The 114,260-nt window shown below is 42.2% G+C and overlaps 2 protein-coding genes across 3 annotated transcripts; one reads left to right on the forward strand and one right to left on the reverse strand.

The window, feature by feature from the left end:
• Positions 1 to 7,271: 7,271 nt before the first annotated feature.
• Positions 7,272 to 12,891, reverse strand: DBI (diazepam binding inhibitor, acyl-CoA binding protein). Its single transcript, XM_080799762.1, has 4 exons — positions 12,696 to 12,891; positions 11,524 to 11,641; positions 8,986 to 9,048; positions 7,272 to 7,570 (listed from the first exon to the last, which is right to left on the reverse strand). Exons 1-4 carry the CDS (start codon positions 12,702 to 12,704, stop codon positions 7,497 to 7,499), a joined length of 264 nt encoding a protein of 87 aa, XP_080655888.1. The 5' UTR covers positions 12,705 to 12,891; the 3' UTR covers positions 7,272 to 7,496.
• A 23-nt stretch (positions 12,892 to 12,914) lies between these two features.
• LOC308340083 (UPF0538 protein C2orf76 homolog) lies at positions 12,915 to 67,697 on the forward strand. Of its 2 annotated transcripts, XM_080799250.1 has the most exons (6): positions 12,915 to 12,956; positions 36,077 to 36,221; positions 51,252 to 51,302; positions 55,065 to 55,102; positions 59,170 to 59,251; positions 67,523 to 67,697. In XM_080799250.1, exons 2-6 carry the CDS (start codon positions 36,089 to 36,091, stop codon positions 67,597 to 67,599), a joined length of 381 nt encoding a protein of 126 aa, XP_080655376.1. In that variant the 5' UTR covers positions 12,915 to 12,956; positions 36,077 to 36,088; the 3' UTR covers positions 67,600 to 67,697. The 2 variants fall into 2 exon arrangements, with proteins under 2 accessions (XP_080655376.1, XP_080655377.1); XM_080799251.1 differs by lacking the exons at positions 12,915 to 12,956; positions 36,077 to 36,221 and adding an exon at positions 45,844 to 45,969.
• Positions 67,698 to 114,260: the final 46,563 nt, after the last annotated feature.

Below are 114,260 nucleotides of genomic sequence, written 5' to 3' on the forward strand. Positions count from 1 at the left end.
CCTGAGATCATGACCTGAGCTGAAGGCAGATGCTTAACGACTGAGCCACCCAGGTGCCCCAATACATATATATATTTAAGTAGGCTCCACACCCAGTTTGGTGCTTGAGCTCATGACCCTAAGATCAAGAGTTAACGTGCTCTACTGACTGAGCCAGTCAGACGCCCCTATTCTTTTTCCACTCTTGGAACATCAAATTTTTGATACCTCCAGATAAACTATATCAGTTCCTGTTACAAAATCCTGGGTCCCATACACTTGGTTATTACCATACTTACCTTATATGTGACTATTCATAGTACCTGTATCACATAGAAATTGCATTTGGCTGCAAGTAATAGTGCCCTGAAAAAAAGGTGGTTTAAACACACAAGATATTATTCTTTGACAGGAGGAAGTCTTCAGATAAGCAGTCCAAGGATAATCCAGTACTTTTTCAGAGTCATCATAATCAGGATCCTTCTATCTTTCTTAGTGATTATTAAGTTTTCCTCATGGTTCGATATGGCTGCTGAAGTTCCCTCTATCATGTCTCCTTGTGTGTCCTTTTTCTTCCTCATCACTCCATGTCTGTCTTCTCAAATTAGGTACTTGGTGGGAGAGGATGATCTTCATGGATCCAAGAGAATGACCTTTGGTCAAGTACATTAGTAGTGGAATATGTTTGTGAACTAGGACTTCCCAGCTCCTAAACCTATTCTCTTTTCTAGCTTATAGTTCCCAATTTTTCTCTTCCTCCCTATAACAGAATTATTTATCCATGTTCTTTGCTATGAAACTCTGTAATGCCTCCCACTGGAATAAGTAGAGTGAACATCCCTGCCCTGTTGACTTTGGACTTGGCCATGAGACTTGTTTTTTGTTTGTTTGTTTTGATTAATGAAATGTGAGCAGCTGTGACCCAATCGGAGCTTTTGGATGTGCTTCTATAACTTGGTTCAGCCTCTTGAACTTTCTGCAATCTTCCAAGAGAAGAACATTTTCCCAGATACCTTCTAGTTCAAGAATAAGGAGACGAGTGGAACAGACCCAAACCCAAACCTCAACCTGGATTCAGGTTCAGTGATCTCAGGGAAGTCCCTCATGTCATAACTAAAGAGCAAACCCATGAGAGCAAAGTATGTGCTTATTTTTATAAGGCATGATTTTGGGAATTATTTGTTATAGAACATTAGGATGGCAAAAAAAAGAAAAAAAAAAGTTGACTAATACACCCACCAGGCTGGTCAACTCAGGAGAAAGAGTTAAGGATACTATTTTATACTCTTTCTGTTGAAAATGACAAGAAGTCAATTCATGTCAGTAGGAAAAAGGAAGGTATGGCTCACATTTCTGAAAAGCTCAGGGATAGATCTGGTGTCTCGTAAAGCTGAACACAGAACCCAGATGATAGTGCAGGGTTTTACGTTTCTTTCTACCTATCCCTTGCCCTTGCTTCTCTTTGAATATTAACTCCATTCTATGCTATGGTAAACAACTTCTTCCATGCTGCTGGGAAATGTGGCAGCAAGCAGCTCAAGCTTATAATGTCCCCACAACTAGGGAACCCCAAGGATGGGTGAACCTTCCACCGAGGCCTGGCCAATCAAGGTACTCCATACTCCCGGCCACGGGATTGGCTCCATCATGGCCAGGTAGCCCAAACAATCCTTTTTCCCTAGAATTTTCATGCTGGGATCCTAAGGAAAAAGTATCCCTCTGATATTCTAGGGTTCTGATGGGCTAATCCTCAGGAATAGGGGAGCAGAAATACTTCCTTAAAAGAAGGGATGATGGTCCAAGTTCACATGAGCATAAAAGATACACAATTTAAGATTGGAGTAGTGTCTGGGCAACTTCAGCCCGAACCTCTCAAACCTTAAAATCCTAAAAAAGATTAATTCATTTTTTATTTAAACTCTCTATTAATATATGTATTAATTTTTCTTTTGTGTATTAGGCCTTTATTCAATCCTCCCTTATAGAGATTATCCTATTTTATACACACAAAAAAATCTCAGGCTCAGGGAAGATAAGAAACTTGTTCAAGTTCACGAAGAACGAAATCACGGTCATGCCGTGATTCAAATTAAAATCTATCTGCAAAGCCCATGCTCTTTCCACCCCAGTGTATCACCTGATGAACTAACTGGCAGTGTCCCTTAGAGCCACACTTGGGCAAAACTGTGCTAATCGTCTCTCCAAACCCCTCTCCACTCCCTCCCCCCAACTTTGCAATCCCCTTCTCTTCTGGCCCCTCTCCTACTTGATGGTGATGCTCTGGGGTTTCTCAGTGTGGTCACCTTGGTAGCAACCTGAGCTCTAGCTTGTTCACGACCTCCTTCAAAACCTCTAATCCCATGCTTTTATGGCCCCGGTTCTCCAACACAGATGAACCTAATCAAGTTGTCACAGGAGTGTCCTCCAGGTCATGGAATCACATTTGTACTTGACAAGACTTTCAGGGTCTTCTAAAGAAGGGCTGCTGGTGGAAGGGACCAGCCCATGGACAGCCACACAGGAGTCGGCAGTCACGTGAGTTTCCTTGGGTTGCTGCAACAAATCCCATTAACTGGGTAACTTAAAACAATAGATCTTTATTATCCCGGAATTCTGGATGCCAGAAATTCAGGTTTAAGTACTGAAGGTTCAGTACTTCTGGGGATCCTGAAGGAGAATCTGTTCTGTGCCCTTCTCTTAGCTTCTGGTGTTGCTGGCAACCGTTGGCATTCCTTGGCTTATGGCTGCTTCATTCCAATCTCTGCCCTCATGTCCACATGGCCTTTTTCTCTGTGCATCTGTGTGTCTCAAATTTCTCCCTGTTCCCTCTTAAAAGGACACCAGTCATTGGTTTAGGGCCCATCCCACAGCCAGGATGATCTTATCTCGAGATTCTTTTTTTCCCCCCAAGGGCAAGAATGTCTTTATTGAAATAAGATACTAAGAAATGAGAGAGGGAGACTCTCAAAGGCCTAGGACTCTCCCAGTACCTGGCTACTGTGCCACCATAGCTGGCGGGTCCAAGTGGCTGAGATAGCCCAGGGCCAGCAGCCAGTGTCAAGGGCCCGAGAGGTTACCCCTCCCCCCAAGTGCCACGGTCTGTGCTTGGTATCTCACCAATTTCCCTAGAAAGGCTTTATGGGGCTTTATAGCTCCTAAAAAAGGAAAATATTTACAGTCTAGAATTATGTTCATTCATTACTTAGAAAAAATCATAGCACATAAGAAAAAGGTTTTGGTTGACCAATTCCTGGTCTTTCAAGGGTTGAATTGTATCCAAGGCAGGGGGGATTGGTTCTCTGGATGAATACAGACAGGGGATCCCAGGGCACTTCTGTTATCCTGTGGTTTGTGGTCTACATCTTTCAGGGCAAAGATGGTGTCTGAATTATCTTTAAATCCTAGGTTCCTGAAAGAGCTTTGCTTAATTTGTGGTCTGTTCTTAGCTTCTCCATGTTCTTTTGAAAGAGATATCATGTACCATCACACAAATTTAAATAAGAGAGGAAACAGTCTGATACCTTCCTTGGGTGTTCCCTAGAGCAAGAGGCATTTTCTTGCCTTGACCCGGGCCCCTAGGGCACAGCTCCCCTAAAGCCCACCTCTGCTGGTTATTTTTCCTGGCCTGTCCTCAACAACAGACAACTGTAATTTAATTTTAAACACCTTTAATCATCTGGCTACTTTAAACCACCCCCTCACAACTTCCCAGCCTGGCTCCCATCAAGCCAGCCATTTCTGGGTCCTTCAGTTTCCCCTCCTCTGGCTTTCCTTCTTATCTACACTGGTCAATGACCTGCTGCTCAACTCCATTTTACTGATGAAGAAACTGAAGCTTACAGAGGTGACCTAACTTGCCCCATGTCTGTGTAACTTGGGCAGTGGCTGAGCCAAGTCCCCTAGTGGCCCCTGCTTCCCAGGACTTTGGCTCTTGGAATCACTCTTGTGTGGGGAGAACATTCTGGAATGACTCACACTTAATTCATGGTTGACTTCCCACCTAGTGGAGCATGGCCAAAGTAGGGAGCAGCACTTTGCGACTCTGGGCCAGGACCTGTCTGGATGGTGGGGAAGGAAGTCTCGAAGGTGAGGATGCACAGTAGGGAAGGCCCCCAGGCTGCTAGGAAGTTGTGTTTGCCGGGCATTGTGGGAGGCTCTTTATCCATTTTTATCAGCCCATTTTCTAGCTGAAGAAAATATGGCTTCCAAGATTCATGATCTAGCACCCGAAAGACCGCAGTGGGATTCACAGGGAAGTTTGTCACCAAAGGCAGACTGGAGGTAAGAAATACCACAAGGGTGCTGGGGATGCCTCACAGGGGAGAGGGTGAGGTTGGGTGCCCTGCCCTGATCACCCCTGCCGATCTCATTTTTTCCCAAATGACAGCTTGTGAACCGTTCCTGGGCTGTATGTGCATTTCCTAAGGAGCCATTGGAGCGGAATGGCCCCAGAAGCCACTGGTGACATGTTGTCAGAATGCCATGGCTTGTGGGACACCTGGGTGGCTCAATCGGCTTCAGCTTGGGTCATGATCCCAGAGTCCTGGGACTGAGCCCCGTGTCAGGCTCCTTGCTTGGCAGGGAGTCTGCTTCTCCCTCTGCCTGCTGCTCCCCCTGCTTATGCCTTCTCTCTTTGTCAAATAAATAAAATCTTAAAAAGAAAAAAAAAAAAGGCAAGAACAGCTTGTTACTTTTGGAGAAACCGGTACCACTACTTTATAGTACTGGTATAGTAGTTGGGGGGGTGGGCATGCTCCCAAACCTGGCAGAGCCTCAGAATCTCAGAGCTGAGATTCTTAAAAAATTATGGCTAAAGAAAGAAAAGAAAAAGTATGGCTCATTGGGAGCCCCACTCCAGCCTGGGGTATATGATCTGCTTCCCTGAGCTGCTCCTCAGGGAGACTTGCACAGTAGGCGGGGGACTTCACAGCACCTTCTGCCAGCCCAGTGGAGCAAGGGTCACCCCTGTCTTCGGATGGATGGGGGGCACCGCAAAGCTGAGAGGCAGCTGGTGGTCCCGAGAGAGAATGAGACAGAAGGGGATAAGCAGGGCCTTCCTGGATAGAGCCCTGGGTTTGGATCCCTCACCTCACCTGAACCTTAATCCCTTCATCTGAATAATGGGTCCTGTCATTTCCATCACCGAGCACTGAGGTGTAGCCCCCACTTCAAAGCTCTGAGGGGTTAAATCCACCAACCGAAGTGACGAGCCTGTGTGGGAGGCTCGCCCCACAGGTTCTCAGCAAGTGACAGCTGGTAACTGGAGGCCACACCAGCTGTGGGCCAATGGGCCTCTCCGCACCCATGGTGGTTCTCTCCCGTCTCATCCACACCTGCATCTGGGGGAGAACCAAAGAGTAATCCTAACACAGTCCGAGCGCACTTACCCTCGGATGGCCGGGCTGTCCTGTTTTTATCAGGGCTTCTCTGGGCTGAAGCCAGTTCTCCAATCCTGGCCCGCAGCTGGGCAACAACACGGACCCTGAGCACACATCTGCCTGACTCTGGCCTCCTTTCACGGACAGGCTCCAGTACCGGACAGGCTCTTCTGCCCACACCCCCGCTGGTGCGGCCACAGGGAGCAATCATTCACTTCTGGGCTGGGTCCTTGACTTGGACGGCCATTGCAAGGAATGTTGCCAAGGGATGAGGGTTGGTTGAAAATTGGTGGGAGAAAAATTCCTAATGCAGGGTCATGCACCTGGCACCCTCTCTGGAATTTCCCACACCATTTTCTATTTCACACTGACTGCCGCCCTCCAGGTTAAGTGAGCAGAGGCCTGACCCTGGAGCCAGGTCTGTCTGGATGAGAACCATACCCGGGACTTGTGTAAGGTGCTTTCTTCTTTGATTTACCCCTGAAGCAGCCAAGAACTGATCAAAGGAGAGAAGGCAGGTATGGGTAGAGTTGAGTGGCTCTGGCTCCCTAGTGCCTCTCTTCGGGCTCAGAGATGCCTGGAAGTTCCGTGGCCTTGGCAGGCTGGGTACTGTGGAGCTGGGTGTGGGATGGGGGTTGGGCGGAGAGCAGAACAGAGAGAATGGCAGGACTCTTGTCTCGTAGGTCCTCAGTCACCTTAGTGACTGGGGAAGGCTAACTTCCATGTAAATGACATTGTTGCTCAAGAAGTCACTTCACTCAGGTCGCAGGTCTAGGTTTTGAACCTTGGCTCCAGCGGGAACACTCCCCCCGCCCCCCATCTACACCTGAGCTTCTGGGGTTTGTTTTCCATGTGCAGGCTAGGCTGGCACGGGACCATCACCATTCTCATCACCAGAGATGCCGTCAGGCCCACGGTCTGAATGCCTCTGTGTCTACTTCCCAGCAGCCGCCTAGTTCCTTTGTTGACAAATTCTGTACTTTCCAACTTCGTTATCAAGGTTTCTATTGGTGCTACTTCACGCTGGAGGTATGCTGCCGTCCCTGCTGTTCTGGCTTCTCCTGTTCCAGCACAGGGCACACCTTTGAGGCTACCTTGTGTGCAGCCAGCATCTGAGCCAGGGGGATGAATGCGGCTCTTAGGTAATTCACCAGCTGAGTGGCCTTGAGCAAGTCACCACAACTCACACCTCCCTGTTCTGCCGGCTGAACTAGGCCCAAGCCCAAGGCACGGGTTTTGGAGGGAACCGACAGCTGTCTGGCTTTAAGGGGCTTCTCCCTTGACCCCTTTCAGCCTCAGTATCTGGCAAGGAGGGCCTGCCAGCTATCTTTTTTTCTTTCTTACTTTTCAATAACCTACAACCCCCAGGGTCAAGCTCTAGCCTTTCTTCTCTGTAACCTTAACCCCTTGCCTCCTGGGTCCTGATTTCCTGTCTCCCTGCTGAGCACCCACATCCCTACTCGGTTTTACCTGCCCAGCCGCACGTGGGCCTGGGACCCTGCGGATGCCCCGTGGCAGCTGAACATTTCATTCCTGACTGGGGCTTCTCGGCTTGCTCCTTCACTCTGGAACCAGGGACGGGAGGGACTTCAGACAAACCTCACATACCTGTCAACTCCACTTTCCCTGGAGCTTGAGGCCAGCAATATCCCCTGCAGAGGCTTGGCAGTCCCTGTGGCCTGAAATCTCAGCCAGCCCACCCGGTGAGTGGCTGGAAGGGGGAGGAAGGAGGACGTAGGAAAGGCTGTTTCTGTAAACCTTTCCCCGCCACCAGGGGCGTGTTGCCTGCCTCCCACCCCAGCGGAGTAGAGTAGGGTGAGCTCCAAGGCTTCCAAACAAAATCTTTAGAAAAAGGAAGCGAGGAAGAGCACTCTGAACAGAGTAAACTGTTTCAAGAACCCAGATTACCAAAGATTTAAAGTAACAAATGCACTTTTAATAGGTCTATGGATAAAAACTACTCAGCGCAGGTCAGGAACCCAGGGCAGCCCCTACTTCTGTTGGAGCCATGCCCTGCACGGTCTTTGGGTCCGAGGTTAACAGGCTATTTGCATTATTTCATGTGATCCACAGTATTAGAAAAACAAGGCATTAGATCAGTTTTGATGAAATGCACTGCTGGCAGCCGAATCCGGTCCATTATATTCCATATTTTTTCTTTAGTTCTTCTACTTTGTTGATGTAAGCTTTCATGGCGTCTTCCTTGGAAGTCCCTGGAAGCAATCAACAGGATTGTCTGTCAGAGAGGCAGCATGGTAGAAGAGCAGCAGCCTGAAAGCCCTAGACAGCCCCAGTTTCATGCTCAGAGGCTCAGTTTCTCGCCTAGAAAGTAGGGTTTCTCTTACCTGCACCTCACAGGCAGTGGCCAGGATTCACCTTGAAATACTGAACAAGCTCGGCCCATAGTGACTGCTCCCTGAAGCACTGAACCCCTAATGTGTGTGCAGCTGTCCTGAGGCCCGTCATCGGCCTGCTGGCCATGTAGGAAAGGCTGGACACTCCAGACATGTCAGAAAGCCTGTCCATGGGGAGCCACAGTGACTCTCTTGGCCCTGCTTCCTCGGACTCTCATGGTTGGCTCTGCCCTATCAGGTATCTCTCTGCGGGGCTCTGCTCTGGTGGAGCTGCTACGTTGGCAGGGAGAAAGCAAAGCCAGGCACCCTCTTCTCCCCAGAAAGGAGCTGTGGGAAAAGTTTCGAGAACTCTGAGCAAAAGCGGCTGGGCCGTGGAGGGTAACGAGGCAGCTCTGTGCCTTCATGCTGCCAACCAAAGGGCACAGACCATACCCCTCAGAGACAGTGAACCCCGGGTTCCTGGATGCTGCGGTGAGGGAGAGACACTGGGAATCGGGGTGTTTTCTGAAACACTGCAGAGTGCCTGGGCACTGGTATACGAAAGGCCAGTGACAACGGGCAGTCAGCCGGGCATTCCTGCTCCTGTTCCTTGCAAATCCTAGGAGCGTAATTCTTGTATGCTGGCCTTTTCTGAATCCGAGGGTTTTTCACTTGCAGGAAGACAGAGGGCTTATTCAGCAGCTAGCTAGGCGAGAACACAAAAGCTGGCGGGCCCTTCAGTGCCAACTTGTGGGTCTTGCTGCTGCAGGTGGCACGTGATGAAGCCGGAGCTGGGATACTTCCTGCCTGCTGTTGCTTAGCAGAGAAAAGCTCCATTCACAGGGCCTACGATGTGCCAGCAGCTTGCCATGCATTAGCTCATTCCTTTCCTTTATGTGCCTTTCTGGCTGGAAGAGGGCTGCTTGGGCTAGGGGATTTGTTGCCTGCCCTTTCGAGGAAGAGGAGGGTGCAGGCAGGAAACGACTCTTCTTGTGAAGGTGCGGGCCATGAAACCACTCCAGGCCAAATATTCACACACCCTGCCCCTAGTCTGGTCTCCAGCCCCTCCCCTCCAGAAGACACCACTGCTCAGAGACAGTGTTCTTGGAGAAGGCATACACAGTATTAGGAGAGAAAGTAGGTGGCCCAGTTTTTTTCCATTTTGGCCAGGCCAGGCTGGTTTCAAGCATGTGCCTCACCCACTCTGTTTTCTCGCCTCACCCCTTTCACTCCATAATGAACAGTATTTCGTTACTGGGCTTCACAGACTAGGGACACTAATTATGAACAATTACCTTTCAGCTGATTCCAGGCATCCCACTTGGCCTTGCCTTTGAGATCCAACAGCCCAGGCCGTTCTAAAACAGGGGAAGGAAAGACATTAGATCTGCTTCAAGTTCTAATGGAGAACATCATTGACTCTCTTGGCCTGAACTCATCTTTCATTTCCCTGGTTCCTTCCAGGCTCTGCTATGGAGTTAAATGGGTCTAGCATAGTGAGTTCAGTCTTCAGAAACCCAGATGTACAGAAATCCAAACTTTTTAAAAAGATTTTATTTTATTTTTTATTTATTTGACAGAGAGAGGAGGGAGAGGGAAAAGCAGGTTCCCCACTGAGCAGGGAGCCCAATGTGGGGCTCAACCCCAGGACCCTGAGATCATGACCTGAGCCAAAGACAGAAGCTTAACTGGCTGAGCCACCCAGGCACCCCCAGAAATCCAAACTTAAGATCTAGAGAAAACAGGAAGAAAATTGTTCTCATTACAGCGCAGTTGTCTTAAAAGTTAAATAACTCCAAAATTCCTCCTTTTAAAAACCATAGTTAAAGTTTTTTTTTTTTTTTTTTTTTTTTTTTTTTTTTTTTAAACAAGCACTACATCCATTCATATGGCTTAACATTCAAATGCTGTCAAGGAGAATACTATAAGGTTTCCCTCCCACCCCTGGTCTCAGTCACGCAATTTCTCTCCTTCATGTTATTATTGCTATTGGTTTTCTGGGCTCCTCTTTTTGTGACTTGTCTGTTCATATCCTTGCCCCATTTTTCTACCAAGTTGTTGGTCTAATTCTTGTTAATCTGTGGGTGTTTTTTTCCCCAAAGGCAAAGCATTCTTCAAGTCAGGCCATGATTTTGTGCTTCCAGACCTGTCATCAGCTGCACTTGAGAAACACACTGGCTGCTTCCCTGCTGACCTATTTTACTGCTACACTGAGAACAAAGGCAAGAGGAGCAATCCTGGTACCCATGCCCTGGACCACTGTGCCTGAGAAACCTCAAGTCTCCACAGAGGCTTTCAGAACAGCATTCCCGGAAATGCCGGAAAGGGCGCCTGCGGAATCATCAACTAGGAAGAACGAGCACACTCCTGAAGCCCTTTTTGTGATGATGGACATGTACATTTGCACTAACTCAGGGCCACTGGCCACTTCTGGCCCTTGAGATGTGGCTTGTGTGACGGAGGACTGAGCTCTGGATTTTATTTAACTATTTTCAATTTAAAACTCAGTGTGGCTGGCTAATAGTGACGATCTGTGGGACAGTGCAGCCCTAGAATGAAGTGACGCCTCCCTACTCAGGAAGCGACAGATTCCCAAGCCAGTCTACGTACTCATGTAAAAGCAGGGCAGAGACCAGGGTCTGGGAAAATCCTGTTTGGCAGAAAAGCACGTCAGTCCCTCTGGTCACCCCCACTTCCTCTTTCCTTTCCTGCCCTGGGATGATATAAAGTTTATAAATCCAGCGCAGAACTCACCTTTGCCCCAACACTTCTCTCAGCTAAGCCCTTCCTAGTAACTTTGATTTGGCACTGCGCTGGGCACCATTTCCTGCTTCCAGACGGCTGGCAGCCACCTACCTGCTCCACTGCTCACCCCAAGCACAGTGGAATTGGCCATGCTCACCCTCCTGAACAAAGGAGGGGGTGATCTCTTTCTGTGCGGCCGTGGACACTGCTTCTGAGTCCCTGCCTAGATTGCATTATGCTGTTGCCTCAGTACACATCTGAGTTTCAGGGGCAGAATAAAAACTGTCCAAAGCCGGAAAGACTGTATCCAGAATACGGCAGTCTAAACTACTACCTCAAAGCTATACCAAGATTTTTTTCAACAGGGAAGAAACGGTTAGCAGGAACCGTTATCAGCAAAAATGCTTCTGACCGGCCACAGGAAGCTAGCTGCTTCTCTGCTCCTGCTATCAGGCTTGGCCTGGCTGCCAAGGGCTCTGACTTTGATTCTGCTGGTCTGGGGTGGAAGTAGTATGATTCAACAAAGCTACTACTGAGCTGAGAGCTTGGACTAAGTCTCTTCCAGGCTGGGGTCTCTGCTTCCAAAGATGGAAAATGTTAGTGATAACCAGTAAAGTCCTTCCAAAAACTAGGATTTGAACTCTGCTACCCGAGCCACCAAGAACAGTGCAGGGTCTATGAGCCCCATTCAGGGGCATGGTCTTAGCCTGGTGGGGGTGGGACCCCCAGGAGCTATTCCCATGTTCCATCTGAAGAGTAAGGCTTTGGCTGGTTTTGAGTGTGTAGTTCCCATAGATTAAGAGTTCCAGCACCCATCAAGGCTGCTGAGCCTGCCTTGATGAGTAGGGGCCTTCCCAAGCTCATCTTGGCATACCTGTGCTTTTTCTTTTTTTTTTTCCTAAAGATTTAACTTATTTATTTGACAGAGAGATAGAAAGACCCAGAGAACATAAGCGAGGGGAATGTCAGAGGGACAGAGAGAAGCAGCAGGGAGCCTGACATGGGACTTGATCCCAGGACCCTCCTGGGATCATGACCTGAGCTGAAGGCAGATGCTTAATTGACTGAGTGACCCAGGAGCCCCATACCTGTGTTTACGTCACCCACAGTTACTTGTTTGTAGTGGCCATAGATGAACAACATCTCATCATCTGCTGGCTTGGTCTTCAGGTGCTTAACATCCTCCGCAGCTTTGTCAAACTCAGCCTAAACATGAGGGAGACAAGAGCCCTAAATAGAGCTCAGTAATGGGGAGACACAGGTTGGAAAGGCAGCACTCCTGGGATGCCTGGGAGGAAAAGCAGTTTCTTTCTCAGCTCCCCAACAGGGCAGCTAGAAAAATTCAGCAAAACAAGGAGGGGAAGCACAGGTGTTCACTGGTTTGATGGACAGCTACATACTGGACCCGTCACCATACCAGGTACCAGGTGCTGGAAACACAGCGGTGAAGGAGGCATGCTAGAAGTGCCTGCAGTAGGCATACAAGTCACCAAAAAAGCATGGTCAACTGCCTGACCATCCCTGGGTCAGGGCGGCGTCCCAGTAAAGCCCCGACTTGTGCATAGAGCCAGCATGTTTGAAACCGGTGAGGGAGACGGGGTTTGAGCGCGGAGGTGTGGGCAGTGGTGTTTGTTGGACCCTCCACCCCCACCCGCCCTCTGGGACTGGGCATTCAGCACCGACCTCTATTTCAGTGTTCTGATTGGAGAGAGGTGAGAGGAGTTAGAGGTCATCCCACTCAGCTCAGTCTCCGCAAAGCGGCTACATTCGAAGGAGGAAAATGGCCTCTGGGTCACCTCTCCCCAAGCCCTCCTCTTCCTGAACGTTGGACACTCAGCCCCTATGTCCCCTGACCTCTAAGTTATCAGCGACGGCTTCCTCGCTTCCCCATTCTGCCTGGCGTCCCTACTCCTGCCCTGACCTTCCGGATGGGGAGCTCGGTCTCTGCTTCTTCCATCCAGGAAACCCTCTACCTGCCATCTTTTTACCTAGGACCCTAGCCTCTGCCCCCCGTTCCCGCTTCATCGCGAAGTACACCCCACGGGCAACTTTCTAGCAGTTGCGGGTGGGTAGCAGTGTCCAAACCCTGTAAGTTCCGCTCACAAGGCTCTGTGCAAAGAGTCAGAGCTGGGCACGAGTCCAGGAGGCACAGCGGGGTCGGAAAGGGAAAGTCCCTGCGGAGTTCTGGCTGGGGGATATCCCCCTCCCCCAGCCTGCAGCCTCGCCATACCTCTGCAGCCGGGATAGGTACGCTTTATACCTGAGACATGCTGGCGGTGTTTCGAGAAAACCGGCGAGCCCGCGGAGGCGGCGAAGAGTAGGAAACAGTAGCACACGACTCGACCCGCACCGCCTTTAGAGGCGCAGCCGCAGGCGGCTCCAACCCCTGCCAGGCCGGCGACGGGCAGCCAATCAAAAGCCAGCTTTAAGCTGCGGGGCGTGCCGCCGCCAAACCCGCCCGAACCCACGTGGGTTTGCTCGCACACGCGCAGTGAGGGACCGAAGGGGACGCCGGGTACAGGTGGGGCCCGCGGAGGACGGGAGTGCATGTGGGGTTCAGGGCTCGGCCGCTGTGGGGAGTGGACTGTAGGGGTAGGGGGGAGGGGCAGCGGCTAAAGAGTAGAGACTTCTAAATTTGTTTCATTCAGTCTTGTGTCTGGAGTGAGGAACCCGGAAGTTGCGCCTCTGTGCAAGTAACTTCTCTTGCCTGGGGAGGATGAGTGGGCTCCGCCCGTCACGGGGGTCTAGAGGAGACCCTACAGGTCGGGTCGGTGGACAGCCGCGCGGTGGTGGGATGCTGGACTGGTTCCCAGAAAAGCGAAGCCGAGGCCTCTTCTCTGAGCTTTTGGCCCGTTCTGTGACCTAGTAATCTTTTTTTTTTTTTTTTTAATTATTTATTTATTTATTTGTCAGAGAGAGTGAGCGCAGGTAGACAGAGAGGCAGGCAGAGGCAGAGGGAGAAGCAGGCTCCCTGCTGAGTAAGGAGCCCGATGCGGGACTCGATCCCAGGACGCTGGGATCATGACCTGAGCCGAAGGCAGCCGCTCAACCAACTGACCACCCAGGCGTCCCTGTGACCTCGTAATCTTAAGTTTGCAGTCCTGTGCTGCGCATCTTATTGTGGTACATTTCCTCCACCTGGTGCATGAAAGGCAATGCCAGTGCCTTATTTGTCTTTAACAAACTTGCCCTGGACCCGGTACCCAGCAAATGTTTGTTAAGTGAATGACTCTTCATTCATAAATGTTTGCTGAACTCTTAGCTACCTGACTTGGACTAGTTTAGACATTAATACAGCAGAGTAGAAAACAGATAAATTCCTGCATTCCTGCTACTTATATTGGGGATAATAGTTAACAAAATAAGTAGAAAATTTGTTAGGGGGTTAGGGAGTTGGAAGTTTACAGTTTTACATGGGAGGGGGAGGGTAACATTTGAGAAAGGCCCTCAGTGAGAGGAAGGAGCATTCCAGGCAGAAAACCAGTGTAAAGGTGTGAGCAGAGAGTGGAGGGAAAGAGTAGAAAGAGATGAGACTGGAGAGTTAAAGAAGTGTCAGACTGGCTAGATGATGCAGAGCTTGGCCTTTATAGGAACTATAGGGATTGGGACTTTTATTTTGAGATGGGAAACCAGAGGCTTTTAAGCAGAGGAGGATGAGATCAAGGGGAAGCACATCTTCTACACCCTCTACACCGGTAGAGGCTGGTGCTCCTGGTGGGAACAGAAAGGAGCAGCACAGGTGACAGGCAGAATTTAAAGTTGATGAGAATTTTCTGGTGGTTACAAAGCTGGGTTTAAGTGAGGTTGATTTGTTGCTTGCTTGTTTGGAATATACTCCACTTTCCCAAAAAACAAACAAACAACAACAACAAAAAACCAATTTTCTACATGGTAGTTTTGTGAGCAAGTGAGTCCACAAAAGTTGCTTAATGGAACTGAAGTATTTAACTGGTAAGGATTGTGGGTCCCATGGAGCATGGTGCTAAGTGGTTTTCCTTGCTACAGGGCCCACTCTAGGCCAGGTTTTGAAATAACTGAAGACATGCTCTTCAGCCTGTGTCCTGCTTTCTTTCCTCATTCCTCAGGGACCCATTTTTTGTGATTTCCACTTGCAAAAAATGCTGCCTTAAGGCCTCCATTTACTGTTTCCTAGGCAATTGGCACTTAGCTTTTAAAATAAAGAGATAACAAGCCAGCAACTGAGATTTAATTTTTATAGTAAATTTTAGAGAATATTTGGGGGTCAATAAATTGTATGAATTTTTAATTCAGTATTTCGATAGCATTGGAAAGGTAATTGCTCTTCATATCCCCAGAAAATGCAGCTATTTTTCGGCTATTTTTTTCAGCTTTTTTTTTTTTTTAAGATTTTATTTCTTTATTTGACAGAGATTACAAGTAGGTGGAGAGGCAGGCAGAGAGAGAGAGGGGTAGCAGGCTCCCCGCTGAGCAGAGAGCTGGATGCAGATGCGGGGCTTGATCGCAGGACCCTGAGTTCATGACCCAAGCCGAAGGCGGAGACTTTAACCCACTGAGCCAGCTAGGCGCCCCTGGCAGCTATGACTCTTAACCAGCCCCTCCCATCTGCCATTCTCTTGTTCTTTTGGGTGTTTATATTCAGAGGAATTGTAGCAAGCTGGGTGTGAGAGAGATGTGTGTGTGTGTGTGAGTGTGAGTGATATCTATGTGTGTATGATTCGCTCCTTTCCCAAGTACTGTTTCTGTCCGGCTGACATGGCGGGGTGGTGGTTTGGGCTGAGGTGAGACTTAGAGACCAGGGCTTGGGAGCAGGGGAGCAGGGACACTGGGGGAAGTGTCCTATGCTGGAAGGTGAGAAGACTTCTTTTTTTTAAAGATTTTATGTATTTGACAGCACAACCAGGGGGAGCAGCAGGCAGAGGGAGAGGGGGAAGCAGACACTCCTCTGAGCAAGGAGCCCAATATGGGGCTCATCCCAGGACCCTGAGATCATGACCTGAGCCGAGAGCAGATGCTTAACCCACTGGGCCACCCAGGCACCCTGAGAGAAGACTTCCTGAAGACTTACTTAAACATAAGTAAAGATAAAAACTGCTGAGACGACTCCTGTATCCCGTTTGGAAATATGATTATGGACAGGAGTAAGGAAGTACCTTAGGAAGATATCTTGATAATTACAGTCGGTTACTCGAGTTCTTACTCAACCTCATTAGAAGTATAAACACTTCTAAATCTGTTTTCATTTTGCCTGTTTCCCTGGCTTCTGGTTGCACATGACAGACCCTTGGTAAAATGCTTTGAAACTAGGTTGTTAGGTGACCCGAGCCGAAGGCAGCCGCTTAATGACTGAGCCACCCAGGCGCCCTGACAATACCATTTAAAAAACTTTATTTTTGACATGATGCACTAAAAAATGACAACAAGAAGAACAAAACAAAACAACCCAGCACCCTAATTTTTATTTTGAGGCAATTGTAGGTTCACATGAAGTTTTTAAGAATACATAGATCTCTTATACCCTTTTCACATTTCTCCCAGTGGTAACATCTTGCAAAACTATAATACATACCATAATCAGTACATTAACATTGAAATATTTAAGATAAACTTTCCATCATCAAGAAGCCCTTATATTATCCTATGCTAAGAAAATATGTGTGATTTTAAAAGGTTAAAGCTTTTGCAGGTGCCTGGGTGGCTCAGTTGGTTAAACAACTGCTTTTGGCTCAGGTCATGAACCCAGAGTCCCGGGATTGAGTCCCACATTAGGCTCCCAGCTCCATGGGAGTCTGCTTATCCCTCTGACCTTCTCCCCTCTCATGCTCTCTCTCACTTTCTCTCTCAAATAAATAAATAAAATCTTAAAAAAAAGAGATAGTATTTTAAAAAGTATTAAAAAAAAAAAAAGCTTTTGCAACTTTATTACTGGTTACATAAATTTGGCCATTACAATGTCCAAGCAATTGGGGGAAAAAATCAAGTAAGTGCTTGCTTTTATAGCAGTTCTCATTAAAAATATTCATATGAAAATGTCTATAAACATCATCACTTTGATTATAGTAGAGGTAGTATTGTGATAAATTGTTTAATGGGGGAAAGCTTTTCATTATTGAATATGATGTTAGCTATGTGTTTGTCATATATGGTCTTTACTGTCTGCTCTCTTCATTGAGAGTTTTTGTTTTAAACATGTTGAGTTTTGTTAAATGCTTTTTCAGCATCTATCAAGATGATCGTTATTTTTATCCTTCAGTTTGTTAATTTGGTTTATCACATTGATTTGTGGATGTTAAACTATAGGTGGATGCCTGGAATAAATCCCACTTGATTGTGGCATCTGGTCTTTTAATGTATTTTTGAATTGGGTTTGTTAATATTTTGTTTGGGATTTTTGCATGTGTGTTCATCAGGGATATTGGCCTGTAACTTTCTTTTTTGGTGATATCTGTCTGGTTTTAGTATCAGGGTGATGCTGACTTTGTAAAATGATTTTGGAAGTATTCTGTCCTTTCAATTTTTCAGAATGATTTGAGAAGGATGGGTACTACTAACTCTTTAAATGTTTGGTAGAATTCATCTCTGAAGCCATCTGTCCCTGGACTTTTGTTTTTTGGGAAATTACGGTTTAATTTCATTACTTGTAATCAGTCTATTCACATTTTTAAAAAAAGATTTTTATTTATTTATTTGACAGAGAGAGAGATCACAAGTAGGCAGAGAGGCAGGCAGAGTGAGGGGGGAAGCAGGCTCCCTGCTGAGCAGAGAGCCTGATGTGGGGCTCCATCCCAGGACCCTGAGATCTTGACCTGAGCTGAAGGCAGAGGCTTAACCCACTGAGTCACCCAGGCGCCCCTGTCTATTCACATTTTCTGTTTCTTCATGATTCAGTCTTGGAAGGTTGTGTGTTTCTAGGAATTTATCCATTTTTTTTAGGTTTTCCAGTTTGTTCAAAGTATTCTCTTTGATCCTTTTTATTTCTGTGGTGTCAATTTTAAGTCTTCTTTCATTTCTGAATTTATTTGGATCCTCTCTGTTTTTGTTTTGTTTAGTTTTTGATGAGTTAGTCTAGCTAAAAGTTTGATTTTATCTTTTCAAATAGCCAGCTTTTAGTATTGTTGATCTTTTGTTTTCTTACTGCTATTTATTTTTGCTCTGATCTTTATTAGGTACTACTAAATTTGGGCTTTGTTCTTTTTCTAGTTCCTTTAGGTTTAAAGTTAGACCATTCATTTGTGATTTTTCTTGTTTCTGGAGATAGGCCTGTATTGCTGTGAAATTCCCTTTTAGAACTTCTTTGCTGCCTCCCATAGATTTTGGAAAGTTATGTTTCCATTTTCATGTGTTTCAGATGTTTTTTGATTTCCTTTTGATTTCTTTGTTTGACCCATTAGTTATTTTTTCTGCATGTGTTTGTGTTTTTTCCAGTTTTCTTCTTGTGATTGGTTTCTAGTTTCATACTGTTGTGGTCAGAAAAAATTCTTGATATGATTTTAGTCTCGAATTTTGGAGACTTGTTTTTTGGGTCAACATGTGATCTGTCCTAGAGAATGTTTCATATACACTTGAAGAGAATGTATAATCTGCATTTGGATGAAAATGTTCTCTATATATCTATTTAGTCCATCTGGCCTAATGTGTTGTTTAAGGCCAGTGTTTCCTTATTAATTTTTCTCTCTGGATGATATATTCATTAGTGTAAGTGGGATATTAAAGTCTTCTACTATTATGGTATTATTGTAAATTTTTCCCTTTATGTCTGTTAATATTTGCTTTATATGTTTAAGGACTTCTATGTTGGGTGCATAAATACTTATGAATGTTATATCCTCCTGTTGGATTGACCCCTTCATCATTATGTAATACTCCTCTTTGTCTTTTGTTACAGTCTTTGTTTTAAGTTCTTTTGTCTGATACATGTATTGCTACTCCAGCTTTCTTTTCATTTCCATTTGCATGGAATATCTTTTTCTATTTTTTCACTTTCATTCTGTGTGTCTTTAGAACCAAAGTGAGTTTCTTGTAGGTCACATATAGATAGGTCTAGTTGTTTTTTTTTTTAACCCAGTCACCCTGTCTTGATTGATGCATTTAATCCATTTACATTTAAAGTAATCATTTATACCTATGTACTAATTGCTATTTTTGTTGTTTTTTGGTTGTTTTTGATGTTCTTCTCTGTGCCTTTTTCTCTTGATCTCTTCCCTTGCAGTTTGATGGTTTCCTTTAGTGTTATATTTGGTTTCCTTTCTCTTTATTTTTTTTGTGTGTGTCTGTTGTAGGTTTTTGGTTTGTTGTTACTCTGAGGTTCATGTTTGAGATATGTTTGTTTTAACCTGATAGTGCTTATGTTTGAGTGCATTCTATAAGTTTGTTCCTTTTTATTGCCAAGTAATATTCTGTTATGTGGATGAACTAGTTTAACAATCATCTGCTGAAGGGCATCTGTATTGTTTCCATTTTTGGCCATTACCAATAAAGCTGCCACTAGTCACTTATGTACAGATATTTGTGTGGACATATTTTCATTTTTCTGAGATAAATGTTCAGGAGTGCAATTCTGGGCCATATTGCCACTTCATGTTTGGTTTTGTAAGAAGCTGCCATTGTGGCTGCACCATTTTACATCCTTACTAGCAACAGATGAGAGATCCAGTTTTCCCACATCCTTGCCAGCCTTTGGTGTTATCACTCTTTTTTATTTTAGGTATTTTGATAGATTTGTAGCAGTATCTCATTGTGATTTTAATTTTCATTTCCTAATGGCTAATGGTGTTGAACATCTTTTCATGTGAATTATTTGCCATTTGTGTATCTCTTCTGTGAAATGTCTCTTTGTGTCTTTGTACATGTTTTATTTTTATTTTTTAAGATTTAGACATGGCAAGAGAGGGAACACAAGCAGGGGGAGTGGTAGAGGGAGACCAGGCTACCCACTAAGCAGGGAGCCCGATGCGGGGCTCTATCCCAGGTCCCTGGGATCATGACCCAAGCTGAAGGCAGATCCCCAATGACTGAGCCACCCAGGCGCCCCTCTTTGTATGTGTTTTAATTGTGTTTTTTCAGTGTTGAGTTTTGAGAGTTCTTTATGTATTCTGGGTACTAGTCCTTTGTTGGATATGTGGTTGGCAAATATTTTCTCACTGTTTTTAGCTTATCTTTTCTTCCTTTTCCAGAGTCTTTCATAGAGCATAAATTTTTTTTTATTTTGACTGAAATCCAACTTACCCATTTTTCCTTTTATGGATTAGACTTCTGGCATCTAATAACTCCTTGCCTAATTCTATATCCTGAAGATTTTCCATTTTTTAAATTTTCTATTTTTTAAAGTTTTATAGTTTTGTATTTCATAAATGCAAATAATACTAATAACATAAATTTTGTATATAGTGTAAGATTTGGGTTGAGGTTCTTTTTTTTCAAGTTTTTATTTAAATTCCAGCTAACATACAGTGTGATACTAGTTTCAGATGTAGAATTTAGTGATTGATCACTTACATACAACACCTAGTGCTCATCACAGCAAATGCATCCCTTAACCTATCCCCCTTACCCACCTGAGGTTCTTTTCTTTTTTTTTTTTCCTCCTGCTGTCTAATTGCTTCGGCACCATGTGGGAAAAATATCTTTCCTCTATTGAACTGCTTTTCACCTTTATCAGTAATCTGTTGGGCATATTTATGTGGTCTTTTACTGGGTTTTCTCTCTGTTCTAGTGATATATGCATCTATTCCTCCATTAATACCACAGAGTTGATTACTAGAGCTATGTATTAAATCTTGAAATTGGATAAACAGATTCCTCCAACTTTATTCCTCTTTTTCAAAATTGTGCTAGCTATTCTAGTTCCTTTATTTTTCCATATAAATTTTGCAATAATGTCTATGTCTACAAAAAAAACTTTTTTATTTTTAAGATTTTATTTATTTGACAGAGAGAGATCACAAGTAAGCAGAGAGAGAGAGAGAGAGAGAGGGAAGCAGGCTCCCCGCTGAGCAGAGAGCCAGATGCGGGACTCGATCCCAGAACCCTGAGATCATGACCTGAGCCGAAGGCAGCAGCTTAACCCACTGAGCCACCCAGGTGCCCCTACAAAAAAAAACTTTTTATGATTTTGGTAGGAATTGGATTAAATTTGTATATCAGTGTGGGGAGAATGGATGTATTTATTCTCGGGTCTTCTGATATATGAACTCCATATGTTTTAGCTTTTATTTTGATCTTCTTTAATGTATTTGATCAGTAGTTTGTACTTTTTAGCATATAAGTCCTGTACATATTTTGTTAGATTTATGCTAATTTGTTTTTGAGTGATTGCAAGTGGTATAGTATTTTTAATTGTGTGCATATGTTCATTGCTAGTATATAGAAATACACTTGGTTTTTATATGTTTATCTTGCATCTGTGACTGTCCTGAGCTCACTTATTCTAAAAATTTTTTTTCTTGTAGATTCCTTTGGATTTTCTCTATAGATAATCATGTCATCTGCAAATACATACAGTTTTATTTCCGATTTATGTGTCTTTTATTCCCCCCCCCTTTTTTTTTGTCTTATTGCACTGGCTAGAACTTCCAGAAGTTCTAGAAGAACTTCTCCGCACAGAATAAGAGTGATGAGAGAGGAAAAAAAGTGATTAGGTAGATATCCTTGCCTTGTTCCTCATCTTAAGGAGAAGACATTTAGTCTTTCACCATTAAATATAATGTTAGCTGTGGATTTTTTGTAGATATGCTTTATAAATTTGAGATAGTCTCCCTCTATTCCTATTTTTCTGAGAGTTCGTATCATGACTGGATGTAGACATTTGTCATATGCTTTTTTTGTTTGTTTGTTTTTTGCATTGATTGATGTGATTATGGGATTTTTCTTCTTTAGCTTTTTATTGTGGCAGATTACACTGATTACTTTTCAAATATTGAACTAGCTTTGCTTCCTTGGAAGAAACCCCAGTTGGTCATGACATATAATTCTTTGTATGTATTGCTGAATTCTGTTTGCTAATATTTTAAGGATGTTTATATCTGTATTCATAAGGCATATAGGTCTGTAGTCTTGGAAGATTCTGTCCCACATAACAAGCCTGGCCAGATCCTGACTTGAATGCCCTTCATGGCAAGGTGAGGGTACCAATCACTATAGCTGAAACTGGGGATAAATTTCATACCACCTTTTCTAATTGGAGACTCATTATAGGGAAAACTACCCATAGGGTACACTTGACATAATGAGCCACTTAGTCTTCCTGGAGCCCCTACCCCCCCCCGCCCCCCGCCGAGTAATTAAGATTAGTTTTGAAGTGATTGCCACTGTTGGCCTGCTTGTTGGTTACCCAGAGCTTGCTCACGGTGTTTTTAAAAATACCTGCAGGTCTAAGATGCAAACAACAGTGTTTTGGGGAGGAGGCAAGTTAATACTAACTTCCACAAAAAAATCACAGGCCCAGGGGTGCACATGGTGTCCTTGGAAAGAAATTGCTTTACAGTTTATGACTGGGACCCACGTGGCTCAGAGGGCACAAGGTGTCAAGACCTCCCGTATAACCTTTGGCCATCTGGTAGGCATGACGGTTTTGACTTGAGTACACATCATTGCATTTGGAACTTCCTTTTGGAGGGATGGCCTAAGGGCAGTCAGTCTGGTCTGCCTTGTCTGTGCCACTAGCTGAGAGCTGTTTGTCCATTGGGGTAGCTGTGGGAAGTGGGGGAGGCGCAGTGGTGAAGAAGACACCTGGAAATGTGGGCAGGTGTTTTGCATGGGAGCCACAGAGGCTGGGATATGTTTCTGATAGACTGTTCTGGTAACAGTGATCCTATTGTGGTCATAACCATCTTTCAGGAGTTGGGGGATTCAGGTATCAGTAAATTGGAGGTGCTTAGAATTGTTCGGGGGAAATTCAGCAGGGTGTTTTGCTTGATGAGGAATTCAGCAGGGGCAGGTAGTTTTTAAGACAGGAGACCTCTAATGAGCAACCACCCCCCCCCCCCACATCTCCTGGGGTAGAAGTTGTTCTCTATGGTCATGTCCTAGATATTGAGTTTGTTTCCCTCTCTCCACCCGGACAAAAATCTGTGTCTCATTCCAGTGCTATAACTTTACCTTTCTTCTGATTAGCTCCTATTCCCTGAAAGGATTTTTTTTTTTTTTTAAGATTTTAAGCCCCTTACCCCCAACGTGGGGCTCAAACTCATGACCCCAAGATCAAGAGTTGCACACTCCACCAACTGAGGCAGCCGGGCTCCGCACCCCGCTGAAGGGAATTTTTGTAAAACTCACAGAGACCTGTTATGTCCCCCACTTTGGCCTGCAGTGTGTTTGCATGGTCATTATGCTTGTGATCTAGGACCTGGTCCGTTCAACAAGAGAATCCAGAATTCAAGTCCCCCAAGCCCTTTTTGGCTCCTTGTCACATGGAGGGTGTAGCAATTTGGCTGGCGGGGGGCTTCTGTAGAGGAAAGAGAGAAGCATTATAAGTAATGGCCAGGGTGGAATCCCAGGATTTCACATTGATCTGTATAAACCACTCTCCCCTGCCCAGTCCTGTTTGTTCGGGTCATTACTGGGAAATGGCTGCAAGAGGACGGTCCTTTTCTGGGGGCAGCCACATTCGGAGCAGACCGCTGCCCCACCGTATGTGCTCCTGGAGGTTGCACAGGTAGATGGAGAAATCTTTTAGAGTTGGTTTTTCGGGAGTTTTTTTCAATGTGTCATGATGCCAGATGGCTGTGGATGGTGGAGGAGGGGAAAGTCTATGGACTACCTTGACTTTTAGCCCATTGTTCCTTGGCATTGGTGATAAATGTTGAACCATAGTCAGCTTGCAAATAGGGTGGAAAACCAAACACATGGCGCAGACTCATTTCAAGGGTCACAGTGGCATGACTGGAGTCAGGTGATTTGGAATATTAACACTCAAACCTGGGAAAAACTGCCATCGGGAGTGTGGTGTCCCGAGAGGAAGTCAGAGGTTGAATGTTGTACATCTGCTGGGAGTGGGTCAGGGCAGCAGTGTGTGCCGTGTGGCCTCCCTCACTGTGGGACTAATGCTTCAGCTTCTGGATGGAGTCCCAAGTCTGGCAGAGGCCCTACCTTGGACGTAGAGTTCTTCTTCTTGTGCCCATGCCTGAGGACAGACCAAGACGGCGGCCGTGGTGGGTCTGGGCGGTGTGGGCTCCAGCAGCGGCTGGAGGCCAGGGGGTCTCATCAGAGAACAGGCCCTTGTGTGGGCATCTAGGGGAGTTGCTCCGGTGGTTCAGCCAGCAGTTGAGAGTTGTCACAGTTCACAGCCCAGTGGATGGTTTTCCAAGAGGCAGATCAAACCACTAGGCCTTTGGTGACAGCTCAAATGTCAGTAAAAACGCAAGCTCATTTGTGGGAACATTAGCCGGGGCTGTGGGAACGGACTTGAATTCTGCCCACTGAGCAGAGGGACCATGTGCATTTTTGGTTCTTCACAGGAAGGGGAGGCAGGGGAGCTTGTTGCAGTGACATTTCTCTACCTATAGCTCTTCCCGATGTGGGGAGAATCCCCTCAGGTACTGCATATAGGAAAGTGTAAGCAAATGTAACATACCGTTCATACGGAAGAATGACAGTACTTTGAATTGGTCTGAAGGGCCCCATCCGCTGGGTCATGTTAGTCTCTTTCCCATTGTGAATCCTGTCCAAACTCCGTGGGCTGAATCTGAGTACTTCCTCCCAGCACAGGACCAGGTAGGATGGTACCTGGGTGCCTGTGTCCACAAAGCCATGAAAGTTTGAGCCCCTCCCCTCCCGGAAGTTCCCCAGCACTCTTGGGTGCATAAGGCCTTTGGTCTCTCTTAGGGACAGGGAGACCCCAGCCTACCCATAATCCTCCTCCTCCTTAAAACAGATGTCAGGGTAGAGGGTGAGGGGAGGGGTTGGGAATACATAGCAGGAGAACACCTCTGTGCCAATCAGCAAGGCCCACTTTTAGTTCCAAGTGGCCTGGTGGCTATTCGTGGCTCAACTTAATGAACTTTTCAGTCACCCAGTCTCTAGATCCTCATTGCTGGCCTCATTTGTTTAGGCTCTGGGGACTCCTTCGGTGTTCAACAGCCACAGCCACGTTGCCTCTCATCAGAGAGATGGGCGATATGCAGCATCGCTGGGGGGAGTGACTGACTGACTGCCAGCCAAAGCACCACTGGACAACTCCTTTCAATCCTGCTCTTTGCTGCTCACCTTCTAGAAGTTAGTTATCCCTTTCTCCTCCATACCCGCCACTTGGACAAGAGCATTTGCTACCAGATCTCGGGATCTTCTTACAGCCCCTAAGCCCACGAGACCTTTGCCTGGTCCAAATAGCCATGTCTGTGGCAGCATCCATTCTTGTCAGCAACAGCTGCCAAGAACTGTGAAGAACCTGAGATTTTACCCTACTTGAAAGCTGACAGTCAGCCACCACAGTTTGCCAGACACTGGCAGAAGACAAGGCACTCTACCGTCAGAGACAAAGGATTATCTCTATACAGCACGGCCAGCAGCAGGATTTGCATGTTTTTGTCCATGCTTCTTGCCTCACAGATCCCATGGGGGCAGTGCGAAGGTCCCAGAAGGATGCTGTCCACGCAGTGGGTTTGAGTCAGGCTGGAGAGCCCTGAGTTCGGGTAGTCCTAATCTCTTATAAAGTGCTATGAACAAACCTGCCCAACCTTAGCCTGGAGGGAGACACAACTTTTATTATACTGGACAACCTTCTCCTCTGGAGGGAGAGGGAGAGGATATCTCTGTGTTTCTAGGCTGTTTGCTAAACACACCCCTGTGCACAGAAAGTTCAGAACCAAAGCAGCCAGTTCCTCATAAGAGATGCAGATGTATGAGAGATCTGTGGAGACTCACCTCTCAGCACACGGTACAAGGATTAACATTCTTACCGATGATTGTGAATCAAGAAAACTAGAATTTATATTCCGTACATCTTGTTCAAGAAGGAAAGCATGTGCAATATTCTTTCCAAAGAGTTTAGTGTCTCACCCCTTTGGAAAACTCAACTGTCCGGGATGAGTCAGTTCTCTGGGTCTCCCTTGCCTTGAGCAAAGAACACAAATTGTGATTTTGTGTATTTGCCCCAACTTGAGGGTCACAAAGGCAGGTCTGTGGAGTTATAGTTGTTGATTTTTCAGGGGGTAATATACTGAGAGTGAACAGCATTCAACAGTTTGTTGATTAGAATTGCTTATGACCCTTCCTCAGGAAAGGGCAGCTGCTAATGGCATTATGCAATGAAGTACAACGCTGAGAAGCATTTGGTAGCTGTCAGATTTAGCTAATATTCTAATATTTACTTTGTATGTATTGTGCTGTGTGAACACCTAAGGTGGAAGACTGTTTTTCTTAACCTACCTAAGAAAAGAAAAGGTTGAGGTTAAAGACTTTAAAATCACTCATAAGTTAATAGATTGAAAACGACTTTCTCAAAAGTTTTACTTCCATGAAAGATGCGTAAACTGAATTTTCTTTTTTTTTTTTTTTTAAGATTTTATTTATTGATTTGACAGAGTGAGAGAGCATAATCGGGAGAGTAGGAGGGGAGAGGGAGAAGCAGGCTCTCCACTGAGCAGGGAGCCTGATGCAGGGCTCAATTCCAAGACCCTGGGATCATGACCTGAGCTGAAGGCGGACGCTTAACCGACTGAGCCACCCAGGCACCCCCTGAATTTTCTAATAATGATTTGATTTGAATTATGCAACTAAACACTTAGAAAAAGGCAAAGGGGATTTCAAATGTTTATTTAATCCTCACATGGTCTCAGTTTATAAATGTATACTTAATTTCATATTTTAAAAATTACGCTTTTGAAAAAATTTAAACCAAATTACTGTTCATTTTTCCCCATTTGTATTATAATGACCAGCTTTTACTATTTCATTGTCACTGAGATCTATTTTTATTTTTTTAACTTAATTTTTTCTTAAGATTTCATTTATTTGAGAGAGAGAGAGAAAGAGATAGAGCACAAGATGGGGGAGGGTTAGAGGGAGGAGCAGACTCCCCACTGAGCAGGTAGCCTGATGTGGGACTCCATCCTGGGACTCTGGAATCATGACCTGAGCCAAAGGCAGACCCTTAACCGACTAAGCCACCCAGGTGCCCCTGAGATCTGTTTTTAGAATAAAATTTTGTTCTGCCTCTAAGAGTTAAAAAAACATTAAAAAATGCTTTTCAGGTAGGCCAGAAGAGATTAAATTAACGTTTCACTTTTAGTCATAATCTTCAATGTGATGTGATTTAATTTATGAATTTCATAAATTATTCTTATGAGCTTTAGTTATATAGAAATGTAAAGTTAGTAATTGGCCAAGGTTGAGTTCTCTTTAAAAGGTGGACATTTGGGACACCTGGGTGGCTCAGTGGATTAAAACCTCTGCTTTCGGCTCAGGTCATGATCCCAGGGTCCTGGGACCCAGCCCCGCATCGGGCTCTCTGCTCAGCTCTTCCTCTCTCTCTGCCTGCCTCTCTGCCTACTTGTGATCTCTGTCTGTCAAATAAATAAAATCTTTAAAAAATAAATAAATAAAAGGTGGACATTTATCATTCACCTACTTAGCAGGATGCCAGGTGCTCAGTATTTTTAAGAGTAATAAAAATAATGGTTTTTATCCTTTCCTTTCCTGGTCTTAACTTTTTTTTTTTTTTTTTTTTTGGTAAAATGACCTATTTAGATGATATTTAGCAATACATATGATTATTTACTCCACAATCAGTAAGGTACAATTTTGGAATCATTTGCATTTCAGTGACTATCATCTTAGCAGAATTCCTTCTTTATTCTACTTTTATACCTGATTGTGCCACTTTAGTTTCCTTACATAAAGGAACAATAAACTGAATTTCTTGCCCTCTTTTTATTGATTTGTTTCAAAAGGAAGACAAATGGACTTTTTGCCCTGTAATATTAGTTCCTAACTCTAGAGGAAAACTAGGCATTTGGTGCAATATACATTTATATTCTTTGTATTTGGTTAGAACAATACTTTTTTGGAAGTTGTACCTTTTTCGTGTGGGCAACACAAGCTTTTTAATTTTACTTTTAAATAATCTCTACACCCAGCTGGAACTTACAACCCTGAGATCAAGAGTCATCTGCTTTACCGACTGAACCAGCTGGGGCCCGGTATTGGTAAGACAAACATTGAAGCCAACTTGTTATATGGCAATTTTGGTTTTATAATATTTACATTGAGAAGGAGATACAACTTTACAAAGATTTTTAGTTTTTTCCAAAATGATTTACCCTAGGAGTCTGTTAAAATTCAGGTCCTATCTCAGAAACCTCCGGGTTGCGGGAAGGAAGGTCACCCAGTGCCCCCTTCTTTCTGGTGGTTATAGAATATTTTCCATGTTAACTGCTTGAATGTTGAGTGCTTTCGTACTCTTACGGCTTCTAATACTTAACTCATTTTGGATTCCATTCTCTTACAAAAAGGTCAAGAGCATGCTTTCTCCAAATGCTTTCAAAGGCACATGTCCTTTTTTTGGGGTGATAAAGTCGGTCTTCCTTATTCGCACATTCTTTGTGAATTCACCTACTACTAAAATTTATTTGTAGCCCTGAAAGCAAGACTCAGAGTACTTTTTTGGCTGAAATGTGCAGAACAGTGAAAAGTTTGAATTCCCAACATTCCCAGCTGAGGTCAAACCAGGGGACCTGCTTGTCTTAGCTCTCATACTGTAAACAAGTTTCTGGTTTACACTCTGTGTAGTGCCATGATTTCACATTTTTGTGCTTTTTGTTGGCAATCTCACTATTTAAAATGGATCCTACCTGGAGTGCTGAAGTGCCCAGGAAGGCTGTGATGTGCCTGAAGGAGAAAAATACGCGCCTTAGATAAAACTTTTTTTCCAGACCTGAGTTATAGTGCTGTTGGCTGTTGAGTTGAATGTTAATAAGAGATCAACAATATATAAAATAAGGCATCTTCAAACATAAAACAAGGTTACGCATTGATCAGTTGATGAAAATATTGTGACCAGATACACCACAGACTCATGAGAACCTCACCCTGTACTTCCGAAGGAGCACTGGTTCACTATTCACTAATTCAGTGTTCACGACCACTGGATAGATCTTATTTACTGTGAATAACCAGAATTGGCTGCAGTTTGTTGTTTCATTTCTTTTCTTTGGGCTGATGGAGATCAGTCTAATGTCAGCAACTGAGTGTTCTGTGAGTATGCCTATTTTGTACTTGTCATTGTGGTGGGCTCGGAGCCTTTACATACTGTGCTCAATTTTTTTTCACCTCAGGAGCCAGTGCCACCTGATTGCCAGTCTCAACTCAGAATTTTGCAATGAGGAGAGGAGCCAACTTAGAATGAGCACAGTTGGGTCTTTAGGGAAGCTGGCCTGCAGCTTGACTTGGCTTTCCCTGACCATTCCATGCTGAATTTCCACCTCAGCCATCCATGCTGCTGGGGCCCGGCCCATAAAAAGAACAGCTCCGACCTGTCCTGTAAGGACCAGGGAGTTCTAGTCCAGGAGGGGAGGTTGCTGGGCTGCATCCATTCTTGGTTCTGATGAGGCACTGGTTACCTTTCAGGGACCTGGGAGCTCCCTGTGAGGGCTTTCCTACACAGATTTTGTGTTTCTTTTGTTTCTTTGTTTTCAAGAGTTGAGTTTGTTTTGGATGTGGTGGCTTCTTCATTATCCCAAACCAGCTGGGTAAGTATCAGCCAGAACAGGTTTTTTTTAGGCAGGGAGGTTCAGACACCTTCCTAACCCCTAGGCACTGTCACTTTCTCTCCCCCCCCTCTTTTTTTTACACCTCTCACCCCTCTGCACTGTTTCTTTTCAAATCCCCACCCTACATCATATTAAATACACCCATATTGTATATTAAACTTAACATATAATTATGAATAGAGTTGAGTTGCCATTGAAATGTTATATGGTGTTGGTATTTGATTAAATGTTAATTTTGATTTTTCAAAATTTTCATATTCTGAAGCAATAAGACTTTTCTTTACAGTCTCAAATATTTTTTTCTTTTTAAAAAATTTATTTTTGTAGCGGCGCCTGTGTGGCTTAGTCGTTGGGCATCTGCCTTCGGCTTAGGTCATGATCCCAGGGTCCTAGGATCAAGCCCCACATTGGGCTCCCTGCTCAGCAGAGAGTCTGCTTCTCCCTCTCCCACTCCCCCTGCTTGTGCTGTCTCTCTCTCACTGTATGTCTCTCTCTCTGTCGAATAAATAAAATATTTTAAAAGATAAATAAAAAGATTTATTTTTGTGAGAGAAAGCATATGCCTGCACAAGCTGGGGGGAGGTGAGGGGGAAGGGGCAGAGGGAGAAGCAGACTCCCCACTGAGCAGGGAGCCCAATGTGGGACTTGACCCCAGGACTCTGGGATCATGATATGAGTCAAAAGCAGACACTTAACCTTCTGAGCCACCCAGGCTCCTTAAGATCTCAAGTATTCTCATGGGCAGTAGAAAAGCTCATAGATGAGGTACTATGACTGCAGCACAGGAAAGGATGCAGGTTTTCCCCAGCCCCTTAACTGCACTCGGTTCTGCTGACATTGCTGGGGTCTCTGGTGTGCCTCAGGCCATACATGTTGCTGGGTGTCCCAAATAAGCCGCATAGCATTCTTTCTCTCAAGGGGCTGATAGAGCAGACCCCTTCAACAGCTGTCTTTCTTGTGGCACGACCAGGTGCTGTGGGCAGCCAGAGGGGCTGGTCACTGAGCCTGGGGCAGAGGAGGAGCTGACAGCAAGGGTATCCTGGAGCAGAAGGTCCCGACTGAGTTTTGAAGGCTGCCTGCGTGGTGGTGCAAAGGGGTTCGGGACAGCGGGGGTGTGGGGAAAGCCGGGGGCAGAAGGGTATTGCCGAGGCTTGGAGACAGTGTGGTGTGTGTTGGAGACTGTGCACTGTCTTGGCTGCTGGGATGTGTATAGAAGGTGGGTGGTGGTGGTGACAGAGAGCATCAGAGCGGAGGGAGGGGCTGGCTATCAGGGCTTCTGTGCCATCTTAGACAAGATCAGACCCGTCCTGGGTATGTGACCTACTTCTGGGACCTCTGACTGCTGCATGCATTTGAGATTTATTGGTATTCCTTAATTGCATGTCAGATGCATCACCAAATTTCTCACCTTGTCTATCCTTGACAGCATTGATAAATTCTGTAATGTTTACTTGTGTCCTGGTACCTCTTCTTAAAAGGAAATGGCTTAGTTTTATTTTATTTTTTAAAAAAGATTTTATTTATTTATTTATCTGAGAGAGGAAGAGAGAGAGAGAAAGCACGAGAGGGTGGAGGGTCAGAGGGAGAAGTATACTCCTCACTGAGTAGGGAGTCTGATGAGGAACTCAATCCCGGGACTCTTCGATTATGACCTGAGCTGAAGGCAGATGCTTAACTAGCTGAGCCACTCAGATGCCCTGGAAATGGCTTAGTTTTTAAAAATAACTTTTTGTCCATGCAAACCACACCAGGGAAGCACACATGTAAGCGTACAGTGAAACAGCTTAACTGAAAAACACATAATCATTATTAAAACATCAAGCAATATTAGAAGTATGTAAAACCGAGAAGTCTTATATTTCTACCATTCGGAGATAGCCACTGTTAACATTTTGGTAAATGCCGCTCTGGATGTCTCTGTGTGCTTATGGAAATACTACCTACCTGTGGTTTTCTAGCTTGTGTTTTTGTTCACTGGTGTGTCGTAGCCGTCTTTCAAAGTAGTGTCCGTGAATCTGTATTTCCCTTTAGTGACTGCAGGGGTTTTGTCTTACGGTAACCGTATGACAGAGTTTACCCGAGCAGATCTTCGTTGATGGGCATCTAGACAGATTCTAATTTTTAAGTATTAGAAGCACTTCAGTGAAAAACAAGTTCCTTGAATGTATGTCTTTGTGCACTTTTCTTAAAATGATTTTATTGTGAGAAATTTTAAACATATTAAAAAAAATAGGATAGTATGGCAAGTTCCCGTATATACCCAGCTTGAGCACTTAACAATGTTCTGCCATTCTTTCCTTTAATCTATACTCTCATACTGCTTTTTCCTCTGCCAGGGTATTTGAAAGCAAATCATTCATACTGTTTCACCTATGTATACCTTACTCTTTTAAGATAAGAGCTCAAAAACATAATAATATCAAAGAGAACATTAATTCCTAATATCATCATATTCTTTTTTTATATATTTAAAATTTCTCACAATAAAAACATTTTATGCATATCAGAATCCATCTAAAATGTTGCATGGGTTGATCTCTTTAAGTCTCTCTTAATTTCTAATCTTCTTCTCCTTCTTTATTTCTTGTGTTATTTGTTTATTGAAGAAACCAAGTCAGGGATGCCTGCCTGAGTGGCTCACTCTGTTATACATCTGCTTACAGCTCAGGTCATGATCCCAGGGTTCTGGGATCGAGTCTTGCATCAGGCTCCTTGCTTAGCTGGGAGCCTGCTTCTCCCTCTGCCTGCTCTTCCCTCTGCTTGTGCTTTCTCTCCTCTCTCTCTCTCTCTGACAGAAAAATAAAAAAAATAAAAGAAAAGAAACCAAGTCATTTATTCAGCAAAATTTTCTAGTCTGAACTTGGATGCTGACCTCCTTTTTTTTTTTTTTTTAAGATTTTATTTATTTATTTAGATAGAACACAAATAGGCAGAGTGGGAGGCAGTGGGAGAGGGAGAAGCAGGTTCCCTGCTGAGCAGGGAGCCTGACATGGGGCTTGATCCCAGGACCCCGGGATCATGACCTGGGCCAAAAGGCAGATGCTGACTGAAGCCACCCAGGTGCCCCTAAAGATACCCGATTACCTTTACCCATGTTTCTACTAAGGTGTTGGTCTTTTCTTACATATTTCTGTTGTTATGCCTTTCAGCCTTTTTCTGGATGGTTGCTGATTTTTATTCACTTAGGAAGGCCTTTCTTACCTTAAGATTATAAAAATATGTGCCCCCTTTTCTGGTGCCTCTCTGTGATTTTACGGTTAAATGTAAATATTTGTGCCATGTATGATTGATTTTTGTATAAGGGATGAGGTAAGGACCTAGCATTACTTTTCTCTGAATATCTGACCATTTTTTCCCAATGCCATTAAATAAACTGCATTTTCCCCACTAATGTCAAACACCACTTTTATACTCAGTTCTCTAATCTTGAGTCTGAGTTTTCTGTTGTGTTCCACTGATTTGCCAGTTTTTCGTGCTTCATTATCACCATTTGAATTACGACAGCTTAATTGTCCTTTAAAATTTTTATTACTGACTTTTGTGAACATATGAATCATACCAGCTTATTCATGTATACTATTATATGTCTGACTGTTGCTTAATAATGTGTTTTAAAAATTGATGCTGCCTTTTTTTTAAATAACTTTGCTGACTAAGATCACAAATTTATTCTTCCAGATAGATTTTAGAAGTATTTGTGATAGGTCTCCCAAGGCACTCTTTTATATTTTGACTGAGATTTTATTCAGGTTCTAATTTAGGGGAGAGTTGATTTCTTTACAACTTTGAGCCTTCATAGTTAACGACATGGTCATTTCATTTATTAAAATTCTTGTCTGTCCTTGAATTTTTTTATTAATTTATTCCAAAGTTTTTATTGGTTTTGGCTTCTCTGTCGCTTCGGTGGGATGCCTTTTAAATTTCAGCAGATTTTTTTTTTTTAAGTAGGTTGAACCTCTAGGGAAATATCACATTTTATAATCTGTAATATGAGCTTTCAAAACTCTCTTCAGTATGCCTCCCTCCCTGAACTAACAAGCTGTAATCCTTTTTTTTTTTTTTAAGATTTTATTTATTTATTTGAGAGAGACAGAGTGTAAGAGAGAGTGAGTGGGGGTGGGGGGATATGGAATGGGATGAAGGGCAAAGGAAGAGGGGCAGAAAGAGAAGCCCCTTGCCCCCCATGCAGGGCTGGGTCCCAGGACTCTGGGATCATGACCTGAGCCAAAAGCAGACCCTTAATAGACTGAGCCACTTAGGCGCCCCTACAAGCTGTGATTCCTGCGGTGCTTAAGACAAATCAGATAATGGTTGCCTCCTGTAGCTGTTATTCTTCAGTGATTGAGTACAAATTATAACAGATTTCTAATGAAGATGACAATGCATTGCTGGCCAAAATTAGACATTAATGCAAATTCAAAATTTCAACTATTTGAGTATGACATTTGGTCAGCTTTTATTAAGTGGAAGGAACAGACCTCTAATTATACAGGTTTCGTAAGGCATGCATGTGCTAGTCTGCCCAGACTCCTTAGACCATTTACATGATTTATTTATTGCACCTGGGAATCTGGGATCTTCTCCTGCCTCCATGAGCTGCCCTTATGCCCAAACCTGTTTTATCCCAAGTTGACTATTTTTTTTTAAAGACTCTATTTATTTATTTGACAGAGAGAGAGATCACAAGTAGACAGAGAAGCAGGCAGAGAGAGAGGGGGAAGCAGGCTCCCCGCTGAGCAGAGAGCCCGACGCGGGGCTCGATCCCAGGACCCCGGCATCATGACCTGAGCGGAAGGCAGACGCTTAATGCACTGAGCCACCCAGGTGCCCCCCAAGTTGACTATTGCTAAAGGCGGCAACTATTCATTAAGAGTCTTTTTTTTTTTTTAAGATTTTATTTATTTATTTGACAGATCACAAGTAGGCAGAGAGGCAGGCAGAGAGAGAAGGGAGGAAGCAGGCTCCCTGCTGAGCAGAGAGCCCGATGCGGGGCTCGATCCCAGGATGCTGGGATCATGACCTGAGCCGAAAGCAGCGGCTTTAACCCACTGAGCCACCCAGGCGCCCCTCATTAAGAGTCTATTACGTGAGATCCAACTGTGTGTTGCCACAAAGAGGTGGAGTTGATTTCTAGGTAGATCTGGCCATGTCTGAACTCTTTGGGGACTGGGACTGTGCAACAGGGCTTCCTAGCAGGTGTGCCTGGATGTGCGTGCGTGCGTGTGCTTTGGAGGACTTCTTTGTTGTTGTGGGAGCATGGTGACAGGAGGAAGAAGTGGTCATGATTTTAGCAAACCTGTAACACTGTTCTGAAGTGTTTCACAAAAATCTTTTACAGTGTCCCTTTTTCAAGAAGTATGCTTTATCAAATACTTCAGTATATCTTACATTATAATTATGTAGGTGTCTGCTGAGCTGCTATTACTAGGTAGATTCTAGGATCAGAATTTTGGGGGAACATTGTAATCCAAATTTAAGAAGAAATAGTGTCATCATTAATATTGGAAGTATCCATTCCAGTTGTTAATTTGAGGTCATTAAGTACTTAGCAAGATTATAAGGTGAGCCCTTACCTTATTTTAGAGGGGGAAAAATAATTAAGTTCATTAAGAACTGTTCATTTAAATATAAACAATACAAATTATAATTATAAATTTTTGTGTTAAAACAGCTTGAATCTTTGCTTTTCACATATAATGAGCCATATATTCTCTCAACCTTAGTAAAATATTTGTTTAAGCATTCTATGATAGAGAGAGACTTTCTAGGCCAAATTAGTGTGGCTTGTTTGTGTATATTATTAAATATTCCAGACACCCTAAAAGGCATAAAGAGTAACACACTATCCATGTACCTAACATCCTGCTTAAGATATGAAATTCTACGAATATAATTGTCTCATGTGCTTCTGATTGCATAATCCTTCCTTCCCCTCAGGAATAACAATTATCTCCTTTTAAAGGTCATAGGAGCTGCTTTTGAACTTTAGTATAAGTGGTGGGGTACCCTGACTCTTCTGCAACTTGCTTTTTTTTTTCATTTGCCATAATATTTTTGAGATTCATTTATGTTGATGCATAGGTCTATTCATTTTTGCTGCTTGTACTCTCCCACTGTATGCCGTAAAAAAATTTCCTTATCTCTTCTGTTGATGGAAGTGTTTCCAGTCTTCGCAGTTAATAAACAGTTTTCTTCTTTTGCAACTATTTCACAGATTCCCTAGGGTATCTTTGACTGAAATTACTGGATCAAAAGATTACTGTTGGGGATGCCCACTTTCCTTGATTAAATTCTCATTGCTCTATATGCTTCCTTGCTAACAGTAGGTATTATTAGATTTATTCTTAGTTTGTTAGTTTGGTGAGTGATAGGTCTCATTATCTTGAATTCCTCTGATTACTAGTGAGGTTGGACATCCTTTCTTATGTGTAGTAGTATTACAGGTATTTTTTCCTGGTGTAATTGTATATTATGGCAGAAAATTATATGTAAAGTTGAAAGTACCATGAAGTAGTTCCTACTAGATAGAAATATACCATGATTGTATCTTTAGAACATTGGCAACTTTGCAGAATTTTTGGGAGGAAATAATGTGGCATGATTTTCTGATAGTATATGAGAGCATGAACTTGGGAATTAAACCTGTGCTTGAATCCTCGCTGCATTGTTTTTTGTTTTTAAGTGGGGAAGGGAGGGACAGAGGAAGAGGGAGAGAGATTTATTGTGTCATTCAGGACATTAGCGACTGTGACAAAGCTGTTCCGGGTCACAGTGGATAGGTGGGAGTAACCTTGGGACCCTTGTGGGTGCCCGGGATCTGGCCTGGGTTTGGGGACTGTCACTAACCATACGGTGTGGGAGAGATGGCTGGGTGCCCTGGAGTTCATAATGGACAAGCAGGCTTGTAGATAATTGTGAATTGATGTTATTTAGAGTGTTCTCATGTCCCTTGCCACAGGAATAGCTCCACATGGCTTCCAAAGACGTGACCGTTACAGTTCGCCTCATTCGTTCATTCGAGCATCGCAATTTCAAGCCTATAGTATATCACGGAGTTGATTTGGACCAAACTACAAAGGAATTCATAGTATTTCTAAAGCAAGGTATGAGATGCCTTAGTCGTTTTGCTTCATTAGCATTTTGAAAAAAATAGCTAACTATTACATAGATGGTAATCTTTTAAAAATCTTTTAAAATCTTTTAAAAATCTTTAAAAAATCTTTTAAAAATAAGATATTAATCTAGGTTCTAAGCCAGGGACTAGGTCAGCTCCTGTTCTGTTCCTTGGCATCAGCAGGAAGTACCTTCCTGAGGCTCATTTAGCCTGTGTGTGCCCACCTCAGGAATTATTACCCTCATGTTTGGTTTCTCCCTTTTTTTCTCCTTTTTTGATTTTTAAATTATTTATTATTTATCTATTTATTAAGATTGTATTTATTTGAGAGTGTGAGAGGGAGAGCACGAGCATGGGGAAAGGGGCAGAGGGAGAAGTAGTCCCCAACTCCCCACCCCGCACTGAGCAGGGAACCCGATGTGGAACTTGATCCCAGGACTCTGGGATCATGACCTCAGCCTAAGGCAGATGCTTAACCATCTGAGCCACCCAGGCACCCACCTTTTTTTTTTTTTTTAATTAAAAACAATTAAGATCTACGTTTTCTTATAATGAGTTTTTGTATTTGGAGGTTGATTAACAAGGAAATGCAATGTGGCTAATTGTGTGGCCTGGCTGAGCACGCAGAGGGCCTTACAGGGAGCAAGGTAGGAAAGTAGCAGACCTCTGTACAGCCAGAAAATCATGAGGGCTGTTGGTCATTGAGATCACAACCAGACCAACTGGTACTATTTTATCATTTCGAGCCTAAAATTCAAAAGGCATCAAGTGAGTGAAGTCTTTTTTTCTCCCTCCCCAAAGATTTTATTTATTTATTTGTCAGGGGCTGAGGTGAGGGTAGAGAGAGAGAGTGTGCAAGCACACAAGTAGGGGGAGCAGCAGGCAGTGGGAGAGGCAGGCTTCCCACTGAGCAGGGAGCCTAATGTGGGACTTGATCTCAGGAGCCAGGGATCATGACCTGAGCCAAAAGCAGACGCTTAATGGACTGAGCCACTGGGTATCCCAAGTGAAGGATTTTGATAGGACCTCAATGGGTTTCTAACCCCTGTTCTTAATTATTGAAGTGTTCCAGTCATCAGCATTTGATAAAACATCTAGAATAAGCTTTTATTATTTTAATTGAAGTGTAATTTATGTATGGAGTACAGATTATAGTTCCATGAGTTTTGACAAATGTATTGCTTTATACCCATCTTAATTTTTTTTTCTTTGACCTAATTTTAGACACAGAAGTTGCAAAAATCGGACAAAGAATTCCAACTTTGGGCAGTTTTACTGCTCAGTATTACCTAAGTAGGGAGTAGGCAAGGTAGGCGACCTATACAGAAGACAGACCAGTCAGTCTCCTTTAGTGACTATAAAAGATGTCATAAGGAGAACATAATTACTCCTTAAAGTAACTGTAGGCTGACATATGGAGCATATGTCGTGTTCTTAATTGTTAGAGAGAAATTGAGAGTTGGTACTAAGGTATTGCCAATTACAGAGTGTCTTGCTTTTGAAAAGATAACACTGGCAGCATATTTGGAGTTCAAAATAAAAACAAATCCCTCTATTTCTTAATTTGAAATCATTATGCATATTGTGGATTACAGTGTTTCTTGGTATGTCATAGGACGTGCTATGATGTTCTTGGTACAGTGCAGGATAAGTTCTTCTCGAAGCCCTTGAGAATGGGGTGTAACCTTTAGGCTACTGCAGGGGCAGGGGAAGATGTACCCCCACTTCCTCCTCACCGTCCCCTCTCCCCACCCCCAGTCATTGTGTTCTTCTCTTCCCAGGTACCATAGGCGCCTTCCCCATCAGAGCAGTGGTATAGATCACAGCTAGATGTTCAGCCCTGCCTGCCCAGATCTTTCACCTGTGTTAGTAATAAAATTACTGCTGCTTTTTAAAGTTACACATGTAGGAAATGTGTCCCACTGACTAAGAGGTGAACTTTTGGGGTGCAGGCTCTTTTAAGATATGGACTCTGTGCCCAGGCCTATCTCACTGAAGCACTGCGGAACTTCTCTGAAAGGTTGGTGGGCCACATTATCTACCTTTTATAATTTTGTACGTAACAAAGGGTTTATTTCTGGGGAATTTTTCAAGTAATAATAGCAGCAGATGTTACTGTGTGCCTGGTACTGTGCTGAGAACTTAAACTAGATGATCTTACTTCATCCCCCCCCCCCCTAGATTTTATTTATTTGAGAGAGACAGAGGGAGAATTCGAGAACACAAATAGGGGAAGTATTAGAGGGAGAGGGAGAAGGAGACTCCCCTTTGAGCAGGGAGCCCGATGTGGGACTTGATCCCAGGACTCTGGGATCATGACCTGAGCTGAAGCTGAACTGAGCCATCCACATGCCCCTTATTTCATTCTTCTAAAGTAAGAACTATTTTATCCCATTTTATTTATAGGTGAAGAAACTAAGGAGCAGGGAAGTTAAGAAACTTGCCTGAGGTTACACGGCTAATAAAAGGCAAAGCTGCAATCCAACCCAGGCAGTTTAACTGTACAACATGTTCTCTTTAAAAATTTTTTGTATTTTAAATCTAGTTAATTAACTATAGTATATTATTAGTTTCGGGGTAGAATTTAGTGATTCGTCCTTTGCATATAACACCCACTGCTCATTCCATCAAGTGTCCTCCTTAATGCCCATCACCCACCTTCCCTCCAGCAACTCTTAGTTTGTTTCCTATAGTTAATAGTCTCTTATGGTTTGTCTCCCTCTCTGTTTTTATCTTATTTTATTTTTCCTTCTCTTCCCCTAGGTTCATTTGTTTCTTAAATTCCACATATGCAGGAAATCATATGGTATTTGTCTTTCTCTGGACTGATTTCACTTAGCATATGTACTCTTTTCTTAAAATTTAGATTCAATTAGCCAGCACATAGTACCTCATTAGTTTCAGTTGTAGTGTTCAGTAATTCATCGGTTGCATGTAACACCCAGTGCTCATCCCATCATGCAGCCTCCTTAATGCCCATCACCCAGTTACCCCATCCCCCCACTCCCTCCCCTCCAGTAGCATATGTATTCTACACACCACACTAAGTTGCCTCTCTTTTGTTCTATTGCCTGACTAGCAAAGTGGGGTCTCTAAAGTAAATGGGTTCACTCAGTGTCAAGAGTCTTTGCATTGAGTTCCTCTTACTCTTTTTGAACCCTGAAAGCTAGAAGAGTGATGTGACCCTGTGGCCTAGTGAATTTTGCATACAGCCAGAAATGGCCATTGTGATGAATCATCTTTGGGTGGGGGGCGGGGATGTTTTAGATGCCTTCTTGCCTTTCTGTTCACCTTTTGCCATCCTTAATCTAGCTAGTCTCCTCTCATAATTATCTGTTTCTCCCTCAGCAAAGGAACTTTGGTTAAACTGGATTCATACTTACTGAGAATCAGTTTCTCAACATCATGCTATTAAAACGTTAAGTTGTATAAATATAATAAGTATAAATACATCTATAAGTATAAATAGAAGTATATAAGATTATGTATAAGTATGTAAATATAATAAAATAAACCCATTATTAACATACAGGGAATGGGTGTTACTTACATAATCTGATCACAGACGTACTGTGTATACCGTCTTACATAGATGACTAATTTTCTAGATTCAGAATAGTGTACAAACCAATTATCTAGATAATATAAGACATTTTAATTATTCTTTGATTTGGAAGCATTTAAATATTTTGTAATCCTTCAGGTCTTGATTCTGAATGTAAAATCAGTCCACCCATGAAACAGAAAAAGGCTGTAGAGGATTTGCCAGACCTTCTAGTTTGGAACCACTTTCTGTCCCTCCTTACTCCTGGTGGTATGTTACTCTGTAAAGCAGCCGTTCCATTGGGTGAATACTGGAAGAGTTAGTTTCTTTGTTTCCTTGTTTCTGATGCTCCTGTCCATACTTTCCGCTGTTACTAATGTCTTACCTTAGTCTGCTACTCTTATTGCAACGAAATGAGCAAATAGTGAGGCATCATTAACTAAAGTCCATGGTTTCTTCTGGTTTCTATAGTTTTTACCTCGTATCTTTATTCTGTTCTAGGATCTCTTCTAGGATTCCACACTACGTTTAGTTGTCACGTCTCCCTAGGTTCCCCCGGGTCATGTGGGTTCCTCAGATCTCTTCCCCGCTTGATGGCTTTCACAGTTTTGAGGAGCTCGGTCAAGCCTCTTGGAGGACAGCCCTCTAGTGGAATTTGCCTGCTAAATCTCGTGATTAAACTGGGGTTATGTGTTTTGGGAGGAAGGCCATGAAGGTGAAGTGTCAGTTTTATCTCATCATATTTGGGACATGTACTTTCTACGTGATGATGATCACTGCTTCTAGCTCCACCGGCTGTGGCAGTGTTTGGTTTCTCCACTGGAGACTTAGCCTTCTCTCTCCTCATCTCGTGCTCTTTGGAAGGCAGTCATTGTGTAGAGCTCACACGCAGTTCATGAGTGGATAGTTCTGTTCCCCCTTCTTTCTTTTTTTTTTTTTTTCCTCTAAATCAACTTATGGATTATATTCATTGTAAGCATACAGTTCGGTAATTGTTCTCCCTTCTTTAGGGAGGAATATCTACATCATTTATTTGGAATTCTTCTGTAGGGGAGATGTCGTTTGGTTGTGCAAGCTCTTCTGGCTCTGGCCTTTGGGGACTTTCAGTTGTCTTCTGTGCCCCTTTGATGTGTGCCTTCTCTGTGTGTCTGCTGAGTACTGTCTCACTTTCTGGTGCTGTAAGATGCTTCAGCTCATCGTGTGTGTATCCTGCTCCAGTCCCAGAATCAGCCATTTCTCAAAGGAGCCTTGGTTCCCGAGAGCCAGATCTGGGTGCTGGGTGTGCTCCCATTCCTAGGATATTGTTCTTTAAAGTTCTCTCAGCTGGAAGAGCAAAGAAACAGATCACGCTGTGTACACACACATATCTGTGAGTATCTTCATGTCACCATCTGTATCTGTATTTTAAACCTGAGTCCTTCCTGATGTTTTCCAATCCATTCCAGCATGTATCCTTCTGGCTTCCTCCCCCTGCGTATTTGTAGTCTCACTCTAAGAATGAGAAGTTTCACTCCCATCCTCTGCCATCCATTTACTTAATTCTTTAATTCCAGTATACAGAGTCCTTCATCTGTACCCTCTGGGAAGCAACTTGATATCAACTAGAGCACAGCGCTCTTGTGCAGTTCCTTTTGCCTTAGACTTAAAAATGTCTTCATTGCCATAGTTACTGAGGTCAGCAGCTTTGCTTCCACTACCCTTAGGAAGGTCGTTTCATACATTTGCAGTATGTCTAGATTCTCTTGTCACTCTCTGCATTCTTGCCTGGTATCCTCTGTCCTCCGATATGGTGGTGTTTTTTTGTTTATGTTTTTGTTTTTTACTTTGCGTACGTTGAAGTCCACTCTTTGTGCTGTAAAGTTCTGTGGGTTTCAACAAGTGAGTAATGTTGTGTCACAGTACACTGTGGTACAGAAGAGTTTCAGGGCCATAAAATCCTCCATGCTTCACCTCTTCATCCTCCCCTGCAAGCCCCAGGCAACCGCTGATCTCTTTATTGTCTCTAGTTTTGATTTTTCCAAGATACCATGTGCTTGGATTTGCACAATATGTAGCCTTTGCAGACTGGTTTCTTTTACTTGGAAAGGTAATAAAGGTTCCACTGTGTCTTTTCATGGCACATCCTGTCTTCTTAATTTCCTTTAACCCGGAACAGCACCTCCCCACCCCGCCTTTTGTCTGTCATTGTATTGGTTTTTTTTCTTTTAAATCCAGGTCTGTGTTCTTACAGGATGTCCTACAATCTGGATTTATTTGATTGTTTTCTCATGAGAAGATTCAGGCTAAACATTTTTGGTTGGATTACTCTGTGGGTTGCATGTCCACGAGCTTTGACAAGCTAAGACTGACCTGGCACCTGTTTCTGTAAATGAAGTTTGTTGGACCACAGTCACAGTTGTGACCCAGACTGTATGGCTTAATAAACCTAAAATGATGATTAGCAGGCCTTTACATAAATAGTTTGCTGGAATTGGTTGAGGTGATTCCTTGCTGTTGGATCACATCAGGAAGCGTTTGCTGTTGCTTTGCCTTGTTACTGGTTGTACAGATTTCAGGCATTTGGTTAAGGCTCCGTCTATCCAATTGCTCGGTTATAAAAGTATCTTTCTGATTAATAAGTAGTGTGTGGAGTGATAAACATTGGAAACATTCACATATCTGGTTTCCACATGTTTCAGTGTCCCTTCATGAGCCTTACCTGAATCAGTGATGTTTACAAAAATCAGGGTTTTGGACACCTGGGTGGCTCAGTGGGTTAAGCCTCTGCCTTTGGCTCAGGTCATGATCTCAGGGTCCTGGGATCGAGTCCCGCATCAGGCTCTCTGCTCAGCAGGGAGCCTGCTTCCTTCTCTCTCTCTCTGCCTGCCTCTCTGCCTACTTGTGATCTCTCTCTCTCTGTCAAATAAATAAAATCTTAAAAAAAAAATCAGCGTTTTTCTTCCTCTGTGATTCCTTCTACATTTATTATTTTGCATTCTGCTGTAAAGAGGCAGGCCTCCCGTGCCCCTCTTTTTTAGAAAGGAACAGGGTAACTTTTCAGTGGCTAAGTCACATTATCCCCTTATCACAAAGAGACTCTTCCTCCAGTGTTGTGTTGAGGCAATGTTCTCTTGTTTGTACTATAAAATACACTGTAGATTCCTTAGTTTAAATATTTAACTCTATAAACTCAAAACACAAACTAACACTCTATAGTAATGGGGGGGAGATAAGGGGATTAGAGAAAGACAGAAGGTTGCAACTGTATCATATCGTTTTTATTTAATAAAAAATAGTAAAGGATCTGAAGCAGTCATGACCATATATTAAATGTGGTTGGTGGGTTAAATGAATTCTGTTCTATTCTCCGCACTTTTTTTTTTTTTTTTAAGATTTACTTTTTTAGTGAGAGAGAGCAAGCAGGGGAGCTGGGGTCAGAAGGAGAGGGAGAGAGAATCCGAAGCAGGCTCTGCACGTGCCCAGTGTGGAGCCTGACATGGGGCTTGATCCCACGATCCTGAAATCACAACCTGAGCTGAAACCAAGAGTCGGACTCCTAACTGACTGAGTGCCCCAGATGCCCTTATTCTCCACACTTTTTATGTTTAGATTATGTTGTAATTAAAGTGAAAGATCTTGATAGAGCTTAACCTTGGAATCTTACTCTAATATCACACAGGGCCCCTTATTAGATTATAATGTTGGCACATTGTTCTGATTAATGGTGGGTATTTGGTATTCTTGCTTGTACACATTTGTCATTAAATTAGTCAATTTCTTTTTTTCCTGTAGGTGTTCATGCTTTCCTAAAAGTCTTCAAATGTAGATATAGATCTAAAAATAAGTTACAAATTGTTTCCCTTCTATTTTTAGAGGCTTTACTATGAGGTAAAGAATTGCTTTATTGCCCATCAATATTTTAATAATTTTCAAAGCTTTATTGATTTTTACATTGAAATGTGTGTTATAACATTTCAGACTTTTTAAAAAGATTTTGTTTATTTATTTGACAGAGAGAGATCACAAGTAGGCAGAGAGGCAGGCAGAGAGAGAGAAGGAAGCAGGCTCCCCAATGCGCAGAGAGCCCAATTTGGGGCTCGGTCCCAGGACCCAGGATCATGACCTGAGCCGAAGGCAGAGGCTTTAACCCACTGAGCCACCCAGGTGCCCCACATTTCAGACTTTTTTGGTGGCATCCTAACTGCCAGCAATATATTTATTAAGTTGCCTTATTTTGCTAATTAATTTTTCTATAGATGCCTTTTATGGTGACCAAACTGAATGAGTTAAGCTAGTAGTTACCTTCTTGTGAACTTTGCAATAATGAAATATTAAATTGATTTTTTGCAGAATTCATCCTGTAACCCCAAAATATTCTGTAAAAGTTCATTAGGTCTCAAAGTTAAGTTCAAAGTTGGGGAAAGATAAAATGAAAGGAAAACTCTGTGCAAAGTGGGAAATATTTTCCAGAATGTCATGGATTTGCCACAGACTTTTCCTTTCAGCCAACATGAACAACAGGGTCGAAACTTACTCTTCCATCTGAAACAACTGAAAAAATTATGCAAAATTTATGAAGCAGTGGTTTTCAGATATTGGACATGAGGGAGCATGAGACAGTGGTTCCTGGGGTAGGAGAAACAAGGTGGTTCCTGTGATTGTGCCACCTTACCACCTGAAGAGCGTCTTTAGGCCACAGAGCAGGGCAAGGGGAGTGCAGGTAGAACTTGGTTATTAGTGTCATGAGTTCAGGAGTCAGAGCTGGCAGTCGGGAGTGGAGCCTGGAGAGTTCATAGGACAGAGAACTGGCATGGAGGGGGCTGTACAGAGAGAACACTCTGAACATTTGCAGAGCATCTTTGAAGATTCGGAGAGTGTGTATCTTTAGTTGAATACAGTCAGCACAAGTGTGTGAGGCCAGGTAAAGAACAACCTGAAGGGAGCAGAAGGCAAAATGCTCAGAGCTCATATAGGCCTGGGAATAGTTGACCCCCCCACCCCCACCCCCCAGCCAGAGTGGAAGACCTTGTAATTTACAGGTTATCAGGCAGGGTATCTAGAAGGGTATTGCTGAAATTGTGAGGCAGAATTTAGAGTAAATTCCACCCTGCTGTCATTTAACAATGCTCAAAAGCAAGACTCAAAAGGATCTAACAGTTTCTAAGTAATTTAACAAAGCTCAGGATGTTTATAGAAATACACAAATATCCAGCCCTCAAGCAAGATAAGAGTCACAATGACCTGCATCAAATCAGAACTTACCAGGCATGCAAAGAAGCAGGAAAATATGAATCATAATTAAGAGAGAAATCAATCAGTTGATGCTAGCCCAGAAATGTTGCAGATGACAGAATGAGTAGACAAGGACAATTGAAAGTTATAACTACATTGCAAATGTTCAAGAAGGTAGAGGGACCATTGAACATGTTAAAGATGGAGGCTATGAAAAAAAAAAAAAAAACCCAAAAGAGCTAGAGATGAAAAATACGAATTTGAGATGGCTACGCACTGAGTAGGATTAACGAACGTGTAGATCAGATGGGGCAGAGGAAAAGATTGGTGAACTTGAAAACAAAGCAACAAAAGCCATCTAAAAGCATAGACAAAAGACTGAAAGAAAGATAAATAGAGCAGTAGAGAGGGGCAGGGCACCTTCCACTAGCCAAATATACATGTAATTGGAGGCCATGAGGATGGGAGCTGGAACAGGGGACAGAAGACATATTTGAAGAAATGGTGCTTGAAAATTTTACGAATGTGATGAAAACTATAGACCCACATATTTGAGCAGTTCAACAAATCCCTAAGCAAAAGAAACATGAAGAAAGCTACACCAAGGCATCTATAATCAAATTGTGTATAGCTGGTGATAACGAGAAAGTCTTAAAAGGAGCTGGGGGAGAAAACCACATTACATAAGGAGGAACAAGGATGAAGGACATCAGACTTCTCATGAGAATCAATCCATGTCAGAGGACAGTGGAGCGACATCTTTAAAATAGTGAAAGAAAGCCAGTCTAGGATTCTCTTCTGGTCTTTCAGAAATGGAGGCATAAGAAAGACTTTCAGACATGCGAAAACTGAGAAGCCATCACCAGGAGACCTGAACAATAGGAAATGCTAAAGGACCTTCTTCCAGCAGAAGGGAAATGATACCAGATAGAAATTTGGAGGCACACAAAGAAATGAAGAGTACAGGAAATGGTAAACATGGGTAAATATGAAAGCTTTTTTTTTTCTTATTTTATAATTTTTCTTCAAATAGATTTCATCATGTAAAGAAAAACAGTAACAATGTGTTGTGGGAAATATGGAAATACACAAACCAGCCCAAAGGCTTGGGGGGGAGAAATAGAAGCACAGGATTCTTTCACTATAAAGTGTTACAGTGTAATTAAAGATGTATTACTACAGACTTTGAAGCAATGGCGTGTGCACACATACACACATCACCTAAGAGTTACAGATAATATGCCACCGAAAAGGTTAAAATGGAATAATGAAAAATTGTCAGATAGGTTAATCCAAAAGAAGGTATAGAAGAGGAAATAATAACACATGGACAGAACAAAAGAAAATCCAAATAGCAAAGTGGTAGATTTAAATCCAAGCATATTAATAATCACATTAAATGTAAATGGTCTGAACAGCTTAATTAAAAGACAGATATATAACAGGAAGTCCTAAATTATATGTTGCCTATAAGAAATACACTTTAAATATAAAGATAAAAATCAGTTAAAGGTAAAAGGATGAAAAAATTACACCATGCTAATACCAATCAAAAGAAAGCTGGAGTGGCTCTAGTAATATCAGATAAAGTCGATTCCAGAGTAAAGTATATTACTAGGCATAAAGACTATCATTTTACAATGGTAAGGCATCAATTAATCAAGATGACATGATTCTAAATGCTTATGCACCTGACACAACAGAACTTCAAAAATAAGAGGTCAAAACTAATAGAACTGCAAAGAAAAATAGATGAATCTCCAGTCACTGGGAGATTTCAGCATCGCTCCCTTAATAATTGTTGGAACATGTAGATAGTAAGAATACAAAAAACTTGAACACTATTAGACTAACTTGACCAAAGTGACATTTATAGAACACTCCACAAACAACAGAATACCCGTTCCTCTCAAGTACACACAGAACATTTGCCAAGAGAATATATTCCAAGCCATAATACAAGTCATGACAAATGGAAAAGGATTAAAGTCCTACAATCATGTTTTCTGACCACAGTGGAGTTAGATTAGAAATCAGTGACAGAAGAATTTCTGGAAAATTCTGAAATATTTGGAAACCAAATAGCATACTTCTAAAAACCTGTGTCTAAAAGCAGAGATCAAAAAGCAGAGTATTATGAACTGAATAGAAATGAATATACAACTTTTCAAAATTTGTGGAAAGCAGGTAAAACAGTACTGAGAGGAATAGTTATAGGATTAGAAATGTCTAATTAAAAAAGAGAAGAGGTCTCAAATTACTGATTTCAGCTTTTGTGTTAAGAAGGTAGAAAATGAAAAGTAAATTAAATCCAAAGTAAGCAGAATAAAAGAAATCATAAAGATTATAGTAGAATGTAGAAAACCACAGAGAAAAATAAAAATCAGTCAAAGCTGATTCTTTGAAATCCATGAAACTGATTAAGCTCTAGCTGGCCTGATTGGAAAAAAACAAAAGGGAGAAGACGCAAATTATCAGTATCAGCACTGAGAGTTGTTACATTACTACAGAATCTTTATAGACACTAAATGAATAACAAAGGAATACATTAAACAACTTTATGCCATAAATCTGTTATCCCAGGACAGTGGACAAGTTCCTTGAAAAGACCCAGACTACCAGGGTGCCTGGGTGGCTCAGTCATTAAGCATCTGCCTTTGGCTCAGGTCATGATCCCAGCGTCCTGGGATTGAACCCCGCATCAGGCTCCCTGCTCAGCGGGAAGCCTGCTTTCCCTCTCCTAGTCCTCCTGGTTGTGTTCCCTCTCTCTCTGTGTCTCTCTCTGTCAAATAAATAAATAAAATCTTAAAAAAAAAAAAAAAAGGACCCAGACTACCAAAGCCAACTAACAGACATACAACCTGAATAATTATATATTTTAAAATAAACAGTAGTTAAAACACATTTCCACACATAAAACTCCAGTCCCAGTCCAGTCACTGATAAATTCTACCATACATTTGAGGAAAAAATAATCCCAGTTCTACAGAGACTCTTCCATAAAACTCAAGAGGATGGAAATATTTATCACCTGATTTTCTGAGGCCATCCTTAGCCTGATATCAAAATCAGAGAATGTAATTAGAAGAAAAAAACAGCTACCAACATCTTTCACACAAAGAGATAAAAATTCATAACCAAAGGGCGCCTGGGTGGCTCAGTCTTTAGGCATCTGCCTTTGGCTGGAGTCATGATCCCAGTATCCTGGGATTGAGTCCTGCATCTGGCCTCCTGCTCAGTGGGGAGTCTCCCTCTCCTGCTCCCCCTGCTTGTGTTCCCTCTTTCCCTGTGTCTATCAAATAAAATAAATAAATCTTTTAAAAAAATTCATAACCAAATTTTAGCAAATCAAATCCAACAATATTTAAAGAAGAATAACACGACTCTATGGAGTTTATCTTAGGAATGCAAGAATGGTTTACTATCAGAAATCACCGGGGGTGCCTGGGTAGATCAGTCGATTAAGCGTCTATCTTCAGTGCATGTCAACAATCCCAGAGTCCTGGGATCGAGCCCCATGTCCGGCTCTCTGCTCAGTGGGGAGCCTCCTTCTCTGTCTGCTGCTCTGCCTGCTTCTACTCTCTGTCAGATAAAATCTTGAATAAAAAAGTCAGTGGAAAAACAAACAAAAAAAGAGCAATCAATGTAATTCATTATATAAATAAATGAAGGAAGGAAAACCAGATAACTATTTCAGTAGATAAGGACAAAATCCAGCATCCATTCCTGTTAGAAACTCTCAGCAAAGTAGAAATAGAAGGGAACGTACTCTACCTGACTAAGGATATCTATGAAAAATGGACCTCCAACATCATACTTAATGGTGGAAGACCGAGTGCTTTCCTCCTAAGATTAGGAAGCAGGCTCATGATCACTTCTATCCAATACTGAGCTGGAAAATGAAAAGACAAGCTGTGGACTTGGAGAAAATATTTGTAAAACATCCAACAAAGGACTTGTGCCTAGGGAAAAAACCAAAACTCTTCCAACTCCATAGGTAGGACATAACCCCATTAAAAAGTAGACAGTAGGGTCTGAACAGACACTTGAGAGCAAAGAAGATACATGGTACTCACCATCGTTAGTCTAGAGAAGTGCAAGTCTAAGTCAGGATGGGAACACAACACTCCCGCTGAAATGGCTGGAGTGAAAAGGGTTTATTAATCAAAACCCAGTGTTGGCTAGGATATGGAAGGACTAGAACTCTGATGGGCTGCTAGTAGCAATGTAAAGAGGAACCCCTTTAGGAGGTGACTTGGCAGTTTTCTTAAAAGGGTAAACCAACCCCTACTTAAAACCCAGCCGTTCCGCTTCTGGGTGAAATGGCACATCCACATGGGAACCCACAGCTTAATTTGTTGTAGTGCAGAATGAGAAACCGCCTCTCTCGTAAGGAAGGTGTTTGTTCTTTTTCTTTTCCTCCTTGGGCCTTTTTATATGTTTGTACACCAAAGCTCTTACCACTCACCATAATGGGTTGAATGGCTGGTCTCTTTTTGCCACTGCAGAAAAGAACCCTTTCTCCTTGAGGCAGAGTGGGGGGATTGGATTCTAGCCCTTAGCTCAGCCACCCTGGGCCCACCGGGAGCTCGTTCTTAACTGCCAAATGGAAGGCTTAAGTTCTATTTATTTATTCATTCATGAATATTTTTGAGCACCTGACACGGGCCCCGCACTCTTTTGGTTACTGGTAACACAATGAGGAAAATCGACTATGGTCCCTGCCCTCCCAGAACCAGTTCTCTGTTAACCTCTGATGGGCTGGACACTGTCTTCAGTTTCAGGAGCTAGGGCCTAGAGTCTTAATCTCAAGGAATTTATGAATTAGGAGAGCAGGGAGACCAACTTCACTGAACAGACTGAACTATAGTTGTAAGGAATGTTATGAAGGAAACTATTGGAGGGGAGAACCCCTTCCCCCACGCCCTCTGCCCTTAGCAGGGCTGGGAGGGAGGGCCTCTCCATGGTGTGGCTCTTGAGCGGACACCTAGAGGAAAAGAGAAGGCGCCCTCATTTGCCTGTCACTGTCTCTTCTCTCAGAAATCCAGACTGAACGGAAGACAGTGATTTGATTTCTTCAAATGTAGGCGCCTCTGACGGTGAGCAGTTTCTCCAGGCCCTCCGCGCCTTACCTCACGCCTTTGCAGGGCTGCGTTGTCTTGTTTGGGAACTATAAGTGCTAATAAATTAACAGGTCTAATTCCCCTTTCTGGTGTTTTATTAACACTTCTTCGGCCCAGAATTCATAAGTGAGACACAAAAAGGAGAAAATGAAGCTTCTGCGCTCTGGCAAGCCTAAGCCAGAGTCCAAGTGTCTGGCCGGTGGATCCGGACTCTCTGTCCCTCTTGTGTTCTCCCACCAGTGCACCGTGCTCTCCCCCACCTCACGAATATATAAGCAAATGCAAGCATACATTCTTTCTTTTTCCCCGGTTTACTTGAAAGGTGGCTGGCTTTAAAAATAATGGTCTGCCTTATGCTTCCCTTTACCTTTAACATATCTTGAAGATATTAGTAGAGCACTTCTACTGCCTCTTTTTTTTTCCAGTTGAAAAATATGTTTCATTTTTGAGGCATATTATTTATTTAATAAGTCCGCCCACTGGAGGACATTTGGATTTTTCTGAGCATTTGCTACGGTAAACAGTGCTACAGTTAGCACCTTTGTTTGTATGTCATATTACACACACACACACACACACACACACACACACACGTAATTTTGATACATATCAAATTGCCTTCTGATGTACATGCCCTCTCAGACATTTGAAATTCTGTTTCAAAAACAATATTTAATTTGTTTTTGTTTTGTTTTCTTTGCTAAGTTAGTTAGTTATATTGTAGGTTGGGTGAGTTTTGCTAAGAGTAATAACACTCATCTAGATCATTGATTTCCACTACTGGCCTGAACGAGTTCTCAGGTTCATATGCTAAATGAATATCAGCTATATAGAAAATAATATCTCACACATGAATGCTGTGTATTTCGAATGTACATAGATGCTATTATATTTAATAAAATGACAATTCATTTAATAGTGTTACTGAATTCTTAGTTCAGCTAATAACAGCTCAGCATTTCCTTCGTGGTCCCATTGTTTTCGATGACCTTTGGATTTTGATGGCATGTTAGCTTCATTTTGTGTTCTATCAAATTTCTCAAAGTAGCTTAGTCTGGAGATCTAGGAGAATGTAGTAAAAGACTATGCATGTCCTACAAGTGTCTATTTGAATATAATAAAAATAATATTTCTCTTACAGACATTCCTTTAAGGACCAGCCTGCCTCCACCATTCAGAAATTATAAATATGGTAACTAATTTTACTTATTCTTTAAAAATGTATATTAGTATTACTTTGTTAGTTTTGTGTTGATGGCAGTTTGAATTTGGTTTTCAAAAATGAATTTATTATCCGTAAATAAAAACCAATATGGAAATTTTCTTAGAAATAGAGGAAAAAATAAAAATAAAAAAAAAATAGAGGAATCCTGGTGTATCATTGAAGTAAATTGTAATAGTGTACAAAAGTGGACTGTTTGTGAGGAACAAATAACATGTTTGGGAAGTGATGTCTAAAATGAATTTCTTTGTCAGGTAACCAGGAAAGAAAAATGATTTCAGACTAGGAATTAAAAGAAGAGATTAAACATTTTAAATGCCAGTAACTTGAGCATAGTATTTAGTAATTTTGTATGTTGCAGTGGTAGATTAAACAATGCAGTAATGAGGCAGGAAGTTGGGTTCCATTACTTGATTTTATAGTTGGTACAGTTATTAACCTTCAACTTAGTGACACTCACCAAACTTTGAGTTTGAGACCTCACTTGAAAATTATGACGCAACTAATAAATATTTCTGTTAATTGGTACAGACATTTTTTGAAGTATAAATTTTTTATTACCTTAGATCATTTTTTGGAGTGGCTTTTAATTCTGTTCCCATTTGGTAGAGCAACTTATGACCTAAAATACTTTGAAATCACAATCTTCACCGTGTGTATGCATTTTAATATCCAGAGACTAATTGTGAGGTCATAAGGAGTAGTCAAGCAGAAGCTGAAGGCACTGAGTGGAAAGTACTTTGATTTATTGGGCTTAAAGAATTTACATACTAAATATTGAATAAGAGAAAGGAATAAAAAGCATGATTAAGTAAATACGAATCTTCTCAATTTTGGCTTGCGTGGCTTTCAGAGTATAATGACTTGCAATAAAACCTTGAACTTGAATCAACCTACAGATGCCATTTCCTTTTCATCACGGTGTGTGTGTGTGCACGTGCACGTGCGTGTGTATGCATACACATTCTAACTTGTGTTCCCTGTAAGTCATTTTGGAAGATAAGTTTTAGGTACTGAACGCATTAGAATATCTGACTGTTAATCATCACAGTGGTAGATAGTGTACCTCTTACATTTTCCCCACCTAATTAACACTGTTTTGTCCTAGGATTTGTATACTATTCAGGTGAATTGGCAAGAGAAATGAACACATTTATCTGGGAGATGAGAAATTGGAGAACCACTGGGGTTTTGATAGACTTTCAGTGACTCAGTCTAGGTTTGGCTCTGGAAAAATCTGCCGCTTTGTGTTCAAAAAGGAAGGCCAGATGTTAGTTTCTCACCTGTCCTCATCTCCGGTATTGCTATCTGCTCTGTGGGAACAGGATACACTGGGTGCTGCAGAGTGGAAAGTCTGCGGCATCAGATTTCAGCTTTGCTAGTTGAGGTCTCCGTGCCCTTGGACTAAGGGCTGGCTCTCTGGCCAGGCCACAGAGAGTCTGAGATTTCTTAGGGCCCTTCCTCCCGTTTAACTGGCATCTACATCTGTGATGGATTTATCCCGACCAGACTGTGTTCTAAAGCACATTGGATGTGGTCTTATTTTTAAATCCTTATCACCTAGACACTGTGCGTGTGTGCAGTAAATATTGGTGGCTGTGCAGTGTGGGCTGCTGATCCTGTTTGTTTCATAAGGCCGGCGAGACTAAACCACGCCTGTGTGAACACGTTAAATGCCCCACAAATATATTCTTTTTATTATTTATTTATTTTTAACGATTTCATTTATTCATTTGAGAAAGACAGAGAGAGACAAAGCACAAGCAGGGAGAACAGCAGGCAGAGGGAGAAGCAGGCTCCCTGCTGAGCAGGGAGCCCAGTGTGGGACTCAATCCCAAGACCCTGGAATCATGACCTGAGCCAAAGGCAGACACTTAACCGACTGTGCCACCCAGGCACCCCTATTCTTTTTATTTTTAAGAGGTTACACTCCTGTGAAAGAGATTATTCAACAAGGAAAAGGACATTATTAGTACAATATTTTTTGCTAGCTTGTTGTTTCCCTGACCTTCTTACCAAGTCTTGCTGGTTACCGTTGGAGGGAAAAATCTGAAAATTTCTGTTCAAATCATTTCTTCTGCTGCTAAATATATATATATATATAGCCTTCTTATCGTGGGTTTGCAGGACCCATCAGAGCAAGGATATTTCTAATAAAGGCTCATTAGCAAAATATGTAGAACATGACTGATATTTGGTAAGGTCAAACCAGTTTTGCTTGTTAGTTGTAACAGACTTTAAGCAGGATCCTTTTACTTAAAAAACTGTTATTGGCTTTTTTAACTTGTCTGTTGTAATAAACCAATATCTATCTGTAATGAGAAAAAGATAATAAGTAACTCAGAATAATAGATAATCCAAAGCCAATTTGTTTATTTTCTTGTGTACATTCTGAGCTTATTTTTAGCAATTGTGGTATATTTACACCCCCAGGATGCATTTTTTCACCCAAATTAGGTTTATTTTTAGTTCTTAAGAGTACATAGTTGCAGTCCTAGAATTAGGCTGACCTTGTGTTTAAAATAACGGGTAATTCAGAGTGCCAGTTCTTAACTCAATAGCTACCCTATTCTTTTGTAGTATTAGAACAGAGTTAAATCAAGGCCCATTTTTATTTTATTTTTTTTTAAAAGATTTTATTTATTTATTTGACAGACAGAGATCACAAGTAGGCAGAGAGGCAGACAGAGAGAGAGGAAAGGAAGCAGGCCCTCTGCCGGGCAGAGAGCCCGATGCGGGGCTCGATCCCAGGATCCTGGGATCGTGACCTGAGCCGAAGGCAGAGGCTTTAACCCACTGAGCCACCCAGGTGCCCCTCAAGGCTCATTTTTAAAGTAGATCCTTTCATTTCTAAAATAGTAAAATAGTAAAATCTGTTGGAATTCTTCATTGAATCGAACGGCCTGATTGATAGAAAGGAACATTAATTTAAGGTTAGGAGTTTATCCAGATATAATAATACATATCATAATATGTTAATTAATAGTTAAACAAAACTGAGTGAAGAATTGGAAACTTTCTGACTTGGAACCCTTTGAGTGCTGAGCCCCTGCTATAATTAAGAGCTCACTGTTGCAGAGTCAGACTGCACCCAGTGTAGAGAAATGACTTATTGGAAAAGCACAGCGTAGCCTGACATCAAGATAAACAGATTAAGGAGTGAAGGAGGATGGAATAAAGCAGATTAGGTGGTGTGAGTCTGTGCAGCGTGTGAAAACCAGGAGGCAAATACTGATACTCTTTGGGCTTTAACTGCCGTGCTCACATTACCAGTGAGCCTGAGCTCAGACCGTGGTAACAACTTGTCAGGATGGTCGTTTGACCTCCTGTCACTGCATGTATTCTGAGAGATCACTAGGCTTTTTGAACTGCTCATGTTAACGTCTGACATGTTTTACATTATTTGCTAATTATAGCCTTCTGCGACTCCAAAAAATAGGATCGAGTAATATCCACCTGTCTTCTATTCTAAGGGAAGATGTGCCAAGTTCATTGCAGGTTATGGCACCCAGTTTTGTGTGTCAAAGACCAAGGCTTTCAGATATCTTTATACAGCAGTGACCTTTAAGGTGATGATATATAAAAGTAATTTTTAAATTTACTGTACACTAGATTTTTAAGTGAACAGATCATAAGGCAAGGACTTAAGTTTCTTACTGTGACCTCCCATTTCAGATTATTCAAATGAAGTTTTAAAATAATCTTTTAAAAAACTTCTTTTTTTTCTTTCAGATAAATTAAAGATTGTTCATCAGGCACATAAAGCAAAGGTACGTTTCATATGTACAGTATCTGGCACATAGAGAATAATCACTGTTGGCTGTCTCTGATTAAATGAATGAACACACATACTTCTAAAATATTTCCCATTATTTTTTAGCATTTTTTATTTTGTGAGTACCCTTTCTACAGCCATTAGGGGGAAAAAACCCACCAAGCCCCTATTAGTGGTAGATACTTTAAAAAAGTGTTAATTTTTTTTAAAATATGCATTTCTATATTAAGCGAATATTTACTGTAAAAATATATAGGCAAAAATATGTTTTTTGAAGTTACTAATTCACAGGCGACAGCCATACCCTCATGGCATTTTCTTTGTAATCTCTGGTATACAGTTATTTGAAAGCTAATTGAGTTTATGGTGGGTATCTAAGGCTAGGAAAGACAAGGAAATTAGGTGAATTCAAAAATAAATACTACTTGGGGTACCTGGGTGGCTCAGTTGGTTAAGCATCTGTCTTTGGCTCAGGTCATGATCTCAGGGTCCTGGGATCGAGCCCCGCTTTGGGCTCCCTGCTCAGCGGGGAGTCGTCGAAATGCTAGTGAGGGTCATTCAGTTGTCCAGACTCATTGAACTGAACTCCCCTTAGGATCTGTGCATTTTATTTATGTGAAATTCTATCTCAATTTCACAAGACAGTAGATGTGCCAAAAGGGAGCCAACATAAGACTTAAATGGAAATGCTTAGGATATTTGGATGGAAAGATGCACCAGCATGAGGATGTCCATTTTTTCTTAGTTTATGAATTTAATGCCACCCCATATATATAAATGAAAGAAGCTGATTATAACACTAATACGCAAAAAATAAATAAGAATAGTTAGGAAAAGGAAGAGAAAGGAGAGTGACTAGCCCTGACTTATATTAGCCATATCATTAAACTCTAGTAAATAAAACATGTGGTGCTGCTATATGAACTCTTAGGTCAATGGCACAGAATTAAAACTCCAAAAATTGACCCAGATATATATCAGAATTTAGTGTATAATAAATATACCATTTTAAAGCTATGGAGAAAACATGAGGATTCAGTAAGTATTAGTGGGACAATTGTGAGACATCCAGAAAACAGTGAGCTGAATCCACATTCTTTTCTTTATGCCAAAATAAATACCCATGGATTAATGACGTAAATGTGAAAATGAAGCCCACAGTTGAGGACGGAGATGAAACTGATTGAACACGAGTAGATCATTTGTTCAAGCCAGATGATGGGCGGGTGGAGGGTTCATTGTGCTATTCTGTATGTTTTAAATTCTCCATAATTAAAAGCTTTTAAAAAAATGAAATTGACAAAAACATTTGAAGAGAAGGTAGAATTTTAAAAGTAATCTTAGAGTGAAAGTCTTCCTAAGTATGGTAGAAAACCCAGAAACTGTAAAAAATTGATAATTTTACTTATTGATTCAACCCACTCAGCAACTTTTACCAGAAAAAAAAGCACTAAGGAAAATAGAGGAATGAATGAAAATGGGGGAAATTTTCTAACTTACATTACAGAAAAGACTTAATTTTCTTAGTATATGATGCTATTTTATAATTCCACTTAAAAAATGATCCTTCAAGTCCATTAAAAAACAAAATATTTATAACTTGACTCAAAATAAATGCAGATTAAGACCACATTTAATCTCCATCTGTTAGGTTGGCAGGGATCAGATGGTTTTGATAAGACACGGTGTCAGCGACACTGTGGGAAACAGGTACTCTCAGGGATCAGTAGCGTTCCTGTAAAGTGGTACACAACTACTCGGGAGCATTGTTTAGTGACATCTGCCAGAATACAGTTGCACGTGCTCTCTGACCTAAGGATTCTGCTTCTAGAACTTACATAGAAAACTCGTACATAGGCAGAATGACACAGGTTATGAGCATGTTTGTTGCTGGGTTTTTTATGGTAGCAAGAAATGGAAACAACCTGAATGTCCATCCATGGGGACGGAGTGTGTGTGTGTGTGTGTGTGTGTGTGTGTGTGTGTGTATATCCCTTCAGTGGAACAGCCCACAGCCTTGGTAAACTGAGGCAGCTCATGTACTGATTTTATGAGATTTTAAGCTATATTTTAAGAGGAAAAAGTCAGGAGTTAGAGTATAGCATACAATAGGCTGCTATGTGTTTGAAAGTTTGCCTGCACATTTCTGACTACATGAATGTGTACAGAGACAGTCACTGGAAGGATTCGCCAGAATTAGCCTAACTTCTCTGGGAGAGACCTAGACCACCTGGTTGATAGGGCTTGTGAGGAGACATACTTTTCACTCTTCCCTATGTGCTTGGAGAATTTTGTATCATGAGTATGTGCTACCTATTCCAAAATGATTTTTTTGAAAGATTTTATTTATTAATTTGCCAGAGAGCGTACAAGCAGGAGGAGCAGCAGGCAGAGGGAGAGGGAGAAGCAGGCTCCCTGCTGAGCAGGGACCCTGGTATGGGACTCAATCTCAGGACTCTGGAATCATGACCTGACCCGAAGGCAGATGCTCAACCAATTGAGCCGCCCAGGAGCCCCTAAAATGATTTTTTTAAATAACGTTCTCCCCCACCTTTAATCTGTGTGCTCTAGAGGTCAAGCCCCTGCGCTCTCTAGTGGGTGAAGTTGGAGACTGCGGAGCATGCCTTCTGGGCCTTCTATTTTAGCTGCTGGAGTGGCCTTTCTTTTCCTTCTTAGCCATATTCTAGAAATAGACGATGTTGCTAAGCAGCTGCATTCTGTTGACAGGTGGTACTGTGTGTCCAACTAGTGGTCACCTCTGTGTGCTTTTTAGGGGCAGATAACCACTCCGAATCTTTTCCTATACTTACAGTGTTTAACTGGATTTGTAAATTTCACTGGAGGGCCAACTCATCCACTCCCACCCCAAACCTCATAGAGGAAGGTTACAGTCACAGACACGGGATTAAGTTAATATGACATGAGATCAAGTGTTTACTAGGTAGGCAAAGGTTTTAGATAAATGGGCTTTCAGCCATCCAGGTAAACTTCCTTCTCTCCGAAGTCAGGCTGGTCAGAGCTCAGGGGCCTCAGTTCTGTGTACTGTGGGCTGGCTGGCTGGCTGGCTTTCTTTCTTTCTTTCTCTATCCCCTTCCTCCCTCCCTCCCTCCCTCCCTTCCTTCCTTTCTTTATAAAGTGTCATTTATTTATTTATTTATTTATCATGCACTTAGAGCATGAGTGGGGGTGGAGGGAGGAGGGAGTAGTAGAGGGAGAAGCAGACTCCCGGCTGAGCAGGGAGCCCGCCATGGGCTGGATCCCAGGACCCTGGGATCATGACCTGAGTTGAAGGCAGACGTTTAACCAACTCAGCCACCCAGGTGCCCTGTCTAGGTCTGTGTCTTAACCTCTCTGACTCCTGGAATATTGTGAGTAAGAGACAACGACGATGACGATGAGGGCAACAGGCACAGCACAGCAGCAGCTGACATGGAGAGGCCTTGCTGTGTGACTGACACTCTGTTACGGTTTTCCGTCGTTCATCTCATTTCATCCTCACCACAGGGCAAAAGAGAAGATTCATACCTTCCCCCTTTTTTTAGAGCGAGAGATTGATGGAGCAGGGTGTCAGGAGGGTGACAGGGACAGGGAGAGAAAGAATCTTAAGCAGGCTCCACGCCTAGCACAGAGCCTGCCATGCGGCTCCATCACACAGCCCTGGGATCATGACCTGAGCCAAAATCAAGAGTTGGATGCTTAACCGACTGAGCCACCTACATGCCCCCTTGCTTTTTTTTTTTTTTTTAATGGAGGAGGAAACTGAGTCTTGGAGACTCTGTGTGGTTTGTTGAGAACACACAGTGGGATATCAGTGAAACCCAAATTTCCATCCAGACCTGGCCCCAAAGCTCCGTGCTAGGGCACTGACCCCCAGCACTTACGGAGCGTGCGCCCGTGGTCAGCGCTCACATCCTTTTGCTTCTGTCCCAATGATGATGGGAAGCGTGTGTGACTTTGGCTATTGCTGTCACACAGGATAAGAATTCTGTGTCTTTGAAACGTCTTAACCAAATACGAAGCACATACGAGTACTGATAAGATGCAGGTTTTCTTTCTTCCCAGACCAACGAGCTTGTGTTGAGCCTGGAAGACGACGACACGCTCATGCTGGAAGAAGACTGCACGCTGCGAGCTGCGGGAATCGGTGAGAAAGTGCGCTGCACGCTGCTGGAGGGGCACTCACGTCCCGGCCGCCCCACCGATGCCTGATACCCGGCTGATTGTGTTTGCATAAGTCGCTGCAAAGTAAATGCTACCCTGGGTGCCCTTTACACTCCCTGATAATTATTCAGAGGAGGAGGACAAGAATGATGTACATTCAGATCATTTGACTGAGGGCAGGAGATAGCTGCTCTCCGAATGTGCAGAATGCAAATAGTTCTTTCCTGCAGGTCTGCTCAGAATCCTGCGGAGGGTTGTTTTAAGTGATTGACAGGCTATTACTCACTTAATAACCTACTTACTCTTACCAGCATCATTTGAATGGATGGTTTGAAAGAAATGGACCTGGTAGAACTAATGGGGAATAATGAACTGAGATGTTGTTTGCAGAAGGTGTAGCGTGGTTTCTAATAGTCCTCCCAACCGCCCGAGGCCGCCCCGTTGTGGGATTTCAAACAGGAGCCTCGGTGTACGCTTGAAAGGGAGCCTGAGTTAGCTTTTCAGCCTAGAATGTGCAGGTAGTTCTATTTTAAAGAAATGCCATGTGACGTGTTTTGTGACCATTAGATGTCACTCTAATTCTGTGTATGTGCATCTGGAGATTCTCTGGCGGCTGGGAGTGAGGCTTTTCAGAGAGGTGGGACTGTTGAAGGTGCTATGCCTTTGTCGTACCTCTGTGGTCCGTGACTCCAAGGAAACAGCACGAATCACACTTACTTTGTGTAAGTGTAAGGAGCACTCCAAGTGAGGTCCATGTTAGGAAGCCTGACTATTTTTTTTTGTTGTTGTTTTGTCTTGTTTTTTTTTGACAGGTGTTCTATTGAGTTATTTTAGTGACATATGTCAGGAATCCAGTTTTGAGTGACACACGTGCCTAAAGTGAGTTCCTGACAGGTCTTATTTATTTATTTTTAAAGATTTTATTTATTTATTTGACAGAGAGCATGCACGCATTAGTAGGGGGAGCAGCAGGCAGAGGGAGAGGAAGAAGCAGGCTCCCTGCTGAGCGGGGAGCCCAATGTGGACTCAGTCCCAGGGCCCTGGGATCATGACCCCAGCCCAAGGCAGCTGCTTAACCGAGTGAGCCACCCAAGTGAGCCACCCAAGTGCCCCAGGTCTTCTAATTTAAATAGTATCCTAAATAACATGTTACAAAATCTTAGGCTTACTTTCCTTGTTTGTCTATACTATTGGCTACATTTAGTGTCTTTTCATAGCATACATTTGTAAGGTAACTATTGCTCTTATTTGAAAACACAGTTTTTATTTTGCCATTTATTTCTTCACATGCTGTTCTGTTGTTATGGCAAATGGCACCTGTGTTACTGAGGCATGGGGCACCTAGAAGCTAGCCCCACTTGCTGTTAAAACATAAAGCTGTAATTATTATAACAGACTGGTTTGGTATTGATGGAGGGATTAAAACCTCCATGGAAAAGATCGGAAAGAAACTAAAGAAAGTAAGATCTCACCATATTATAAAGTTGTGACCTCTCAAATAAGTAGGGTAAGAATGAATTAGCCAGAAAATGATGTTAGGCCCATTGCCAAAGCATTCGGGAAAATAAAATTTAAATCCTATCTTGACCTTTATTCCAAAATAAATTGTTGATTGATTATATGTCATAGTGTAAGAAAAATCTTTTTTAAATAAAATGTAGCTTAGTAGTTTCATAATCTTGGGGAGAAGAGCTCTTCAAGCGTGACCTTGAAGGCAGAGCCATAAAGCAGGGAGAAATGATAGATTTAATTCTGTAAATAGAGTTAAAGGAGAAGCACTAAACAATGAAAAAAATACTTCATATATGACAAAAAGTTATTAGCCTGAATTTATAAAAAGCTCTTATAATTAGCTTGGAAAAGGGTAAAAAAAATTCTACTGATAAAAGAAATGGCTAACCTATGAAAAATAGTTTAGCCTTATGAGTCCGGAGAGAAATGCACTATGAAGGTAGATGCTATTTTATATAGTGTACTAGGCTAGTGGTTAAGAATTAGAGACCAGAGCCAGAGTGCGTGGGTTTTCAGCCTGATTCTGCTACTTCTTGGCTGGGTGACCTTGGACAAGCAGTCATTTGAAGACTAACAGATGTAAAGAAAAGTGGTAGTATCCAAGAGAGTGTTGGGAAGTGGATACCCTCTGGGTTTACTGTCAGGAATGTATACTACCTCTAACTTCCTGTCGGTCAATTTGGCCAGTAAGACTTCCTCACTCTTAACTTCCTGTTGCATCTGTTACCAGGCCAACAGGAGTACACTTCCTCAAGCTCCGTGACTCCCCCAAGATTGAGATGTGCCTTCAAAGGGGTGACAGGGGTCTCTCACCTTCCCAATTGGTGAATCACTGATGTAGAGCTTTCTTTATTGCATGGAAATAGAATATAGTATGTGATACCATTATTGTTCATAAATGTATATATTTATGCATCTATATGTGTATATGAAGAAAAGATCATGTAATGAATAGAAGTGTTTCTCTGGCTGGTGGCACTGCAAGCAATTGATTTCTTTTTTCTTTCTTGGTATTATCTAATTGTTCTTGTAATTTAAAGATTTTCTATAGTTCCCATGTACTCTAAATTAAGGAACCAGTTTTTTTAAAGAATATACTCCTACTACAGTTGGAGAAAATTGGTTTGAATGAGGACTGTGTATTTTACTTACTTTGTGACTGTTCATAAGCCATTTAGTGTTGTTGAACTTCTGTTTTGATTTCTGTGAAACAAAACAGAAACCATTAAACCTGTTTCAGCGTGTTAAGAGTTGAGTGAAAAAAGCTTATGAAAACATCTGGAAGGATGCATGAGGAGACCCTCAGAAATACGTATTTGGAAACCATTTTAGAGAAGGCAGCTGGCAAATGTTGTGGGTTTATTAAAATACTGTGTGTTGTTGGCTTAACTGTCGTGACTTTCAGACTTGTGTAATGAACGATCTGTAAAGGTAAGAATCAAATCCATCTTTCTGTCATTCTTGTTGTAAGGCCATGGGTCTTTGATGAGCATCACATTCTTGTCCGAGTTCCCCACTGGTTTCAGGGTGATCCCAGAACCTCACACTGCACACCCACCTCCCGCCCCAGGCCCTGGCAAGCCCACAGCCCTGGTCTGGGGCGACTCTTGGCCCGGCTGGAGTGGCTTCCTCTCCGTGTCACCTGGAGCCACCATGCTGTGCCCTGGAGAAGCTTCACTTCCACATGGGGAAGGAAGCTGTGCTCCCTGGAGAGCCACAAGAAATTAGGAGTGGGAGTAGAGTTGTAAAAATGACACCTGCAGTGTGTGATTTTTCTGGGGGAATTTCCCCTCCCTCGGTGCCTTGTCTGGTTAGGTTTTTAAGTGGTTGAAGAGAAGAATCCCAGGTCCTCATGCTCCCTTTTTCCCACTTGACCTTGCTTAGAGCTGTCACTCTGCCATCACAGCCAGTTGCCATGGGAACAACGCCAATGTAACAAATGTATCATGACTTTTCTGCAGAATTCATGAAAGGAAGAGAAGGACTGTGAGGGGAGGGAAATTAGGGGAACAAATTTGTGTGAAGATCTCTTCTCTCACAGAGAAATTCTCCAGTTCCTGCCCTGGCCTTTTAACTGCCTTGTGGATCCCAATTGTATATTCTGCGCCCGACGTCAGGGCACACGTTCGCTTGTGGACTCTGAGCTATAAGATCTAAGGGAAAAGATGTGGTTTTTTTTTTTTTTTTTTTGGAAGAAAGAAGAAAGCTTTACTTACAATTATTATTTGTAAATGCAAAGGTTTTTATCTTGTCATTAATGATTGTAGTTTTATGGACTCGTTCCCCTAAGTGGTAAATTTGCATGTCAGTAATTTTGGGGTGCTGTTTTTATGTCTTTCCTTCAGCTACATTCTACTACTATTATCTTTTGAATCCTCTTTCCTTAGGCAAAAAATGGTGGAGGGTAACTCTTTGCAGTCCCGTTGTGTTTTACTGGAACTATTTTAAAACAAGATATAGTGGACCAAACCCTAAGTGCTTATCTGAGAGAAGAGTTTGTGTCAAACCAGATCCTGTAATCAGTCCAAAGCTCCCCTGTGGTCGGTTTTCATTTTATGTGTCAACTCATGCTGTCTGCCCACAACCAGAACCCTGACTTTGTGCTCAGCACCTTTTGATTCTCTCAGATGTACAGCTAATATTGCAGGATTCTTGGGCTCTCCCTTCTTTATCAGGATCGTGTTTGATTTGTGTTTCCTGAATGTTCCAGGTGCTTTTCCCGTTCTCTTTTGAGTAGTAATATCTTAGGGCATACATGCTCTCCTCCCTTAATGGCATCTTATGGGGGCTGTTCTTTACCTTAAACATCAAAGCCGTGGTAGTCTTGTGCTCAGGAAAGTATGTGGGGGGCCCAGGGAATTTGGGATTCCAGAACAGGGATATGGATTGTTCTTCCCTTTTTACCCTCCTCCCCTTACCACCGTGGGAATCACAGGCCTGTGTCCAGTCCATCAAAGGTCAGATTTATTTTACTTTTCATTCTCTTCGGATTGTAGCTTGAAGTCCTCTCTGCCAGCTGATCTAAAAAACAGATGCTTGAAGCAAATACGAAATAAAGCACTGTGTTTGGGAACTCTTGGCTGGAGATAACTTTGGTGCAAACTTAGAAATATAACTCAGCTGTGAGCACAGTTTTAATGATTCATAAATTCAGATTTTAGGAACCTTAGAAAGATAGGATATACTCTTGGACCAGGTGAGAAGGTGAAACTTTGTCCTTTTGGTCTCAGGTTGCTGTGGAAACCAGACCTCAGTCTTCCTGTATTTTTTTCCCCCTAGTAATCTGTACTTATTATCACATTACAGCTTGCCTGATCATTAATTATCTGTACCATAGAGTCCATGCACATGTCTCTGTCTCTCTTCTCAGACAACAGTTGCTGTGCCATATACTACTTTGGTGCCACCTAGAATAGGCTAGGGACTTCGAAACTGTGCAAAAATCCTCACGGAGTTTTTTGAAATAAATTAGTTAGGAGCTTAAGTATATTGCCTTGAATTTTTCTTGAGCTTTGACATTTAAAATTGGTTTTTCTTACATTCTTTTATTTAAAGTCACTATTATTTTCCTGTTAAAGGGGTGTATATATGTGGCTGACCTGTTTGGACACATTATAAAATTGTTAATTTCAGGGGCGCCTGGGTGGCTCAATTAGTTAAGCATCTGCCTTCGGCTCGGGTCACGATCTCAGGGTCCTGGGATCGAGCCCCACATGGGGGCTCCCTGCTCAGTGGGGAGTCTGCTTCTCTCTCTCCCTCTTCCTCTGCCTCTGGCCCCGACTCGTGCTCTCTCTCTCTCTCAAATAAGATCTCAAAAAAAATTATTAATTTCATTTTCAGAGTTTGAAGGTCCTGGCTTGTGTTCATTGCATTAAACTTGGAAGTCAGTATTAAAATGGTGCACCATATTTGGAGGGTTCTCACTTGAGTTCACTTGCTAGTAAGACAAAGGGATGAACCGGCAGTGTATTTATTGGATTTTAGATTTTACATTCATTTCGGATTCACACGCTGAGGCACTCTGCACCTGAGTGCACTGCGCCTGCAGCACATTTAATTTAAAATCAGGTGCCCTAGGGGACTGGCACGCAGTAGACGTCCTCAGGGTTCTTCTGGAGCCATTTTAAATAGAATTGGGGCAGCAAGAATTTAAGGGATAATGGTCGAAAGGTTGAGGATGCCAAGGTTCTGGAAAATCTTCTGTAATTTGTTTTCACTCCAATCGACAAGTAAATGCGTGGCATAAATACAGGAAATCATTTTCAACAGAATTTTGCAGATTTTAAAAAGCGTTCTGTTTGGTTTCTTTGAGGACCACATTACTCGAGTTTCAAATATATTTTGTGTCTGACTTTTGAATGTTTAGAGTAACCCATGTTGAACTTGTGTGCTATTTTCCAGTTTTTGAAGGGTGTCAATTTTATCAGCCCTCACAAAGTATTGGGACTGGAACCCATTTGTCAGTCTTGGCTTGTTGTTTTTGAAAGAAGTATTCATCTGAAAATCTTTCTCTTAAGGGATCTCATTTTGAGCATGTATGAGAGATGGCGTATAAAAATACTTGAGAAGTAACGAATTGATCTATAAGTTAATTAGACCCAAGAAAACCTGTGTGGCAAAGCAAAAATGCTTTGTCAGTCGTTTCTTTCCTTCAGCTTATGCTGAACCTTTTATTACCATACGGAGGAACTATACGATGTGTTCGTTTCTCAAAAGGGGTACAGATAAATGTCAACAGCAGTAAGTGAAAATTGTAATTACAGTTAGTGTGTATTGAGCAAAGTGCTGCGTGGGCAAAGCACTATGTAAAGCTCTGTATGTAAATAGCACATCGTGGATAAAAACCTGCATTGTGATTCTGAAGAACAGGGTGCTTTTAGCTCATTCTCCATTTGGAGGATGATTAGAATCACTTGCAAATGATAGAGGTCTACCTTTGGGCTTGCTTCCTTTCAAAAAAGGAAACCCAGGAGCTTTTTATATATAAAGGAATAGATCTTAAGATATCTTCTCTCTGAATATTGAGTTTCCTGAAGCCCCCCTTTCAACATTTTACTCATTCCAAGTGTGGAGTCTCTTAGCCATTCTTTAAAATACTATTTTTGTGTAAAATTCAGCTGTACATGAACTTCCTGTTTGCCCAGGGTTCATTTGTTTCCAGCCCCTCCCCACCGATTCTCAGCTTGTCACAGCCCTGTCTGCCACCCACCCACCCCCAGGCTCATTGTGCTGAGAGTTTGCAATCTGATTTTCATCAAGATTAATCTTCATTTAATCTTGAAGATGCGGTGGTCCTGGAATCAGGATCTGAGACTATGGGCGACTTTATTTTATAATTTGAGCATTTCTGTATTTTCTGTAATGAGCACAGTAACTCATAATTGAGAAACAATAAGTTTGATATCCTTTTTTTTTTTTTTTAAGATTTTATTTATTTGACAGAGAGAGAGATAGCACAAGCAGGGGGAGTAGGAGAGGGAGAAGCAGGCTCCCCGCCGAGCAGGGAGCACTACACAGGACTCGATCCCATGACCCCGGGATCACAGCTCCAGCCAGAGGCAGACACACAACCAACTGAGCCACCCAGGTGCCCCTAAATTTGATATTCTTAAAACCAGCAAACCCCCCCCCCTTTTTTTTTAGCTGACATGTCATGCTAAGCTCCTTAATTTCATTCTTTTGTGACAAATTCTAGTGATGAGATGAGTTCAGTAAACTAAGAGACCAGGGGTAATCCTTGGCATCTTTCCCTATTATCCTATTTATTTGGCATGAAGAGTTTTTACTTGTCTGTTTTTAGAGGATATGTTAATTGAGTGATCGGTATTCATTACAAATAATCTCATCTGTTTTCCTGTCGAGAGTCTGCAGGCCCTTTTGCTCTTTCTGTAAAAGCTAAGCAGACTGTATTAACTTCTGGTTTAATTTAAAAAAAAAAAAAAAGAACGTGGAACTTGTTGGCACACACCTTAAAGAACTGCATGTTTAATAATTGGAAGGCTCTCCATCAGATTTGTCTCCAGTCTGAATTAATAATGTTGCTGACTTATTGTTTTAGAAGACGGAGTCCTTGACCTGCTAGGTTGAAAGAATTGTGACTGCTCTGCTCCTTTGCGGGTCCTTTAGCTGTGCCGTATCCCCTGTGAATAATTAGAGGTGTTTGAAGGTATTGCGGGAGAAGCCAATTTGTGTCTTTCACTTTGCATATTGTTGAAGCCTCATGAATTAGTCATAAGCAGGCAAAAAATTAACTTCTTCAGACACATATTTTGATGGGTCATGAGGGAGAATGTAAAGTGATCTGTAAAGTATTCTACTGATCCTCTAAGTATTAAATTATTATACCTACAGGCTAATTTCAAAGAGAAAAAAAACGTTTTTCCCTCCTCCTTCAGAACTGAGCAGCACATTTGGAAAAAAATAAACGTTTATTTTCTAAGATTGTTAAGAGGACTCTGACATGAGTAATTTTATGGTTTCCTGGAAACCAGTCTTGTACTCATTCTTATTTTTAATTTCTTTTTGTATTTTTCTTTTTACTTTTAAATTATTCAAATTTTAAATTCTTACAATGACAGTTGATACTTCTTGTTGATTTGGTGAAATGTGAAACCAAACAACTAGTTCATCTTTCTCACTTTAGGCATCTGAAACACTGAATCAGAGTAATATGGATTTTAATGCTTGCTTAAAATCTAGTTTTACATTAAAATTTTTTTCCATTGTCTTTTTTTTTTTCCAGCTCATGAAACTGAAATTGCATTCTTCTGTGAAGAAGATTATAAGAACTACAAAGCTAATCCCATTTCATCCTGGTGAAAACCTCTTGGGGGCTCTCTTTTTGCATACCTGTATTAAGCTCTTTATTCCACTAGTGAGTTTTGGAAATTGACAAATAAACTTAAAAATTAATCTCAGGCTCTGCTATGTGAGCTCAAGTCTGTGGTGTTTTCTCTTTCTGCAGGTCTGCCCTTTTTCTTTCTTTCTTGTTGTAAAATAATATAATATTTATGAGAAAAACTTTTTTTTTAAATGAAAGAAATAGTTATTCAAAAATTATCATGGAGGGGTGCCTGGGTGGCTTAGTTGGTTAAGTGTCTACCTTCGACTCGTCATGATCCCAGGGTCCTGGGGTGGAACCCCAAGTTGGGCTCCCTGCTCAGCGGGGAGTCTGCTTCTCTCTCTCCCTCTGCCCCACCCCCAGCCCCTGTTCATGTGCGTTCTCTTGCGCGCGCGCTCTCTCTCTCTCTCTCTCATAAAATCTTGAAAAGTCATCATGGAATGATGATTGGTTCTTTAGTCATAACTTACTTTTCTGAAATTAGGGGTTTCTTGGGTGGCTTACATGTTGGTTTCTTTAAAAAGATTATAAGACTAAGGTCATTCTGTTCATTTTGTATTTTTTTCACAGTTTCTCTTAAAGCCACTGTGCACTCTTACTGTCTGTGGTTAGCAGAGATTCTGAGTCTCTGATGACCACAAGTGCCGCCTTTTTGCTCACGGTGATATGCCACCATGCGTGCATTGAATTGTTTTATATTTTGGGGAGGTTTTCTGATGTAAGAGATTTTCTTCTTTTCTTCTTTTCATATTTCAGCCCAAACAAATAACGTGGCTGATTTTTTTTTTTTTTTCTTTCCCCTGAGCTCTGTTTCCTTACTTTAGGAACAGACTATAATAGAACCAAACTCATTTCTTTGGAGAGAGAAGGTAGCAGGATGTTTGCACTTCTGGAAGAAAATTGTTCATTGAGAACAAGTCTAAGTCATGGAAGATACATTCTTTCAAAATAATACAATACTCTTGATTCCTGATAAAGGCCAAGACCAATACCTGAAGACTAGTGATTTCAAAGGGGCCTCTCAGCCAGCATGTATATCTAATCAGAACTCCTACAAGGTTAGTTGGCTCTAGAATTATTCTAAGAACCCTTAAAATTGCTAGTAGGGCAAATTGGTTTCATTGTGGTAGAGGCTAGCTTAAGAAAAAAAATCAGCTTTGAAAGTCTGGTTAACATAATCAGAATATACTTTTTTTGCTTGTTAAAAGATGTAGTAGATATCTTCTCCCATTCTGTCAGTTGTCTTTTGGTTTTGTTAACTGTTTCCTTTGCTGTGCAAAAGCTTTTGATCTTGATGAAATCCTAATAGTTCGTTTTTGCCCTTGCTTCTGTTGCCTTTGGCGATGTTCCTAGGAAGAAGTTGCTGCGGTTGAGGTCAAAGTGGTTGCTGCCTGCATTGTCCTCATATCAGATAAAGGGCTAGTATCCAAAATCTATAAAGAGCTTATCAAACTCAATACCCAAAGAACAAATAATCCAGTCAAGAAATGGGCAGAGGACATGAACAGACATTTCTGCAAAGAAGACATCCAGATGGCCAACAGACACATGAAAAAATGCTCCACATCACTCGGCATCAGGGAAATACAAATCAAAACCACAATGAGATACCACCTCACACCAGTCAGAATGGCTAAAATTAACAAGTCAAGAAATGACAGATGCTGGCGAGGATGCGGAGAGAGGGGAACCCTCCTACACTGCTGGTGGGAATGCAAGCTGGTGCAACCACTCTGGAAAACAGTGTGGAGGTTCCTCAAAAAACTGAAAATAGAGCTACCCTACGACCCAGCAATTGCACTCCTGGGTATATATCCTAAAGATACAAACGTGGTGCTCCGAAGGGGCACGTGCACCCGAATGTTTATAGCAGCAATGTCCACAATAGCCAAACTGTGGAAAGAGCCTAGATGTCCATCAACAGATGAATGGATAAAGAAGATGTGGTATATATACACAATGGAATACTATGCAGCCATCAAAAGACATGAAATCTTGCCATTTGCGACGACGTGGATGGAACTAGAGGGTATCATGCTTAGCGAAATAAGTCAATCAGAGAAAGACAACTATCATATGATCTCTTTGATATGAGGAAGTGGAGATGCAAGGCGGGGGTGGGGGTTGGGGGGAGGTAGGAAAAGAAAAAATGAAAAGATGGGATTGGGAGGGAGACAAACCATAAAAGACTCAATCTCAAGAAACAGACTGAGGGTTGCTGGGGGGAGGGGGGACGGGAGAGGGTGGTGGGGAAATGGACATTGGAGAGGGTATGGGCTATGATGAGTGCTGTGAAATGTGTAAACCTGACGATTCACAGACCTGTACCCCTGGGGATAAAAATACATTATATGTTTATTAAAATAAAAAAATTAAAAAAAAAGATGTAGTAAAGCCTTATTTAAAACAGAAAATTTATTTTATTCATCATTTCATTCATTAAAAAAGGACCAATGACCCAGTCTTCTGGGGAGTTAAAGAATTAAATAAGGCACAGTTTTTGCCTCACCGAGTGGGGAAAGATATTTAAGCAAGTGCTATAATGGCAGTGAGAACTGCTGTGGGAGCACTGATGGTCGGGTAGGTAGTTCTGTGTGGGGTTAATTTTTATTTTAAAAGAAGTATCAGTTGAGCTTTTTCTTAAAAGGTTCAAAGGTTCTTAAAAGGTTCAAAGGTTCAAAATGAGCTTTTTCTTAAAAGGTTCAACTGAGCCTGGGTGGCTCAGTTGGTTAAGCGGCTGCCTTTGCTCGGGTCATGATCCCAGGGTCTTGGGATCAAGTCCCACATCGGGCTCCTTGCTCAGCGGGGAGCCTGTTTCTCCCTCTGCCTCTGCCTGCCTCTCTGTCTGCCTGTGCTCACTCTCTCTGACAAATGGATAAAAAAAAAAAAGGGTTCAGTGGGAATGTTTGCTTAGTAGAAAATAAGGGAAAGGCTTTTAGGAAAAGGGACCAGCATATGCAAAGGCAAAGCACTGTGAGAGAGCTTGTGATTTTCTGTAAAGTACAGTTTTCAGCGTACTGGCGTGGAAAGCCATTAGACCAGAGAGGAGGAGGAGAAGGCCAGAGAGGAGGTTGAGGTGGGCCTTGTCCCTCATGCTAAGGAGTTGGACATTTATCTAGTATCTAGGTAGTGGGGAGCCAGTGGAAAGATTGAAACAGATAAAATCATGTTGATTTGTGTTTTAGAAAGGGAGCTTTGACAGCCATGTCCCAATGGCAGAAAGAGAGTTGTCATGGGCCAGATGAAGACTGGAGGGCCTGACCTAGGGCCCGGCACAGGCGAAGGACAGGGGAGGAGACTTTTGTGAGATTGTGTCAACATTTGCTGGAGCATTATATAGCAAGCATCGTGTTGGGTACTCTACGTATATTATCTCATTTAATGTTGACCACAGCTCTTTAGTCTTGATAATATCCTATCTATTTATAGATAAAAAAAATTGGGGCCCAGAGAGGTAAAGTGGTTCACCAAAGCAGGGCAGGCATTGTAGTGGGATTGGAGCTAGGTGTGTCTCGAAGTCCTCACCTTGCCCCTTCTGCCCGTGGTCTCTAACTAGAGGCATGGGGTGGAGGGGCTGGTGGGTTCCTGGAATCTGGTGAATGCTGTGTGCAGAGGGTATAGTGGGGTGGGGGGTCGGGGGGCTTTGGTGATGCTTACTCGCGTGAGTGCCTGATGGTGATGACATTAACCCAAATAGGGAATTTAGTGGTTAAAGCACACACCGTTTGCCCATTTTGCACACATTCAGTTTACACACTTTTTTCTTTTCTAAGAAAAATTAAGTTTATCTTAACCTGTATATTTTCTTTTTTAACAAAAACACAAAAATATGCGTATATAACCCTTTGTTCTGTTGTCTCTTTTCCCTATCAGACTGTTACATATAGTTTTAAGCACAGGCAGGAAAATAAAAAACAGACCTATATTATGACTAAAAAGGGCTATGGAATGGAAGATTGGTTCAAAATTATAGAAAACTGATCAAAATAATGGACGATTGGTTCAAAACTATAGAAAACTGATCAAAGTAATTCGCAAAACCTACAGATTAAAGGAGAAAGAAATTACGGGTATCTCAATAGATGCCAAAAAAGCATTTAATGATCTGCAACCCATGACACAAATAAAAACTAAGACTAGAAGAGGATGCCCTTCACTTGATGAAAGATACCCACAAAAACTGCCTAATGGAGACGTGTTTTAAGCAGACCTATTAGAGAAGATACGGGACCAAGATGACCACCGTTGCCAGGACTATTCAGAATTGTTCCGCAGGTCTTATTGTAGCCAATACAATAAGAAAAGTCTAAGAAGCACAGATCCTGGGAAGGAGGATGTAAGCCATTCATTTGCAGACAATAGGATTGCAAGAGGATCAACTGACACATTATGAGGAGTACTGAGAGACTTCCAGAGGGTTTGGTAGCGAACCTACATGTGCACAAAACCTACAGAAACGTTACTAGAGGATATAAAGACCTAAATTAAGAGACCTCCTGTGCTTATAGATGGAAGCTTTGGTATAGTAAAAACCTAGATTTATACCGCATCTGTAATTTTAGTGTGACCTCCATCGAAATCCCAAAGGGTTTATACTGAAATTTGACAAACTGATCGAAAGATTCATTTGAAAAAGTAAGTATACAAAAGGAACCAAGAACACTTGGAGAAGTAAGAAGGAAGGGGGATTGCATACCACATTGTCAAACTAGATCTTGAATGTGTAGTAATTAAAACAGTGGGGAGTGATACAGAAATAGACCAAAAAAACAAAAAAACACAACACCCAAAGGGATAGAATAGCCAAGTAAGCTGACTAATGTATATGGAAACTTATTACATAATAAAGATATTTGTAAGAAAAGAAAGATATTTGGCACCTGGCTAGGCATTAAAGAAGTGATTAAGCTCCCACTTCCTACCATTCACTAAAATTTCAGGTGGGTTAAATAACATGAAAAATGAGATGATGAGCTTATTAGAGAAAAAAATGTGGATTATATTTATGACCATGGAATAAAGAAGTCCTCCCTAAAACACAAAATACAAATACTCGAATTGACTAAATTTGATGTATCTGTATGAATAACTAGCTCCCCCCACCCAAAAAATCAAAGGTTGAAGGACAAAGATGGGGGGAAACTACTTGCACTCATAAAGGAGACAAACGATTAGTTTCTACAATTTGTGAATGACTCTTACAACAAGTCTCTGAGAAAAGGACAAACATGCATCAGAAAAAGACACATTTTATAGAGAAATAGTTTATAAAAAAGGAAAGCTATATGACTTATAAACGTGAAAGAATGCACATCCTGTTGTTCAAGGAAATTCAAAACAACAGGATACATTTTCATTTGTCAAGTTGGCAAAGAGTAAAAAGGGTTTGGTAATAAGTATTGGCAGTGATGTGTGCCCACACTGCCAGTGGGAATATAAATTCGTGGACAGTCACTTAGGCAAGCAACTTGGCGTGCTATCTACTAAAATAACAAATGTGCAGATTCCATTGACCCAGAAGTTCCACTTCTTAGAATCTGACCCAAGGAAACCTCTCACCCACAGAAGGAGGCATTTTATAAGGGAATCCACCACGGTGTTATTTACAATAGAAAAACACTGTAAACGTCCTAATTGAAGTCAGTAGCAGAGTAGCCAAATAGACGATGGGATATCTATGTTCTCAACTAATTAATCTGAAACACTGAGGGACATATATCTTATTTGTGGACATGGGACCACCTTTGAGACATCCTGATGGATGGAATTGCAGAGAGACTCAAACTGTGATATCATTGTTTAAAAGTACAAAATATCTATAGGTGCACCTGGGTGGCCCGGTGGGTTAAGTGTCCGACTCTTGATCTCAGTTCAGGTCTTGATCTCAGGGTTGTGAGTTCAAGCCCCATGTTGGGCTCTATACTGGGCTTGGAGCCTACTTTAAAACCCAAAACTATAATGTGTATATATGTGTACATGTATATGAATATACACATTGTATATACATCTGTAATATGCAATAAAGCATATACACCAAATTGATCACATTGGTTACCTCTGGGGAGGGGACTAGTACTGGGAGGTGACAGTAGAAAAAGCCTCCTCTGTAGTGTTTATAAGGAGAACGTACTTGTGTTAAAATTAGTGAAAACTAATACCTGTATAGAAGTTAAAAGAAGCAAGAAAAAAAAATTAGGCAATGGCCATTACCATTTTGGCATAGTCTATCCAGGTTATTTCTTCTATGTATGTTTTTCAGTGTTTCTGATCTTTTTGGTGTGTTTTAAGTTACACAGTTCACCTCTGCTTTTTATTTATTTATTTTTAAAGATTTTTTTTTTTTTTTTTATTTCTTTATTTGACAGACAGATCACAAGTAGGCAGAGAGGCAGGCAGAGAGAGAAGGGAGGAAGCAGGCTCCCCGCTGAGCAGAGAGCCCCATGCGGGGCTCGATCCCAGGACGCTGGGATCATGACCCGAGCTGAAGGCAGCGGCTTTAACCCACTGAGCCACCCAGGCGCCCCTAAAGATTTTTTTAAAAAGATTATTTATTTGACAGACAAAGATGACAAGTAGGCAGAGAGGCAGGCAGAGAGAGAGAGGGGGAAGCGGGCTCCCTGCTGAGCAGAGAGCCTGACATGGGGCTAGATCCCAGGACTCTGGGATTATGACCAGAGCCAAAGGCAGATACTTAACTGGCTGAGCCACCCAGGTGCCCCTTTAAAGATTTTTTTTTTCATACATTTTTTAAAAAAATATTTATTTATTTGACAAAGATTACAAGTAGGCTGAGAGGCAGGCAGAGAGAGAGGAGGAAGCAGGCTCCCTGCTGAGCAGAGAGCCCGATGCGGGGCTCTATCCCAGGACCCTGGGATCATGACCAGAGCCAAAGGCAGAGGCTTTAATCCACTGAGCCACCCAGGTGCCCCTTTAAATATTTTTTTTATATATTTATTTGACAGAGAGAAAGAAATGACAGAGGGAACATAAGCAGGGGGAGTGGGAGAGGGAGAAGCAGGCTTCCTGCCAAGCAGGGAGCCCAATATGGGACTCGATCCCAGGACCCTGGAATCATGACTCGAGCTGAAGGCAGCCGCTTAGCCGACTGAGCCACCCAGGTGCCCTCACCTCTGCTTTTTAAAAACAACCAACTCTAAGATGATATGAAAATCCCCTTCTTCAAAGGTCACTGTTTTGCGTAGCCTGATGGTCCATACATTTTTCTGCACATATGTCATTATTTAAAATTATTTAGCATTCTAAAGCCCTGTCCTTTGGTATTTAAAATGTATCATTAAATATAGTTGAGGTGTCTCATTTTCCTTTTGAATCTCACTATGTGGGGTGTCTGGGTGGCTCCGTTGGTTAATAAGTAGCTGCCTTCGGCTCAGGTCGTGATTCCAGAGTCCTGGGATTGAGCCCTGCAGCGGGCTCACTGCTCAGCAGAGAGCCTGCTTCTCTCTCTCCCTCTGCCTGCTGCTCTGCTTACTTGTGCTCTCTCTCTCTCTGTCAAATAAATAAATAAAATCTTAAAAAAAAAAAAAGAATCTCACTGTGTACAGGACACTGCATGTGCTTTACGTATTATCTCATTTAAGTTGTCTCTTTGGAAAGAACTGGGAGCAGTCCCATCTGTAAAATGGAGAAGACAATGCCCCCCTCCCAGAGTTTTGGGGATCAAGCCAGACTGCCTACAAGGCCCTTCGTAGACAGGGCCTTGCGTGAACTTACATGCTCAGTAAGTATCTTATGATGCAGCATCAACTTCATTTTGGAGCTAAGAAACTTGACGCTGTTGGACATTAAGGCACTTGGCCAAGACCTAAAATTTGGTTAAGTCTGAGAGCAGCTTTCTTTTGGCTTCAGATCCCACATTCTGACACTCTTTGAAGACATGGGGTGTCAGGCCTTTGGAGAAACGTGGTAGGAAGGGTGTCAACCACAAGCCAAGAGACAGTATACCACAGTTGGTGGTTGACACTCCTTCTATGTCATTTTTTTTGTCCTTTTCATTTGAAGAGAACTTACTTTCTCTTCTTGCGCCACAAGAACATACAGGCCCTAGTCCCGCTAACAAGCCAAGCCTAGTCGTATGCCTACTTGGGACACCTATAGAGGTGGCCTTGCCTGGGCCCCTTTGAAAAACTGTCGCTGCATGCAGAGGCAAGGAGGGCATGTCTGAGGGCACCTCCTTGGTGGGAAGAGAAGACGTCCAAGTATGAAGGTGTCCAAGGACTCCCATTCTTGTCATCTTTTTTCGTTGTGTGTGTTGGGGGCAGGGCCCTGATTATTGGTTCTTGGCAATTGCCCTTCGTTTTACTCAAAACTCTCACGATTCATCAGATTAGCAAAGGTAATTGAAGTCAGCAGAATAGTTCCTTGATGGGTTTGAGGTCAGTATTTTGAACTCCACTATCAAGACAGTGACTCTTGGGTTCTGCAGGCTCGGGCAGCTCCCATCTCTGACATTGGACCCACAACATAAAACTCATTGCCACTCTCCATGTTTCACTCAGCACGGCCAGCCCTTACATGTGAGAGGGGGGCTGGTGGTAGAGGAGAGGGCAGCTTTTGTCATTTCTTTCCATCAAAGGAGATCTATTTATTCACTGAATTAGGCCTGAGACTATTCCGGTCCCCCCCATCCCCAAAGGTGCATTTTGGGTTATAATACTAACATTGACTTTAGATAATGGCCTTTGGAGACTCGTTTTTTGATCATTAGTCAGGGAGAAGGCTATAGCATATGTAATGATCTAAAGGAAACATACAGGATGAGTGTCATGCAGCTCTGTCTGCTGTGTGGTTTTCAGAGAGCAGTGACCCTGCTCTGCTGGGTGTTTCTGGCACTTCACGGTGGTATGCAATAAGTAATTTCATTCACTGGGTGGTGAGATTTACGTTGGAGCACATCCACCGCAGGTCCCAGGTTATGCCCTACAACTCTGGAAATAAATGAAGGCAGATGGTTTGGGGAATGCTGCCTTAGAGACTCAAGCTTTTTGGTTCTAGCCTCATGTGTAGGGAAAGATACCACTGCCAGAGACGCTGTTCTTGGGGTCAGGGCAGTGCCCAGAGTATTCTGACGTTTCCATTTCTTCAACGGGACCAAGACAAGTGGGGAGGATGAGGATCATGAGGGCTTCTTCCCCTTCCATTTCTCACCTGGTGGGCTGTCTCCTATCCTTTCAGTGTTCAATTCTCTTTAGCCAAAAACAACTCGTTTCATTCCCTAATCATTGCCCTTCCTCCTCCTTATACCCCCAGCTTTGCTCCTTATGCCATTTGACTATGTACTGCTACCTCCCGACCCCCTGTTGCAGACACCTGCAGGCCCCCAGGCCACTCCCCCTTATTCCTTCACCATGTTAGCTCCTGGCCCACTTTCACCTCTCCAGTCCTGCTTCTGTTGCAGTTCAGCAGAGAGAAGACTTTCAGTCCCATGGGGGCTCTTAGGCCACTGACCAGCTCGACCGCGATGTTGTGATCATGGACTTGGTCTCAGCCGCCTGCTCCTGCAGTCACACCTTAGCTGTAGTCACCACTAGTAACCACACCCCAGTCTGTAACTGGATCTTCTTACCATGCCACCTGCCCTCCCCTCTCCCTCAGTCTGGTGCCCCCTCTAGCAGTTCTTCAGCCTCATCAGACCTGGAGTTTACAGCCCTGCTACCTTTTCATAGCTCTTCCCCTAACCTGAGATTCTCTGGTCCTCCTTCTCTCTCTTCCCCTCACTGCCCCCATGCCCTGGGGTTTCATCCCACTCTGTGCCTGGAGGAACTGCACACGGCCACATACAAGCGTGCAGACTACAAGCTCTGGTTCATGATTGTCAGGATCGGGGAAGTCCCTGACCTTGCCCTGCAGCTCTGCACTCCCCAGGTTCCTTCGTCCTCCAGGTTCTCTTTGGCTGTCGACCCTGACATCTCCTCTCTTCCTCATTCTGGGCTGCGGCCCTTTCTTCCTATTTCACTGAGAAAACAGAGGCCATTGGCAGATGGCTTGCTGCTGCTCCACTCCCGTGTCCCCCCGCTTGTGACAGTGGTGAGCCAGCAGTGCTTCTTTCCAAGTCCGTCCTCCGTCTGGGCATCGTGCCCAGAGCAACACCACGGGGCTGTCCTCCCCATCTCTTGTGGTTCATTCCCAGTGACATCTCCCATCTTGACCCCTGCACCAGTTGCCCCCTCTTCCCTTATAGCAAACCCTTAACTGAGTTATGCACACCCTCCTTTTCCTGCTTTCTCTTTGTTTTCTCTTGAACTTCCTCCAGCTGGGCTCCTATTCCCATCAGTCGACTGAAACAGCTCGGGTCTGGGTCACCGGTGGTCCCCTTGTCATCAAAGGAATACAATTCTCCATCTTCAAATGAAGCAATCAGGAACATTTTCCATGAACAATGGACACCTTCCTTCTTGCAGACACTTTTTCTTTTCTTTTCTTTTAAAGATTTATTTATTTGAGAGAGACAGAGCACAAGCATGAGCAGGAGGGGCAGAGGGAGAGGGAGAGAGAATCCCGAGCAGATTCCATGCTGAGCACAGAGACCAACACGGGGCTCAATCTCATGACCCTGAGGGCAAACACTTTCTTTATGGGGCTTCCTCGTGCTCCACTGGCCACTCATCCTCATTTCCTTTGCTGGTCCTTCCTCACCTCCCTCATCTCCTCCAACACAGGAACACCCAAGGCTCGGTTCTCGGGCTTCTCTAATTGCGTGGAACCCCCTTGATGAACTCGTGCATCTCACAGCTTTAAATAACAACGTCATGCTACGGACTCCTGATTTTATCCCACAGCCCCAATCTCCCTGCTGAACCTAGCACTTGTTCATCTAACTGGGCGCTCTTCATCTCCATAAAGGTAGCTAATCAACTAATAGATCTCTCAGATTTTAACATGTCTGGAAACAAGCTTCAGATCTGGCTTCCCTCACCTGGTCACTCCTCAGTCTTCCCCACCAAAGGAAAGGACTCTCATCTGTTTGTGGAGGCCAAAAAATTTGGAGTCTTCGTGTCTTATACACCACATCCAGTCCATGAGCCAGCTCTGTTTGTTCCGCCTTTGAAGTATATCCAGCATTCAGCCTCAACTCACTTTCATCACTGTTACCACCTGGTCAGAGGCACCACCGTCCCCCACTGGGATATTGCAATAGCCTAACTATGCTCCCTGCTCCTGCTCCTGCCCTGCCACTGTTTTCCACCCAGCAGCTACAGTGATTGTTCTAGAACATAAATTCTGTCATGCTTTACTTTGGACAAAAGCTAAGCTCTTCCTGTGTCTTGCAAGGTCCTGTATGATCAGCCTCTGCCACCTCCGTGACTTCATCCAGCATCTCTCCTCTCTCTGTATGTAGCCACCTTGGCCTCGCTCCCCCTCCTGGCACATGCCAAACACATTCACACCCCAGGGCCTTTGCACTTGCTTTCCCCTCTGCCTGCAGTGCCTTTTCTTCTAGTTGTTTTTGTGAGTTTCCCTCATTTCTGTCAGGTGTTTGCATAAATGACATTAGGAAGACTTCCCTGGTCACACTATATAAAATAGCAAATGCCTGCCCTCTGCAGCACTCCCTGCCCCTCTAACTGTAATAAAAAAATTCTTTTTCCAGTCTCCTGCTATTAGAATGCCCCCAGGGTATAGAACAGTCTCTGGCACTGAACAGGCCAGCATAAATTCTTCTTGAATGAATGAGTGACTTTGAGATTGTATTTGCATCTTAAAGCAAAACCTTATAGATTCTCAGAGCTCATTTTAGGGCAAAGTAGACCCGTGCAGATTGGATGAACTCTAGAAGCTTCTGCCCTTGAAGAATGGTCATCCAGATTTATATACCCGGCTGTAGACTAAGCTCTGGAGTAATCGGTCAGCAGTCCTGAGTCCATATGTGTTTCAAATGGAGTTGAGGAAATGAGATTAAAGAGCTCATCCACAGTTTGTTTTTATTGGTCTGAAGCTGATTGCTACCGCACCCGCATATTCATGGATCAGGTCGCTCTTTCCCATGGTGCTCTTGCTCTGTATGCCTGGAGGCGAGCCTGTGCCTCCTGAGGGCTTTTTACCAGGTAGAAAAAGCACCGTGGTGGTTATTCACAATAGGCAAGATAAGTGTCCTAGTTTGTTTGTTTCTGTTTGAACTGTCCCTGGAAAGCCAAGCAGAAAAACAAGCAGTGAATTCTGCAACCCTACAAATTGCAGCCGGATTTCCCCGCTCCCCCACACCTGCCTTAAAGCAAAGTTGCTTGTAAAAGTGACCTGGAAGTGAACTTGTGACACTTAAAATTACACCAGTTGAAAAAAGGCAAATGGTGCATTTCTGCATGTATTGGGCATTCTTTTCTACTTGGTGTTTGGTTTCCACGAGCGTGAGGGGGAGGAAAGGGGTTGGGTTTTGAAGTCAGATGGCCCCCAGGTTGGAGGAATGCACACACTGTCACTAGTTTGCAGGTGTGACTTTGGGCCAGTCACCTGGTCTCTCTGCATCTCTTGTTTCTCTCCCCGTCAAATGGGGGTAACAGCCCAGACTTCACAGAAGTGCTCTGAGGTTTTGGTCAGATGACTGGGCTCAGTGCTGAGTACACACATACTCTGTTTTGGGGACAGTTACCACGTGGCTGTTGCACAAAGGAGATACCCCTGTTGCACAGGGGGAAGGTTTAGGCACAGAATGAGACATTGGGAAGGTACATCAAACACTGGGGAGCAAAGCCAGACCTTTTCCTGTAAGTCAGGTGTTTCCCACTGCTTGTCAGCTCTCTCCCTTCCACGTGCACCTGTCAGCCTCACAGCCCCGCCCAGCACTGCTCCTGGGACCCAGGGAAGGACTCGCTTCTCATTTCCTAAGAAATCCTCCGTCCCCATTCCGTTGCCTTGGGTGCCTTGCCCTTGGATGCAGCTCACCCTCAGCGTGTTGCCTGTCAAATGTTTCCTATGTCCTCTTTCTCCTGGTTGGAATTTTTCCCAATAAGGGCCGAGTTCATTAACAACAGCAGAATAATGCAAATTTCCTTTTTGTAAGAGTAAGGCCATCCCTTTCTCTCCCTTTCTCTATTTTCTGGGTATAACTTGCTTAACAGGAGTGGGATGGGGTGGTAGAATGATTGGATATGGAGATGGATTCAGAGGCTATTCAAACAAATACAATCTTTGGGAAGAACAATCTGGCAAAGGCAGGCTTTGCAGTGCGAATCTTCTCGACATCTGCCCGGACTTCTTCGGTGGTGTTCTGGCCTGGCCATTAATTTTTAGATTTTGTAGAACAGCTCTTCCTCCAATAGAACACCTTTCCTGCTGTTCTGGCCGGTACTCATTACACAGACTAGAAATCCAGGCGGCAGTTCCAGTGGAGGGAAATCTGCTTTGGACTCAGCCCTGTCCTGTCTGCCTGCTCTCTGCCACCAGGTGTCAGCAGAGTCTGCCTGGTCCTTAAAGTCTCAAGGGCGAGTGGGCTGGGCATTTGTCAGTGACTGCTCAGTGGGTATGTTTGTCCACGTGTCCAATCAGTGTCTAGCTGGACTCCTTTAGCTGAAAGTCAAAGCCTTCAGCCTGTAAATGGTATGGAGTTTTGTACTCTTGTTTAAAAGTGATCATATGGCTCCTAGTGCCTTAAATTCAGATTTATTTCAAAAGTGAGTGCCTAATTATTTCAAAGCCAATGCCTTTCTTTAATCAGACCTCAGTCATCCTACTTATTCCTAAAAAGAATACTGTAATGTGTCTTTGCTTTTGCAAAATGCCCCTGCTTATTTGTCGAGCGTTATTTTTTAAAGCTCACGATCGACAAGTGACAAGCAAGTTTTGGTAGGTCCTTTGTTACAGCTACCAAGGATACTGCATTATGTGCAACTTCCTTTGTTTAGCTGAGCTTAGATGGTTAACCAAATCCCTTTCCAAACCAGTGATATTAGACAAAACACCCTGCTCGGCGGAAGGGCCTGGAAGCCATCCTTCTGCCGGTGAAAAGGCGAGTTGGCTGCAGAGCCCAGAGCCTGGGAAAGCAGGGTGACGTGCACCTCAGGGGCATGGCAGTTGTTTGCATGGGGTGCTATTTCTTCCCTTCTGCAGGCTGGAAGTGCTCACAGGCGACCTCCCATTAACTCTACGAGCAGTTTACAAAAAGCCTTGTTTTATTTCTAGGTTATTTAATAAGTTAAGAAATATAGCTTTAAGGTCATAAACGGAAGAAAAAACCAATCTACCAGAGTGCAGAAATGCCTCTGCAGGCTTTCTTCATGATTCTACTCAAGTCTGGCCGATGGAAGCAAATTGTAGGGCAGAGGGCTGGTTTGGCCCAGAACCAGGGCCCAAGATGGTAGGATCTCTGTATAGCTCTGGGGACTCTGTTGGGGTCTAATTTTGGCCCCCTAGTCCTGTCAGTGCCACCTTGCTCTTTAAGATGCCAGGGAGAGACTTGGTCACCCTTGTGTTGACAGGCAGGAGCTGGGAAGGAGAGAGGACAGTCCCAGGAAGGCCTGCGCAGGTGGGAGCTCCCCAAAGTCCTCCCCAGCTCTCCCTTTCCCAAACTGTCATTCTGCCCTTGGCAGAATGGGGGTCCCCTGACCTCAAGAGCATTCTGTGGTCTTAGGTCTCCTCTATGTGATAGAAATGGGTTGAGACCTGTGTGCAGAGGTTCTGTTAACTGGCCTTCCTCAGTTCTCCAGACCAAGGGGACAGAGTAATTTATTGAGATGAGGGCTTATATGTGATTCTCTGTATTCTCTTCTCCTCTCATTCCAAGGTAGTCAAGGCTCTTTGGTGGTTTTTGTTTGTTTTTAAGATTTTATTATTTATTTGACAGAGAGAGAGAGACAGCAAAAGAAGGAACAGAAGCAGGGGGAGTGGGAGAGGGAGAAGCAGGCTCGTTGGAGAGCAGGGAGCCGGATGCAGGGCTCAATCCCACTGAACCAAAGGCAGATGCTTAACAACTGATCCACCCAGGTACCCCCAGGCTCTTTGGTGTTTTGACCCAGGGGTGCTTGAAGACTGAAAGCAGAAGCAGTTTGAAGACAGATTCTTTCCGTCTCTCCTGTAGCCTTAGCTGGCCAGGCAGATTTTGCTTCGAGGCTTGAGGTGGAGGGGAAGGAGGGGCAGATTGGAGGGCTGGAATGATTCCACAAGGCAGGTTCTACTCCTGGCATGGGTCTTTGTTCTGGGGAGGAAATAGCTACTCCCAAGGGGGTGAGCCCCCCAATCTACCCAAGACTCTGGGCCTCTGCTCCGCATAGGAGCCAACAGGTTGCTTAGCTTCCCAAGATAACATGAATAGAGACTGCAGGCACCACTGGGAAAGCCAGTGTGAACTGAAGACTGAAAGAGTCTCCCAGAATACTTTGCATAGCGTAGAGGTAGAAGAAGAGAAGTCAATAATGACTGAGACTGAATTTCAAGCCAGATGGGGACCTGGAGTCAGACTTAAGAAAAGAAAGAGGATATTCACCTGAAACTAATAGTGCACTGTATATTAACTAACTGAAATTTCAATAAAAATTTTAAAAAATAGGAAATTTCTTTCATACGTGTTTGCAATCACAAATTTATATACAACATGTAGGGTTGGCCTAACCTAGTATTTAAGGTAGGACAACGTAGCCTGGAGAACAGAATGAAATTCCACTTCCAAATTATCAAAAGAACCCTCTCTTCTTTACTAAGAATTTAAAAACATGTGTAACTTTTTACCAAGTTAAAAAAATATATCAATCATACTAAAAGACTTATACTGGTTTCCTGACCTAACTCCTTTATCTTCGGTGAAGGATGTGTTTTAAATTTGCAGGGCTGGGCATTTGGTGGACAGTTTTAACTTGGAAACTCCTGTCTTTCAGTTTGGGGAAGTTTTCTTGTGTAGGTTCTCTGATGATTTCTTTCTTCTTTTTCTTCCTCTTTTCTCTCTGGCATTTCTATTAGCCAGATATTGGACTCCTGGGATTGTTCCTCTGAGCCTTGATCTTTTTTCTTTTGGTTTCCCTTCCTGGGAAGTGTACTAAGTTTTATCTTCCCATTTTTTTTTCTATCATTAAATATTTCTGCTATCATATTTTCAGGTTTTTTTTTCTAATTCTCTATTTCTTTTTTGTAGTATCCTTTCCTTCTTTTATGGGTGTAATATCTTTTCTCTCTAAAGATATTATCAATTGTCATTTTATCTAAATATTTTATTCTGCTGCCCATATTGTCTCTCTTTCCTCTGTGTTCCTTTTCCCGGTGGTTTGTTTGGGTTCTTTCTTACCCAAATGGTAAAGGCATACCCTAAATGTCTCTCCACTTCTATTTAAACTTGAGGTGCTAAAAAGCTGCATAGTAGAGCTCTGTGTCTGGGTGGGACCTGTTTCTCCACGACGTTCTGGGTCCCAGAGCCCAGAGAGTAAACCTCCAGACTGTCCCGGGGCTCCCAGGATTTGGAAAGGCAAGTGAGCCAGGCTCTTAGGGATGTCCCTGTCTGTGAGCACTCCAATTGGAACTTCCTCCAACTCAATTCTACCGTGGCAACTCTTACTTCTCTGTCCACTTTCCATCTCCAAAATGTGATGAACTCTGTTGTCCTTTTATCTTCTGGTCTCTCTGTCTTCAAGGGCTTATTATACCTATATTATCCTTGTACTTGTATCCTTGTATCCTTGTACTCCATTTTAGTAGGGTTTCCAGAGATGATATGGTACATACAGTCATTCTATCACGCTTAACTAGAAATCTCCCTCCTTCCTTCCTTCCTTTAAATAAATTAAGTATCATTTACATGCATTAATATGCAAAGATCTTAAGTGTATATAGTTCAAGGGTTGTGACAAATGTGTACCCTACAGCCCAATCTGTATTTTATAGAGCATGCCCATGACCAGACATTTCCTTTGCATCCCTTCCCAGTCCCCTCCCTGACTCTTTGCCACCAGCAGCCACTGTTCAGATTTCTGTCACCGTAGTTTAGTTTTGGGGCCTCATTTTTGGGTGTTTGAGGGAAATATGTACACAGTCTAAATTACTCTCCCAACTTAACTCACTGAAGAACAGCTGTATTATAAGAAATTGGAATCAAAGAGAGAACAATGCCATTTTACTTTTTTAAAAAAGATTTTATTTATTTGTTTGACAGACAGAGATCACAAGTAGGCAGAGAGGCAGGCAGAGAGAGAGGAAGGGAAGCAGGTTCCCTGCTGAGCAGAGAGCGCGATATGGGGCTGGATCCCAGGCCCTGGGATCATGACTTGAGCTAAAGGCAAAGGCTTTAACCCATTGAGCCACCCAGGCGCCCCCCTTTTATTTTTTTTAAAGCACAAAATTTGGCCAACATCTTTTAGGAGTGAAGAGAGATTTATTCTCTCCTAGATAGGGTTATGGAGAAATCTGTTTCCTCCATAACCAACAGAACTTTATATCTCATATCTAGTTAAAAATTCAGTAATCAAAAAAGATCCTTAATGTCTTGGAACAAACATCATGCCCCCTTTAAAGATCTTCAAGGTCATACTCTTCTTTGTTCTTCTGAACAAAAAGTGAAATTTCCCTTGTTTTCAAATGTTTCTCTGACCTCTTATCAAAAAATATATGATTAGGATGCCTGGTGGCTCAGTTGGTTAAGCGACTGCCTTCGGCTCAGGTCATGATCCTGGCGTCCTGCGATCAGATCCCCCATCAGGCTCCCTGTTCCGCAGAGAGTCTGCTTCTCAGTCTCCCTCTGCCTGCTACTCTCCCTCCTTGTGCTCTCTCTCACTGTCAAATGAATAAGTAAAGTCTTAAAAAAAAAAAAAAAAGATGAGGGGCGCCTGGATGGCTCAGTGGGTTAAAGCCTCTGTCTTCGGCTCAGGTCATGATCCCAGGGTCCTGGGATCGAGCCCCGCATCAGGCTCTCGGCTCCGTGGAGAGCCTGCTTTCTCCTCTCTCTCTGCCTGCCTCTCCGCCTACTTGTGATCTCTGTCTGTCCAATAAATAAATAAAATCTAAAAAAAAAAAAAAAAAAAAAGATGAGAGTGTCAAAGATGACCAGTGACTCCCTGGTTTAAAAAAAATATATATGTATATATACATACATATAGAAATATATATTCTAGTACCTTCTCTATTTTTTTTTAAAGATTTTATTTATTTATTGAGAGAGAACACACAAGCCGGGGGAAAGGACAGAGGGAGAAGCAAACCAAACCCCTCAGTTGAGCAGGGATCCTGATGTGGGGCTCAATCCCAGAACCCTGGGATCATGACCTGAGTCAAAAGCAGATGCTTACCCAATTGAGCCACCCAGGCGCCCTCTACTAGTACCTTCAGAAGTGTGTACACTCATGGACATAGCGCTCTCACAGCGGGGGTGGCAGTGAGGGGTGGATCTTGGGGGGGTGCCATGTGTATAGAGGTAGACTATGGTATTGCTGAGTTAAGAACTGGGGTGTGGGGGTGCCTGGATGGCTCAGTAGGTTAAAGCCTCTGCCTTCAGCTCAGGTCATGATCCCAGGGTCCTGGGATAGAGCCCCACATCGGGCTCTCTGCTCAGCAGGGAACCTGCTTCCCTTCCTCTCTCTCTGCCTGCCTCTCTGCCTACTTGTGATCTCTGTCTGTCAAACAAATAAATAAAATCTGAAAAAAAAAAAAAAAAAAAAAAGAAGAAGAACTGAGGTGTGCTAGTTGCTTGGCTTCTGGCTGGTAGTTGCTCCCTTCATGTAGACCTCCTGTGAATGGCAGGAGTCATATTTAAAAAGGCCATGTCTAAGTATCTTTCCTACGGCTGAGTTCAGCAACCTCTGCAGGACCAGCCAAGCCGTGGGAAGGGAGACCTCCCGCAGTCCTGCAGGGACAGGAGGTGTTTAGTGAGTGTGTGGTCCATGCGGGGCCTCACCAGAGCGCAATCTGTAGGTTTCCTCACTCAGTTACCCTGCCAGGAAATACAGAGAGGGTATTGAGAACCTGCGTACAACCAACTACACACTATCTTTGTAAGGAAGGCAGGAGGGAGTCTAGGGGTACAAGGGAGGCTCCTTTTAATCTCCCTGGATGTGCTAGAAAAAAAAAATCCCTAACTGTAGCTTACTGTGAGTGATACCTTCTTTGTTTCTTAGCACTTTCTAATGCCTCCTCAGGATGAGTCAGCTCAGAATTCTGGGAATTAACACTGCACAAGAACGCCCTTCCTTCTCTTTCCACAGCTCCTGCCCTGGTTTGGGCACTCATCGTTTCTCATCTTGACCATCAAGACACTCTCCTGTCTGGTGTCCTTACCTGCAGACTCTCATCCATCGGGTCCGCCTGTCACACTTGCTGCTGGAGTGATCCTTTAAAAATGCAAGTCTGACTGTGTCCCTCCCTGTTTAAAACCACCTGATTGTCCCCATTTCCTTCAGGATAAAGTGCAGACTCTAGCATGGCCCTGGGGACTTCTTGGTTTAATCTCAAGGCACATCTCCAGCCTTCTGCTGGGGATTTGGCAACCCCTCCTCTCTCCCATAGCCGTCTTCTGTCCCTACCACATGTTCTCTCTGGACACCCCAGGCTTCCATGTACCTCAGGTTTCTCACCCTGTTCTCTGGAATGTTCCGCCCCCTCTCCACCAGACTACCATTCATCTTAGAAGACAGTCAAAGACCACCTGTCTCTAAGATCTTTTCCGACCCACCTCTCCCACCGTCTCACAGCCAGTAGACTTTGACTATGCTCTCCTTTGGGTCCTCACCATGTCGTGGCCAGTCTTCGCTAGCAGTTAGAATACACTGTTGCCTTGCTTTTTTACATGTGGATCTTCGCCACAAGATGGGGCTCTCTCCAAGTCTGGGGATCAAGTCTTACTCACAGTTGTAGCTCCACTGCTTGGCGCATATCAGGGCTTAATAAATGTACAGGTCTGTTTATTTACATATGAACGAATGGGTTTCACTTTCCCTATTGCATCTATATTCTTCTGAAAGCTGCTGGGCTTTGTGGAACTTATATTAAGGAATTCACATACCAGCAATAACAAGCAGATAACTCAGCCTGTGCCCAAATTGCCTGACGAGATTACCTGTGTCTCACAATTTCTGCTGCTTTTATATGCTCTCCATGCCCTGACACAGTGCTGGATATACACTATCTGTTTAAAATGTATTTGTTGATTTGAGTTGGCCAGGCTAGGGGATACGAAAGACAGGTAAAATGTGGTCCCCACCATTGAGAACCTGACACATCAAAAGGGAGACAGGACAGGTCCTAGGGGGAAAAGACTCATTAAAACCAATTACTGAGGGCTCCTGGGTGGCTCAGTGGGTTAAGCCTCTGCCTTCTGCTCAGGTTGTGATCTCAGGGTCCTGGGACTGAGCCCTGCATTGGGCGCTCTGCTCAGCAGGGAGCCTGCTTCCCCCTCTCTCTCTGCCTGCCTCTCTGCCTACTCGTGATCTCTGTCTGTCAAATAAACAAATAAAAATCTTAAAAAAAAAAAACCCAATTACTGAGACTTTCTTCCAAAGTCCCCACAGATGGCTGCACGTGTCCCCAGAGAAGCCCTTGAGAATTGCGTGACCCTGATGAAGGTCTTCCTTCACCCTATGATTTGTTGCAGGAAAAATAAGGAAGGAATTTGGAAGCAGTTAAGGTCACTTTGTACTAAGACAGTGGCTCTCGATCATGTTAAATAAAATGTCAGTTGATAGTTACTGTGTCATTCTTTTCACATGATTTTATGCACAGTGGATCATTTTATTATATATCGGTGTCTATATATATGAATTGGATTTGACTAAATTATTGATTTTTAAGAATTTAGTAAGAATATGCAAACAAATGTATGTCCCTTATTTAAGGAACCTGAGAAGGAAATGACAAGATACTGATGTGTTGTGAGGACTGCCATGGGGTTTTTTGCATATGAATGCCTTTATCTGATCTTGTGCCCAACACTGGGATGTAGATATTGCGTCCCCTCCTTATGGATGACTCAGACACACTCATTTGCCTCAGATCTCTACAGCCAGTATCATAGAGCACAGGCTTGAAATTTTAGAGGTTTTCACATTATGCTCCCTAAGATACTCAAATCTAAATTCATTCTCATGAAATTCTGGGTTAAATCCTTTAGCAAATTGTCAGCCATAAGATTCTCTTGGTGACTACCTGTGATATATATAGAGAAAATAAATTATATAAATATATAATAAATCATATACATATGATTTATTTATTTACTTATTTATTGAGAGAAAGTGCACATGTGTGTACACACGTTGCACGAGCGAGGCGTCTGCAAAGGGGGTTGGGGGAGGTGCAGAGGAAGAGGGACAGCCAATCCTCAAGCAGACTCCCTGCTGAGCATGGAGCCCGACTTGGGGTTTGATCCTATGACCCTGGGATGGTGACCTGAGCTGAAATCAAGAGTCCAGCGCTTAACTCACTGAGCCACCCAGGCATCCCTGTGTATTTATTTCTTATATATGAACATGTATTTAAGTTTTAAACATGAGAAAGATCTTAGCTGTTGGATTGCAAAAAAAAAAAAATGCATAGTATATGAAATGAACACGGGCTGATATACCTCAGTATTTCCGTGTAGTAACAGCATGAGGAAACCATGAATAGTATTTTCAGTGTGGTGGTAATTTGATAATATACCTAAATCAGTATCACACAAACCCAGTGACGCATTGAAATCTCTTTGGGATCCTATGGGCACAGCGACACTGTGGTTAAGAGCACAGCTTCTGGGGTCTGTGGGACTCTGGGCAGTTTACTTTGAGCTCCATTTTCCTCATCTGTAAAATTAGGCCAGCAGTGCCTACTGCAAGGGCTGTCATCGGGATTCACTATCAGGATGTCTGTCAGGTGCTTAGTGGGGACCTGTTCACAGTATGGCTCAGTGATGGGTAGATAGCCCTTGTCGTTGGCTGGGTACACACTCTCCTTAGCCACCACCTGAAATCATGCCCTGGGATACACACCAGGAATGGGCTGTACATACTCTGGAAAGTTCTGGAAAGGCCAATAAGATATTAGTGAGATGTGCTCTCCTGGTCATGAATATTGAGAGGGCATGGGGAGGCTGATGTTGGGAAGCTTCTAGGAACCCCAGTATTTGGAGGGAGAAAAGGATGTGGCACAGAGGAGGAGTTAGTACAATGGCCGAAACCGTTTTCATATCACTGTGAGCAGGGTGAACAAATCCGGATTCTCCTAGGTAGCCAACTTTGAATGTCTCAGCTGTGCCCTTGAATGTCTGTGGCCATTTCATCATGCAGTCGCATAGAGCTTATATCCTGGACTTTCTGGGAAGTCTTAGTTTCCAAGATTCAGTTCCAGGGGCAAAGCCTAATTTCTGATTTTTGGATTTGGCAGTATGGAACCTAGAAATGGGAGAAACCTCCGATCTCAGTCTTTAAACACTACAATAGGAATGAGACATGGGGACGCCTGAGTGGCTTAACCAGTTAAACGTCTGCCCTCAGCTCAGGTCATGATCCCGGGATCCCGGGATCGAGCCCCAAGTGGGCTCCCTGCTCAGCGGGGAGTCTGCTTCTCCCTTTCCCTCTACCCCTGGCTTGTGCTCTCTCTCTCTCTCTCAAATAAATAAATAAAATCTTACAAAGAAAAAAAAGAGAGAGAGAAGAAATGGGGCATGGAGAAGAGATGGGAGCAAGAGGAAGAGGAGGGAGGCATGGAAGGACAGAGGGAGGAGAAAGAGCCTATGCAAACCTGGGGCTCACACCCAGGCAGCGGGGCTCGGCAAGCACAGTGCATAGAGCAGAGCAGGGGAGGGCTGGCACCATGCTGGGTGTGAAACCCTGTGCACACGTGACCCCCACATGCCCATGCTGTCCCTTGGTGCCACCACTGGCCTCCATCCAAAGCCTGGAGGGAGATGGTTGCCAGCATCTTTCAGGGACGTGGGCCTCCCGCCAAGGGCCCCATGGACAGATTTCCCGGGTTGGGAGAGGGGCCACAGCTTCTCACCACACTGTGAACGACCCAGTGAATTAGTCCCGACAGTCCCCTCAAGTGGCCAGCCTCTGCAGTGTCTCCACAAAGAGAGGACCTCAGAAGTGGGCGCTCTTACAGAGGGACTTAAGATAATTCTCCCAAGAGCAAGGATGTTCTTTCCTACCTTAGCCTTGAGGTTTTAAAAGACTCAGATGAGAGTGTTTTGTGATTCTGGGCTTAATGCTTTCACCCTATTTCCCATTCCATCACACCCCTCCGGGCTATGAAATTTGGATTATTTTTTAATCTTCCCTTCCCATTTCCATTGTTCTGGTGTTGAACTGATTATGCAGAACTGTGTGTGGATGGCTCTGTGGCCCCTTCCCTCTGGGGATGGAGTTCTGCTTTCTAAACATCCCTCTTAATCCTCTTATTGGCGGGGTTGGGGGAGGATGGGAGGGTAAGGTACTCACCCCGTCCATCAGGGCCCACAGTGACTGAGCTTGACAGGCGCTGGGAACGCCCGCCACACAGAACAGGAGGTCGCCAGCTGCCGGGACCCCATATCTCCTGCCCTCCCCTCCAGGTTAAAAGAAGACATACAAGGCAATTGAGTCGGCTCTGGCCACGAAAGGGAATAGGAGGCAAGCTGGCTGGGAGCTGTCACCTGGAATCACTTACTGGGAAGTGCTGAGTCACCCTCAGACGAAGGACAGCGAGGAGGATAGGTGAGTGACAGTCCCACCCGCGGTGGCGGACTTGTACAGCAACACTTCAATTCAAAGTGAAAACAGATTCTTTCCCTTGGAACCATCCTGGCGCAGTATAAGGTCTTTTGCTCCCAACTCGGGGATGTTTGTGATCAACGGATTGACACAGGGGTGCCTGCTTTCATTTTTCATTTATATGGGCTACTTGGGACACCTCTCCCTTTCCTAAACTTTTACCTCTGATTGACCCTTCCAGAACTTTCCAGAGTCAGTACAGCCTACTCCTAGCGCCCCAGGGGATGATTTCAGGGAGAAGTTAGTCTTTAACATTTTTAAGAAGAGACCAGGGCTACTCTGCTAAGTTTTTCTTTTTAACGTTTTATTTAAGAAGCGAGTGATCTAGGTTTCCCACTGATGTTAGAGGTCTCAGCCAACTTCCATAGCACCTACTCTGTGGGAGGCTCGTTTTAAATGCTTATAAAGACAGATTGCTGATTCTCATAACCTAATTCTCATAACCTAATAAACCTCCAGGATAAGAACTATAATTGCCCTCATAGATGGGGAAACCGAGGCACGAGGCAGTTCAATCGGGTTGAGAAGTGGGGAGAGGCAGCCAGACCTGCCAGTCTGGCTCTAGATTCTGTGTCCTTAACCTCTGTGCTATGCTGCTTCTCCACAGAAGCGCGTTAAAAATTAATGCATTCAAGGAAAAAAGTGAGTCGATTTGCAGGAAACGTTGCTATAAAGACAATAGGGCTCCTGCACCCGCTGGAATGACAGAAATAGGGAAAGGGGAACTAAAATGAGTGCAAGCTGCAGGCTACCTTGGCTAACAGAGTCAAGGAGTGCCTAGCCAATTAAGCACCTGAACTTGGACAGGGCACACTCCACCCAGAGGCTCCCTGGAGCCTCAGATCCAACTCCTGGCAGGCTGGTTTTGTAATGGAGACATCTCGCAGGACCGGCTGTATGTGTAATAGTATGCACATGCGTACACGAGCGTGTGTATACACTCACGTGTAAGTCCACACACTGGTGCTCTCGGGCGCCAGGAATTGAGCCAACCAGTGCTCTCATCACATGCGTTCTCTTCTTTCCCATCCATGTAGTAGTCCCTTAAATTGTCGCAACAGCCCGGGGGTGGCTTTCATCCCCGGGGCTGGATGCAAGCGCTAAGCCCACGAGAAGCCACTGAGCTTGTCCACTCTGGTGGGCGGTGCTGGGAGGTCAGTCCAGGCGGCTCCTGAACTCAGGCCCGTTCTCTCCCAGCACGTGACACTGCCGGTTATGTGTGATTAAGGGATCAGCGTACTTTCCCCACATTCTCTTTCCTAAAAGAAAGTGTGGGGTTCAAATATGACTCTGGACAACGATTCTCAGACTCTGAGGTTTAAATAATAAATAGTTTAAATCTTAGAGATTGATTTGGATTCATCAGCTTTCTTTTTTCTTTCTTTTCTTTTTTTTTTTTTGAAGATTTTATTTATTTATTTGACAGAGATCACAAGTAGGCAGAGAGGCAGGCAGAGAGAGGGGGGAGGCAGGCTCCCTGCTGGGCAGAGAGCCCAATGTGGGGCTCGATCCCAGGACCCTAGGATCATGACCTGAGCCGAAGGCAGAGGCTTTAACCCACTGAGCCACCCAAGTGCCCCTGATGCTTTCTATTCTACTGAGTAAGGACATTTAAAACAAAACAGTACTTCCCAAGAGTGAAGCGAAGCCCTGTTTTCATCCATCCTCACTGCGAATACGTAACTGAAAGGAGAAACCCAGCAGCAGGGGGAGGACATAATCTTGGAATAACCTGGGTGCGTGCCTATATGTGTATGTATGCTTGTATGTATGTGTATGTGTATTCTATTCTTAAGAAAATTAAAATTTTTTCACGGAGCCGAATCAGCAGGGTTGGAGTGCAGGTCTGCCCTTTCTGCTGTTTCCTGTTGCCCGTTTAATCGCCTTAATTTTAAAATCGCCTCCTTCAGGGGATACAGAGAAGGATCTCCCACTCATCCTGACCCCGATCATGCTCACTGTGGATGTTCCTGGCTCTCACCTTCTATGGACACGTGGCACCATCATCTCCAGTCCTTGGAGCTTGTGCTCTCTCCGAGGATAGCAGTGGGGTCTGTTTTGTTCAATGTTCTGCTCTAGAGCCTCGCCCAGTGCCTTGCGTACAATGGCCACACAGCAACTGTCTGTTGAGCCACTGAGTAAAGGAGCAGATGGACGGCTGATAAAAGGGAGAATTCCATTTACATTTCTTCCCCTCGTTGTGTGCGGATCTGATAAGCCCTTTATGGAGAATATGTTTGTAAATTATGAAACAGTAATGGGAAGTACACTGCCAACCCACCTTATCACCAAAGAAGAAAGTTCATGAGCACCTTCCTTGTCTCATCCTTGTTGCTTCCCTGGAAATGAAAACCATCCTGAATTTTGGCTTTCTCATTCCCTTCCCTTTAAGCCTGTAGTTTTAAAAATCCCATATGTACGTATTCCATCCTAAATTTTGTATTTACCACCCTTGCTTCCCTAAAATAGTTTTTAAAATTATATATGTATGTAGACTCTCAACAACGTATAATATAGCTTTTGCTTAGTTTCTGAAGTTTATAAAAATGGTATCCTACAGCTTTTTCTTGATTTCTTTTCTTTCTTTCTTTCTTTTTTTGCTATTGGCTTTTTTCAGTCTATATTTTGTTTCCAAGTTTCACTGGAGCAGTGGTGGTTTATTTTCATTGCTGGATAATTGGCCATCGTCTGAATAGTACAATTTATTCATGCGTTCCCCTGTCAGTGGGATTGGTGCTGTTTCCATTTTGGAGCAATTATGAATAATACTCTGTGAACATTCTTTTCTAAAAGAAGTTTCGCTGTTAACATAGCATTATATGCTCACACATATACACGTATATAGAGCATAAAACAAAATGAAAGTTAGTGACTTAACAAGGGAATGCCCTTAAACACCCCCATGGCAAGGAGACCAGCTCTCATCAGCCTGACTTGCTCTCTTTTCCAGACACAGTGCTCTCCCTCCCCAGCCTGGTTTTTGTGCCGATCACCTCTGTTGTGTCCGTATTGTCATCAGTCCAAAATGCTAACAGTTTAGCTTTGTCTATGTTTTCTTTTTTTAAAGTGTCATTTAAATCTCCCTTGACCTGTAGGGTTTCATTCATCTCCTTTCTCTTACCATTTTGAAGCAGGAGGACTCCAGCGGCACCTGGGTGGCTTAGTTGGTGAAGCGTCTGCCTTCCGCTCAGGTCATGATCCCAGAGTCCGAGGGATCAAGTCCCGCATCGGGCTCTGTGCTCAGAGGGGAGTCTGCCTCTCCCTCTGACCCTCCCCCCTCTCGTGCACGCTCTCTCTCTCTTAAATATATAAATCTTTGAAGTATTAGACTACAGTTTGCATCTGTGCGTCTCTCCATCATGCTTCCATTATCCACAGGGATGTTATTCTGCTCCTTAATCTTTCCTTGAATAACAGTATGAGATTTCACTTTAATTTTTTTTACTGTGACTTACGTTTACATAATACTAGGTTCTCTGAACTTTAAGAAAGGAGGTCTAGGCATTGTTCTAATTTCACAAGTTTAGAGCCCCTTCTTCTGTCATTTTTGTTAAGCAGTGAAGAACTATGGCACCTCCCTTCCTGAGATCCCCTGACTCTCTTTGCCTCCCCTGCTTTTATCTGGGTCCTTTTTCTTTCTCTTCTCTTCTCTTTTTCTTTTTTTTTTTCTTTTCTCTATGTTCCTGACCTGCTCCCTTTGGATTTTGTTTTTGGCCATTACTCCTCAGCTGGGATTTGTCCTGGTTGAGAGGCTGGCCTGGTCAGTTCTGAGTGTTTCCTGGGCCCAGTCTTCCCTGGTCACTTCAGGCTTTTCCCCTTGAACTCACCTGCTGTCAGAGTGAGCAGATCCCTGCCCGGGTCAGGCCCTTTCCCCAGTTGGCCCGCGGGCTTTCCCGTGGTTGCCTGTTGCTTATTTTGAAGTTCTTAGGTCTGTTGCCAACTCTCATTACCTCTGACTCAGCTCCTCTGCCATGAAGGTCTTGTAGGTGTGTTTCCACCCGTTCAGTTTTAGGGGTCATGGGATCTGTGGGGTTAGTCTGTCCTAGGTACTGCCCATGGGATTTTAGTTTTGCAATCCTGGCTGCTCTGTATATTTGTGGGGGATCTGGAGAGATTACACACTTACAATACCGAGAGTGTTGTCTTCCCAGAATGTCCAGGAATACTTGGATAGACATGGACTGTTGTACACCTACAGGAATGTTTCTAAGTATCCCTGAGGGCGAGAAATGATACATCCGTAGGGCAAATATTTGGCATTACAGGATAGTACTAAATTGTTTTCTAAAGTTGTTGCATCTTGGAGCCCCTGGATGGCTCAGTCCATTAAGCGGCTGCCTTCGGCTTACGTCATGAGCCCAGGGACCTGGGATCAAGCCCGTCGAGCTCCCTGCTCAGTGGAGAGCCTGCATCTCCCTCTCCCTCTGCTTGTCCCCCTGCTTGTGTGCTCTCTTTCACTATCTCTGTCTCTGTCTCTCTCTCTCAAGTAAATAGATAAAATCTTTAAATAAAAAGTTGTTGCATCAGTTTATGGTGTCCTCAGTCGACCAAGAAAGCCCTCACGGATCCACAGGTATGCTGATACCTGTCAGACTTCTGAATTTTCCACATCTGCCTGGTGGAAAAGTTTGTTATAATTTGTAGTCTTCACTTGCATTTTCCTTCATTTTCATTTTCTCTTCATATGCTTACTTTCCCCCTCATATATCCTTTTCCATGAATTGCCTGTTTGTGTCTTTTTTCCAGTTTCCTTTTGGGGTATCGATTTTGTTTTTGTTTTTGTTTTAATTGACTTTAGTTCTTGCAAATTATTTTTCTCTTTTTTTTAAAGGACACTTTAATTAATTTAAATTTTTATTTTAATTCCAGTATAGTCAGTATTTCATATTATTTAAGGTGTCTTTTAGTAAACAAGAGTTTTTAATATTTCTCCTGAGGTGAAATTCATGTAACATCAAGTTTACCATTTTAACATGTACCATTCAATCACATTAAAAAGTTTTAATATAGTTGAGTATATTTTTTCTATTATGTTTAGTGCCTTTTGTGTCTTGTTAAAGAATCTCTGCCACTTTGTCATAAAGATGTTCTCTACTTCTATAAGTGTTAGTGTTTTACCTTTGAAACTTGAGTCTATTTGGAATTGTTTTTAATGAATGGTGTGAGGTGGTATTTGTTTTTTCCCCCACATATGTAATTAATTGTCCAAGAACCATTTATTGATTATTACCTCCTTTCCCCCAGTAACCTGCAATGCCACACCTGTCATGCTATATTTCGTTGACTCTAAGAGGCCATCTATGTAAGAGGTAACATTATTTTGGTGCAACAATAAAAGAAAAAGTACTTATATAATGCTTTCTTACGACTTAACATTTTGTGTTTCTTTGAAACATCTTTTCATCATAAACCTCTCTTCTGTATCCACATCAGAAGAATATACGTGAATTAAATTGGTTAAGGTGTTCTTAAAGTTTCTTCATATTTACTTCTGAATCACTTTCTTTTAATTGGGATATATAATTCATATACCATAAAACTTACCTATGAAGAATATAATCTGGGGGTATTTAACATATAATCAACTGTCTTTTTTTTTTTTAATTTTATTATTTTTTTTTTATTTAACAGAGATCACAAGTAGACAGAGAGGCAGTCAGAGAGAGGAAGGGAAGCAGGCTCCCCGCAGAGCAGAGAGTCCAATGCGGGGCTCGATCCCAGGACCCTGGGATCATGACCTGAGCCGAAGGCAGAGGCTTTAACCCACTGAGCCACCCAGGTGACCCTAATCAACTGTCTTTTTATTGTGGGATTGTAAGAGCTCTTTTTATATTCTGGATACAAGTTCCTCATTAGATAAAGGATTTCAAATACTTTTTCCCATTCTGTGCATTGTCTTTTCACTTCTTGGTGGTATCCTTTAAAGCACAAAAGATTTTAATTTTTTTTTTAAGATTTTATTTATTTATTTGACAGACAGAGATCACAAGCAGGCAGAGAGGCAGGTAGAGAGAGAGGAAGGGAAGCAGGCTCCCCACTGAGCAGAGAGCCCGATGCGGGGCTCGATCCCAGGACCCTGGGATCATGACCCGAGCCGAAGGCAGAGGCTTTAACCCACTGAGCCACCCAGGCGCCCCCAAAAGATTTTAATTTTGATGAAGTCCATGTCATCTATTTCATCTTTTGTTTCCTGTGCTTTACATGCCATGTCTAAGAAGTCATTGCCTAATCTACAGTCATGAAGATTCACATCTATGTTTTGCTGTACAAGTTTTATAGTTTTAGCTCTTACAATTAAGTTGCGTATCCATCTGAGTTAATTTTTATATATGGTGTGAGGTAGAGGTCCAGCTTCTTTCTTTTGTGTGAGACCACCAGTTGTGTCAGCACCGTTTGTTGAAAAAAAATCATTCTTTCACCATTTGGTCTGCACCCTTGTTGAAAATCAATTGATCATAGTTGTATGGGTTTGTTTCTAAACTCTAAGGTCTATTTCATTGATGCAAATGGCTATATTTATGCCAGTCTTGTTTATTTATAGCTTGTATAAGTTTTGAAATTGGGACATGTGAGTCCTCCAGCTTTGTTCTTTTTCAAAATTGTTTTGGCTATTCTCTGCCCTTTGCATTTCCATATGAATTTTAGGATCTCCTTATTAATTTCTGCAAAAAAAAAGGCCAGCTGGAATTTTGATAGAGATTACACTGATCCTATACATCAATTTGGGGAATGTCATCTTAACAATATTAAATCTTCTAATCCATGAAGATAGAGTGTCTTTCTGGTTGTTTAAGTCTTCTTTGATTTCTTCAATGATGTTATATAGTTTTCAGTGTATGTATGTATATCTTGTTAAACTTATTCTTTTTGTTTTACTTATTTTTAAATTTTTTTCATTTGAGTAGAACTGATACACAACGTTACGTTAGTTTCAGGCATGCTACATAGTGATTCAGCCTCTCTATACATTATTCTGTGTTCACCATAAGTGTAGCTACCATCTGTCACCATACAATGCTATTATATCATTGATTAAATTCCCTATGCTGTACCTATTATTCCCATGACTTCTTCATTCCATCACTGGTAGCCTGAATCTCTCACTCTCCTTCATCCATTTTGCCCATCCCCCTACCACCTTTGGCATCAGCTTGTTCACTGTATTTGTAGGTCTGATTCTGTGTTTTGTTTGTTTATTTATTTACTTTTTTAGATTCTACATATCTGTGAAATCATATGGCGTTTGTTTTTCTCAGCTTGATGTATTTCACTAAGCATAATACCCTTTAGGTCCATCCCTATTGTTGCAGATGGTAAGATCTCAATCATTTTTTGTGACTGCATAATATTCCCAAGCGTGCGTGCACTTGCGCTTGTGTGTGTGTGTGTGTACACTCCACTCTTCTTTATCCATTCATCAGTTGATGGACACCTGGGTTCTTTCCATAGTTTGGCTATTGTTGATAATGCTGCTATAAACATCGGGCTGCGTGCACCCCTTTGAACCTGCATTTTTTAGTGTTTGCTATCTTTCTTTTTTTTTGTATCCTAGTAGTGCTATTGCTGGATCATAGGGAAGTTCTATTTTTAACTTTTTGAGGAAATTCTATACTGTTTTCTAGAGGGGCTGTACCAGTTTGCATTCCCACCAACAGTTTTGTAAGAGGGTTCCCCTTTCTCTGCATCCTCACCAACATATGTTGTTTCCTGTCTTAATTTTAGCCATCCTGACAGGTGCAAGGTGGTATCCCATTGTGCTTTGGATTTGTATTTCCCTGATAATGAGTGATGTTGAATATTTTCCCATGTGTCTGTTAGCCATCTGGGTGTCTTCTTTGGAAAAATGTCTATTCATCTTTTCTGTCCACTTCTAAACTGAATTACTGTTTTTTTTTTTTTTTGTATGAGTTTGATAAGTTCTGTATAGAATCTGGATACTAACCCTTTATCAGATAGGTCATTTGCAATATCTTCTCCCATTCTGTAGGCTGTCTTTTAGTTTTGTTGGCTGTTTCCTTTGCTATGCAGAAGCTTTTTATCTTGACAGTCATTTTTGCTTTTGTTTTCCTTGCCTCTGGCAACATGTCTTGTAAGAAGTTGCTACAGCCAAGGTCAAAGAGGTTGCCACCTGTGTTCTCCTCTAGGATTTTGATGGATTCCTGTCTCACATTTAGGTCTTTCATCCATGTTGAATTCATTTTTGTGTATGGTGTAAGAAAGTGGTCCAGTTTCATTCTTCTGCATGTTGTTGTCTAGTTTTCCCAGCACCATTGTTGAAGAGACGGTCTTTTTTCCATTGGATATTCTTTCCTGCTTTGTCAGGATTAGTTGACCATAGAGTTGTGGGTCTATTTCTGGGTTTTCTATTCTGTTCCAATGATCTATGTGTCTGTTTTTGTGCCAGGACCATACTGTTTTGATGACTACAGCTTTGTAATAGAGCTTGAAGTCCAGAATTGTGATTCCACCAGCTTTTCTTTTCTTTTTCAGGATTGCTCTGGCTATTTGGGGTCTTTTGTGGTTCGGTACAAATTTTAGGATTGTTTGTTCTCTGTGAAAATGCTGGTGGTATTTAGATAAGGATTGCTTTAAATGTGTAGATTGCTTTGGATAGTACAGACATTTTAACCACGTTTGTTCTTCCAATCCATGTCTTCTCTCATCTTTATTATTTCTTTCCTTCTTCTCACTTTGGGCTTTTGTTGTTCTTCTTTTTCTAGTTCCTTTAGGTGTCATGTTAGATTGTTTTTTTGAGATTTTTCTTGTTTCTTGAGTTAAATTTATTCTTTTTTAAAGATTTATTTATTTATTTATTATTTGAGAGAGAGAGAGAGAGCGAGCACAGTGGGAGGGGCAAAGGGAGAGGGAGAGAGAATCTCAAGCAGACTTCGCGCTGAGCCCAAGGCCCAATGTGGGGCTTGATAGCACAACAGCAAGGTTATGACCTGAGCCAAAACCAAGAGTTGGATGTCTAACCAACTGTACTACCCAGGCACTGTGAGTTAAATTTTAGCATTTTCAGTGATATTATTAATGAAGCTGTTTTTTGTTTTTAAAGATTTTATTTATTGGGGCACCTGGGTGGCTCAGTGGGTTAAGCCTCTGCCTTCAGCTCGGGTCTTGATCTCAGGGTCCTGGGATCGAGCCCTGAATCTGGCTGTCTGCTCAGCGGGGAGCCTGCTTTCCCCCTCTCTCTCTGCCTACCTCTCTGCCTACTTGTGATCTCTGTCAAATAAATAAATAAAAATCTTTTTATAAAAAGATTTTTATTTATTTATTTGAGAGAGTGAGAGAGAGCATAAGTGGTAGGGGGAGGGGAGAGGCAGAGGGAGAAGGAGAAGCAGACTCCCCACTGAGTAGGAAGCCTAATTTGGGGCTTGAACCCAGGACCCTGGGATCATGACCTGAGCCTAAGGCAGACACTTAACTGACTGAGTCACCCAAGCACACCATAGAATTGTTTTCTTAATTTCATTTTTGTATTGTTTATTGTTTGGATATAGAAGCACAACTGATTATTAAATATTGATTTTGTATCCTGAAACCTTGCTGAATTCACTTATTAGCCCTAATCTTTTAGTAGATTCCTTAGGATTTTCTATATACAAGATCATATCATCTGTAAACAGAAATACTTTACTTCTTCCTTTCCAATCTAGCAGAGTTTTTTTTTCTTTTCTTACCCAATTGCCCAGGGTAGGACTCCAATACAGTTTGGTGAAAATGATCATCCTTGTCTTCCTCTTGACTTCAGGAAAAAGGCACCCAGCTTTCACCATTAGTTATGATGTTAGCTAGAAGTATTTTATACAAACTCTTTATCAGGTTGAAGAAGTTTCCTTCTATACTTAATTTATCATTTATTTTTATCACAAAAAGGTGTTGGTTTTTTCACATGCTCTTTTTTTTCACATCTAGTGAGATGGTTATGCGATTTTTGTCCTTTATTCTATTAAAATGGCATTTTAAATAGATTTTTCCACTTGGCCGTGAGGTGTGACATTTTTTAATATGTTACTGGGTTCAATTTTCTAGTATTTCATTAAGGACTTTTTTTGTGTATCTATATCTATAAGGGATATTGAGCTGTAGTTTTCTTATGACATCTTTGTCTGGTTTTATTATGAGGATGATAATGACTGCATAGAGGGAGTTGGGAAGTATATTTGTTTGTAGTACGTTGCTGTAACAATGTACTACAACCTCAGTGGCCTAAACAATAAAAATTTACTGCCTCATAGTTCTTGACTTATATTATCTCATAGTTCTCATAGGTTTAGAAGTCTAGAGTCAAGGTGGCAGCAGGTTGGTGGTTCCTTCTGAGCCTACCAGGGAAGGCTCTGCTCCAGGCCTATCTCCTTTGCTTGTAGATGACCATCTTCTCCCTGTGAGGCTTCTCATCATTTTCCTTCTGTGTGTACATCTGTCCAAATTCCCCCTTTTTGAAGGACATAAGTCATATTAGATTAGGGCCCACCTTAATGACCTCACTTTAACTTACTTACTTTGTAAAGACCTTAGCTCTATGCAAGGTCACATTCTGAAGTACTGGGGATTAGAACTTCAACATGTGAATTTAGGTGGTGGTTGGGGGGGTTTGTGTGTGGAAGAGATCCAATTCAATGCATAACAGGAAATGTCTTATATTTTCTGTGTCTTGAAAGTGTGCATGAAGGACTATCATTGATTTTTGTTGTTTTATTTGTTTATAACTTAGGTAGAATTTACCAGCAAAGCCTCCTTGTCTAGGGCTTTTCTTTGTAGGAAGTCTTTTTTCATCACTAATTCAATCTTTTTTGCTTGTTATGGGTCTGTTCAGATTTCCTTCTTGACTTGGTGTCAGTAGTTTGTGATTTTCTAGGAATTTGCCCTAGAAATGCATCTAATTTGTTGGCAGACAATTGCTCATTGTATTCTCTTATGATCCATTTTATTTCTGGAAGGTTGGTAGTAATGTGACCACTTTTTTTTTTTAATTATTTATTTATTTTATAGAGAGAGAGAGAGCACAAGCAAAGGGGGCAGAGATGGCAGAGGAAGAGGGAGAAGCAGGCGCTCCACAAAGCAGGGAGCCACTGGATGTGGGGCTCCATCCCAGGCACCTGGGATCATGACCTGAGCCGAAGGTAGATGCTTAACCATCCGAGCCACCCAGGCACCCCAAAGTGCCCATTTTCATTTCTGATTTTATTCCTTTAAAATTTCTTTCTGCTTTTCTTCATCAATCAAGGTTTATCAATTCTGTTGATATTTTCAAAGAACCAACTTTTTGTTTTGTGAATTCTTTGTATTGTTTTTCTCTTTCTGTTTCCCTAATTTCCACTCTAGTCTTCATTATTTCCTTTCTTCTGCTTTTTATGTGTTTCATTTGCTTTTGCTTTTTTAGTTTTTTTCAGGTTATTGATTTGAGAAGTTTCTTTTTAAATATAAGTATTTACAGCTATAATTTTTTTCCTAAGCACTGCTTTAGCTGTACCATACAAGCTTTGGTATATCATGTTTTTGTTTTCATTCATCTCAAAATATTTTCTAATTTTCCTTGTTATTTCTTCTTTGACCAAATGGTGTGTTGTTTAATTTCCACATATTTCTGAATTCCTAAAATGTATCTCTGCTGTTGTTTCCAATTTTATTCCACTGTGTTTGGAGAACATACTTGGTATGATTTCAGTCTTTTAAAATGTATTGGGACTGGTTTTATAGCCTACCGTATGGTCTGTCCTGGAGAATGTTCCATGTGTACTTGAGAATATATATTCTGCTGTTGTTGGATGGAGTGTTCTATAGATGTGTGTTAAATTTAGTTGTTTTATAAGGTTGTTCCAATCTTTGATTTATTGATCTTTTGTCAAGCTTTTCTACCTGTCATTGAAAATGGACTATTGAAGTCTCCAACTATTATTGTCGAGTGGTCCATTTCTCTCTTCAAACCCAACAGTTTTTACTTCATGTATTTTTGTTGTTAGGTGCATATATGTTTATAACTGTTATATATTCTTGATAGGTTGATACTTTTATTGTTATAAAATGTTATCTCCAGTAACAAATATTGTCTTACAGTTTATTAGTCTTTTATCATATAGCCTTTTATGATATAGTTCTCTCTTGTTACTGTTTGCAGAGTTTATCTTTTCCCATCCTTTTACTTTCAGGCTTTTTGTAACTTTGAATCTATAGTGTATCTCTGCAGCCAACACTTAGTTGGGTTGTTAAAAAAAATCCATTCTGCCAATCTCTGCCTTTTAATTGGAGTGTTAAATCTTTTTACATTTAATGTAATTACTGGTAACATAGGATTTATGACTGCTATTTTGCTGTTTGTTTTCTATATCTTTTTCTTTTCTTTCATTTTGAAGAGAGGAAGGGGGAGGGGCAGAGGGAGAGAGAATCTTTTTTTTTTTAAAGATTTTATTTATTTGACAGACAGAAATCACAAGTAGGCAGAGAGGCAGGCAGAGAGAGAGGAGGAAGCAGGCTCCCTGCTGAGCAGAGAGCCCAATGTGGGGCTCCATCCCAGGACCCTGAGATCATGACCTGAGCCGAAGGCAGAGGCTTTAACCCACTGAGCCACCCAGGTGCCCCGGGAGAGAGAATCTTAAGCAGGCTCCACACTCAGTGCAGAGCTGGACACAGGTTGTGATCTCATAACCCTGAGGTTATGACCTGAGCTGAAATCAAGAGTTGGGTCCTTAACCAACTGAGCCACATATGTGTCCCTATGTCTTCTTTTTCATTCCTCAGTTTCTGCATTTTTTTCTTTCTTTTGTGTTAAATAGGCATTTTACATGTGCCGTTTCAATTCCCTTGTCATTTCTCTTACTATATATTTTAACTCATTTTCTTATTGTTGTGTTGGGACTTATAATTGATATACTAACTTAAAACAATTTAGTTTGGGTTTAATACCAACTTAATTTCAGTAACTTTGCTCCTATTTACTCTATTCCATCCTCCCTCTTTTGTGCTCTTATTGTACAAATTACATCATTATACACTGTGCCCATCCACACAGATGTGTAATTATTGCTTTGTGTTGTCTTTTAGATTGTAACCGAACTGACATGAGTTCGTTCATTGGTGAGTCATAAATAGAAACTACGCAAGGTGAGTTTTGCACAAAGGAAATTTTATTTGCTGCGAATAAGGAGATGATGAGGAATAATTTCCAAAGCCATGAGTCCCAGAGCAAGGGTGTATGGGTTCCTTTTATTTAGGGTTATGGTGAATATGTAGATAGGGGAGCTTGTCCTCATATGTAGGCACTTTAAGACCTATGCATACATTGTATATTATGTAAATGAGGCTTGTGTTCCTTGTTGGGTGGAGATTTTAGTATTATAATGAGGTAGAGATGACTGTTGGTTACTCCATGGGTCACTCCCTGGTCCAATTGCCCTGGCATGAGTTGAGGGTTAAGCTCAAACTGGTCTGGGTGGTCTGAGCCACTAGAACTCTTCCTCTGAGACCTGTTATTGCCTGAGGGGTAGTTTTGGTTTCCATCACTGGGATGTTACACCTTTAGGGTCTTTTGCCTGAGTTAAGAGACAAGCTAGAAGGAAGAACTTGAGGAAAAATGTGGGACAGGTCATTGGGTAGAAGCAGGTGAGCAGTAAGTCAGGTCTTGGGGTCTGGCTGGTGACAAGATGGGAGAAAGAGTTATAAATAAAAAATACACATATATTTATATATTTACCTCTGTGGTTACCTTTACCAATGTTCTTTATTTCTTCATGGGAATTTGAGTTACTGTCTAATGTCCTATTAATTCAGCCTGGAGAACTCCCTTTTGTATATCTTGTAAGAGTAGGTCTGCTAGTGATGAATTATCTCTAATTATATTACATATAATTAATATATGTAATTATATATAAACTAATCATATTAGTTTTTGTTTACCTATGAATGTCCTCATTTCTCTTTCATATTTGAACATATTTATAATGGGTATTTAGAAGGCTTTTTCTGTGAAATATTTTATCTTGTCATTTCCACAGGCAGTTTTTGTTGCCTTATTTTTTTTATTTTCAGTGTATGGGCTATATTTTCCAGTTTCTTGTGTGCCTCATATATTTTTGTTGGAAAGTACACATTTTAGATAATATATTGTAGCAACTCTGGGTACCTCCCTCCCCACCAGGGTATGTTATTTTTATTTGCTTGTTTGCTTTTTAGTGACTGGATTATTTTAATGACATCTATTTCCTCCCTCTTATACAGTGTTAAGCTTCTGATGTTGCTCCTCAGGGAGATCCAACTTGGAAATACCCATAGTTCCCTTGGGATGACAGTGGTATTGGTAGACTTCTCTTTCTTTCCCTGACCACACCTAGTTGTTAAACCCCACTAATTGCTAGCTGATTGTGCTATTGTTTCCAGTAATGCCCTGGGGCATAAATTGTTCTGCAGAGTAATCCAGTCAAAGTGTGGCTCCTTGGAAGGAATAGCTTCCTAGGTCTGTTTGATCCTTGTTCTGATCCTAGGAGGGAGGGTTCTTTCCAGCCGTCTTATTCTATGGTTCTCTTGTAAACTACCCAGCTGACATCCCAGGCTGTGTTTTTAAAAAATCCATTGAACCTCCCCATTGCCTTTGTCCAAAACCTGTAGTGTTCTTGACAATACCCCTAGGTTTGAACTTCTCCGTGCTCTGTGCTCTGTTGAAAATGACGTCAGTTCCTTGGGAAGAGATTAGGAGCGATCTATTTATAGCCTGCTTCTCCGTTTAGGCTAATCTTTGAGCCAAGACTCTAGAGCTGCAGGGGGGAACAATGGCAAGCTTCTGAGTCATATCCCTGCTCTAGCAGGTGAGTGGTGGAATATTGGCAGCAGCCTGAAATCCTTTTGGTTTGGCTCTTCTGCATGGAACCCCTACCTGATGAGTTGGAACAAGGGTAATTGGGGTCCCACTATTTTTAGCATGCCACACCCAAGGTAGGGCCTCAGTTGTACAAGGGGGAACTAAGCAGAAGAAGGGAGCCCACAGCTCTCAACAATACTTGCTTGGAATTAGCTTCAGCAGTAGGATGCTGGGGGTACAATGAGAAACACTGAAGTTCTGCTTCTCCTATGAAGAGAGCCCTTCAACTGGTGGCTTGGGAAGAGGGAGCCTTGGGTTCTTGGCTGTAGCATTCTCCAGTCTTCTGAGCTGGAAGAGGGAGGAAAGGAATGGTCTTAGTTCAAATACCACACACTCTTGCCTTTCTTATCAATTTTTTGGGGGTAAATTTTCTTAAATTAATACCATTTTTAGAGGCTTTAAATGCTTGTTTTCAAAATTCATTTTCACCAGTTTCACTGGGGAGTGGTCAGTGGAGTACCTCACGCTGTCTATTGGAAGTGGATCTCCCTGTCCCTCATTTTACAAGTACAGTTTTGCTGGATTTAGAGTTCTTGGTTGACTCTTTATCTTTCAGCAGTTTAAATATGTCATCTTTCTGTTTCTGGTCTCCATGGTTGTCCCTGTTGTCTCAGGTTTCCATAACAAATACCACAGACTGGGTTGGCATAAGTAACAAATTAGTTTCCTCATAGTTCTGGACACTGGAAAGTCCAAGATCAAGGTCCAGCATGGTCAGTTTCTGTCTCTTTGTTGATACTCTATTTGGTAAGGCATCATTTTCATGCTTTCCTGTAGTTATTTAGAGATGGTCTCCTTTAGTTCTTTGAATATGTTTAAGAATAGCTAGACTCTTACTACTTATAAAAATTTCTATATTCTTTTGGGGTTCCAGTAAAGGAAATTACTATTATTCGTTTTTTTTTTTTTCCAAAAAAATTTATTTATTTGTCAGAGAGAGAGAGAGAACGTGCACAAATAGGGGGAGCAACAGGCAAAGGGAAAAACAGGCTCCCTGCTGAGCAAGGAGCCTGATGTGGGACTTAATCAGGACCTGAGCTGAAGGCAGATGCTTAACTAAGTCACCAGGTATCCCAAGAAATTATTATTATTTGTAAGTAATCAGTTTTGTGTCTTTCTCTCCTGTTCTATATATAGATAGATAGATATAGGTGTATCTATCTATCTATCTATATACCCATATATATATATGCCATACATCTATATCTATATCTATCTATAGATGTATGTAGCATTTATTTCATGTGTTATTTTCTTCTTTTGCATTGGCTAGTACCTCTGGTACAATCATTTTCTTTTTTTAAAATATTTTATTTATTTATTTGACAGAGAGAGAGCACAAGTAGGCAGAGCAAGAGAGAGAAGCATGCTCTCTGCTGAGCAGGGAGCCCACTGTGGGGCTCGATCCAAGGAACCTGGGATCATGACCTGAGCCAAAGCCAGCTGCTTAACCAACTGAGCCACCCAGGAGCCCCCTCTGGTACAATCTTAAATAGAACTTGTGATCATGGGCATTTTTGTTCTTCATTTTAAGTGAACTGCTCAAACATTTCACCATTAAGAATTATATGTGCTGTAAATTTTTTTTTCTGTAAATTTCAGATAGATTATCAGGTTGAGGATATTCCCTTCCATTCCTATTTTGCTATGGGATTTAAAAAAAAAATAAATCATGAATAGATACTGAATTTTATCTTGTCTTTTTCTGTATCTATTGAGATGATAAAAAATCTGGGAGGTCCCTGGGAGGCATAGTGAGTTAAGCATCAGACCCTTGGTTTTAGCTCAGGTCATGATCTTAAGAGTCATGAGATTGAGCCCTGGGCCAGTCTCTGCACTCAGTGCAGAGTCTGCTTGAGATTCCCTCTCCTTCTCCCTCTGCCCCTCCTGCTTGTGCTTGCTCTCTCTTAAATAAATAAATAAATAAGTCTTCAAAAAAATTTTAATGTAGTGAATATTTATAGAGTTTCTTATGTTAAATTATACTTGTATTCTTGGAATATGTCAAGCAGTCATGGTATTCAATCTCTTTATATATCATAAGATTGAATTTGCTGATATCTTTATTTGGGATTTTTGCATTTATGTTTATGCGTGAGATTGGCTTATAATTCTCCTCACATAGTTCTTGTCTATTTTTATTATCACTCATTGCCTCCTAGAATAAGTTGGAGAATAGTTTATCTTTTTATAGTTTTTGGAAGAGTTTATGTAAGATGGAATGATTTGTCCTCTAAAAGTTTAGTAAAAATTTGCTGCTTAACCATCTGGGCCTTGGGTTTTTTGTGGGAATTTTTTTTTTTGGGGGGGGGGTGGGAAAATTTTGAACTATAGATAGAATTTCTTTAATGACTGAGGAATATTCAGACTTCTTTTTCTGAATCAGTTTTGGTAAGTTATATTTTTGTGCATTCTAACTTGTCCAATTTAATCACATGAATTCATGTGTAGTATTCTCTTACTATCTTTTAAATTTGTTTCATCTGTAGTTTTGCCTTCTTTTTATACCTAAGATTATTCCTCAGTCTTTTTTTTCCCCATGAGTGGTCCTACAAAGATCGATCAGTTTGATTCATCTTACCATAAAACCAGCCTTTGACTTTGTCAGTTCTTTCTACTGACCTTTCTACTTTATCAATTTCTGCTCTTAGATTTAGTATGCCTTTCTTTTTACTTTTTCTGGGTTGATTCTTAGTGTATTAATTCTTAGTGCATAGTTGAGACTATTGATTTCCTTCTAAGAAATATTTTTGCTGCATCCTCAAATTTTTGATGAGATATTTAATTACCATTCCATTTTAAATTTTTGAAAAAATTTTCATTCTCATTTCCTTTTTGATTAATGATTTATTTGGAAATCTGTATTTTAAATTTCACAATGTATGGGCATTGAAATACAGCTTTGTATTCTTGATTTTTAACTTCTTTTGTGCCAAGTTTGGAAAGTATATTTGTATGACATTTTTTCTTTGAAAGTTTTTGAGATTTGTCCAGGTCTAATATATTTTCAATTTGTTTTCTTGAGAAGAACATCATTTCCTTATTCTTTATGAAACCAAGCTTGTTATGTTGTTATAAACAAACACATTTTTGTTTGTTGCGATTTCCCAGTATAATGATGAGTTTGTCTCCATTTTTTTTCTTGCTTTATGTATTTTGAAACTATGTTATTAAATGCATATGCATACAATTCTAAAATATTTAAATCTTTATCATTATATAGTGACTCTATGCCTAATAATGTCCTTTGTCATAAAGTATACTTTGTATAATTATCTAGCCACCTCAACTTTCATTTGGTTTCTTTTTGCCTAACACATTTTTTTACTATTGCTTTATATTTAGTTTTTAGGTAGGCCATTTTTAAATAGTATATAACTATATAGAAAAATCCAATCTGGTAATCTCTTTCAATTCAAGAGTTTAATCCATTTGTATTTATTGTGATTGTTGATACATTTGGATTAGTTTCTAACATTTTACTTTTTTGTTTTTGATGTCTTCTGCTTTTTCTATGCTATTTTTCTCTTTTGCTTTTTGAGAATTGAAATTTTTGTTTGCTTTCTTATTTCATTTTTTCCTCTCCTAAGGATTTGGATTTTATATTTTTAGGTTTTTCGTGGTCACCCTTGGCATTTTTCCAGGCTTACTTAACAAAATCTAAATTAGTCCACAATTTCTTCCACCCCCAAACAAATACAAGAGTCTCAGAACTTTTTTTTTTTTAAGATTTTATTTATTTATTTGGCAGAGAGACACCTGGAGAGAGAGGGAACACAAGCAGGAGGAGTGGGAGAGGGAGGAGCAGGCTTCCCGCTGAGCAGGGAGCCCGATGTGGGGCTTAATCCCCTAGATCATGACCTGAGCTGAAGGTAGACGCTTAATGACTGAGCCACCCAGGTGCCCCAAGAGTATCAGAACATTTTAACTCAGTCATTTACTCAGTCACCCTACATGTCATTGTTGGTCTTTCAGTGTGCCCTTAAAAAAAAAAGTCACATAAGTAGACATTATTGTTATTTTATATAGACATGGCTTATTTAGATTTATCTTCATGGTTACTATTTGTTTACCATTCCTTCTTGTTTTTTGGCTTCCCCTGGGACCACTTTCTTCTATCTGAAGTATACTTTTTAGAAGTTCTTTAGATAAGAACTATTGGTAAACTCTCCAATTTTTGCATATCTAAAATGTCCTTATTTTGCCTTCTTTCTTAAAGATTAGTTCTGCTAGATTTACAATTCTAAGTTGGGAATTATTTCCTCTCTGCACTTTCAAGATGTCAGATCACTATTTTCTGATTTCCATTGATTTGTTAAGTTTGTTACAATTGTGAAATGATTTTGAGCTTCCCAGTGTGTCTAGGTGTGGTTTCATTTTTCAGATTTGCTTTCCTACTCAGAGGTATACATTGTACTTTCTGCTTTTCCAGAGTTTAGTCTTTCATACCATTTTTTCTTTCTAGAGTTTCACTTACTTGTATGTTAGACTTTTTCATTTTAACCTCTATCCCTTTAACCTCTCTTTTATATTTTCTGTCCATTTGTCTCTCTCTCTCTCTCTTTTTTTTTTTGGCATTCTGGGTAATTTCTTCAGCTCCATTTCAAAATTCACTGATTATCTCCAGTCAGCTATTAAATCCATCAAAGCAGGTTTGTTTCCAACAATCTCTCATTTCTGAATTTTCTATTTTTCATCATACCTGGTCCTTTCATTGTGCCTTCTTACTTATTTTTGGGACTCTATTTTTTAATCATTTAGTATATCATCATTTTCTATTTGATAATTCTGTTCTTTGAACTCTTTGGGCATTGTGTTTCTGCTGACTCTCTCACCTGTGGCTCGTTGATCTTAGATACTGAGCTCCCACTTGGTTGGTCTGAATTGAGGCAGAAAGGACTTAAATTTGCCTCTGCCAGGAGCCAGGGACAGCATTGTCTGGTTTATTCGTATGTGCATGCATGTCCCCATTTATTTTCTGCCCTAGTATTTCTCTTACCTCCTGAGAGCTTAGCAGTACATTAAAAAGTGTATCTTTCGTCCAGGAACTAGTTGCTTTGTAGCATGAAGACTCCTCAGGAAGTGAAAGCCTTAAATGAATTCTCTAGTTAGGGAACAGTTTTAACTGTTGGATAAATTAGATTTTTATGAGTAGGCTCTGCATATGATAGAAATAAGCTAGGTTTCTGGTCTGGTAAATGAAATCAACACTCAGTAAACAAGGGGTTGATTATTCACTTGATGGGAGGATTGGCATAGAGGCTTTTGGTTGCTAAGTGCATCAAAAGTTCCATTTGTGAAGGCACCTGGATGGCTCAGTGGGCTAAGCCTCTGCCTTCAGCTCAGGACATGATCTCAGGGCCCTGAGATCAAGCCCCACATTGGGCCCTCTCCTTGGCAGGGAGACTGCTTCCCCCTTTCTCTCTGCCTGCCTCTATCCCTACTTGTGATCTCTCTCGCTCTCTGTGAAATAAATAAATAAAATCTTAAAAAAAAAAAACCCAACTTCCCCTTGTGACTGTACATTTCTCAACAGAGAAAACAAAAATGAATCTAAAGCATTTTGAGTAACTATCAGAGGTCAAACTGAGTAAGATAAAGTACCTGGAATCATTACAGAAATTGGTGGGGGAAAATAGAATTTACCTAAGCAAAAACTCCACTTTGCTCCCCAAACAAAATTAGTACGTTTCACCTTAGACAAAAAAAATGTTATAAACAAGTTTTTTTTTTTTTCTTTTCATTTTGGCTAATCCTATCAAGGTTCCCTGGACAGCTCCTTTTTCACTTTCTCCAACGATTATTTGTAATCTTTTCCTCCCTCTTCAGCCATCAGAGTCAAGTCTTCCCTCACGGTTACACTTAGCAGATGCCTCTGACTTTTTTTTTTACAAAGGATACAGACAACATCAGAAGAGAACGTCTATACCTTGCATCACCAGAGTAAATCCGCCACCCATTGGCACCTATCCTTTTCTCCTAATGTAATGTAATTAATTAATGGGGGGGGGCAACAGGAGGGGCAGAGAGAGAATCCCAAGCAGGCTCCACGCCCAGCACAGAGCCCAATGTGGGGCTCCATCCCACAACCCTGAGATCACAACCTCGTCAAAATCAAGAGTCAGACACTCGACTGACTGAGCCACCCAGGTGCCTTTCTCCTAATATTAAAAGACAAGCCGCTCCTCTACTCCTCACTGAAGCCGGCATCTCTTTACACATCCTCTGAGACTTTGATCCCCACTCTCTCTCATCTTCAACTACTTCTGTTCATCTTGTTCTTTTCCAAGAACACCTAAAACATCTTCAGGTTAAAACAATGGGAAACAAACAACAACCAGCTCTCCTTCTTCCACCCCCCTATTTCTCCCCAGTTACCAATCCTGTCTTTCTCCCACTTCATAGCCAGATCTCAGATGAGTTGTCCACTGCTCTCCATTTCCGTACTTCTCATTCATCCCCAGTCCTCCAGTACTCCACTGACATTCTTACCGTAAAGTTCCCATATTTCCAAATCCAGTGGACATCTGTTGGTCTTCACCTACTGCTACTTTACTTCTCCACAGCACTGAACACTTCAGACATTCAGGGCACACTTGTACATGCACACACACTCATACACTTCTTTAGCTCTTATTTAATGTCAGTTATAAAGAAGACTGATAATGTTGAGGATCATTGTATTTCTCTTAAAACCAATTACTGGGGGCACCTGGGTGGCTCAGCTGTTAAGTGTCTGCCTTCAGCTCGGGTCATGATCATCGAGCCCCCATCAGGCTCCCTGCTCAGCGGGAAGCCTGTTTCTCCCTCTCTTGCTCCCCCTGCTTGTGTTCCCTCTCTTGCTGTGTCTCCCTCTGTCAAATAAAGAAAATTTTCAAAAAATAATAAATAAAACTAATCACTATTCATTATTAGTGTTGTATATGTTAGTATAAATTATTTCTCCTTTATATTACAATTAAGACCTTCTTGATTAAGAAAGTGTATGCATAGGTGGGTTCCATTTCTAAATTTCATTTTAGGTGTGTAAAAAGGGTTTTCAAATGATCTGTTAGCAAAAATTGGTGCTGGCCTGGTGGGATTGAGAGTTTCTGCTCTACTTTCCTCTTTATAAAGAGAGCAGGGCAGTGACCCAGTAGAAGCGAGCGTCTGCACTTCCAAGGGCCCATGTCATTGCTTTTGAAAAAGATGCAGCTTGTCAAATAGCTGTGTGACGAATCTTCTCTGAAACTTTTATGAGTTATTTTGGTTGCTCCTTAGTTCTGGTGTGAACCACCTTAATAATGGACATAATGGACATTCTTTCATCACTTTTTTTTTTCCCTTAAGATTTTATTTCTCTGACTGAGAGAGACACAGAGAGAGAGGGAACACAAGCAGGGGAGTGGGAGAGGGCGAAGCAGGCTCCCCGCCGAGCAGGGAGCCTGATGCAGGGCTTAATCCCAGGACCCTGGGATCATGACCTCAGCTGAAGGCAGATGCTCAAGGACTGAACCACCCAGGCGCCCCTCATCACTTCTTTTAAAGCTTAACTATCTCAGGATCATGTGTGGGAGGACACGGAGTCAAAAAACAAAACTCCAAGCATGAGATGCTTTTTGCTGTTGAAAATGATTTGTAGTGAAGTTGTTTTCTGATCATGGTTCTTTTCTTTGGAAGGCTCTTTTCATGGGCTCAAGGCCTTTTGGTTATTGTTCCCAAGAAATGGTTTTTAGCCACTAGACTGCTTTGTGCACATGGGTTTCTTTTTCCTTTTTGCCCCTAACCAGTAAGACAGCTCTGCTTTAGTGGAAAAGCTTAGCTACCTAATAGATCGGCGTCCTGCCTTTCAGAGATGGGGGGCTGTGACCACATCTGCAGTATGCACAGGCCTGTCTTTCTAGGGAGGTGACATCCTGGGGAGGGTTAACAGCGCAGCCATGCAGCCCAGCAGGGACAAAGGAAGCCATATAAGCCCTTGTTACTTAAATGTCTAAGGATAAACAACATCCATGTTACCTGGGAGTTTATTAGAAATGCACAGGCTCAGCCTCACCCCTGATGAGTGACTCAGAGCCTGTGTTTGAACACGTTCCCTAATGAGACTCCTGGTGTACATTCTAGTTTGAAAAACACCACTGCTCTAACCTACATTCAAAGC

This window comes from Martes martes, assembly GCF_963455335.1.
Source record: "Martes martes genome assembly, chromosome: 3".
Classification (NCBI taxonomy): Eukaryota; Metazoa; Chordata; class Mammalia; order Carnivora; family Mustelidae; genus Martes; species Martes martes.

What these genes read in the sequence shown, in the direction of transcription:
- DBI (XM_080799762.1), bottom strand. An exon ending in TGTGGGTGACGTAAACACAG is followed by an intron (nt 9,049 to 11,523) that starts GTATGGGGCTCC and finishes CCCCTGTTTTAG; the next exon opens with AACGGCCTGGGCTGTTGGAT. An exon ending in TGCCTGGAATCAGCTGAAAG is followed by an intron (nt 7,571 to 8,985) that starts GTAATTGTTCAT and finishes GATTGCTTCCAG; the next exon opens with GGACTTCCAAGGAAGACGCC.
- LOC308340083 (XM_080799250.1), top strand. Translation starts at nt 36,089, where the DNA reads ATGGCTTCCAAAGACGTGACCGTTACAGTTCGCCTCATTCGTTCATTC. An exon ending in CATAGTATTTCTAAAGCAAG is followed by an intron (nt 36,222 to 51,251) that starts GTATGAGATGCC and finishes TTTCTCTTACAG; the next exon opens with ACATTCCTTTAAGGACCAGC. An exon ending in ATCAGGCACATAAAGCAAAG is followed by an intron (nt 55,103 to 59,169) that starts GTACGTTTCATA and finishes CTTTCTTCCCAG; the next exon opens with ACCAACGAGCTTGTGTTGAG.